A 144,179-nucleotide genomic window follows, 5' to 3' on the forward strand; every position below is an offset into this window, starting at 1 on the left:
ATATCATCTCCCTAAGATATAACAAATAATATCACAGTGGGTGTACATACCTGGTATACACCCACTGTGATATTATCTCCCTAGGAGTAATATCATCTCCCTAGGATATTACAAATAATATCACAGGGTGCACACAAACTGTGATATTGGAAGTAATATCATCTCCCTAAGATATAACAAATAATATCACAGTGGGTGTACATACCTGGTATACACCCACTGTGATATTATCTCCCTAGGAGTAATATCATCTCCCTAGGATATTACAAATAATATCACAGGGTGCACACAAACTGTGATATTGGAAGTAATATCATCTCCCTAAGATATAACAAATAATATCACAGTGGGTGTACATACCTGGTATACACCCACTGTGATATTATCTCCCTAGGAGTAATATCATCTCCCTAGGATATTACAAATAATATCACAGGGTGCACACAAACTGTGATATTGGAAGTAATATCATCTCCCTAAGATATAACAAATAATATCACAGTGGGTGTACATACCTGGTATACACCCACTGTGATATTATCTCCCTAGGAGTAATATCATCTCCCTAGGATATTACAAATAATATCACAGGGTGCACACAAACTGTGATATTGGAAGTAATATCATCTCCCTAAGATATAACAAATAATATCACAGTGGGTGTACATACCTGGTATACACCCACTGTGATATTATCTCCCTAGGAGTAATATCATCTCCCTAGGATATTACAAATAATATCACAGGGTGTACACAAACTGTGATATTGGAAGTAATATCATCTCCCTAAGATATAACAAATAATATCACAGTGGGTGTACATACCTGGTATACACCCACTGTGATATTATCTCCCTAGGAGTAATATCATCTCCCTAGGATATTACAAATAATATCACAGGGTGCACACAAACTGTGATATTGGAAGTAATATCATCTCCCTAAGATATAACAAATAATATCACAGTGGGTGTACATACCTGGTATACACCCACTGTGATATTATCTCCCTAGGAGTAATATCATCTCCCTAGGATATTACAAATAATATCACAGGGTGTACACAAACTGTGATATTGGAAGTAATATCATCTCCCTAAGATATAACAAATAATATCACAGTGGGTGTACATACCTGGTATACACCCACTGTGATATTATCTCCCTAGGAGTAATATCATCTCCCTAGGATATTACAAATAATATCACAGGGTGTACACAAACTGTGATATTAGAAGTAATATCATCTCCCTAAGATATAACAAATAATATCACAGTGGGTGTACATACCTGGTATACACCCACTGTGATATTATCTCCCTAGGAGTAATATCATCTCCCTAGGATATTACAAATAATATCACAGGGTGCACACAAACTGTGATATTGGAAGTAATATCATCTCCCTAAGATATAACAAATAATATCACAGTGGGTGTACATACCTGGTATACACCCACTGTGATATTATCTCCCTAGGAGTAATATCATCTCCCTAGGATATTACAAATAATATCACAGGGTGTACACAAACTGTGATATTGGAAGTAATATCATCTCCCTAAGATATAACAAATAATATCACAGTGGGTGTACATACCTGGTATACACCCACTGTGATATTATCTCCCTAGGAGTAATATCATCTCCCTAGGATATTACAAATAATATCACAGGGTGCACACAAACTGTGATATTAGAAGTAATATCATCTCCCTAAGATATAACAAATAATATCACAGTGGGTGTACATACCTGGTATACACCCACTGTGATATTATCTCCCTAGGAGTAATATCATCTCCCTAGGATATTACAAATAATATCACAGGGTGTACACAAACTGTGATATTGGAAGTAATATCATCTCCCTAAGATATAACAAATAATATCACAGTGGGTGTACATACCTGGTATACACCCACTGTGATATTATCTCCCTAGGAGTAATATCATCTCCCTAGGATATTACAAATAATATCACAGGGTGTACGTTCACTGTGATATTAGGAGTAATATCATCTCCCTGGGATATTATGAATAATAACACAGAGTGTACACCCACTGTGATATTAGGGGTAATATCTCCCTAGGATATTATGAATAATATTACAGGGTGTACACCCACTGCGATATTAGGAGTAATATCTCCTAATATCCTAGGAAGATATTACCCATTTAATAACTTTTTTATAACTTCAGTCACATGCATAAAGAAATCGACGTTGGCCAGTTGCAGTGGCTCACACCTGTAATCCCAGCACTTTGGGAGGCCAAAGCAGGCGGATCACGAGGTCAGGAGATTGAGGCCATCCTGGCTAACACGGTGAAACCCCGCCTTTACTAAAAATACAAAAACTTAGCTGAGTGTGGTGGTGGGCGCCTGTAGTCCCAGCTACTAGGGAGGCTGAGGCAGGAGAATGGCGAGAACTCGGGAGGCAGAGCTTGCAGTGAGCTGAGATTGTGCCTCTGCACTCCAGCCTGGGCGACAGAGGGAGACCCCACGTCAAAAAAAAAAAAAAGGAGAAAATTGACATAGACTTGCCTCCCTTTCTGACCTTGTCTGATGGTGTTTTGATAACTTTGATAGTGTGATACATTTATGCAAGATATAAGGAAAAAAGGAAATAATCACATTTTTTGCCCATTACTGATTTTTTAAAAATCCTCCTTTCCTCTGCATGAATAGATGCATTATATTGACAGTCAAATGGCAACCACAGTATTATGTTCGCATCTCTGGCCATCATCAGATATGTCTGCCTTTGTCTTTTGTAAACTTGGCCAAGTTATTTATGCTCACACTTAATTTCTCTCTAGAAATAATGCCATTCGAGTCATTAAGAAGTAGGAATTCTCAAGAGAGAATTCACAGGTATGGCATTATTGTGGGGAAAGTGAGCTGCTCATTTATGAAAGACATTATTAACAAAGGAAGAGAATTCTGCTTTATGTTCAGATGGCTGTTTTCTTGGATCTCACTCAAATCTTGATGTCATAGTCTGGGGCAGGAATGAGCAGCAAGTAAACGCCTTCTTAAGTAGATGCAGCCAAGTATAAAAGAAAATATATACTGTCCCTTAAAATTTAGTCTATGGACCATAAATGCTATTAGAATTGCCTCATTTCTTCCAGCAGTTTTCTAATATAATTGCCGTAAAGTGGAATACTTTCAATACACAGATGTTCAGTCTCCACCCAAGACCTCCTAGGTCAGAATCTACTGGGATGTGTCCCAAGCAGTATGTGTAAAGGTTTTCTGCTGTGCCTACCCTAATTGGCTAAGAACAACTGCTCTCAATGGTTCATTCTTTGATATCCTAGTTTAAAACAAAAACAAAACCCTAAAGCATTTTTGTAACTTTTTCTTGATTCCACTGATGCCAAAATTAATTTTCCTGGTTAAAACATCACAACTTCAGGCTGGGCACCGTGGCTCATGCCTGTAATCCTAGCACTTTGGGAGGCCAAGGCGGGTAGATAACGACGTCAAGAGATCAAGACCATCCTGGCCAACATGGTGAAACCCTGTCTGTACTAAAAATACAAAAATTAGCTGGGCATGGTGGTGTGCGCCTGTAGTCCTAGCTACTTGGGAGGCTGAGGCGGGAGAATCGCTTGAACCTGGGAGGCAGAGGTTGCAGTAAGCCGAGATCCCGCCATTGCACTCCAGCCTGGGCAACAAATTGAGACTCCGTCTCAACAAAAAATAATAATAATAACTCCAGAAGATGATTTGAAGGGTAAAATTGACAGCAAATGATCCTTGGGGAAAAAGATGGGATGGAAAGTTTGGGGACTTCACCAAGTTTCAATTTGAAAGAAGTACAGTGTGTGCAGGTTAAAACCTTTTACCATCTGCTGACTTGATGAAATGACTTGGTGTCAAGCCAGCAGCAGACAGGTGCCTCTGTGCCACCATGTATTGACTTGGCCATTGTCATTAACAGGCAGTTTTAAGCATAGTGGCCCAGCACTGAGAGACCCAGCATGGCCTCTGAGCCATGCAGATGTTCCCTTTCCTGGGTGGGACCTCCAAGCCTTGGGAAGAATTGGACTGAGTATCAATGGAGAGGGCCTTCCAGAGCTGTCATTCCCAACCATGCTCAATTCCTTCTGGAGGCACATTTCCATACACACCCAGCATTGCTGATGAGATAGGTTGCTGTCCTAGAGTGTGAGCTGTGCAAGGGTGAGAAATGGTTAAACAAGGCACAAAAGGTAGGCTAGATTGTACCAAGCTTAGGTTAACAGATATTTTCATATGTCCACAAAGCCATTTTACACAAAAAGATCATTCTCCCTTATGTAAATCAACACTCTTTCAAAATGGAAAAACATGAAATAAGAAAGAATCACAATAGGTTGAATATACTCTGAGCTATGGTTTTCTATGTGCAGATGCCTGTCGTGAGTAGCTTGTAAAGTCAGCCACTGTGACCGTTCATGCATAGGCTTTGCTGATTTTACAAATACATAGTAATGCAGCCGCCTCTCCAAGGGCAGGCTGCAGCCTGACGTTTGCACAGCCAGCAGAAATAATTTCTTGTGGGAGATAGAATTTCGTCGTTTAGCAATATTCCATCAAAAGAAGCTGCACCCTCAGCCACACACGCTGTCTATTTCAGGGGAGATGGCTGCCCTTCCCCTGGCTGCTTCCCTTCTAATTAATAGGCAGCCAGCAGGTAAATCAATGCATTTTACACAGGGTGGCAGAGTAGATTCTGGAGATCTCTATATTAGGAATATTTATCATGTGAGGCAGCCATAAGGTTTTAAAACATATGTGTTGGTTTTTCTTGATTATTGAAGTAAATCATGTTCAAGAAAGAAATGTTGAAAAATAAGAAACTTTGAAAAAAACATTCTTAATTCAGTCATTCAAAGATAACCATTCTAACATTGTAGTGTACTTTGTACCGTTTTTTTTTTTTACACTATTGGCGTTATAACATAAAATCAGTTTGCCCTTCTGCTTTCTTATGTAAAATTATCTTGTACATGCTGGACATTTAGTTGCTTCTTTTTGTGATTATAAATAATGTTCCAGTGAATATTCTTCTATGCAATGTTTAGTCTATATCTCTGATTATTTCTTTAAGGCAGATTTCAGGAGGTAGGATTTCTAGATCAAAAGATGTAAATAAATAAATAAACAGTGTGGCATTTAAACAAAGATTTTCTGGGTTCATTGGAAAACACACTGCTGGGCTTACTGGTTGTATACCGCTGTTTCTGGGTAAGAAAAAACACTGCCATCAGCTTTCCTCATACCAACTCTTCTTAACACTAAGGTAGCTGGTTTGATGCTTTCTGTAGAGGGGAGATGATGGACTGAAGGGACCCATGCTGTCCAGCTTCCTTTTGTTCCTTCTGATCTTCTTCCTCTCATCTCTACCCTGTTCTGTGCCCTGGATGCTGATCTTTGTGAAATACATTAACGGGCTCCCTTTGCTGATGCATCTCAGTCAGTTTCAACCAACGGGAGACTCTGGCTGTGGACTGGAGGGTGAGAGGATGAAGAAAAAGGGACTTTATTCCTCAGGTGCTCCCTGAAGAATTGTTGTGGGTGGTCTGGATCTTTTTCTTTTCTTATCTGCATTTTTTTGGTGTCGTGAAATATACATAATATTTAGCATCTGAACCGTTTTTAGATGTACAAATCACAATGTCAAGGAACCATCACTACTACCCATTTCCCAAACCTTTCATCATCCCCAACAGAAATCCATACCCACTAAACAATAACTGCCCATTATCCGCCCTCCTCCCAGCTCCCAGTAACCTTTATTCTACTTTCTGTGTCTATGAATCTGACTTTTCTGTGTACCTCATATAAGTGGGGAATCATATAACATTTGTCCTTTTATGTCTGGCTTATTTCATTTAGCATAATGTTTTCAAGGTTTATCCATGTTGTCGTATGCAGGAGGATTTCCTTCCTTTTTAAGGCCGAATAATATATTATTGTATGTATATATGCCACATTTTGTTTCTCCATTCATCTATTGATGGATTTGGGTTGTTTCCACCTTTTGGCTATTGTGAATGATGCTGCAATAAATGTTGATGTACAATGACTGCATCCTTTTACAAGGCCAGAAATCCTGCCAGGTGGCCCTGTCCATTCAGCTACCCTGTGTTTGTTCCAATAACTGCTCCTTTTCCTTGGCCCTTTGGACCTAAAGCAGTGGCGGCCCCCTACTGTTTCTAATCCTGGAGGATGGCATCATCCCTTGTGGGTTTCTCTACGCTCTATCCATGACTTTCTACGTCTTCTCTATTAATTTCTTCAAATTACCCAGTTTGAGTATGCCATCTATTCTCTGCCAGGATTCTGACTTTCACAGAAATTTTGCTGTAAACTGTCTTCACTTTAGACCTCTCAAGATGTAACTGAGTATATGGCCAATGCCTCCCATCAGTAGATCCTGACAAACATCTGGAACTTCAAAATAATACCGATGCTCAGGCCTCTTTCCACTGCCATTGATTCAAAATATCTAGTGCTACGACCTGGAAAATTTTCATTATAAAGATGTTTCTCAGCGATTCTAATGCTGGGAAGGTCTAATATGAGTCCCTGCCATTTCAACTCTTGTTTTGCAGCCCTGACCCAAGACGTAGTTCTAGGTCTATTTTAAGGACTTAGGCCAATTATCCTAAGTGAATTAATGCAGAAACAGAAAACCAAATACACCATGTTCTTGCTTATAAGTGGGAGCTAAACATGGACACGAAGATGGAAACAATAAATACTGGAGATTCCAAAAGCCAGGAGGGAGTGAGAGGGATAAGGGTTAAAAAACCACCTATCACTTGCCACATTCACTACTTGAGCAATGGGATCATTAGAAGCCCAAACTTCAGCATACCCATGTAACAAACCTGCACATGTACCTCCTGAATCTAAAATTAAAAAATGAAAACGGCCAGGTGCAGTGGCTCACGCCTGTAATCCCAGCACTTTGGGAGGCCGAGGCAAGCAGATCACTTGAGGTCAGGAGTTCAAGACCAGCCTGGCCAACATGGTGGAACCCCATCTCTACTAAAAATACAAAATTAATTAATTAAAATATAAAAGAAGAATTTAGGCCAGCATTTCTGAACTAAAATAGTCAAAGTGAAAGTATTTGAAAATTAATCACACTTTATTCACATGCACATTCTAAATTCACTTTGTTTCGTATTGGGTTATCTTCAAAATGATCAAGCTTTTAGGAAAAACAGAGAATTAGTTTCATACCCGGAGATTGTCTTCTAAGCTGCCAAAATCTTGTCCGTTTTTCTCTAGGCACCATCTTACTGTGTACCAGACTTTTTATGATTACGATTCTATGGTAGCAGTAAAGCGCTAAGTCTGAGGAGATACCAGCATGCAACCTACATACTTCTAAAAGTTGCTTAACTAACAATACTTCTTGTGCATATCTCCCAAGGTGTACAAATACAGCTGTCCTGAAGTAGAATGTCAAAAGCCACACTAGATAGCATTTCCATTCCTTTCTGGCAAACTGGCTGCAAATTTGAATAGTATTCAGAGATGAGTGGGGAGCTGAAAGGCGATATAAAAAAACAGGCTTTATTTACCACAATATTTTGCCAAAGGCAACTCAATTCAGAGTATTACGTAATTGTTTGCTTATTACTTCATTTTCATTATCAACCCTGGGAGGTGGTAGATTTGAGTAATTCATTGAACTTCACTGATCTTCAATTTCTTCATCTTCAAAAAAGAGAGAGAGAGATAGAAAATATTTTGCTGTACAAAAAAGCATCCAAGATCTTATCAAATTAAAAATTCTTGGTTCATGAATTCTATATTGCAAATGAGGAAATGAGGTGCAAAGGCGTTTAAATGCCAACTCCAAGTTCAAAAAGTGATATTATAGCAGGATTAAGCTAAAATCGAAGCCTCCTGGTTCCTAGCATAGTACGTAGGCCAAAACAAAGCCAGTCAGAAGGTTAGGGGGAATTTAAATGGCAATAAAATACATCAACAGCAAAAAGGGAGAGGAAGCAAGCAAACAAGAACTGATGCTGTAAATACTGGCCTTCCCGCATCACTGGCTAGACGGAGCAGGAGTGTGGTTGCCATGGTTAATGCAACCACTGAGTCCTGAGGTTTTTAAAAAATATTGCAGATCAGGTGCAGTGGCTCATGCCTGTAATCCCAGCACTTTGGGAGACCAAGGCGGACAGATTGCCTGAGTTCAGGAGTTCAAGACCAGCCTGGGCAACATGACAAAACTCTGTCTCCACAAAAAATACAAAAATTAACTGGGCATGGTGGTACATGCCTGTAGTCCCAGCTACTAGGGAGGCTGAGGCACGAGAATCACTTGAACCTGGGAGGCAGAGGTTGCACTGAGGTGAGATCATGCCACTGCACTCCAGACAGGGTGACAGGGTGAGAGACCCCGCCTCCAAAAAAAAAAGCAAAAAATGTTAAATATCTCTAACCTTAAGTGAACTGGATGGGAGGTGTTAAAAACGGTCAAGAGGCCCTTGTCTGGTTCACTGTGGCATTCATTCAGTTCAGGTCAGCCACTAGAAATAAGCCATGGCTCTAGATGCAATCTGAGTTGCTCCAAGGCCAAACGTGAATTATTCACAGGGCTAAAAAGTGTCCCTTCTGCGGCTTGATGAATCCTTCCAAACTTAACAAACCTCTTTTGTCCTCTCATTTGTAATATAAGAAGTTGAATTACTACGTTTCTTTTCCCTTTTTTTTTTTAATGAGATGGAGTTGTTTTGGTGGGGGGGGGGGGTTGGGGGTCTCATTATGTTGCCCAGGCTGGTCTCAAACTCCTGGGCTCAAGTGCTCCTCCTGTCTCAGCTTCCCAAAGTGCTGGGATTACAGGTGTGAGCCACCAGTGCCTGGCCCAGAATCACTAAGTTTCCTTGCTGCTCCCTAACTTAAAAGATCAATAACCTTCATTTTCTAAGCATCTTTTTTGAGTCTGCAAGAGGCTGCCTTATAGTTAACAAAATTGCTTTCATAATAACTCGGACTATGAACTGTTGGTAAATTGAGTTTTTAATGTAATATTTAAATGTAATCATATTTGGGAATATCATATTTATCATTTGAAGAACTCGATCCTAAAACACTATCATAATCACTATAGCAAGCTGCTGTTTTTAACCAGAAGTGGTTAAGAGAGATAAATGTGCCAGGTGCAGTGGCTCACGTCTGGAATCCCAGCACTTTTGGGAGGCCAAGGTGGGAGGATGGCTTGAGCCCAGGAGTTTGAGGCCAGCCTGGACAGCATGGTGAGACCTCATCTCTACAAAAAATTGTTTTAAAAATTAGCCAGGTATGGTGGTGCATTCCTGTGGTCCCCGCTACTGGAGAGGCTGAGGCAGGAGGATAACTTGAGCCCAGGAGGTGGAGGCTGCAGTGGGCCATTTTTGTGCCACCGCACTCCAGCCCGAGTGACAGAACGAGACTCTGTCTCAAAAAAAAAAAATTTATTTTCAGCACATAACATATAACTTGTGTTTACTTTAAAAATCAGAAATAGGGCCAGCAAGGTGGCTCACACCTATAATCCCAGCACTTTGGGAGGCCAGGTCAGGTGGATTACTTGAAGTCAGGAGTTGGAGAACAGCCTGGCCAAGATAGTGAAACTCCATCTCTACTAAAAATAAAAAAATTAGCCAGGTGTGGTGGCATGTGCCTGTAGCCCCAGCAACTTGGGAGGCTGAGGCAAGAGAATCACTTGAACCCTGGAGGCAGAGGCTGCAGTCAGCCGAGACTGCGTCACTGTGCTCCAGCCTGGGCAACAGAGCAAGACTGTCCCCCGCCCCAAAAAAATAAAAATAAAAATAAAAAATAAAGAAAATGAAAATCAGAAATACGTTTCTGCTGGGGGGATTAAAAACCCCAGAAAACTTCTGTTGCTCATAGGCACTGGCTTAGGAAGGTGAATTGCAGGTTGTCCCAAATACAAAAACATACTTTCACTTCTGCAGCTTGTGCAGCCTTTGACCAGCACTGATATGTAATTAAATTTGAAATAATTTTGACATGCCACGCCCTAGCATTAACTGTTGGAGCCACTGGCACTGGCAGGAACTAGAAGGCAGTGCCGCCAAGCCCTAACATTTTTGGCTGTGAAGACAAAATAAAATAAAGCATGTATGCTCAGGACAGCTTCCTGGAAGCCAGGTGTTAGCTTTTTCCTGCCAGTGTCATTGTCAAGTTCACTTTCTGAGTGTTTTGGGCTAATTGGATAGTACCGTGAGCCCACTGACGCCTTGTGTCTTCACACTGCAATGAATACATGAAACAAGAATTGGACATTCCTAATACTCCTCAATAATTTTAGTTCCTTTTGTTCTCTAGTCACCTCTTTAAAGAAACATCTTTTTCATTATAGCAGTGAGGAAATAGCTCATTGAGATATGAAGAAGCCTATGCTGACAAATCCCTACAAGAGGATGAAAGGGGCCAGGCACAGTGGCTCATGCCTCTTAACACACTGAACCTGGTAAATCCCAGCACTTTGGGAAGCTGAGGTTGGCGGATCACTAGAGGTCAGGAGTTTGAGACCAGCCTGGACAACAGGTTGAAACCTTGTCTCTACTAAAAATACAAAAATTAGCCAGGCGTGTAATTAGCATGCCTGTAATCCCAGCTACTCAGGAGGCTGAGGCAGGAGAATGGCTTGAACCCAGGAGGTGGAGGTTATAGTCAGCCGAGATCATGCCACTGTATTCCAGCCTGGGTGACAGAGCAAGACTCTGTCTCAAAAAAACAAACAAGCAAAAAACAAACAAACAAAAACAGGATGAAAGGTGATGAGCACCACCTTGCTGATGAGATGGTAAGAGACTTCTTCCTCCATGGTAGATAGGAAGGATGAGCCTGAGGGTCTCGGGGGTGATGCCAGGTTTATTGTGTTGGATCACGATGTGGGCTCCTGTTGAAAGCATGTGGTGAGACTACACTCTTGAGGTCAGAGGGAGGAATTTTCTCAATGGGGTGTGTGTGTGTGTGTGTGTGTGCGTTTGTGTATTGGGGGGACTATCCCAGGGAAAAGGCTGGCCTTCAGTAGAGGACCAGAAATTCGAGGGCAGGCAGGCGAACAGCACCAGCAGCCCGTTCGTCTCATACCCTTCCCTTACTCTTCAAGCCAGGTTTTAGAAGTAGTGTTTTTGGCCCCATCCCTCTGGGGAAGGGAATAAGACAGACTCCATTGCAGAGGCAGCCCAGGAGCAAGGTGTCGGGGTACCTCTGTCCGAGAGCCAGAGGAGGTGGTGACCTGTTGTTACTCTGAGTTTCCATTCAGTCCTGCTTTAAGGATTTCAGCCCAGTTGCGGTTGTGCTGTGAAGAATTAAAGGTAGAGTTGTGTGTCTTCACCAGGTTCAGTGTGTTACAAGGGTTAGCTTCTGTCTCAAGTGGGACCATCTCAAGGGATGGTGAACATCAGGGAGCAGAGGGGAGGCATCTGGCTTTTCCCTCTGTTGCTAACCTTGAGACAGTTTGCAGAGCAGGTGGGCATGGGACACTTGGGCCAGATTTTGTAGATTTATGTCTCATTCCCCTTACCTACTACTTATTGACCTTGGGCAGGTTACACAGCCTCTCTGGGCCTCCATTTTATTGTCTGTGAAAGTGGCATAATAAGTAACAGGTCGATTGTGAGAATTAAAGGAGTTTATTTGGTAACCTATAATGCTGTGTAGTGTTGGCTTCTATTTTAAGATGAAGAATGCTGGTGATTTCCTTACAGCAGGATTCGCAGGAACACTGGTGAAGGGTGAGCAGCTGTGGAAGCAAAGCCAAAGAAGAGGAAGGGTGGTAAGAATATCAGAGAAAAGGAAGATGTGGTCGCCCATGGCAATGGGTGGGAAAAGGTTAAAAAGGACACCCTGGCAGGGCGCGGTGGCTCACGCCTGTAATCCCAGCACTTTGGGAAGCTGAGGCAGGTGGATCACGAGGTCAGAAGATCGAGACCATCCTGGCCAACATGGTGAAACCCCGTCTCTACTAAAAATACAAAAAAATTAGCGGGGCGTGGTGGCGCGTGCCTGTAGTCCCAGCTACTTGGGAGGCTGAGGCAGGAGAATCGCTTGAACCCGGGAGGCAGAGGTTGCAGTGAGCCAATATTGCGCCACTGTACTCCAGCCTGGCAACAGAGTGAGACTCCGTCTCAAAAATAAATAAATAAATAAATAAACAAACAAAAATAAATAAATAAATAAAAAGGACACCCTAAGCTTTCACCTCCAGGGGAAATGTCATGGCATCCTTGTTTCTGCCCAGTGGGGAAAAGGGCAGGGTGGGCTTTCAGCTTGGACTGCAGTATTCCCACTAAACAGAGCAGAGGATAACTCTTCTCCTTTGCCACAAAAAGAAGCCCAGAGGGGTTGAGCAAGAGTGCCAAGGTTGGAGGGTCAAGCCTGTAGAAATGGAGATTCTGTTCCTAGAGTGAGAACAACTAGCAGCAGGCAATTTCCCCAACATGTCACAGGAAGCATCTCTTTCAAGTAATACAATTTACATAATTTCAAGGTCCATGGGGCATCCCAGCAAAGCCTGGCTTGGAAAAAGAACACCCACATAGTGAGTGTAGTGGGTTGAACTATGGCCCCCTACAAACATGTCCAAGTCCTTGGCCATGGTACCTGTACATATGACCTTATTTGAAAAAATGGTCTTTGCAGATATGATTCAATTAAGGATCTTGAGGTGAGATTATTCTCACCTCATTAACCAGGTGGACCCCAAATCCAAAGGCAAGTGTTTTGTAAGAAGAGGAGAAGACACAAAGATACAAAGAGAAGACCCTGTGGAGATGGAGGTGGAGACTGGAGTGATGCAGGCACAAGCCAAGGAATGCCAAGGTTGCCTGCAGCTGCTAGAGGCTGGGAGGGAGGCCTGGAACAGAGAGGGAACCCCTACCGATGTGTGGATTTTGGACTTCAGCCTCCAGAACTGTGAGAGAATATATGTATGTTTTTAATGGTGCCCAGTTGGTGGGTAATTTGTGATGGCAGCCCTAGGAAACTGACAGAGTAGGGGACCAGCAGACCTTGTACGTCACACGAAAAGCACAGATGAGAACCAGACTCCCCTGATAATTAAGGGTTTTCATCAGTTCCTTTGGGAGTTGCCACACCAGCTATCCTTTAGAGCAGGGGTCCCAAACCCTCACCAGGTACCAGTCTGTGGCCTGCAGGGAACTGGGCCTCGCAGTAGGAGCAGTGGGGGGAGTGAGCATTACCACCTGAGCTCTGCCTCCTGCCAGATCAGAGCGGCAACAGAGTCTCATAAGAGCATGACCCCTACTGTGAATTGCACATGCGAGGGATCTAGGTTGAGCATTCCTTATGAGAATCTAATGCCTGATGATCTGAGGTGGAAAAATTTCATTCCAAAACTATCCATGCCCCTCTGCCTCGTGGAAAAATTGCCTTCCATGAAACCAGTCCCTGATACCAAAAAGGCTGGGGACTGCTGCTTTAGAGTCTGGGTTTAAGGTCACTCTATTGTAAAATACAGAAAGTTTTCATTCCATAGGGAGGGTTGGTTTATTTGAATCCACTCCTGTTACACTCCAGGAATCCTGAGTGGGAAAGCCCTCAGGATATAGACATTCCTTTCTAACTCCTGCCAGGCAAACAGCCCATGGGAGAAGCTGCTGCCTAGTGATTCTGGCTTGTTTCTGCCTGCTCCCTACTATTTGCAGAAGACTCTACTAATGGAAAGTTCTGGCGCAGATAGGCCTCTTGACATGACAGGTTTCCTGTCAAGGAAAGGGAGCATCTTGCCCTTCTGGATCTGGGTTGCAGTCATTATTTCTGCTCTAAGCAAACACCCATCTCTCCCCCAAGATGCCTTTCAGTGGGCTTCCTAGAAACACCTATGAAATGGTTTCTCCTGCAGTCAGAGAAGGCTGGGAAGCCCGCCTTCCTGAGGGGAGGGCCCCTGCAGTGCAGTTTGGTAAGCACCTTGATGGCAGGAACCCTGCCCTATGCTCTGCCCTATGCTCTGCCCTGTCTCCAGGGCTCTCCAGGCACCCAGCACACAGTTCAGGTTCAGGGCGCACCTGTGGAGCCCTTTTCTCCAGGTGCCAATGAGAATTTCCACAGGAGCCAACTCCAACAGTAGGGTGGAGGGCTCCTGTGGTGAGATTAGGGTTTGCACAGACCAGCTCTGGGGCAGACGCTTGAGGGAGGGGATTGCATAAAAAACTGCATCCCCATCTGTTTCTGCTGCCCTTTCCACGCCAAACTTTAAGCCTCTATAAGAGAATTACCTAGCTGGCCACAGAGAGGAAGGACAGAGGGCCTGGCGCAGGTCCTCTGTCCGTGAAAACAGAGGTGCCAGCTTCCAACGTGAAGGATGGCCCGTCACTAGATGGATGCAAAGATGACATTCGGAGCCACTTCATTTTCAAATGGGCAAAAGCAAAGCAACGGCCCTTCCTTTTCATCTGGCAGGGTATTTTCTTCACGCAGCAGCACTTAGCAACGGCTTCATCCCTCCTGATTAGTGCTGCCATTAGAGAAATGATTCCTCAGCACAGTGAGTCATCTCGGAGCCTGACAACTGTAACCATTCCAGATGGTGAGAACATCAGTGATCATAATGGTCCTTCCTGTCAGTGTTTGCTGCGGATTGTTCTCGGAACCGCAGGGGACAGACACAGGCTTGTAGCCTGTAGAGATTTACAAGGGGTGACTGCAAAGTATGACACTGATTCCACGAGCCGCATGTGGAAGTCAGTCGCCTTTTCCGTATAGTCACAGTTTTCATGAGGGGGCAGAACACAACATCAACTGGGAGAGGCAAAGAACGAAAAGACGCATGCGACCCAGCAGAACGCCAGGCAAGAAATAAGAAACAGGTGCTCAGACGGTCTCTGGGACAGAGCTGTCAACATGAGGGCTCTTTGCAGGCTTCTTTCATAGACAGACTTGCAGGCCTCAGAGGAAAAGAGAGGCATCCAAGATGTGTGCCTTTCAGTGTGAAGGGATAAAAAAAAAGAAGCAATCTGTGGTTACTCATGTAGACAGCAAAAAGTCCAACATCTTGGCATTTCAGATTTTCTGGGAAAGATATGCCAAGTTAAAGAAAAATAAAGCCAGTTTTTAGAATTTGTGGAAATGACTTCATGAAGCTGGTTAAATTAAGCAATTTCCCCCCACCTGAATTTCTGGCTCCTTGGGAGAGCTGTAAAAACGTTCTAAGCACAGCTGAATTTATTTTACCAATTTTCAGGCTTACGTTATAAAAAATAGTACAGGCGAAACCTCATCATCATTATGGCAAAGTGAAGTGCTCATTTCACAATTGGTTGTTTAAAGTTAATACTAAATCAACTGAGCAGCCACTAAAAAGATGAGGCATTGGCTTAACTCCTTGTTGTTACAGAGATAGCAGCTGAGTTAATATATACATGGAGATACTGGCAGACAGTTCCTTTTGGTAATAATATTCATTTTTATGAATGGCTCATTTATTTTTTATGCATTCCTCTTTAGCCCTGCCCTCATTTCTCCCCTCCGTACTAAGTCTGGGTCCCAGGACTCTGAAGGTGGAAGAGGAAGGATGGCGCTGCATGCTAATGGGGAGGAAGCTGCCACCCAGGACAGCTCCAAAGCAGTGAAAAATGAGAAGAAAAAAAGATGAGGAAAACAACTCAGTGGCACAAATTGGCTGCCAGTCAGCTGGTTATTTACTGAGTCAACGCCCAGTGTGTCTTCGTCGGTATGTTTGTTTCAAATCCAGGCAGTGATGCATGGTTACAGTGAAGATCTGCCTGCTCACCTCCTGCAGGGGGAACTTAATATGCATAAGGCGTTTTATCTCTTTCATCTAATCAACTGAAGAACGAGAGGAGCATACTCTCATTTGAGGTACAACCCTCAAAGAAAAATGCATCAGACTTTTGTCTTCAAAGTCACTGGGGCAGGATGGAGAGAGGCTGTCAATTGCTCCAGTTTTTCTTGCGGCTGCCCCTACGTTTACAGCAGAGTCCTGAAGGGTCTGATCAACACCGTTAAGCAGTTTCTGTGTTTTGTCTGCCCACCAGGCTATTCGCTTTCCCAGAGTGTCAGTGTTTACCAGCACTTCAGCAGGAGGGCACTGGGCCTGCCCCTGGTTATCCCCCAGAACATTTCTTCCTCTCTGCTTGGCTCTCCCTCCACATAGCCATCCTGTGGAACACAGATGCCAAGGGGAACACCGGAAAAGGGATGGTTAAGGAGCTCTTTGGGCTCACAGGCCACAGCTGCAGGAGAGCTGAGACTCCTCAAACAGATGAGAGGCAGCCGAGCAAAGTGGTTAAGAACTTCAGCTGCGGAGGCAAACTGCCTTGCCTGGAATCCTGGGTGTCTGCTGACTAGATATGTGACCCTCAGCAAGTCGCTTAACCTCTTTGTGCCTCAGTTTCTGGGAGATGAATAGAATAATAGTATTTCTCTCATAGGCTTGTTGTGAGGTTTAAATGAGTTAATGCAGGTAAATTACTTAGAACATTACCTGGTGTTATGGTCTGAACGTTTGTGTTTCCCCAAAATTCATATGTTGAAATCTAATCATCAAGATGATGGTATTCGAAGCTGGGATCTTTGGGAGGTGATTAGGTCATAAGGACAGGGCCCTCATGAATGGGATTAGTGCCCTTTTAAAAAAGACGTCAGGCTGGGCACAGTGACTCACGCCTGTAATCTCAGTACTTTGAGAGGCTGAGGCCGGAGGATTGCTTGAGTCCAGGGTTTTCCCAGCCTGGGTAACATAGTGAGACCCGGTCTCTACAAAAAATAAAAAAGTTAGGCCAGGCAAGGTGGTTCATGCCTGTAATCCCAGCACTTTGGGAGGCTGAGATGGGTGGATCACTTGAGGTCAGGAGTCCTAGACCAGCCTGGCCAACATGGTGAAATCCCATCTCTATTAAAAATACAAAAATTAGCCAGCTGTGGTGGTGCATGCCTGTAATCCCAGCTACACAGGAGGTTGAGGCAGGAGAATTGCTTGAACCCTGGAGGTGGAGATTGCAGTAAGCTGAGATGGTGCCACTGCACACCAGCCTGGGCAACAGAGTGACACTCTGTCTCAAAAAAAAAAAAAAAAGTTAGCTGGGTGTGGTGGCCCACGCCTGTAGTCCCAGCTACTCCAGAGGCTGAGGTGGGAAGATTGCTTGAAGCTGAGAGGTTCAGGTTGCAGTGAGCCATAATTGCACCTCTACACTACCCTGGGCAACACAGCAAGACCCTGTCTCTAAAAATAAAAATAAAAAGACTCCAGAGGGCTAGCTAGTCCCTTCCACCACATAAGGACACAGCAAGAAGGTATAATCTGTGGCCAAGGAAACAGACCCTCACCAAATACCAAATCTGCAGGCACTTTGATCTTGGACTTCCCAGCCACCAGAACTGTGAGAAATAAATTTCGCCCAGGCTGGAGTGCAGTGGCGCCATCTCGGTTCACTGCAACCTCCGCCTCCTGGGTTCAAGCAATTCTCTGCCTCAGCCTCCTGAGTAGCTGGGATTACAGGCGCCTGCCACCATGCCGGGCTAATTTTTTTGTATTTTTAGTAGAGATGGAGTTTCACCACCTTGGCCAGGCTGGTCTTGAACTCCTGACCTTGTGATCTGCCTGTCTTGGCCTCCCAAAGTGCTGGGAGTTTTGCCTCCCATAGTGCTGGGATTACAAGCACAAGCCTGGCCAAGGACAATTACTTTAAAAGACCAGCTCTCTTCATTATGGATCTGAGAGGGTGAGACAGGGATGCTTAATTTTCCCTGATGGGGGTCTTCTTATTGCTGGTGAAGTTTAGGGTGATAAGCACAAGTGGGCATTTCTTGGTGTTTAAATCAGGAACTGCCTGATATGGGAAGCTGAGATAATAACAGTAGGTAAAACTTTGTGCCATTTGTCTTAGTCAGCCTGGGCTGCTATAACAAAATACCATAGACCAGGTGGTTCGTAAATGACAGAAAACTCCCAGCACTTTGGGAGGCCGAGGCAGGCAGATCACAAGGTCAGGAGTTCAAGACCAGCCTGGCCAAGGTGGTGAAACCCTGTCTCTACTAAAAATACAAAAAAATTAGCCCAGCATGGTGGCGGGCGCCTGTAATCCCAGCTACTCAGGAGGCTGAGGCAGAGAATTGCTTGAATCCAGGAGGCAGAGGTTTCAGTGAACCGAGATGGCGCCACTGCACTCCAGCCTGGGTGACAGAGTGAGACTTCGTCTCAAAAAAAAAAAAACAAAAACAAAAATTAGCTGGGCATGCTGGTGTGTGCCTGTAGTACCAGCTACTCAGAAGGCTGAGACAGAAGAATCTCTTGAACCCAGGAGGTGGAGCTTGCAGTGAGCCGAGATCATGCCACTGCACTCCAACCTGGGCAACAGAACGAGACTCTATCTCAAAAAAAAAAAATTAATTAAATTAAAATTAAAATTAATAAAATAAGTAAATAAATAAAGTAATTGTCCTTGGATACTAGGGGAGAAATGCTTGAGGGATGTTTTCCCTCTGGCAGGAAACTGAAAAGTGGTCCTCTTCCAGGACTCAAAGTTGGCCATCACCCTACTTGTGTTGTTGTCTCATCAGGCCTTTGGGGGCTCAGCTGGCACTGTTCAGGGACTGCTAAAAATGCCCAATAGGTCAAAGCAGATCCTGCGGCTGGAGGACTCACACTTTAAAGGAGATAAGACATTCATTCATAGGGAGCAGTCAGATAATATAGAAGGCAGCCTCTGATCAAGCTTCCCCAGTGTGTGATTGAGAGCGGGGTGCTCAGGTGCTCAGGAGAGAGAGAGGTCAGTGCAAACAGCTCGGCCCCGCTAATCTCAACACTTGCCCTTCAGACCTCTTTCTCAGGGATAATAAGGTTTTCTCTTATTTTCTTCTCCTTCTCCTCTTTCTTCTAGAATTTATTTGCCATATGTTTCAGAGAAAGACTCAGAATATTGAGGCTGGATAAGAGCTTAGAGTGGCTTTTCTCGAAGTGTGGTCATCAGACTCCCTGCTTGAGAATTATCTGGAGTGTTCATTAAAACTCCTGATTCCTGGGCCAAACCCTGGGCTACTGAATTAGACTCTGGGGCAGGGGGTGCACTGGGACTCTGCATTTTTAAGAAGTTGCATAGATGCTTTTTATGCACACTTTAGCATGAGAACTGTTGATGTGGAAGTAATTTAGCTTCTTTATTTTGCCAATGGGGAAACTGAGGCCCAGAGAAATGAAACTGCTTTCCCAAAGCCACCCAGCTAGTTAGTGGCAGAAGCAAAAGCCCGTAGGAGAGGAAATGCAGGAATGTTCAGGCTTTCTGGATGTGAAACCTTCACAGACAAACAAATATTGAGTTCCATTTCCTCTCCAGCTGGCATATAGTCCTGGCTACAGCAATGTGGGACTTATTGCCATATTTTACAACAGACATAAATCCTGCATTTCCAAATAAAATTGGAATCTAGTTTATGCCCAATGAAAATAAATTAATTTTAATGAGAATCTCACTCATAGTGTTTACAGATTTTTGCATGTTTCATTTGGTAATTTAATACTATTTTACCTTGAGTGTTGATATAAAGTTGATGAAGTGGCTTTTAAGACAATAAAGAAGAGACCATAAATATAACTGTTTCCTAGCCTTTTAAATTTCAAAATAGTTACTAATTGTAACACAAAACTAGGTAAAGTAGCAAATGATGGAGAGATGGGAAAATGACAGAGGTAAAGGGGGAAGGTGGGAAACGTACAGCTACAGGGCAGATATCTGTATATCTGGCCCCAAACTCATGATGTCTGATAAAGAGGTACTGAGGCCGTGCATTTTTCTTCATATTGCAAGTAGCTTGAGGCCAGATTCTATGGTTTCTGTCTTCTTTAGGCTGTCCCTCAACACTAAGTTCAGTCTTCTGTAAACACTCAAAATGTGTTGCATGAATGGGAGAAGAAGCTGATAAAGATGGAATAGTGAGAAAGGGGGTATATGAGGATATGTGAGGGTGAGAGAAGGAAAATTAAATCAAGGAGTGGAGGAAGCCTGTGTCTAACTCTTCTTTATGGGACTGGTGTATTGAAAAGGGGATCAAATGTCACAGAGGAGAGCGGCATGGTTTGGCAGGAAGGCTACAGGAAGTCCAAGGAAACCTCAATGCTTGTAGGGCAAATATGGGAAGCTAGAGTAATGAAATTTAAAGCTGGGGTATATAAGAAACCACCTATCCAGCTTTATATCTGTCATTGAGCAAATCACCAAACCATCTAAGATAAATAGCTTTCTGTTCTAATTTCATTCATTAGTGTTTCATTTGTTCAGATTCAATTATTCCAAAAATATTGGTTGCTTTCTAAAAATAGTGATAAGAATGACTGCCATTTATAGCATGCCTATTTTATGCCATTACCCCATTACACAGATGAGGCTCAGGGAAGCTGGGTAACTCACCCAAAGTCACACAGCTGCGATTCAACCCCAAGCCTGCTCCATCCCAGATTCTCCTCTGAGTTGCTGTAGTGTCGCCTAAAGTCAGCCCTTACTCATGCATGCTCAGGTGGAGCTTCTGCAAACTCCCCCACAGTCTTTTCCGTCACTTACTTCCTCAGGGGGAGCTAATTCTGGCCCCAGCTCTGCCACACATGTGCTGTGTGGTCTTGGCCAAGGCGGGGACTGGACTAGGTGATTGCTGAGATTCCTTGCTCCTTCTAAAATTCTGTATGTCTATTACTGGCTACTGTCATTCCTTTCAGTCAGGGGCACATTCTCTCTAGACCTTGGCTGTCTCCTGTAGTAGTAAAATAAGCCATTGCCCACCCAATAGCTTTTTTTTTTTTTTTTTTTTTTTTTGAGACAGAGTCTTGCTCTATCAGCCAGGCCGGAGTGCAATTGCATGATCTCGGCTCACTGCAACCTCCGCCTCCCAGGTTCAAGCATTTTCTCCTGCCTCAGCCTCCCGAGTAGCTGGGACTACAGACCCACGCCACCATGCCCGGCTAGTTTTTGCATTTGTTAGTAGAAATGGGGTTTTGTCATATTAGCCAGGCTGGTCTCAAACTCCTGGCCTCAAGTGATCTGCCCATCTCGGCCTCCCAAAGTGCTAGGATTATAGGCGTGAGCCACGGTGCCCGGTCCATTATTCTTTAGTAACAGAATCCCTGACTTTAAGGTAGCAGTGTACCTCCTAAAAGGCCACATTTTCCAGCTTTCCTGGAAGTAAATGCATCCTTATCTAAATTTTGGCCAGTGAGATGTAAGTGGATCAGAGTTTTCGGAGAGTTCATTTCACCTTCCCCCTTCTTCCTTCCTACTGCCAGGAAGGAAGTTTTGATGACTACCAAAGGAGAATTTGAGGATAGAACCCACACGCTAACAACGGCGGCACAGAGAGATGGAGCATGATTCTCAGATGACCATGGAGCCGGCCTACCCGCCCTGGACTTTCTATCTTTGAACTGCTGGTTTTCTTTTATTTTGTTTCTGAGATAGGGTCTCGCTCTGTTGCCCAGGCTGGAGTATAGTGGCATAATCAGGGCTCACTGCAGACTTGCTTCTTGAGCTCAAGCAATCCTCCCACCTCAGCCTCCAGAGTAGCTGGGACTACAGGCACATGTGACCACGCCCAGCTAATAAAAAAAAAAAATTGTAGAGAGGAGGATTGGGGGTGAGGATTTTACTATGTTGCCCAGGGTAGTCTTGAACTCCTGGGATCAAGTGATCCTCACTCGTCAGCCTCCCACGGTGTTGAGAGTACAGGCATGAGCCGCTGAGCCCAGCCCCAAACTGCTTTCATGTGGGAGAAAAATAAACCCTTACATATTAAGCCTTTATCCTTTTGGATTTTTTTTTTCTACATGAAGGCAAACTAATTCTTACGGATACATCTTCAAACTCTTCATTCTTTATTTCCCTGGCTGTAATATTTCCCTTAAACTGTGGTGGTAAATTTGTTATGGTCTGCTGGACAAATTGACAACCTGCTGGCACCTCCAAGTCAGTATGTACAATGCCGGATTCATAATCACCCCCGGGAAACTGTTTCCCCTGTGTTCCCTGTTGCTGTAAATGGCAACACCACTTTACCTGTCACTAGTGATTAAAAACCTGGTGTTATCTTTCATCCTCTTATTCATTCAGTTACCAAATCTTTCAGATTCTCCGTTCATTGATCTAATATTTTAAGAGCATATTATCTCAAGAGATGATTGATGCTGAGGATACAAGAATAAGCCAAACAGACATTTACCCCTTGTCAGGAAGCTTACAATCAAGACAGGCATTACTTAAATAATCACGCAAACAATTGTAAAATTGCCACTGGGTCAAGTGCTACAAAGAAAAAGTACTGAGAACACACACTGAGCTAAAATCTGAAGGATGAATGGAACCTAATGTGGTAAAGAGTAGGGAAGGCAGTCACACTTCTGGCAGAGTAAACAGCAGGTGAGAAGGAAGGGGCTGATATACTCCATGAGTGAAAAGAAGGCTGTTGGCTGAAGCTCTAGGAGCCAAAGAGGCAAAGGCACGATGCAGACCGTGCTGACTTTGAGCTTCCTTTCAAACCAATGGGAAGCCATTTGAAAGGTTTTAAGCAGCAAAGGGAGGGTTGGCAGTGACCTGATCACTCTGCAGTGCCCTTCCTCTTTCTTTCCTCCTCTTTTCTTGATTCCCCCTGCTGCTGCGCTCATTTTCTCTCCCCTGCCTTCTCTTCCTGAACTCCCCCTCCACACGCTGGGGATCATTCTTCAAATCCCAGTGTTGATCATTTGACTCCCATTATTTGTTTTGTTGTTGCTGTTTACACATGAAGGCAATTTATTAACAGACAATATTTTGAGGACTTCTGCTCCCAGGTGGTGACCATGGCAATCCTCCTTCCTCTAGTGCTGTCGGAGGGGAATGGGAGTGACATCCTCGATCTGCCCCGATCTTCATCCCCAAGCAGGCAAGGGTTCTGAGGGCTGACTGGGTCCTAGGTCCAGGGTGCTTGGTCCTATTTCCTGCTGTGGCCTGGAGTTTGCAAATGTGTAGGGCAGTAATGCCCCAGCTCCTTGCACTGCTGGGCCACCTCCTGGGCACTCAACACGGCAGTGTGTGGAGAGGATTCATCCTGTCAGCTTTCATCTTCATTGCAGAAGCCACATGGCAGGTAGTTCCCTTGCCAGAAACATCAGTGACATGGACAAAAGTGTCATTGAAGGAGACAAAGATGTGGCAGGCACCAAATACATTCTCTCCTTCAGCCACCTGAGATCTGAGGCTGATGACCTGTTCTTCCTTTTTCTTCTTCCTCTTAGAGGGACCATTTCTGTGCACTGTCTCCAGACTACATAAGGGGAAGAGGATCCATTCTTAAAAGCCTCCAGAAGCTCCTCACTTCCTACTAAATGCAATCCAACTTGCCAAACCAGAGTTCAAGGGCTCTTCAAGGAGGCCCTAGCCACCAGTGCAGCCTTCATTGCCTGCCACTCCCCCTATGCACCCTGAGTGCTGCAGCCAAGCTGTGCAGTCCTGCGCTTTCCGACTCACACCTTCTTCACACCCTCCCCAGGGCGGGAATGCCATTTTCTTGAAGGGCCTTTTGTCCTTTAAAACCCAGCTCAAGCTCAACTGCTCTCTCCAACCCAGAGTCATCCATCCCTTCTTCCTGTGTCTGAGCACTGCAAATGCTCCTCGTGGGGAACCTGCTACTCTGTGTTTGGGCATAAGCCTTATCTAACGAACCAACTTGTTGACAGGAGGATCCTGGCTTCCTTTTTGTACCCAAGAGGGCTCACTGTGCCCTACTTAGACAAGAGGCTCAGGAAATGTCAACTGAAGCAACAAATGAATGACACTCAAATAAGTGGGTGAATAGTATCCAGGGTCACACTTGGCACAATTCTTTTGCAGTTGATGTCCACGATATATCTTCAACATGATGCTGGTAACATGCAGGCTGATGTGGGACACAGACTACCTGTGTTCAACTCTCAGCTTGTCCACCAGCTACCTGTGTGACCATGGACAAATCGCCTCATTTCTCTGTGCCCCAGTTTCCCTATCTGTAAAATGGGGGCAATAGTTTACTGGTGTCCTGGGGAGTTAAGCAAGTTAATTCACATGAAGCACTTAGAAAAGTGCCAGTCACAGAGTGAGTACTCAATAAAAGTCTTCATCATCATCTCATCATTCCTGCTTAGAATGACTCTCACTGTGGGAGAATGCCTGCTGTGACCCAGTGACCTACAAAATAACACTTGGGCTCAGACTTTGGGGCAGCATGATCTATCAACCGTCTAGGAGGGAGCCACCCAGCAACTCTCTATCTTAGAAAAGTGCACCTGTCACATCCTCCGTCTTGTCCCACAGACTTCCAGTTTGTGCTCTTTCAGCTACTGGACTGTGAACTCCTCAAGTGCATAGACTGCAATAGTAACAACCAGCATGACAGAATCCTAACCACACTCTGGGCACTCTCAATAGATACGAGCATTCGTATCTATTAACTCAAGTCGTTTTTCCTAAAGTCTTGTGGGGGACCTGGGGCACCAAGAGGTTAGGTAACCTGTCCAGAGGCACAGAAGCAGCTTTAAACCCAGGCAGTCTGGCTCCAGGGGCCATCGGCTTTTCTGCAATATCTCACCTCCTCTGTGTATCTTTAACTCCTGGTGCATAGTAGGCACTCAGGAAAATGTTTGCAGAATGAGTGAATCCCAGTGGCATCTTGAGGGAAGCCTTCTAGTATTTTCTCTGTCCAGGATTTCTGACTAGGTTCCTCTCCCACTGACCCTTCCACTGCAGCTGATAAATGCTCCTTCTCTTTTCAGGAAACCATTGCATGCTCCCTCTGGGCTGCTGGAGGAAGTCATCCTGTGTAACTCCATGCTGTGGTCCACTTCCAGACCCTTCTCACTTTCTCTTTCTTAGAAAGAGATAGATGGAGACTCCGACACACTCCTAAAAATGAAAATTGCTTTGCTAGGCTGGTGGAATTCAAAATGATTTTTTAAAAAATTTAACTGGATTTTATTTGCAATATACATTTTTTTACTCTGTGAAATATGTATATGTTAATTGTAGAAATTATAGCAACTACAGAAGTATACAAGGAACAGAATTTAAAATGGAGGTTAGTTTTGCTCTTTACTCAAAATATTCTTTCATGTTAAATGATCCTTACAGCAAAAACATGAAAAGAATCTAAGTGATTAGACATTATGCATTATGGGAAGAAAAAATGTTTCCAGTTCTGCCTTGTTCCCATTTAGCTTCTCAGGGTCTTCACAACTGCCTTAACATCCTCCTCTCCTGCCCTAACTGGTGAATTGAGCCACAAGGTGAATACAGAGACCCAGAAAGTTCCCCGATTCTCCCATAGTTTCCAAAGGGAAATGGGCAGAGTGTTCAGCCTGGATTAAACGAATGCATGCAGAAAAAACCTGTACCTCCCATACCAAGAAGCAAATCTTTAAGGGTTTTCTACCTCCCCTTTCAAGATCCTTTCTCTTTCCTACAAAAAATGGTTCTGGTCACATACACCTCAATATATTTGTTCAGTTTTGCAAATGATTTTCAAGCAACATTTATGCTATAAGAATATTAGACCTAAAATTAGGATTTTTCTGTTTTGGTTCTTAATATTTCTTCTTTGGTTAATAAAATGTATTCACCCTATTTTTTTTAAAAAAAAAAACCATATGCTACAAGGCAATATGTCTGTGTTGTAGAACATTTGGAAAATATTAAAAATGCACAAAGAAGGAAATGAAAAGCATTAGTAAATCCACCATCCAGAGAACCTGGCTCATTCTCAACTTCTGACTCTCTAGATGTGGATAAGTAAGTACAGAGGGAAAGAAACATGCATGGTGGATACCTCTGCGTTTGGCTGCTCCCGAGTGCCCAGCATCTGTTCCTAGCACTCTGATTCCCTTTAGAAACTGCTTTCCCCTGTATCTCCTCCCCACTGCCAACCACCTAACCACCCACCACCCGCCCATTCACTCACTCACCTGCAGGAGTAGAGAAAAATGTCAGGCCCACTCCATTGCTGTACGCATTTTTACTGGGTTAGGCGTAAAACCCAGATAGTCTAATCAAACTCCTCTGGTGGTTGGGGGGGAGCTTTTAAATATTAGACCCAGGGAAGGAGTTTTCCTTCTACTCTGGTGGTAAAGACGGAAGACTCCTGGAGCTCCCAGATGCAATAATTACAGCCCTGTAGAGAAAGCTGGTCCCAGAGAATGAATGAAAGACAAAATACTGGAGAAGTCTGACAGGGTTTGAGTCCCTGGTCTAGTTGTTACTCATGTCAGTTTTACCTGGTTCTGGTTGTCCCTGGAATTGGCAACTTCTTGCCCTTTCCCAGCATGATGACATGAACCAATAAATTTCCTTTTGGTCTGGACTAGTTTGAGTTGGACATTTTCTCACTGGAACCAAGAGTCTTGTTTAAACAAACACACCACTATTACACTTACAGAGAGACAATTAGAAGTGTATTTATTTAGTATATATATAATGCTATGTGTGTGTGTGTGTGTGTGTGTGTGTGTGTGTGTGTGTATATATTTTTTTTTAATGCAAAGAAAAGTGTTGGGCCTCATGTCACCGGCTCTGGATAAGGCCAAATGTATGGGTGGAGCTGCCCTCTCCCGCAGTTGACCCAGTTAGCTCCTAGCATTTGCATGGCTCTTATGGGAGTCAGCATGTGTGCCCTGATGCTGTGGGAGCGTGGGTTCAAGTTTAGGGTCTGTGATTCACACTGTCTCTCTGGAACTGGGCTTTCTAACCTAACAGGGAAACTGGGCAATGCTGACAAAAAGAAGGTATTGGCTATCTAGCGTCCTTCCCAGCCTTGCACTCTCAGGCCACACTGACCCCTGTTCACTGTGCAACCAGCGGCCAATAAAGGCAGACTGCACAGCTCAGCTCCGTTGTGGAAACTGCCTCTCCTCACCTCATTCCTGCCCCTTCCAGTCTGCCTCTGATTCCCTGTTACCTCTAATTTATATTCCAGATTTTGACCCCTCCCCTGCCCCTTTGGTTTTAACAACTAATCTTAGTTTTTCCTGTTTAACTCACATCCTCCCACCCTGCTTCTCTTGCTCATGCTCTGGACGCCCCTGGAACACTGATCCTGACGTGAATTCATGTGGCTGCTTCCTTAGAATCTTCATCTCCGTTGCCGGAAGGCAGAGGGTCTGACAGTACAAGCCAAGAGGAAGGATGGGTGTCCCTTAGGAATGGGACGGGGTGGGTTATGAATGGAAAGGCACCTTCACGCCAGGTAAAAAGCAATCAGTTGGCACTTGTAATAAGATGGAAGTATTTCTTCATGGATTTCATGGAGTTAAGAGGTGAGTGGGTCTTAGCCCATTAACTGGCTTAATTGGTCTCAGTGACATTCGGAGGTGCTGGGGAACATCTCAGGAAGGATTTACAGTGCCTCTTATTTTGTGAATCTGTCTTCCTGCCCAGAGAAGAAACAATCCTTCTCTTGTGCTTGTATTGTCACCTAAAATAGATGCTTTCCTCTTTTTCTTAATGAAACTTGTATTTCCTTTCTCTGTGGACCCTCCAGAGGGCAAAGAAGAGAAGCCCAGATCTGGGTTGGAAAGAGCCGCTTCGAGCATTTTAATGATCTGTTAGGCTCCATCCCCAGTTTTCCTTCACCTTCCAAATTGGGGCCACTTTCTCTCCACCTCCACTTGCTTGTTAGTTCAATTATGATCATTCTCTGCTTCCTTCCACATTGGATTTAATGTAGCTAAAAATAAAATACAATACACACAATAGGACAATATAAAATAAAGATAAAGAATGACATCAGGATCCATTAGATGGAAAGTGAGGAAAATGCAATTAAACCAGGAAACTTGGGAGAAAATGGTGATGGAAGATGAACAATACCACATTTGGGTTCTGCACTCACTGATGATAAAGACTGATTAGGTACTTAAGGAAAGATGATATGTAACTCCTACCTCATTAAATAATTGGGTCTTCCATTATTATTGAGCATGCAGTAGCGCCAAGCACTTTTCAGGATACAGAGATGAGTAAAACGGATCCCTACCCTCAAGGTGCTCAGTCTAATCTGCTCCCATTTTAACCTCATGCTTTGAGAGTAGTCATACATTTCTATGTGTCTGATCCACCTACAACCCATTCAGTCCCATGGCTCATGACTCATGTAGTTGGTAAAACTAGTTCTACCACCTACTACAGACTACTGGACCAGGGGTCTGTGTCCAAGCCAAAGAGCATATAGGCACTGGATTCAGGGAGGTCAAATATCCACAATGTTCCTTGACACGAAACTACCTAATATATTTCCTCGATATTGCATGAAGACACACCAATTTGGGCAGATCATATTTTCCAACACTGCCTGCAACAAATCCCTTATCTCATTTGCTCTTCTCGTAATGTGGCTTTGACACGCCTCCAAGGACAGGTGGGGTTTATGTCCTTTTCACCTTGAACCTAGGTAGACTTTGTAACTGTCTCAAACAATAAAGTATGGCAGAAGTGATGCGATGTGATTTCTGAGTCTAGATTACAAAAATGCTATGCATTTCTACTTTGCTCTCCTGGGGCACTTGCTCTTGGAACTCAGCTGCCATGCTGTGAAGAAGCGCAAGGAGTCTATGGAAAGGCCCAAATGGTAACAGCCAAGGCCCCTGGACCACAGGCTTCGCTGGGCTCCTATATGACAGCCAGCACAAACTTGCCAGCCATGTAAGTGAGTCATCTGAAAGTGGGACCCCCAGATCCAGTTGAACTGCCCAGCCAATGCCATGTGGGAGAGAGTTGAACCATTTGCACTGAGCCTCATGCAAATTGCAGATTCGTGTGAAAAATAAATGAGTGTTGTTGTTTTAAGCTGCTAAGTTTTGAGGTGTTTAAGCAGCAATAGACTGCTGAAACACCCATCCAATCAGGTTTTCTCTCTTGGGAAGTATGAACACTGGATGCCTCCAGGCATGGGCCACTTGAGCTCAGGCTGAATCCCAAGCAATGCTGATTTTGCTGTTCTCCACAGTCCTATATACATTCTAGGCTGGAGTATCCTGCAAGCCAGCATGACTATGGCTGTGAAGAGGCAACATGCCAGTCTGCTTGAATGTCTTTCCAATTCTAGCACTAAACACACCTGTCTCTAACTTGAGAGTCCCTGGACATGCCTCTCCACTGCAACCTTAAAAAGGATCATATGCTGTTTATGTCAGCTCTAGTAAGTGGGAATTTTATTTTTTCACCTGGTGACCAAACCCTTACCAGTACTTAGATTTTAAAACTAGGCTTTTTACTTATCACCCCTATTCTAAGCCCTGGCTTTTTTCTCAGCATGATAGACCATTGCTTCTGGGCCTAGGGTCCTGCCTTCACTGCCTCTGTTCCTTCTTATCTCAGCCTGCAGCCTCTGTTACTTCTTATCTCAGGCTATACTCACCTTAAGGAATCCTTGACAATGACTGAAACCTTTTTTGTTTTGTTTTTTTGTTTTTTTTAGACAAGGCTGGAGTACAATGGTGTGATCTCGGTTCACTGTAACCTCCGCCTCCCAGGTTCAAGTGATTCTCCTGCCTCAGCCTCCTGAGTAGCTGGGATTACAGGTACGTGCCACTATGCCTGGCTAATTTTTGTATTTTTAGTAGAGACGGGCTTTCACCATGTTGGCCAGGCTGGTCTCAAACTCCTGAACTCAGGTGATCCGCCTGCCTCGGCCTCCCAAAGTGCTGGGATTACAGGTGTGAGCCACCGCACCCCGCCAAGTGATGCCTTTTAAAACACTTTCCTATGGCTAATTATTGGGGATGCAGTGCAGTGCAGTGATTAAAAACTTGTGTTTTGGAGTTGGAGAGACATGGAACAAGGTATAAGTTCTCTAAACCTACCTCATAAGTAATTACTAGGATTAAAATGAGATGATGTATGTTTAATGTTTAGCACCTTCTGGCCAGGGTGGCTACCTCTTCAGATACCCAATATTCCTCCACCACTTTGTGAGACAGAATCCCTTCTTGTTGGAAGTGATAATGTACCAACCATAGAGATGACTGCCCCCTGCTGCCTTGCAAAGATTGGCCAATGAGATGTAAGCAGAGTTGCTTCACTGGGCTGGCAGGAAAGCTCTTTAAAAGTGGCTGACCTACTTGGGAGGCTCACCCTTGTGCTGGTTTCCTCTCTTTCCGTCTTGTGAATATCATGCTGGAGTTACAACTACCATTTTGGATCATGTGGCAACACAGGAAAGAAGCCCTGTACTAATGAAGGTGGGGAAGAGTTAGAAGGAACTCGTGTCCTGGATGACCAGGGAGCGACCATACCAGCTCACCTTGAATCAGGAACTTAATTCCTAACTGATCCACATGATGAATGCGTCAAGATGCATCCTTTCCCTAACTCTGTGGGACTGCATACTCTTTGGGTCCATGCTGTCTCCAGGCTGGCTAAGTTCTAGATAAAACAGGGAGGAAAGAGACTCTGCATCAGTTTCTAGGGGTAGATTGATGCCATAATGGACCAGGTTTAACTTTAGTTGAGACTTTTAGGAGAAATCTTCCTGCCTGTTGTTTGTCAATAATACTGACTGGTCTTTGTGAGCCGAAAGAATAAATCCTTATTCAAGGAAGTCTTCATGTTATCTATATCTTATGAATCTGCCGTTCAGCCTTGCTTTCTTCTAATATCAAGGTGTGAGATGAGGTTAAAATTAAAGGCATGAAGAAAAGTAAGTAATCAGGAAAAAAAGAGAAGGTTTTCTTGTGGATTTTTCCATTTTTACTAGAATTTTTTTTTTTTTTTTTTTGAGATGGAGTTTCACTCTGTCACCCAGCCTGCAGTGCAGTGGCTCAATATTGGCACTCACTGCAACCTCTGCCTCCCAGGTTCAAGCAATTCTCCTGCCGCAGCCTCCCGAGTAGCTGGGATTACAGGCAACAGCCACCATGCCTGGCTAATTTTTGTATTTTTAGTAGAGACAGGGTTTCACCATATTGGTCAGACTGGTCTTGAACTCCTGACCTCAGGTGATCCACCTGCCTCAGCCTCCCAAAGTGCTGGGATAACAGGCATGAGCCACCATGCCTGGCCTATTCGAAATATTTTTAAAAGTTATATTCTCATAAACAATTAAAATTTCATTCCTTCATTTAAAAATGTTTTGTAAGGAAGAATAAAGACAAGAATGTGTAATAATATATTTTAGATATGCAGAAAGTCTACTTAATTTTTAGGTTAGACAATTTTACACAAAGCAGGTCCCTTTTTGAATTGGTATTGTTTCATTTATTTAAAGAATTATATGGATCAAAAGAGGGCAATTAAGAATTATGAATTATGAATTCTTTTTCATAGACAGAAATTAAAAGAACTTTTCCTTATAAAGATGCATAATTCACCTCTACTCTTAGTAAATAAAACATTTTAGTAAACAAATCTCACCCTGAAATACGCTTTTATTCTAAATATTGATATTCAATAATTACATAGAAATTCATGTAGAAGCTATTCATTCCTCATATCTTATAGTGCTTTATTTTTAAATTTATAAGTGTTTTTCAATCTATCACTGCCAAATGAGCAACTTAGCACACAAACATGTACTTATTTTATTTAAAAAAAACGGAGTTGAGAATAATTTATATATACATATATATACTGACATTTATAAAATTGTAAATCATACTGGAAAAATACTATACATATTATTCTCAGTATGCAAAGTAGGAGAAAAACACCTAAAACCTTTAATCAGTCTTAAAATTCTGATAGTTTTACAAATTAGTTCTAATCCGTAGCAACGGGACCATTTCTTTTTCTTTTCTTTGAGATAGAATCTTGCTCTGTCACCCAGGATGCAGTGCAGTGGCACAATCTTGGCTCACTGCAACTGCCGCCTCCTGGGTTCAAGTGATTCTTGGGCCTCAGCCCCCCGAGTAGGTGGGATTACAGGTGTGTACTACCATACCCGGCTAATTTTTGCATTTTTGTAAAAATGGGGTTTCACCATGTTGGCCAGGCTGGTCTCGAACTCCCGAACTCAGGCAATCCACCAGCCGTGGACTCCCAAAGTGTTGGGAAGTAAGCCACTGTGCCTGGCTGGGACCACTTCTAACATGAGGCTTACAAGGTAGAATTTATATGCTGCTGGGACAGAAGCTAACTGGTAAATATGACATCAGATGATCTAACTGACGTTCTCAGCAGATACTCTGCATCACTTGTAAAACAAAAGAAAGTCAAACACAGTGTTTTTTTTAACGTAATTTTCAGTTAACTTTAAATACAAGATACACATGTGTTAAATTATTACTAATCTACCAGATTATTTTTTAACTTGTTGAATACCTATAATCTCTGCTTTTTCTGAAAGCTGGCATTTATTAAACGTGGAGTTTTCACATGTTCCTGGCATTATTGATAATTTGAGGTGTTTCATCAAAGTCAGAGTAATACATTGCTTCCTCTCCACTGATTTTTACACTGGAAAAATGTTGTTTGCTGCAGTGTAGTAGCTACATATCATTCTTTAGTCTTTTACATGCAGACCAAAGAAATGTAAACTGGCTGGGCATGGTGGCTTATGCCTGTAATCCCAACATGTTGGGAGGCTGAGGTGGGCGGATCACTTGAGCCCAGGAGTTCGAGACTAGCTTGGCCAACATGGCGAAACCCCGTCTCTACTAAAAACACAAAAATTAGTTGTGCATGTAGTTGTGCACGCCTATAATCCCAGCTACTTGGGAGGCCGAGGCAAGAGGATCACCTGAGCCTGGGAGGTGGAGGCTGCAGTGAGCCAAGATCGTGCCACTGCACTCCAGCCAGGGCACCAGAGCAAAACCCTATCTTAAAAAAAAAAAAAAGGAAATCGAAAACTGTTAAGAATATGCTTTTCATAAAAGTCCAGTTACGTATTTACAAAATACTAAAGGCTAATGATAAGGTGATATGAACTGAGGAGTACCATTACCCAAGCCTTCTGTACCTGAAGTCCAGTTGTAAAAAAAACCCCAAAGCCCATCCACCTTTGTCTTAAACAGGTCTACGTTGTACTTCTAAACTTGTACAGTCTTCATGAAATTAACGTCTTCATGTTATCTTAAGCACTTTGGTTTAGAAACTTCTTAAAATATCATTCAAAAAGAGCTTAGCGCATGTACAGAGTTCATATAAAGCTCTATTTTACATAATTGTATGTACTGCTATCTCAGGAACATGATATGTTATTTAGAAAAGATAGTAGGGCAAAAAAACAAAACACCAGGTCCAGGTACAAATAATTCCAGCCGGTTATGGTGGCTCATGCCTGTAATCCCAGGACTTTTGGAGGCTGAGGTGGGAGGATTGTTTGAACCTAGAAGTTCAAGACCAGCCTGAGCAACATAGTGAAACCCTATTTGTACAAAAGATACAAAAAATTAGCCAGTCCTGTAGTGCACGCCAGTAGTCCCAGCTACTTGGGAGGCTGAGGTAATAGAATCACCTGAGCCTGGGAAGTTGAGGCTGCAGTGAGCCATAATCACACCATTGCACTCCAGCCTGAGCATCAGCGTGAGACCCGGTCTCAAAAGAAGAAAAATTTTTTAAAAACCCCAAAAAAATCCCCAGGAGGACTAAGAAGGAAATAAAACTTTGGTGCCAGACAAGACAGTATCAAGATAAAGCCAAAGAGTTGCTAAAAACAAAAAATAATAATAATTCAGGCAATTGGTTGTCTGGGTTCTGCAATTTGACAAATTCCACTCGACACTAATATACAGGAACTCTTTTGGTCATTGTCACATAGCAGAAATGCTTCTATATGTGAAGTTGTTCTGGACTGCCTGTTATAGCTATTAAGTGGAAACCCCAGAATTCATCCTGAATGTCTCTGAATGTGAAAAGTCACATGTGTTCATTTAATTCGTATACAATTTCCATGTTCTCCCACAAAGAGGATTTCAGCTGTGTCTTCCCAGCATGAAACCACGTCTTATCACTCCACCAGATTCAGAATTGGTACTAATTCTGACAGAAGCTGAAACTACAGCCTATGTTTTCTTTAGTCAACATAAGGCCTTTTTTCAGAGACAGTGTGAGTTAATAGTTTAAACAACCAAAACAAAAGAATAGACAAGTATTTTCTTAACACATGCATTTCCATTGCTAGAGCTGCAGTGATCAGCAGAAGCATCTGCCTGGCTCTCAGTATCAAGATCGATCCAGGCGGTTGGAACTGGTGGATCCAGGTGTTGGAACAGAGGAAGACTTACCAAAAATGAGACTTGGAACTTGGAAGGCCTGCACCACGAGGGCCAATTCTGCCATGAGCCCTATTGCCCAGATATGTTACATAAAACATCCAGAGATTACAATGAAAGTCAGGGTGTGGCCAGACACAGTGGCTCACAATTGTAATCCAGCACTTTGGGAGGCCGAGGCTGGTGGATCACTTGAGGTCAGGAGTTTGAGACCAGCCTGGCCAACATGGTGAAAACCCCATCTCTACTAAAAATACAAAAATGAGCTGGGCATAGTGACACAGGCCTGTAATCTCAGCTACTCGGGAGGCTAAGGCAAGAGAATTGCTTGAACCTGGGAGGCGGAGGTTGCAGTGAGCCGAGATTGTGACACTGCACTCCAGCTTGGGTGACAGAGCGAGACTCCCTCTCAAAAAAAAAAAAAAGTCAGGTGAGAAGTAGCACATAGTGAAAATGAATATAATAATTTTACAGCTGGTCGGGTTCAGTGGCTCATGCCTGTAATCCCAGCACTTTGGGAGGCTGAGACAGGAGGATTGCTTGAGCCCAGGAGTTTGAAACCAGCCTGGGCTACACAGTGAGACCCTGTCTCTAAAAAATAAAATAAAATAATTTTACAGCTTTTGGTTCTCCTGTATTATACAGCATAACTGGGACAAAAAAAAACTACGAAATTATTTTCCCAAGACCAGTTTTACTCATCTTTATCACATTTGTTTGATGTGGGTTATCCAGGAGCCACCTACATCAAGGTGGATCCAGGCTGTGGTCTTGCATTGGGTAACAAAGCCCTTCCCAGAGGGAGGAGTCACACCAGTGGGTCAAGAGTCACGAATGGGTATTTTTACATATTTATTAAAACAAGTTTCCTGAGAAGTTTGACTAGGCTATGTTGTTGTTAACCTAGTTTGCTTAAAATGTACAAAAATGCAATCAAATTTACATATCTTTTAAATATTCTAAAGTCAGATTTTGTTCTGATTGGCTACCCAATTAGGGCAAATTAGTGAGGGTTTTTTTGTTTTTTGTTTTGTTTTTCTAACAATAGTGTGAAACATAAAATTAAGTTTGGGTTTAAAAACAATTCTTGGAACTGTCATAAACATATGATATCTATTGATTAAACAGTAATAAAAAGACACAAGGTACAAGAATTGAGGCTTGACTGTTCTGGCTGTATACTAATTTCATATATCTTGACAGAATAAACTATCTTTTTAAAAAGTGCTTTGTACGCTGCACAATTATAGCTTTACCAAATAAAAACTCAATGACATGTCACTGAAATTTGCTTCTTCTAGAATTTGAAATTATTTAAAATACTGCATGAGAATATTTTTATCATATTATATAATATGACTTTATCAACATGAAGTTCCAGGACCCCAGATACTTCTCTGAAAAGTTCATTATTTGATAGGGTTGGATCAAATGTAAAGGCCCAGGTATTCAAAGATCTTAGATACCTAAAGAGAGAAAGAGGCAAATGGAGGCTCTTCTGAGAGTCAAAATGTTGATGAGAATCAAACTGAAAGTAGCACACATAGGCAGAAAAATAGACAAGTTATGATTCAGAAAACAATTGTATGCAATTTTGGCATAAATATCTGAGAGTCACTGTGGGCCATGAGTTGAAAAGGAACATGCAAGAGAGCAAGGAAAACACAAAGCCTCATTCAGATGTGCTGGTGAGAATATGACAGAAAATCTGTTGAAGTTATGTACCATGAAGTCTGTCTTTTGTCAAAGCTCTATGCAGTCCCAGGGTAGCGTGATAGCAGTGGTTAAACACAACCAGCTAGTTATAGCTTTCATTGTATGGAAAGACCTCTCTGGTCTGGAATTCTGCCTTTGAAATTATCCACGTAGTTCAGAAGGCAAATACTTGTTAAAGGGATCCCAAAAGGTAGGAGACAAGCAGTTTTTGTTATGCATTAGGGCAGACTTTCAAGCACAAGACACAAAATTGAGCAGCAAATGTTTGGGTAGTCCCATCTCCCTTCGGTTTATATGTGGGTAGTAAAATAAATAAAATTTTCCTTCTTTGTCTCTTTCTTGAAATAAAATATCAGGTATCCAAGGAGAGCTGAGGATTCTCAATTTGCTAGATTGCTTTAAAGGGGTCAGATTTAGAAAATTAAGGAATAAATGGAGATCGATTTTATTGGAGTAGGTGTGGTCAATAGGCCCTTTTCCATTTTATGCCATTGCTTTTAGCACAAGGATGTCAAAAATATCACATAGAATGTTATCTCTGATGGACTGACAGAGACCTCCTGTTGTGCTGTGTTAGGACATGAGGCTTATCCCAGCTTGGCAGGAGAGAATGCTAAGCATGATGAGCGAGATCTGCCACAGGCACGGATATTTCCTGCTCCTCTTCTGTTTGTTTCAAACCACCTTCAGGATCTCTGAAACATAGAAGGCTGACAGATGACTCCCACCTGCACATACTTCCTACCCACATGTCACATCCAAGGGAGGTATGGTGAAACAAGTGTGAGCTTTGCAGAAATGCTGACAAGCAAGGGAATTTCAGCTCAGGAGAACATTAGTTCTTTCATGAAGATTCCTAGTTTCTCTGAGAAGTTCTTAAGGGTGACCAGACCTGGCCATGTCAGGGTCTAAGTTACCAAACGCCATCTCATCAGGACTGTGGACCCCTCTCACTGTGTCTTCTTGGCAGGCAGAGCTTACTGACCCCCTGGGATGGTGTATTCATTAAAATACTTGCTGTGTTTGGTGTCTTTTCCATGACATAACACTCCTCAAGAAAAGTTACTGCTGAATGTAGTTTACCTGTCCCAGGACTTGAATAATCAGAGGAAATTATCCAAAGCTGGTTAGTGACCCAAAAGGAAACCATCGATAAAACAGCTTCCCGATTAAGGCCCTAAGGAATGAAGCAGAAAGGTGAGGAACATTTATCATGACCAGAGTGAGTGCAGTGAGCTAGAAGATGGCTGAAAGGAGGCAACACATGTTGATCAGAAGTGAGCACATCACCCGCCTCCTTCTCCACCCTCAGAGGCAGCGATGGATGGCAGCCAGGCCTTTTCCTAGTACTTCTCAATTGCACATTCTTCCAAGTGCAAGTGATGCCATCATTAGGAAGAGTGGGCGTTGGAAGAAACAGCAAAGGTTCTTGTGTCTATGTTGATTTGAAATTAATTAAATTTGTATCCTCTTCATCCTCTGTTGGCAGCCTCAGCAGACTTCCTCAGGGGCTGCTTCTCTTGGAAAACATGAGCGCCATTCAGGTTTAGGATTCACTATCACTGTAAAAAAAAAAAAACACACACACACACACACACACACACAAAACAGTAATATATTTCTTTCTTTTTTTTTTTTCAAGACGGAGTCTGGCTCCATCGCCCAGGCTGGAGTGCAGTGGCACAATCTCGGCCCACTGCAAGCTCCGCCTCCCGGGTTCAGGTCATTCTCCTGCCTCAGCCTCCTGAGTAGCTGGGACTACAGGCACCCACCACCACGCCTGGCTAATTTTTTGTATTTTTTTTTTTTTTAGTAAAGGCGGGGTTTCACCATGTTAGCCAGGATGGTCTCGATCTCCTGACCTTGTGATCTGCCCACCTACGGCCTCCCAAAGTGCTGGGATTACAGGTGTGAGCCACCGCGCCCGGCCAACGGTAACATATTTCTAAGAAGCTAAAGAGAGCTGGTCACTCCATTATGGAGGTGACTGAAGAGATCACAAACCGTCAGGAAGCCAGTGGTGTCCAGCTTACAATTTCTGAAACGAAGGTCAGTCTGAATTTTATATTTGATCCCTGAGGAAGAAATCCATGAAAGCCAAAAAATAATCCCTAGCTCTTTCTCCTCATAGCCCTCCCCAGTGCTGATGCAGAGAGAACCAGATGGAGTTGGGGGTTCCCCGATTAATAAATCTAATCCCATTCTCTATGAATACATGCCAAACTGCCTTTTTCTGAAACAAATTTTCCACATGCTGTTTTCTCTCAAGAGTTTGTGGTCCTGGCAGGTCTTCAATAGCCCGTTTTGTTCATACCTACAAAGGAGCTGGAGGGGCCTTCTCAGTGTCATTTAGAATTCAAACATTGGGCATCCTGGGGTGTGAGCAGACATAAATGATGAACATGGTATTTGAACATGACCACGCTGTTGGCTAATTTGGTCTTTTGCTTCTAACTTGGTTGTCTTTGCCAAGTATCTGGCTCCACAGCTTTTTCCTGGTGGGCCCACAGCTCCACCAAGTCTCCTGGAAAACAGGTGGCACTTCCCTTCCTCGTGCTTCTCTTTTTAGTTCTGTACTCCCTTCACTCACATCCTAGCAGGCCTCTGTTTGAAGTGACCTCTGCTTCCAAGGGAGTGCTTGAATGATAATGATCAAGAGATCTGGTATCTCCCTCGCTCACAGGTGTGGATAGTCTGCAATAGGTGATATTCTTCTGACTCCTACTTCAGTGCTCTCCTACTCAGTGAAACTCCATGTGTTTCTAAAGGGACTTCGGAGCAACTGAGACACACATAGATAGATAGATAGATAGATAGATAGACAGATAGATAAATAGGTAGATAAGTAGATAGATAATGGATGGATCTATCCATGAAAGGGCAGGAGACATTGTGTATATGTTTGTGTGTGGTGTTTGTTCATGTTGTGAAGACAGGCAGAAGCTATCATAAGGAGGGAAGAACAATGGGAAAGAAGGGGGAGGACAGAATTTTATCTGAGGCAGGGAAGTGAACAAAAGGACAAACTAGGGTGGGCGTGGTGGCTCACACCTGTCATCCCAGCTCTTTGGGAGGCTGAGGCAGGAGGATTGCTTGAGTCCAGGAGTTTGAGACCAGCCTGGGCAATACAGTGAGACCCCATCTCTACAAAAATTAAACATTAGCCAAGTGTGGTGGTGCACACCTGTAGTCCTAGTTACTCAGGAGGCTGAGGTGGGAGGATTGCTGGAGCCCTACCGTTCGAGGCTGTAGTGAGCTGTGATTGTGCCACTGCACTCCAGCCTGGGTAAGAGAGACACCCTGTCTCAAAAAAAAAAAAAAAAAAAAAAGACAAACCATGTCAAAATGTATTTCAAATGAAAGCCTGGTTGAAAACTTAGAAATGTTTCATCTGAAGAGTAGATATGACAACCCCTTTCACTTATGTCACCCTGAATAACTTTTAAATTAGCTAAGGAGGTTTAATTTCTTAGAAATTGGGTGGTAGTAGGAGAATATTTGAAAGATCCGGGAGTCTATCTCTATAGAACATAAGTCTCTGAATTGCATGTTTTCCTTTGTGACCTTATCTTGAAATTTCAGCCACTTGAAGCAGAGTATAATATACAGCTGAACAACAAAGGCAAAGCCCTCTTTTGTCCACAACATTAATCTTTGTCCAGCTGTTATAATAGAAGTGATTTTTAAAGTTAATTATTATAAAATTCATCCATATTCATTGGTTAAAAAACAGAAAATACAAATAAGCAAAACAAAAATACCAATAATCTCACTACATTAACATTTTGGTATTTATTCTCCCAAAGATTTTTCTGTGATAATGATATATATCCTTTTTGTACAAAATGGGATCATATTTTATATATTGTTCTGTAATCTGCTTTTCTCACTCTCATTCACATGTAAACATCTGTCTCTGCTAATAAATATACAACATCTTTTTAGTGGCTACATAGCTTTCTATTGTCTCACTAAATCAAAAACATTTTTTTAGCCAATCCCTTATTGTTAAACATTTAGGCTACTTCAAATTTTTAATTTTTATTTATTATAAACATTGCTACTTCTTTGGAAACTTCCAATAGTTACCTTTGCATATATCTCTAGAAAAGGAATCGTTAGTCAAAGTACATACAATTTTAAAGCTTTAACGGCCCATTGTCAAATTATCCCCCTTTCCTAGAAATTTTTACAATTTACATTCTTCCAACACTACTCTTTAGGGAAATATCCTTTTCCCCACGTCCTCTCCAACATTGAATATTATTATTTTCTTTTTTTGTGTGAGTCCAATAGGTGAAAATGTTTCATATTTACTGTTTTTTTTTATTACTACAAAGAATAAACCTTTTACAAAGCTTAGTTGGTAATTTTAGTTTCATCCTTTGCTGAATTGCTTATTAATAGTCTCTGCTCATATTTAAAGTGGAACAATTATTATTATATATTTAGATAGGATCTTGCCATGTCACCCAGGCTAGACTGCAGTGGCAAGATCTTAGCTCACTGCAGCCTCGACCTCCTGGGCTCAAGCAATCCTACCACATCATCTCCCCTTCCCCCAGTAGCTGGCACTACAGTTGTGTGCCACAACACCTAGCTAACTTTTATGGAGACAGGGTCATGCCATGTTGCCCAGGCTGGTCTCGAACTCCTGGGCTCAAGCAATCCACCCACCTCAGCCTCTCAAAGTGCTGGGATTACAGGTGTGAGCCACCATGGCCAGCCAGCCTATTGTGTTTTTTGAAGTACAAGAACATTGAGTTTTTAATGTAGTTAAATCTATCCTTTTTTTTTGAGACGGAGTCTCGCTGTTGCCCAGGCTGGAGTGCAGTGGCGCGATCTCGGCTCACTGCAAGCTCCACCTCCCAGGTTCACGCAATTCTCCTGCCTCAGCCTCCCGAGTAGCTGGGACTACAGGTAGCACCTGCCACCACGCCTGGCTAATTTTTTTGTACTTTTTTAGTAGAGGTGGGGTTTCACCGTGTTAGCCAGGATGGTCTCGATCTCCTGACCTCGTGATCCGCCTGCCTCGGCCTCCCAAAGTGCTGGGATTACAGGTGTGCGCCACTGCGCCCGGCCAAATCTATCCTTTTCAAATATGATTTCTGACTTGTGTGTCATGCTTCCAAACTGGTTCCCTCCTTAAAGCTATATAATATTTTTCTATATTTTTTCTGGCTTTTTTTCTTTCTTTTTAACACTCAAACTCACCTGGAGTATATTTTAGTATAAAGCATGAGGCTGAGCTCTAAATTTCCACCCAAATGTTAGTCAGTTGTCCCAAGACTATTTATTAAATAATGCACTTGCTATGAAATGTTAATTCTAATTTGGTTCCAAGTGTACACTGTTTTAATTGTTGATCAAGCATGACACGCTCCCTGTGAAGTCCCCACCCTTATTCCATCTTACAATTTCACTTTTTCCTTCTTTTAGAATTGTCCTGGCTATTTGCACACAGTTATTCTTCCAGATTAAATGTGCATAGGGATTTTTAAGATGACTGGGTTGAATTTAAGATGACCATTTTTACATTGTTGAGTCTTTCATCAGGAACACAGTATACCTCTCCATTCGTTCAAGTCTTTTATGTCCCACAAAAAAAATCTGAACATTTTATATTATCGCCTGAATTTTTTCAGTTAAGTTTATCCCTGGGTAGTTTACGTGTGTGCTGTTTTTATGATATTACCAACGTTGCTGTGTGCTAACAAGTGGCTTTTTTAGCATAGTAGATAAGAGCCCTGGGTCAGTTGGTCTGAGTCTGAATCAGGGTTCACTTTCTTGCTATGTGACATTGGGCAAATTAACCTTTCTTAGCTGGAGCGTTCTTATCTCATCTCACCTGCAAAACATACATAACTATACCATGAGCTTTATTGTTTTGTAAATAATAAATGAGAAAATGAGAAATACCATACTCCAGGCCTGACACACAGACACATGAATAAATGTTAGTAATCCTTATTTTGCAGGTTTTACATAAGTAGCCAGTGTTTGTTGGTAAAACACTAGCATGAATATTGTTTCAAATATCCAAAGGCTTTCAGCAACCATCTTCCAAAACAAACTTTAAATTTCTAAGGAGAAGCATTTTGAAGGCTCAGTGTGGGACACTGTCCATCAACAAGAACTTGTTTAACTTAAAGCACCAAAGAGGAAAAGAAGCTCAAGCTGTGGTGCCCACTGCCACAGCTCTGTGGACCGTGAGCAATTGACAAAGCACTGCTACTAGTTGCCTCGCCTGTGGGACATCAGGCCACTCCCAGAGTGTAGCAGCTCTTACTGGTGCTGGGATGGACATCAGGCATGTTGGTAAAGCAGCAAGCTGGGACCTGGTCCGCCACTTGTGCCTAGAGGCATTCTCTCCCAAATGCTCATTCCTTTTTTTAGTTAGATATGTTTCCTGCTGTCTTTTTGGCTATTTATTCTCTCTGTGGAATCATCGAATAAACCTAGACATTTTTAATTCTGAAAAGTCCTAGAGTTCTCTGTTAAAAAGATCTTAGCAAACTGTCACAGAATTGCAACAAATCAAATAAGTGATCCCTTTTCAAACCTTCAGTTTGAAAGCAGTTTTGGTAACTTAACTATGATGGTAACATTAGCGAGCAATTTTTCTAGGAATGTTAGACAGATATTTTAAGAATGTGGGCCAAGTGTGGTGGCTCATGCCTGTAATTCTAGCAACTTGGGAGGCCAGGGCACTTGAGCCTCAAGGACCACTTGAGCCCATGAGTTCGAGACCAGCCTGGGGAACATAGTGAGACACTGTCTCTACAAAAAATTCAAAAATTAGCTGGGCATGGTGGCTCTTGTCTGTAGTCCCAGCTATTAAAAGTAATGGCAAAAACCACAATTACTTTTACACCAACCTTATACCTTATGTTTGGGTGGCTGAGGTGGGAGGGTTGCCTGAGACTGGGAAGGTTGAGGCTGTAGTGAGCTGAGATCACACCACTGCACTCTAGTCTGGGCAAGAGAGTGAGACCCTATCTCAAAAAAAAAAAAAAAAAAAAAAAGAATGTAGAACACCTTTCCCAAAAGCCTGTATAGTAACAGGCTGACAAATAAAACCAAATTTAATTGATTAGAAAGCATCATTGTATTGTTTTCTTTAAGAAGGCATGTAATGGGCATGCTACCAGTTAAATAAGGACTGATGCAACTGTAATACCTTGTTTCATAATTGCCCCTTTGTTGCAGTCAGGATTAGATAAGTCATCTTTGTTCTCCTGACCAGTCTATCTTGTAACAATCCCTCTTTATGACCACAGCTCATGTACTCTGTCTCCAAAGATGGCAATAAACCTATGTTAAAACTTTCTTGTGTTATGATGCTCTCTAACTCATTTTTGGGGGGAGTGCAGAGTTCAGTTTAGCACAAAGTCACATAACAATTAGATCAGGCTTCCTTTCTCTTCAATAGAATGTCCTTTCTCCTTCCTGCAAGAGGCCTGGTCTCAGGTGGAATGATTGAGGTAATGCATCTGGCTAACATCAGAGGCAAGCCTAGTCATGTACATAGATCATGCCCATGTTGTAGATATAATCTGGGCCACTATCGAAGCAACGCTGTGGTTTTTAAAAGTAAGTACATCTTCCCTCATCCAACACATACATGCACACACACACGTGCGCACGTGCATCTGTGTTTTAATAATATTATTTGAGGTTATCATCCTGTAGGATTATAAACTGTTACTTTGTATCCCTCATAATATCAAGCTCAGATTTGAGAGAATCCGACACTTAATACTTGAATTACAGATGATCCCCGACTTACAATGGTTAACTTACAATTTTTTTGACTCTACAATGGAGCAAAATTGATATGTATTCACTACACTCCTTGACTTATGATGGGGCTATCTCTAGATAAACATTATAATTTGAAAATATCGTGCATTTTTGACTTAAGATTTTTTTACTTACAATGTGTCTCTCTGGACCTAACCCCACTGTAAGTCAAGAAGGATCTATATACTTTTAAATGACTTTGAGAGACTAAAGAAGAAAAGAGGAAAGAAGCCTCTGCACAAAGAAAAAAATTAGAAGTGGTCACAAAGATTTAATTGAGCAGACAGGCCAAAAAAAGCTCACACAAAACTGCTGTTTTCTTGCAATTAATGGTTAAGTGTTGTCAATGACCGTGCTGAGTGACAGACACACCATTCACCGAGTACTTTCCTGTATTAGCCTCATGGTGGCTGGCTTTCTTGCTGCTGAGTGTTCTTCTTTTTCTAATCTATAATTTGTCTTTTAATTTATGAAATATCTCTTATTTTAACAAAATAATAAAAGAGAATGAAAATACATTTTTAAAAGAAACTTTTCTCTAGATTGAGCTTTATCAGCTACGAACCTGCCATGTGAACTTGAACAAGCCACTTAACCTCTCTGAGTTCTAAGTTTACTCAAATTATTTTATTTTTAACTGGTTGTTTTGATGTGATGTAGACAGTGTCAGGCACATATTAAGTGCTCAATAACTGTCTTTTGAAAACCTACATCAAAAATTATACTCTCTCAAAAAATGACAAAGAGAAGGGATGAAACAGGAAGAAATCCACAAAATTCTCTATTAAACTAACCTAAATTTTTCCTGAAAAATAGTGAAGCGACCCCTTTTTATAATGACATTGAGCTCAGAAACATAAACTATAGAATAAACAGTAGAATTATTATAAGAACAGATATACTGTCACTCTCTCTTAGTTAATTTCTTAGGCACTAGCATATAGAAAATGTGATGTAAATATCTTACTATTGTTGTAATTATTACTGTATTTTCAAAATTATAAATCCACTTGAGCAGAACCAAATCTAATTCTTTCCCTAATCTTTCCCTGTGTTGTTGCTTAATGTAAAATCATCCCTGTGGTCAAGACATATAAGAGGAAAGAAGACAGGCATTTGGCTAATATTTGCGATTGCTTGTCTGTGGTTATTCATCTGAGACTGCAGAGACAGAAACATCAAGCTTTCAGGAAACAGTCTAACTACAAATGCCTCCAGAAGAAGGAAGAGGCTGGCTAGATTGGAAGAGTCATGATAAAAGGGACTTTTTCTTGTTTGCACCACTATCTAGTGGCATTTGGGAGGGTGTTGTGAGGGTGGGGTTAGGCAATAAGGGAGTGTGTTTTCTACACAGAAGTTAAAACAATAATAAAACCAACCAAAAGGATCTGTTTTCTGTCATTACCATGTGTTGGCAATGCTTAACGAGATCAGGGATGAAATTCTCTTCAACTTGAGGGCAGACCCCTCCTAGCACCCTCCTTCCACTGACACTATGCCCCTGTGCAGCGCCAGGCACATAGCAGGTATAAATCACGGAAAAGATGCTAAGATGGAAAATAAGAATATGAAACACTCCCCTCCCCCATGATTCCTTTGTTGCTTTTCCTATTGATTTCTTTAAAACATGAAAACCATAGTGTCCACTTCCCACAGTATTTTGTACATCTCTGGTCCTTATTAAAATCCTGTGCTGTCTTTTGGATTCCATAGCTCAGGAAATATATCCATTCAATGAGGACAGAGGAAAGTAATGAACAAGGACTGGCCAATGAGACAAGGATAAAGTTCTGAAAGGCCTGAGATTATAGACCCTAACAAGACAAGGTTGAAGAGTTGAAGTCTTTGCACACAATGTGGTATATTCAGTGTAGGATGGTTATCAGATTGACTCCCTTTTCCCAGAAGCATGGTGGATGTAGGTTCTATGGACTTAATAGATAACAGAGGTTCTATGTCAGGGATGTCTTTCTAGCATCAAGGAAAGTGGAACCCTGTAAATGAATTCCAGAAGTCTTTGTTTATCAGGAGAAAGGAGAAGTGTGTTTTCCACTAAATTCAATTTTTAATGACTGTTACATACTTTATGAAGCGTTAAATTCACCTGTATACTACTTCAACGACAGAGGAAGAATCATGCACAAGGTAAAAGCCCATGGAAAACATTGGGTGATAATGATGTGTCAATGTAGGTTGACTGATTGCAACAAATGTAGAACTCTGATGGGGGATGTTGATAATGGGGGAGGCTGTGCATGTGTGAGGGCAGAGGGTATATGGGAACTCTGTATTTTCTGCTCAATTTTGCTGTAAACCTAAAACTGCCCTAAAAATAATCTTTTAAAATCCCAGTGTGGGAGGGGGAGGAACTATTGCCACTGCATAAGAATAATTAGTTTCACTTGCATGTTGCTTTAAAACTTAGCTACTGCCAGGTGCAGTGTCTCACGTCTGTAATCCCAGTGCTTTGGGAGGCTGAGGTGGATGGATCACCTGAGGTCAGGAGTTCAAGACCAGCCTGACCAATGTGGTGAAACCCTGTCTCTATTAAAAATACAAAATTAGCCGGGCGTGGTGGTGGGCACCTGTAATCCCAGCTACTTGGGAGGCTGAGGCAGGAGAACTGCTTGAACTCAGGAGGCAGAGGCTGCAGTGAGCCAAGATTGCACCATTGCACTCCAGCATGGGCAACAAGAGTGAAACTCTGTCTCAAAAAAAAAATTAAAATAAAAATAAAACCTAGCTAGGTGGTTTCATTCTCTTACATCACCCTGTGAAACTAGAAGGACAGATGTTCTTATTTCCATTTTTCAAGATGAAGAAATTAAAACTCAGAGAGCTAAAGTGACTTGTTTTAGTCTAAAGAACAAACAAGCATTCAAATTAGGTCTGAAAATGAGTCTTCTGATTCTAAGTCCAATGACCCACTATTGCACTTTCCACCTGTATCTGTAACAATTCACAAGCTTTTAGAGAAAAAAGAAATCTTATTTTTGTCCCAGGGTAGATACTCAAAGTAAACATTTTATGGATTATCAATGTAATTAAAACATTAGGATAGGAAAAAGAAATGTAAATAAAATTATGACAGAAAAGAAAGATTATCCAAATTATAAGGTGTTAATATCCTTTTAAAAACTTCAGACTGGGTGAGGCACGGTGGCTCATTCCTGTCATCCCAACACTTTGGGAGGCCAAGGCGGCAGAAGGATTGCTTGAGCCCAAAAGTTTGAAAGCAGCCTGGGCAACATAAGGACCCTGTCACCACAATAAAGTAAAATAAAATAAGCCAGGCATGGTGGACAAACCTGTGGTCCCAACTACTCGGGAGGCTAAGTTGGGAGTATCACTTAGGCCCAGGAGGTTGAGGCTGCAGTGAGCCGTGATCACACCACTGCACTCCAGCCTAGACAACAGAATGAGACTCTGCCTCTACACAAAACAACAAAACACAAAAAAACTCCAGAGTGATAAGTGGACTATTCTGAAATCATCAACATTAATGGGCCTATGCCAGTAATTAAGGAGAACTGAAAGTCTCATAGTGTATCAAACAAATTCCTGATTTTCCAGGATTGGTAGGTCCAGAAAGAAACCACTAGGGAACACAGGAACAAAAATAATGCTTCGCCCACCAATATTGATGTGTCTGGGTCTTAGGATACAGGCTTAGGATAAAGGAAGTGAGTGGTTTTTTTTTTTGTTTTTTTTTTTTAATCCAGTGAGCTGGGTCTTAGTATAAAGGCAGTGAGTTTCTGTACATCAGTTTTAACTTCCGAATAATTATACTAGCAATAACCAGTGCTTATTGAGAACTTACTTTGTGCTGGGCTTTGTTCTAAATCCAATGTACTTTTCTTAGATTTTTTAGTGAATAAAAAAATTACTTTGCAATATCATAATAACCTTTGAAGTAATCAGAAAGTGCCTAGTAGTACAAAGATCTGGGACTTGCCATTCTTGGTTCTCGAATGCTGGTGCTGGCATCACTGAGAGGGCATAAAGTGAAGGCCTGACAGCCATCCTGTGAATGCCGCACAGCTCTGGACCCACAGAGGAATGTAGACATTCCCTTTTAAAACAATAATTTAACTATGTTAAGGCTCTGGCTCATTTTCTCATTATTTCAAAAATCTGACTTTTTTTTTTTTTTTTTTTTTTTGAAACAGAGTTTCACTCTTGTTGCCCAGGCTGGAGTGCAATGGTGTGATCAGTGCTCACTGCAACCTCCGCCTCCCGGGTTGAAGGGATACTCCTGCCACGGCCTCCTGAGTAGCTGGGATTACAGGCACCTGCCACCACACCTGGATAATTTTTATATTTTTAGTAGAGACAGAGTTTCACCATGTTGGCCAGGCTGGTCGCGAACTCCTGGCCTCAGGTGGTCTGCCTGCCTCAGCCTCCCAAAGTGCTGGAATTACAGGCATGAGCCACATTGCCTGGCCAAAAATCTGATTTTTAAGGAGTTTTCACTGCCATACAATTCTGTAATGTTAAGCTTCTTTCATGTTGCCAACAATTTCAAAGAGCAAAAGGCAGGAATGTAAAAACCACTGAGGGTGGTTTTTAGCATCACTGAGGGTGCTCATCAGTGATACAGTAATAAGAAACTTAAGATATTTATGGAGTTTTAGTAGTGATCTGAGCCCTATACCAGACATATATAGTTACATATTTCCAGGTAAGGTCAAAACATGGGGAAAATATTCCTTTGTAATATTCCCCCTGGCATTTTGTTTTCTTCTACCTGCTTGTTAATCTTTCTCTCTCTCTCTCTCTCTCTCTTTCTCTCTCTCTCTCTCTCTCTCCCCCCCCCCCCTTTCTTTTAGAGACAGGGTCTTGCTCTTGCTTGTTGCCCAGGCTGCAGTGCAGTGGTACAATCATAGCTCACTACAATCCTGAAATCCTGGGCTCAAGCAATCCTCTCACCTCAGCCTCTCAAGTAACTAGGACTACAAGCAAGCTCCACCAAGCATGACCTGGAATCTCTTTTAAATAGGATAGAATCCTTCCTGAACTGGCGATAATCTTAACATGAAAATGCCTAGGGTGGTGATATTGACCTAAATCTACAATAGGTATAGACTTTGGCATCAGAGCTGAGGTTTGTCTGAGTAAGACTGTGGTGGTGTGATGTGAGGAGAGATTTGGGATGGTGAATTCTTAAGTAAGATTTAGGGGGGAGATGCAGAAAAAGGGTCTGAAGACAAACATCTGACTGCCCCAACCACTGCCTAATAATCAGTACTCCCTCGTGATGCTCAGGCTTCAGGGATTGCCCGGTGACAAGTGACTGACTGGCACCAGACTTCTGGTGAACATGGAGGGACAGGATTTATCTTGCCTGAAGGTTTATTCCATTTATTCCAACAGAAGTGTGATATCTCAGGCATAGGCTCAAGTTCTCTTTTCTCTGGGTGTCCATGAGTGATTGCTGCCAACAACTCAGTACCTCCAAGGTCACAGCAGAGCTTTGCAAAGCCAGTCCCCAACCTTCTGAACCATCAATCCTTTTTCCTTAGAACTCTTCCCATGTCCTGACAAAACAGTTCTCTAATCAAAACACCCCAAACGTGGTAATTTCTATCCTCACAAAAGATAATATAATTTAAATGAGATTGTGGAATGCTAAACTATACACCCAAACCCCAAAGCACTAAAATTTTTCTATCAAGCAGAGCCACCTAGAGGTAAAACGGAACATTTTTTAAAAATTCCCATTTATTTTCTCACTCTAGTTTACAGTTACCCACTTTAAGACTGTCGCCTCCATCTGTTTTCCTTACCAAACATCTATTTATCCAAGGTAAACAAACCTACAGTTTGTCATAATTGGAAAGCTTTATGACTAAAACAGAAGCCGAAGCAACAGTGTCTCTTTAGAAGGGCAAGAAAATGTCAATACTCATTTATTTCTAAAGATAAAGAGTCCTAGGATATTTACTTTGTAGCCTTCTATTTTCTGTAACACACTTACTCTTCTCCACACTATGCACATATCCACCCATGTAAATGATCTCATGCAATTTAAAGGCACGGAGAAGGCAAGCAAAAAGTGTTCCACCCTGGTTCCCTATCCCCCCCCCCCCCGCCCCCCTGCCATATACATATAATCTGTGGTAGAAATGAGAAGTACCTTGGGTTGTGATTTGATTCCTTCTCTTCCTTCAAGGTAGGTAAACATTCAAAGTCGGCTAGGACAGAATAAAAGCAAACTCATTGTTAGTTACTGAAATTGTATTCTCTATCCACAAACCTGATACAGTTGAATACCATGGTTCTCTGATCTGTGTGGTTACTTGCACAAAAATGGCCTCACCAAGGAGTGACAGTGGTGAAAAGATTAATGATGTTGAGGCTCTTGAAATGGAAAGAGCACTAATAACACAGATACAAAACTTCAACATGCCTCTGACCCTGGAAAGGACACAATTCATCACGGCTTGGTTATTCTGTCCCTATAGCACCCCAGTGCTCCAAAAGCTAGAATCTGCACATCTCAGGATAGACACTGGAATAAGATGGCTTCGCCTGAGGTCCCAATGTGTCTGCAGAATGATTTCCATCAGATTGCACGGTAGGAAAGAATTGGGTAAACTGGGAAAACAGCTGATCTTCCTACAGTCATGAGTTCTTGTCTATTACACCACTCGTTATTTTTAAGGGCAAAAAAATTCTTTGATTCTATCACCTATGTGTCAAAATAACTCAGCTTCAGTTGTCAAATAGAAAGGCTTTTTCCAGTTTTCCGGTTTTAGTGAGTATGACAGAATCATGAGTTTATATTTCACAAAATCTCTGGCACAAAATGTAATACAACAACATAGTAAGAAGAGATTGCCTTTCTGTAGTGAATTTTTTTCTTTTTTCTTTTTTTTTTTTCCATTTTCCAAATTCTATGTATGCACATTACTTTTAGCAACTGAAAAACAAGAAAATGAGACTCCTGAAGGACTATCTCAATGACCCGCCCCATCCTCAAATAGAATGGCTTTACAGAGTCCTTCCTTCCTCAATATGAAAAACTGTTAGAAATTGTACAAGTTAGCTGAGTGGCTCTTTTTTGAAATCACATCTTGATAAGCCTCTGGTAGTAATAATTCTTTTTTTTTTGAGATGGAGTCTCGCTCTGTCACCCAGGCTGGAGTGCAGTGGCACGATCTCGGCTCACTGCAACCTCCGCCTCCTGGGTTCAAGCTATTCTCCTGCCTCAGCCTCCCTAGTAGCTGGGAGTACAGACATGCACCACACCCAGCTAATTTTGTATTTTCAGTAGAGATGGGGTTTCACCATGTTGGCCAGGCTGGTTTCGAACTCCTGACCTCAGGTGATCCACCCGCCTTGGCCTCCGAAAGTGCTGGGATTATAGGCGTGAGCCACCGTGCCTGGCCTGGTACTAATAATTCTTATAACCAGACTCTGAATTTTCTAACTCTACTGTAGAGTGTTGAATTTTACAGACCCTAGGGTATTTTTTAAAGATAAATGGTAAAAAATACAAATGATATGATAATGCTGGGTTTTATTAATTTAATCTAAGTAATAAAAATAATTAATTTTTAAAGGGAATTTAAAAAAGAAAAAGCAGCTGTCATCATTTTAAAGTCCTATTATTGATTTACTAAAAAGTAAGGAACATATACTTCCATTACTGCCAGATATCAATTGGAAATTGTTATATGGGGTATGTATATCACCATCTACATGAGCAATGTCCAATAGAGCATTCTAAAGTGATAGAAATATTCTACATTACACTATCCACTTAGTAGCCATTGGCTACTAAACACTCAATATTTTTTAATTTTAGTTTTAATTAATTTAAATTTAAATAGCCACATTTGGTGATTATCTATTATGTCGAACAGCACAGATCTATGGATACTACATTTGATAAAGTTTTATATCCATAGTCAGTTTAAAATTATAGATCTTTAAATTCTGTAATGTATAAGGTAATGCCAGATGCTAACTTTTTCCAGATCATTTGGCCTCAGAGATTTCCTTTCTTGAATAAAATACCATTTTCTGCTTCAAAAAGACCATTTCAACAACTTGTACAGAAATAAAAACAAGTGGCAACAATTAAGCTGAATATTTAAGTATTGTCAGACCAAGTTTATTATCTGCATGTACCAGACCTAATGTGGGATTGGGCTCTGTCTCACTCTAGGATTTATTGAGATATTTATAAAGCTGTTGCAGCCTTCTGTTACTAGAGAGGAAAGAAAAAAAACAACTTTAGGTTACCACATACCATTTCTATTCATGCTGTTCATCCATTTATCAAGCTCTTCCATTTCAATTTCCATAACAGAGGGTGTATCTTCCTCAAAAATAGGGCTAGAAATAGAGAGCAAAAGCCTTGTTAGAAAGAAATGTGAAAGATGCCTCATTTCATTTGGAAAGAGACTAGAATGCTGATCCTGAGGAAGATGAACTTGATTCAGTGCCTTATGCTCTAGGGAAGCCTGGGGGCTTGCCCTATTCCAAACTATCAAACTTTAATAGGAAGAAAGGCTACTACACAAACAAACATACATTTATCACAGGTTCAACAGTGGGGTGCCCACAGGCCCAGCAAGTGGACTAAAAAGGGAATCCAGGAGACTGACTGCTCCCCTGAAGGTGCAAAGTCAAGTCTGCAAGGCTTCCAGGGTGAGGCCCTTCCGGGGAGTTGCCACATTAAGCATTTTAGCCTTGCTTAATTTCACTTCCTGTTCCTTGGGGTTTTTTGATCAGTGCCCCAAGTCAAGAGGTCACTGTCAACAGGCTACAGTTATCACCTGTCCCTTCAATTCCCAGGCCTTTCTCTCTTGGAGAAATGGAGCAGCTGCTTTCAGAAATTCACCGCCCTCACTTGCAGAAGCTTAAAGTGCACAGTTAGGGGACAGAGCCTGTGGTTAGTGGGATGGGGTTCGGGAAGGAGGGACCACCAGCTCTGAAAGCAGCGTAGGCGGTACACTGCGTAGAGGAAGCTACAACGTTTCTAAACCAGGAGGCTGCTTGGAAGATGGGGAGGATATGGCATCACCCCAGAACATGCTTCTGAGTGGAGGCCTGTTTTTCTCTCTCCCACCCCTCCTTCCCTCCCTCCTCTCCCTTCCTCCTGCTCCTCCCACTCCTCCCTTCTCCTCCTCTCTCTCTCCCATCCCTGGGGGTTCTTGCTGTGTGAACTTCTGCTTCGACCAGGGCTCCCTGCTAAATACCAGCTCAAGTATCTTTCCTGGTGATAAAATTTCTAATCAGAGTAAACGAACCAATGTCTCTGAAATACAGCTAGGGATAGAATATTTAACTGCTATGCACTTGAAATTGGTAGCAGTCAGGATTCTTTTCTGAATGTAGGACAATGAAATAAAGCAGATGCCAAGCTGTCTTTGCCCAGATCACACTCACACGTTGGATAGGGTTTGGGGATGCCAGCACATCCTCCCTTAGGCTGCCAGGGATCTCCAGCCCCGCCTGGGAAGCAGGAGAGCCCCACAAGGTGTCAGAACAAAAACACCTGAAAAGGCAGCTGTCTGCCTTAACTGTTGCTGTTCACACCTCAGGTGGATCAGAAGCAGCAGGAAAACTTACACTTTCACGTTTTCACTTCCCAGTTCATCTAAAAGGAAATGAACATAAAGGTCATGTTAGCTGTGTTCTTCTGTAACAACTTTTAATTTCAACAACAGCTGAAGTCTCCTTTACAAAGAGAGCAAAATGACATTAAGTAACATTTTTAAAGGAGCAATCATTAACTTAGAGTCAAACAAGTGCGGATTGCCATATTAAAATGAGGTCCTAATCCGTGTGAAATCTGCTTTCTTTTAGATGTGGATGGTCTGCTGAGAACGCTCACTTCAGATCAGATGTTCATCCGTCTTTATTTTTTACATCCACAAGAAGAGGAAAACATTGGTAAGGAAAGGCAAGGGAGGGTGAAACAAGAGGGCTTGCTCCTTGGCCTCCTTCAGTAAAATGTCCCAGATCTAAAGGTTGCTGCTTCATCTCCTGTGATACACCATGCTGAGCACTGTGGCACTGTGGCACTCTGCCTCACTCCTGGCGGAGGATGTGGGCTCTTCCATCAAGGGATCCCCTTGGAATTTTCCTTTTACCCCTGCTCTTGGCATGGCTGGATCCCTCATAACTTCAGGGTCCCAGCTTAAATACTCTTTCCTCAGGGAGGCCTTCCCCACCTACTCTATTTAAAGAAGGGCCCATCTTTCCTGTTGCTCCCCAGCTCAGCACCTTGCTTGCATCTTTCATAATATTGGCCACAATTTCTCATTGGTCAACCTGTTTGATTTTTTTTTTCTGTCTCTCTCACTAGACAAAGTACAAAGGGGCAGGGATAGTGTCTGTCTTATTTATTGTGGTATCCCCTCAGCTCTGAGCCAGCTAGCACAGTACCTGGTAAATGCCTAGTCAATATCAGTGGAATAAATGATTAGGTGTTAACCTCAATTGTCCAGCACTGGGGTTCAATTCATGTCCAATATTTCAGACTTAGCATAGTGAAACTTCCAACAAGCCTGTTTTTAGTTCCTGTTGGTTGAGGTGAGAGTCAGGTAACTGTTTGCAAAATGGCTCTAATGCACATCAGACTCCAAATGAACAAGTGGTGAGAATTGGAGCCTGTCCCAGCTGAAGCCCTGTTTCATTTGGCAGGAGAACCAACACATCCAGAGAAATGAGGCAATGATGTTGAGTGGATAGCACAGGCCTGCTGCACCATTTATCATGTGAAAACTATTGAAAAGCAAACCACTTTGTAGGGGCCCACCAAATAGTCAGAGGTTTCTGATCCTTGGCAATTAAAGGCCTCCTATTGTCTGTCCTGGAGAAATGGAGGTCCTCAGTGAAGGAACACAACCAGCAGACACCTGGAACGGAGTTCCTGGCAGCAGTGAGCTGCTGTAATTTCCTGTGGGTTGGCAAGCTTGAATGGCATTGCTAATCCAGGAAAGCTGGGCACAGATGTAAGTTTCATGCCATCACCGCTTGCCTTCCAGGAGCTGCAGGCTACGTCCTCCTGCCCTCCAGTAGGCATCTAAAGCTTCCTGCAGATGCCTGACTCCTCAGAAACTTAGATGGGGGAAAGGAGAATACACACACACACACACACACACACACACACAACAAACCCACACTTTCTATCTAAAATATACAGGCTATTTCCTTAAGGAATTTTACTATAAATAAAGCTCCTACACAATTGAACATCCCTACAGGTGACCCGTAAAGATACTCCTGTTTTGTCACTCCCTCCTCCTCCCTCTCCCTTTTCCCCTGCTGAATAACCCCTGACTATTTTCCCAGAGAGCATGTGGCTGCATGGCCCCACCGTTGTGGGCATGGATTTATCTTTATAATCCGGGTTCCCCACAGGCTTCAGGGTGAGCAAAAGCTAGCCTGCATGCAGATGAAGGAAAACTTTTAAAAGCCACTACAAAAGTGCTCCAGATGCACCAAATGTGAAGCTCCTGTAATCAGTATTAAAACAGAGCAAAAAGCTTTCTATGGCCTCATCTTCCCTGCTCCATGGCTATTACCTCTGCTCCAGCCACCATGGCAACAGAAAAACATTTGGGAGCGCACACAAAGAGCACAGCATTAAACCAGGAGGGAGACCAATTACTTGTCCTCGGCAATCAAGCCCTGCCCGCTCCACTCCACCTGGCCTATATATATTTATGAATAGCCACCTATTCCCTTTGCAACCAGGAGGCAAATGCAGCTCTTACAAAGCTCCATCTCAAGCCCCCCGTTCCATTTTCCCTCCAACAATCCTTCCATTTCGTCTCCTCCGACCCACTTTTTCCTCCTCCTTCAGTTCCTATGTTACCCCCACTTAGCCTGACAGTACCCTCCTCTCAGATCCTCTCCTCTGTGCATTCGATAGTGGGGTTGTCTGGTGGAGGCTAGGGGAGGGCAGGAGCTACAAGAGCCTCTGGCTTCCTTATCTTGTTTCCACGCTGAGCAGTGAGCAAGAGAAAGATTCTCTTTCCGGAAGATTTACTAAGTAAGCCAGGCATCATGTGGCCACAGCCTGTTTAAAGTGGTAGTTTATCGCCAGCTGTTTTCCCTGCAGCTCTTTCAGAGAGACCTCGCACATCAAGACACTGCAAATTTAATGCTGGGAGGTCTAGGAAGAATGATAGCAGAACATCACGTTACTACATCATGTTTCCCTTTGCCTGGACATGAAATGGACAAGCCCAAAGGAAAAAGTAATTTCCAATCAGATGAAGGGTTCTAAAAGTTTTGGCCAAGTCCTCTCCCATTGTCAAATTTAAAGACTTATTTCCTGGTATAGTATAACAGACCAGGCTCTATCCATGTGGGGTAAGAAACAGTATGTCTGCTTCTAACTTTCCCAGAGGACACAGTGTGCAGGTATCCATGCCCTCCTATAAAGCATTTCTGTGGGAGCTTTCCAAGCAAAACGCTGGTCTGACCTTCCATGATAGTTGTATTTTACCTGAAAAAAATCAAATTTTGCTAATGTAAATATTCTGCTTTTATTAACTTTTAGCATTCAGTTTTTCTGAAAAGCTGTCCATCTATTAAGCAGCTAGTGATCATGTCTGTGTTAAAGCATTGGCTGATAAGAGAAAAAAATTCAAATAAAACTCTCTATCAAAAACTTTTGTGGTAAGCCAATTGTTTTGAAATTCTAAGTTTTCTCTGTTGTGTTTTTTAAAGTTAGGCATATTTAAGGTAAAAATAATGTACCAATTTTTAGTAAGGATAATGTACAAATTTGACTCTCCCTCTGAGAGTAGATGTTCTTTAAAAAACATTCTAATATTCTTTAATTAAGTCACTTATTCAACAAACATATACAAGCAGCTAGTGTGTGTTGGGCTAGGCGTTGAGTTAGGTAAAGGGATGATAATAAGCTAGCACTTAGCACTTATGACAGGTACTGATGTTTTCTAAGTGATTTGCCTATATAAACCATTTAATTCTCACAACTCTATGAGGTGGGTATTGAATTTGCCCATATTACAGATGAAGAAACTTAATCAGAGAGTCACAGTGCCAGGAAGTGCAAGCCAACCAAGCAGTGTATGTGGTTTGAGTCTGGACTCTCAACCTCAACGCCACACTGTCACACAAGACAAATAAGACTAGTTCTTGGTTCTCTTGGACCTTAACGACCACATAACCCAGAAAGAAAAGAAGAAAGAAAAGAAGAAAAAAGAAAAGAAGGAAGGAAGGAAGGGAGGGAAACAAGTCACCAACTTATGACAATGTGAATACTGTGAACAAAGAGTGTGAACAAAGTATTCTGAGAGCACAGAAGAGATGGTAATTAATTTTTCCTAGGGGAGGATTATTCAAGGCTTCCTAAAAACTGGGCCCTAGCAGGGGGGCGTGGTGGCTCACACCTGTAATCCCAGTGCTTTGGGAGGCTGAGGTGGGAGGATCACTTGAGCCTAGGAGTTTGAGACTTGCCTGAGCAACACAGCAAGACTCCATCTCTACAAAACATTTTTTAAAAATGTCAAAAACTACCCAGGCATGGTGGCACAGGCCTGTGATACCAGCTACTCTGTAGGCTGAGGTGGGAGGATCACTTGAGCCCAGGAGTTTGAGGCTACAGTGAGCTATGATTGTGCCACCGCATTCCAGCCTGGGCGACAGAGCAAGGCCCTGTCTCTTAAACAAAACGAAAACAGACCTGGGCCTTGGAAAAAGGGATGGCAGTTTGCCAAGCAGACAAGAAGAAAATTCGAAACAGAAGAAATGGTATCAACCAGGCAGGGAGGCATCCTGAAAGTCAAGTCAAGTTCTGGGAATAGCAAATACTTCAAGTGTCGTAATAGTGGAGGATGCATGGACCATGTCTGAGGTTGAGGCTGGCTCTCGCTTGTAAATGGCTTTTGAACCTTGAGACTTTCACAACGAAATTCAATGAAAAATCAATTTCTGGATTTGGAGCCTAAGAGCCTCATCATGTGAGTGGATACCTCCAACATCCCCCCACCCCTTGACTCCATTAGGTAAAACCAGCCATGGTTTGGGGAAGGAAATTATGACTTTTCCTGAATTTTAAAAAATTTAAAAAGCTCTGTTTGCTTTTTTTTCTTAAGCTTAGAAAGAAGCCTCCATATGACCATGTTATTAGGAAGTCCTGAAATTTCAAGCAGTGGAGAAACGTGTATTTCCTACTTCTTTGGAATCTATTATATGGGCCTCTGCCATGAAAGGAAATACTCTTCGGGGCTTCTTCCCCAGCTCACGTTTGCCTCATCTGCTGGCTATGAAAGATTCCTCTAGCACAGAGACAATGAGGTAGGCATGTGGGACAAGGGCATGGCCCCAAAGCCAGAGGTGCCCTGTCATGGGTGTGAGGGACGTAAAGTGAGTTTTGTATACATGTATGACTATGTATTGTATTAGAGATGTTCCTATCCTTTGAGTAACTTTTTGGAAAGACTATAAAGGCTTCAACTTAAAAATCGAATCCGAGTGAGTTTTACCAGCACAAGCCAAAAGTACCCAAGTCTGCTTTGGACCTAGAACTACCCTGACTCCTAGCATGTGATGCTCCTTGAATCACAACTGAATACTCTCAAAGTGGGTCTCTGACTGAGGGAATTTTCTGTCTAATTGGTTCTCAGATTGATGTTAGTAATCTTTAGACAGTTGAAGAATTTGATTATAAAAGTTAGGATAGCTTCAATGGGAACAAGAACAATGCTTCCTCCAGGACTTTTCAAGATCAAATTGGGATGTGGGGTGGGGGAGAAAATAAAATCTGTAACAGAAATATAGATGAAAGAATGCTTTTCTGGTGGTGATGACCCCAAGGCCTCTAGCCTTCCCATCCCTAACCCTAATCTGACCCACTCCTTGATCAGCCTTTCTCTTTCCCCAGTGATGGGAAATGTTATACTGGCTTATTGGCTAAAATTATACAGGATCCTCATCTGGATTAGGGACAAAGACGGCAGCAGTAGAAAAGCATCCCCCAGAAATATGCAGGTTCAGGTCCAGACCACTGCAATAAAGTGAGTATTGCAATAAAGCAAGTCACATTAATTTTTTAGTTTCTAAATGCATAAAAAGTTATGTTTTTCCTACAATGTAGTCTATTAAGTGTGCAACATTGTGTCTACAGAGACAATGTATATATCTTAATTTAAAATACTTCATTGCTAAAAAATGCTAACGATCATCTGAGCCTTCCGCGAGTTGTAATTATTTTTCTGGCGGAGGGTCTTGCCTTGATGTTGATGGCTGCTGACTGATCAGGGTGGTGGTTGCTGATGGTTGGGAAGGCTGTCGCAATGTCTTAAAGTAAGATCACAATGAAATGTGTCACATTGATTGACTCTCTTTCACAAAGATTTCTCTGTAGCATACGATGCTTTGTTTGATAGCATTTTATCCGCAATAGAATTCTTTCACGATTGGAGACGATTCTCACAAAACCTGCCGCTGCTCTACCAACTATGTTTATGGAATATTCTAAATCCTCTGTTGTCATTTCAACAATGTTCATGGCATCTCCACTAGGAGTAGATTCCATCTCAAAAAAAAAAAAAAAAAAAAAAAACAACACTTTCTTTGTTCGTTCGGAAGAAGCAATTTCTCAGCCACTTAATGTTTTATCATGAGATTGCAGCAATTCCATGGCATCTTCAGGCTTCACTTCTTATCCTAGTTCTCTTGCTTTTTCTACCACATCTGCAGTGACCCCTCCACTCAAGTCTTGAAACCCTCAAAGTCATTCATGGGTCTTGGAATCAACTTCTTCCAAAATACTGTTGATGCTGATATTTTGACCTCCTCCTATGAATCGGAAATGTTCTTAATGGCATCTAGAATGGTAAATTCTTCCCAGAAGGTTCCTTCCCAGATATATCAGAGGACTCACCATCTGTGGCAGCTATGGCCTTACAAAATGCATGTCTTAAACAATAAGACTTGAAATTCAGAATGACTCGTTAATCCATGGGCTGCAGAATGGATGTTGTATCAACAGGCATGAAAACATTAGTCTCCTTGTACATCTCCATCAGGCCTCTTGGGTGACCAGGTGCATTGTCAATGAGCAGTAATATTTTTAGTTGAATCTTGTATTTTGAGCAGTAGATCTTAACAGTGGACTTAAAATATTCAGTAAACCATGCTATAAACAAATGTGCTAACATCCAGGCTTGGTTGTTCCACTTATAGAGCACAGGTAGAGTAAATTTAGCATAATTCTTAAGAGCTGTCAGATTTTCAGAATGGTAAATAAGAATTGACTTTAACTTAAAGTCACCAACTACATTAGCTTCTAACAAGGGAGTCAGCATATCTTTTGAAGCTTTGAAGCCAGGCAGTGACTTCTCCTCTCTAGCTATTAAAGTCTTAGATGGCATTTTTTTTTTTAAGTAGGGACAGGCTGGTCTCGAACTCCTGACCTCAAATGAGCTGCCTCAGCTTCCCATAGTGCTGAGATTACAGGCATGAGCCACTATACCCAGTCAGATGGCATCTGCTTCCAATAGAGGACTGTTTCATCTACATAGAAAATCTATGGTTGAGTGCAGCCGCCTTCATCAATGATTTGAACTAGGTCTTCTAGATAACTTGCTGCAGCTCATACATCAGTCCTTGCTGCTTCATCTTGCACTGTTATGTTATAGAAATGGCTTTTCCCTTAAACCTCATGAACCACCCTCTGCTAGCTTCCAATTTTTCTTCTGCAGCTTCCTCACCTCTCTCAGCCTTTGTAGAATTAAGGAGAATTAAGGCCTTGCTCTGGATTAGGCTTAGGCTTAAGAGAATGTTGTCACTGGTTTGATCTTCTACCCAGACCACTGAAACTTTCTCTATATCAACAATAATACTGCTTTACTTTCCTATCATTGTATGTTCACTGAGTAGCACTTTTAGTTTCCTTCAAGAACTTTTTCTTTGCATTTACAACTTGGCTAAATGTTTGGCACAAGAGGCCTGGTTTTCAGCCTATCTCAGCTTTCAACTTGCCTTCCTCACAAGGCTTAATCATTTCTAGCTTTTCACTTAAAATGAGAGATATGTGACTCTTCCTTCCATTTGAACATTTACATGCCATTGTAGGGTTATGAACTGGCCTAATATTGCTCTGTATCAGGGAATAGAGAGGACTGAAGACAGGGAGAGAGATAGGGAATGGCCTGTTGGTGAAGCAGTCAGAACACACACAATGTTTATCAATTAAGTTCACTGTCTTCCGTGAGCATGGTTTCAGGCACCCCAAAACAATTACAACAGTAATATCAAAGATCACTGATCACAGATCACCATAACAGGCATAGTAGTATTGAAAACATTTGAAATATTGTGAGAATTATCAAAATGTAATGCAGAGACATAAAGTAAACATGTGCTGTTGAAAAAATGATACCAATAGACTGGTTCGATGCAATGGTTGCCACAAAACTTCAATTTGTTAAAAAAAAAAAAAAAAAAAAAAAGCAATACCTATAAAGTGCAATAAAGCAAAGTGCAACCAAACAAGGCACGCCTGTATTTTAAAATTCAATTAAACTTTTTTTTTTAAGAAAAGAATATGCATATATTCACTTCTGGAAAATTTCATTGAAATGTATTATTTATCACTTACTATTACATGTAGTCCTTGTTGCTTAATTTTAAAACATCTCTGCTCCTTCTCCAATCCCACCCCCACCTGTAGGCAGGTTTTAGGATAATACTCACATGTCTGTAAAGCACTCTGAGATCCTTGGCTAGAAGGTTCTGTACCAAAGCAAAGAATATTTTGTTTTATTGATTGTTCACTAACACATGAAGCAATTTTCTGGAAATGGGAATACACCAAATATTTACCTTGTTTAGTTCTTTTCCTTTTATAGTATGTTGCAAGGAATACCATGGATAAAAGTAAGAGGACCAATAAAATCAATGGGATCAACACCATCAGTATAAACTCTAACTGATTTTTGTCTGGAACAATGTTTGTAGAATTTACATTTGCAGTTAATGTTTCTTTGATGGTCACTGCAGCAAACGTGCTTGGAATAGCCACTTTATTTGGTCTTTCAGATTCCTCAGTTGTATCTCCTGAGTTTTCTAATTCCTCATAGTTACCTGTGGGAACAGATACAAAATTGAAATTGCCATAGAGACAAAGTTAGTATGTTATATTGTCAATGATTTTAAAATTATTCCTAGATACATTCTGTGATAAATTTGACCCACTATACTTGGCCTCCAAGCTAAGTGTGACACAGAACATTGATTTAACATAAATGAAGCTCAAGCTGGGAGTATATTGAATATGGAATCAGAGCTCAGAGAAAAACCTTGCACAAACATAGGCAGTTTTGCATTGACCAGACGTTTTAGATATGCTTAAGCAAAGTGGATTCAGAAGCTTCCTCATGTTAAGGGTGATTTTCCAAGCCAATTTATGTGATATTACAGGACATCTCCTATAGGGTATGATAATATTTTAATAAAATGTCTGAATAAATTTAAATTCACATTTACTAAAAGTTAAGTACATGCCATACAGCACTTTTAGATGTAAAGAAATGCACTCTGTGTCCTATTTTTTTTTTTTTTTTTTTTTTTTTTTTTTTTTTTTTTTTTTTTGAGGCAGAGTCTTGCTCCATTACCCAGGCTGGAGCGCAGTGGCATGATCTCAGCTCACTGCAACCTCCACCTCCTGGATTCAAGCGATTCTCGTGCCTCAGCTTCCAGAGTAGCTGGGATTACAGGCACGTGCCACCATACTCAGCTAATTTTTGTATTTTTAGTAGAGACAGGGTTTCACCATGTTGACCAGGCTGGTCTCGAACTCCATGCCTCAAGTGATCCATCTGCCTCAGCCTACCAAAGTGCTAGAATTGCAGGTGTGAGCCACTGCACCTGTCTGTGTCCCAATATTTAAATAAAAGGTTACCTATCAATGGAAAATAATTCTTTTAAAATGAATTGACTGTGCCGGGCATGGTGGTTCACGCCTGTAATCCCAGCACTATGGGAGGCTGAGGTGGGCAGATCAACTGAGGTCAGGAGTTCGAGACCAGCCTGACCAACATGGTGAAACCCCATCTCTACTAAAATACAAAAATTAGCTGGGCATAGTGGCAGCTGCCTGTAATCTCAGCCACTTGGGAGGCTGAGGTGGGAGAATCACTTGAAACCAGGAGGTGGAGGTTGCAGTGAGCCGAGATTGCACCATTGCACTCCAGCCTGGCAACAGAGCAAGACTCTGTCCAAAAAAAAAAAAAAAGAGAGAGAGAGAGAAAGTAAGAAAAGAAAGAAAGAAAGAAAGAGAAAGAAAGAAAGAAAGAAAATGAATTGACTGCTCAGATTTCAGTTTAAGGTCTCACTTTCTGCATAGAGCTGAGTCTGCTTCTGAGATTATCTGACAGAAATCCTCCTGGACTCTAAATAAAAATATGACACATATCTCATTGGTAAAGTAAAATTCTCAAGGGGCAGTTCCCTTAGGGACTAAGGAAACGATATCAATATTTAAATTTATTTATTACATGCATCTGTAGAGCTTTCCCTACTGTCAAACTGTAAGTAACTTTATTCTATTTGAACCTCAGAGTATATTGAAAAACTATCCTGGCTGGGCGTAGTGGCTCACACCTATAATCCCAACACTTTGGGAGGCCAAGGAGGGCAGGTCACCTGAGGTCAGGAGTTTGAGACCAGCCTGACCAACATGGTGAAACCCTGTCTTTACTAAAAATACAAAAATCAGCTGGGCGTGGTGGTGCATGCCTGTAATCCCAGCTACTTGGGAGGCTGAGGCAAGAGAATCACTTGAACCCAGGAAGCAGAGGTTGCAGTCAGCCACGATCGCGCCATTGCACTTCAGCCTAGGCAACAAGAGAGACACTCCATCTCAAAAAAAAAGAAAAAGAAAAAAGAAAAGGAAAATAAAAACCATCAGGATGAGAAAGGACTACTGACTTGATGACTATCTGAAAAACTTTTCCTTACCTGTCTAAGCAGTAGGCATGGTAAGGTAAGCTGAAGGTCTTTGTCCTAATATCGTATAATGTTGTCTACCTTTCAGAAGGGGCCAACTGAGGAAAATACCTTGTAAGTTGATGCTACAGAAAACTTATCAAATGAGATAATTTATAAGACAGTTATTCTAAGGTGAAAGGAACAATGCAAGAAGCCACACTCTGCAGTATAGGTTAGGCAATTACTTTATAGAATGATCAAACTGGACATTGCAGAGCCAATTCAGTAGTTCATCTATCTTCATAATCCCATGACAACGGAGTCCTTGGATTTTGGTTGAAACAATAAAAATGCTTGGTCACTGCTATGAATTGAATGTTTGCATTCCCCCTCAAATTCATATATTGAAGCCCTAATCCTCAATGTGACGGATTAGGGCTAAGAGGTGAGGCCTTTGAGAGGTCATTAGGTTTAGATGAGGTCATGAGAGTGGGGACCCTATGATGGGATTATTGCTCCTATGAGAAGATAAGAAAACCAGAGTTCTCTCCTGCCATGTGCGGATACGGAAAGGTGGCAACTGCAGGCCAGGAAGAGAGTTCTCAGCAAATACTGAATCTTCTAGCACCTTTGATCTTGAACTTCCCAGCCTCCAGAACTGCGAGAAATAAATGTCTGTTGTTTAAGTCTCGCAGTCTGTGGTATGTTGTTATGGCATCTGAGCTAAGACAGTAAGAATCTAATTGTGTTGACTGTACGAATAAATACTTCAGTCTCCCACATCAGGGAATTCATTTGATAATCCCTTTAGGAAACGCAACCCCAAACCATCAGAATCAATTACAAACTGCAGAGGAAACTCACTGGTGTTTCTCACATGTATATGCCAAAGGCAGGATTGAAAAAAAAACTACCGATTTTTGAAGAGAGGAGGGGCTTCAAGATGGCTGACTAGATGCATCTGGTACTCATCTCTTCACAAAAAATAACAAAAATAGTGAGTAGATAAGCTACATTTTGAATTGACCATTTAAGGGAGAACACTGGAATTCAGCAGAGTAGTAACAGACAACACTTCAAGCAAGGAAGGAGAGGGAAATAAGGCATCCTTCTTGGCTGAGACTGGCTGGGAGCCAGGAGAAGCTCTCCAATGTGGGGAAAGGGTAAGTGGTCCATATTTCCACTGCCGACTCCTGCAGCCTAGCCATGGGAGAGCCCCTCAACTCTCACAGGCCCTGAGACTAACACTGAGAGCTGCCTGTAGACTGTGCAATGGCATTGCTCCAGAGAGGGACTTTATGCAGAGTCCCACACACCCCTGAGCCCTAGTGGCTGCAGCACAGTGCCACTTTGAGGGCCCAGCCCCCACCAGACTGTATCTTGCCCTAGGGCCCAACAGCCCCTGCATCTCCACGTCTCTAGAGCCCCTGCCTGCAGCCACCACCGCTGCTGGCTGCTGCTGCCAGGGCCAAGGTAGCAGCCACTGGCAGCACCCCTCCCCCCCACCCCCGGCCAGCAGAGGGGCGCTCACACATGTTTATGTGCCTCAAGGACAAACTCCACTGTCCACAGCTATTGCTGCTGTAAACTGCTGCTGCTAGGGCCAAAGCATGAGCAAAGCATGCCCCTGCCCCAGCTGGCTGCCTATGGTTGCTCCCACTGAAAGCAATCTCATCCTCTGCAGTAGCGGGCAACAGTGTAGTCACTGCTGCCTTCACCAGAGCTTTCTGTCAGCAGCCTGGGGATTGCTTCACCCCTGCCTATTACAGCCAGATACTGCATGCCCCACCAGAGAGTCAAAGAACAGGTCTGCACAGGCCAGCTCTCTCCCAGTGCAGTACTTGAGTGTGCCATTTGGGGCCTGGTGATTGCCCAGCACAGTCCAGTCCATCACCACTGGCACCACAGCATTCCTCCCAGATGCCTGAGGTTGGGACTACCCACTCTGCTGCTGCCATCATAGTTGGCATCCACCCTCATGTAACAGCTACAGGCCTGGGGACTGGCCTGCCCAGTCCATTGCAACCACTGCCAACACCAGCACGGGTACTTGGGACCCAGAGTGTTGTCCTACCACTGATACTGCCAACACCCACGCCAATCTGCCTACCTGCCTGGCTAACCACGACCATTTCTAGCACCCAAGCAAGACACCTGGAAGCCCAAGAACCAGCCTGCCTGGACACACTAACACCAGTGCCAGTGTATGCTGCCTTGGGATCCAAGGACAGATATGCTCAACCCACCTCTGTCACCACTGGGGCCTGAAGACTGGCCCACCTGGTATCCTAGTCCCCAGCAATACTTCACCACAGCCTCCACTAACAACTACATCCTAAGCTTCTGGGGAATCCACAGATACTACCGGCACTGGTTCCAGCAGAATAAATCATACAGAGACTACACTAATTAATGTACCTACCCAGAATCAAAGCCAAAGCACTCTACCTAACCAACACCATAGAAACACCTTACTTTCATAGGGGAGAACTTTTTCCTCTCCTGTGAAAGTAAATTCAGAGGCCGGGCACAGTGACTCATGCCTGTAATCCCAGCATTTTGGGAGGCTGAGGCAGGCGGATCACCAGAGGTCAGGAGTTCAAGACCAGCCTGACCAACATGGAGAAACCTCATCTCTACCAAAAATACAAAATTAGCCAGGCGTGGTGGTGCATGCCTGTAATCCCATTTACTCGGGAGGCTGAGGCAGGAGAATCGTTTGAACCTGGCAGGTGGAAGTTGCGGTGAGCCGAGATCATGCCATTGCACTCCAGCCATGAGAGGATACAGAAAAACAATACCCAAAATTAGAAAACAATTCAGGGTATGAATGAGAGAAATTCACCAAAGAGATAGAGATAATAAAAAAGGACCAAACAAATTCTGGGCCTGAAGAATTCATAAAATAAAATAAAATACACTTGAAAGCTTCAACAATAGACTAAATCAAGCAGAAGGAAGAATCTCAGAATTTGAAGACAGGTCTTTTGAAATAATCTAGTCAGATAAAGATAAAGAAAAAAGAATGAGAAAAGCCTGTGTGACATACGAGATACCATAAAGCAAGAAGGCAAAGATAAAATGAGTGTTAGAAAACCTATTTAATGTAACAAGGCCAGATGCAGTGGCTCATGTCTGTAATCCCAACACTTTGGGAGGCCAAGGAGGGCAGATTGCTTGAGCTCATGAGTTCAAGGCCAGCCTGGGCAACATGGCAAAACCCCATCTCTACTAAAAATACAAAAATTAGCTGGGTGAGTTGGCATGCTCCTGAAAACCCAGCTACTCAGGAGGCTTAGGCAGAAGGACCGTCTGAGCCATGGAGGCAGAGGTTGCAGTGAGCTGAGATAGTGCCACTATACTTCAGCCTCAGCAACAGAGCCAGATCCTGCCTAAAAAGAAAAAGAAAAAGAAAAAGAAGACCTGTTTAATGAAACAATAGATGAAAACTTCCCAAGTTTAGCAAGAGATTTAGACGTCCAGATACAGGAAGCCCAGAATTCTCCAAATAAATACAATTCAACAAAGGACTTCTCCACAGCACATTATAGTCAAACTGTCAAACAACAAAGACAAAGAAAGAATCTAAAATCAGCAAGAGAAACGCATGTAGTCACCTATAAAGGAACCCCTGTCAGACTAACAGTTAATTTCTCAGCGGAAATCTTACAGGCCAGGAGAGAACGGGATGATATAGTCAAAGGGCTGAAAGAAAACAAAACAACGACAACAAAAACCCTGTCAATCAAGGATTCTATACCCAGCAAAGTTATCCTTCAAAAACAAAGTCTTTCCCAGACATGCAAAAGCTGAGGGAATTCATTACCACTAGATTGGCCCTAAAAGAAATGCTTAAGGGAGTCCACTGAAAAGCAAAAGAACAATATTTATCATCATGAAAACAATGTTAGAACACAAAACAAGCTTAACACATTTTTAAAAATTGAAATCATATCAAATATATTCTCAGACCACAATGGAATAAAACTACAAGTCAATAATAAGAACTTTGGAGACTGTGCAAATACATGGAAATTAAATAACATGCTCCTGAATGACCATTGAGTCAAGAAAGAAATTAAGGAGGAAATTTTTTAAAAAAGGCTTGAAACAAATAAAAATGGAAACACACCATGCTAAAACCTATGGGATACAGCAAAAGCAGTGCTAAGAGGGAAGTTTATAGTAACAAATACCTACATCAAAGAAGTAGAAAGATTTTAAACACAATCTAGTGATGCATCTCAAGGAACTAGAAAAGCAAGAGTAAATCAAACCCAAGATTAGTAGAAGGAAAGAAATAATAAAGATCAGAGCAGAACTAAATGAAATAGAGACTAAAAACAAACAAACAAAAAACAATCAACACTACAATGAGATATCATTTCATTGAATGGTTATTTTTGGGCACAGTGGCTCATGCCTATAATCTCAGCATTTTTGGAGGTCAAGACAGGAGGATCACCTGAAGTCAGGAGTTTGAGACCAGCCTGGCCAGCTAAAAATACAAAATTTTTAGCTTTACTAAAAATACAAAAACTAGCCGGGCATGGTGGCACATGTCTGTAGTTCCAGCTACTTGGGAGGCTGAGGCAGGAGGATCTCTTCAACCCAGAAGCTGGAGGTTGCAGTTAACTGAGATCACACCACTGCACTCCAGCCTGGGTGACAGAGCAAGATTCCATCTCAAAAGAAAAAAAAAAAGGTTATTGTTGAAAAGGCAAAAGCAGTAGATGCTGGCAAGAATGCAGAGATAAGGGAACTCTTATACACTGTTGGTGGGAATGTAAATTAGTACAGCCACTATGGAAAACAGTATGGCAATTTCTTAAAAAAACTAACAAGAGAACTACCATACAATCCTCAATCTCACTACTGGGTATTTATCCAAATGAAAATAAATCAATATATCAAAGGAATAATTGCACTCGCATGTTCATTGCAGCACTATTCACAATAGCCAAGATATGAAATCAACCGAAGTATCTATCAATGGATGAATGGATAAAGAAAATGTGGTATATATACACAATGGAATACTATTCAGTCATAAAAAACAATGAAATCATGTTTTATGCTGCAACATAGATGGAGCTGGAGGTCATTATTTTAAGTAAAATAAGATAGGCACAGAAAGACAAATATCTTATGTTCTTGCTCATATGTGGGAGCTAAAAAAGTTGATCTTACAAAGGTAGAGAGTAGAATTATAAATATCAGAGGCTGGGAAGGATGTGTGGGTAAGAGTAGGGGAAGAAGAGAGGTTGGTTAAAGGGTAGAAACATACAGTTAGATAGACAGTATAAATTATAATGTTCAATAGTAGAGTAGGATGACTGTAGTTAACAATAATATATTTTATATTTCAAAGTACCTAGAAGACAGGACTTGAAATGTCCTCAGCACATAGAAATGATAAATACTCAAAGTGATGGATACCCCAAATACACTGACTTAATCATTATAGATTCTATCCGTGTAACAAAAAATATCACATGTGCCCTATAAGTATGTAAAATATTATGTGTCAATAAAAATCTACCACTTATTGATCTCTGCCTTCTGAGTTAAGTGGCTTTGTCCTACGTTTACAGTAGTCCCCCATTATCCAAGTGGAACATGTTTCAAGGCCCTAGAAGATGCCTGAAATTATGGGTAGTACTGAACCCCACATACACTGTGTTTTTTCTAAACATACTTATGATGAAGTTTAATTTATAAATTAGGCACAGTAAGCAATGAATAACTAGTAATAAAACAGAACAATTACAACAATATACTATAATAAAATTATGTGCATGTGATCTGTCTCTCTCTCTCTCTCTCAAAATATCTTATTGTACTGTACTATTTTTGGCCACGGTTGATCATGGGTAACTGAAACCACAAAAAACAAAACCGTGGATGAGGGTACTACTGTATAAGTCTTTAAAATTGGGTAAGTCAATAATGTATTCACATATATGTTAAAGCCTTTGATATATCATGTATCACCCCAGACTAGTAAAGGACATTTGTCTTCCAGAAAACCTCCTCATTAAAATGATTCTGCTTGCAGAACTATTGCAGCCAGATCAAATAGCATCTTTCACTGGTAACTTCGGCCAGTGAAGACTGGTACATATGGGTATGATGAGGTTGGGTGTGGGGTGGGGAATGGGGTTGGTGGTTGGTGTGGTTGGTGGTAGTAATCCTTATACCTAGAGGTCAGTGAACCTTCCTTGAGTATCCAGACCCCGCCCACCCTTCACTTTACTTCTTTTGGTTACTTCTATGAATACTGTAGCTGCTGCTACTATTTCAGCATCTTTTTTTGAGAATTTACTAAGAACCAATCTCTATGCTCTGCCTTGTACCCAGATTATTGATTATCTCATTTCGTCCTCACCATTTTTTCAGATAGACATTAGGGCAAAGAGGTTACACAACTTGCCCAAGATCACAGAGCTCACATGGAGGAGTGATGATTTGAAACCAGGGGGCCGATGGCAGAACCAGAGCTTATAACCCCACACAGTGTTTTCCCTCCCTCAGGGAGGAATGCAATGCTTGCAGATCATAAAGTCTGGCCATAAAGTGGTGAATGAGAGGGAACCTCCTGCTCCCATTCCTCCACCTATACTAGGAGGTGGCTTTCTGGCAGAAGGCAGGATAGAGGAAAGGGTTCCCAGAAACCTCGGCTTTACTGGGGCTCATGCTAAGGCTGCTCAGCTCAGATGTGTTGCCAGCAAAGCTGCCCAGAAGGACAGGGTCTTTTCAGCGCCTCTCTGAGGAAGGTGAATGAAGTCCCTAGAAGAACACTTTGCACTCTTAGTCACCATTTGACCCATGGCCCCAGGAAAAGAGAAAATAGGAAAGGAAACAAGCTAACAAGAATAATGGGGACATCTAGACAATCGGGAATAAAAGAGAAATGGAAAGAAGCATAACAGATGGTCCTGGCCTATGTACATTTACTTTTCAGCATGAGACAACGCCGTTCACAGCATTGGAGGAATGGTGATGGAACGGTGGAGTTAAAGAGGCTGAAAGTTCTCTCTGCAATGTCCCCCTCCCACATGCCCTCACATATGTTTTCTGTATTAAGCATCATTTGCTCTCTCAGATTCTCTAGTGGCTAAATAAATGAGAATCAAGGGATTGTTCTCGATCTCTCTCTCCCCAACTCTATGATAGCTTCAAAATAATCAATAACAGTAACTGGGATGTATTGAATGCTTAGTATGTACTAGCTGCTAGGATAAACATGTGCTGTCTAATTCGATCTTCACAACTTTATTGCCCACATGTTACAGATGAAGAAACTGAATCTTGAATCTCTTGCCCTGGGGTGCAATCCTGTCATTTATATTGTTCATTTCTACTGGGTTTTGAAGGTGCATTTCCTCAAGCATAGGTGACAAATAACAGATGAGGGTCTGGTCATAGCTCTGCCACTTCGTACTTACAGAATTTGGACAAATTACTTTTCCCTTAATGACTTAATGCTCTAATCTGTACAACTAAGGAGTGATCCCCAAGGTCCCATCTATTTCCACGTCTCTGTTGATTCCAAAGTGTTCTACCTTGTTTTTAAGTAAAGTTTTTGAATAGGTAATCTGCACATGGTTCTTAGTTCAGAAAGGAAGTTTCACTACCACCCTTTCCCCAAGTTACTCAGTTTCCTTCCCCAGAAGTAACCACTGTTTCTGCTCCTTTGAGAGAAACTCTATGCATATACAAGTATTGTTTCCTGTTTTCTCTTTTTGACACAAATGGTAGCACAATTTATATACTTTCTGCCCCTTGCTTTTTTCACTTAAAATTTTATCTTGAAGATCATTCCACGACTGTATAGAGAGCTTTTTTCCCCATTGTTTGTATTATAATCTATTCCTATTGATAGAGATTTAGGTTCTGTTGTGTTTCCAACAATACTGCAATAAACCTCTCTGTTCATCCTTCAGTTTGCACACAGGCAAGCAAGTTCTACAGTGTATCTAAAAATGGGGAGAGCATGAGAGGGTGTTAGGTGCAGGGTAAGGGGGGACAGCATCAAACTACTCTTGGTGGTCTGATCTGAAAAATTCTCTAAGACAACCCTAGTACTCCAGTTTTCACATAATGAGAATTGGCAGAAACTAAGGGAAGAACCGGGTGTGCAGGGAGTCTGGGATGTCAAAGGGAGGAAAGTTGAAAACACTGGGGATCAGCTCCAAGAGTTTGTGCAAGGAGGAATCAAATGTCATCAAAAGGTGAGCTGGCAAACAACGATGAGCCATAGAATCAGATCTGCAGCCAGGAGTGGGTTGCCAAGGTGACAAGGGTAAGAGTTAGGAAGAAAACCAGAAGTGTACACCAACAAGGTGGAAACCAGAGGAGGTGCCAAAGGCCACAAAAGTATGGATGCAGAGGGCAGCTCGAGGGATTTTCCCCCGAAACATAACAGGTGTCCCTCCCATGGCCTATGGGTTAACAGCCACTCTTAATCCAGTGGACATGGGACCCCCTAAAACCGCTGTACAGCCTCACACACCCTCTGTAGGGCTACAGCCTTTTTAAAGAAACACTTACTAGGGCCCATAATCATCCATGGAGATTTCCTGCGGGCGGCATCCTGGGCTTCTTGGGTGAAAGTGATCTTTTACAACCTTGGGAGTCCAGCCACTGTGGAGGAAGGCAGAACTCTCTCATAGGAAATAAGTCTGGAGGTGAACCCTCCAGAACATGCAGGGGTACTTCCTGTGCTGCGCTCCAGGACTCCAAGGACAGAACCATAGCATCGTGGAAGGAAGACAGGATTTGAATTCAGAAGAGCTGGGCTTGAGACTGGCTGCTGCCCTCTGCACCCTTGGGGCCTGGGAAGAATTCCCTCCCTCTCTAATTCTCCATTTCCTAAAAGCCAAAAAAGTAAGCCTTCTGCTCTGTCTAGCCCATAGTGTTCATATGAAAGTAAATGAAATAAGAACTGTTAAAATGCTTTAGGAGCCACAAAGCACCACACATAGGCCAGGTATTTGTGTCTTTGTTATTTTCTTCATCCATCACCTGTTCTCTTTCCCCCATCTCTGTACTTGCCTGTTTCTCTGCTGTTCCCCAGAAGGTTAATCTGCCTGGTATAACTTCCTCATTTTACTGCTACTTTACTTCCTTATCTAAATTTGGGCATATTTCAGGGTAAAAGAGGTGGGGCTAGAGGTAAAACTAGCAAAGCTGCAGAAGACAGAAATAGGACACAGGGTTAGAGGGCAAAGACAGAGGCATTAACAAGCAAAAGAATAGAAGAGAAGAAATAAGGAACACAACAGGTTAGAAGCAGAAAGGTGTATAAAGGTCAGTCTTGCGTGGCTTCATGCCCTGCATGAGACCCAACTCCCAGATCACTGGGTGTGAGGGCCGAGGCTGGTAGCCTCATCAGCTGCAGATTTGGCAGAAGCCCCTCCTGTTAGGTGGCCAAGTCACAGTCAACTCAAGTGACCCCAACACAAACTCTCCCAGGAAGTCTCCCTCCGTTTCACCATTTCTCTTTCTCTCTGCTCAGATAATGTAGCATTTTAAAGAGATAATGGAAGTGGTCAGTCATGTGAATGATGAAACTAAGCTGCAATACTTCACTTTATTCTTAATCCAAAAATCTTGAGATCACTCGATAATAAACTGCAGTGTACAGAGTCACTTACACATACTTATAGACAATATTCACACAAACACATCTGGGACTCATCTTTCACACATCTGGTGAGGATGTATGGGGAAATCCTTGTAAATGGGAAGAAATGATTGAGGTAACGCCTGGCAGCCCCAACAGCTGGGCAGCACAGTGTCCCCATTATCCCTGCTCAGGGTATCATCACTAAGTGGAAATGACTCTGCTTCTCCAGGAAGCAAACTAGCTAACTTCTCTTTTTCTGAAAGTGAAACAAATGTGCAACCAACAAGTACATGCACTATTTACAATAGCAAAGACATGGAACCAACCCAAATGCCCATCAATGATAGACTGGATAAAGAAAATGTGGTACATATACACCGTGGAATACTATGCAACCATATAAAAGAATGAGATCAGGCCCTTTGCAGGGACATGGATGAAGCTGGAAGCCATCATTCTCAGCAAACTAACACAGGAACAGAAAACCAAACACCACATGTTCTCACTCATAAGTGGGAGGTGAACAATGAGAATACATGGACACAGGGAGGGGAACATCACACACTGGGGCCTGTCAGGGGGTGGGGTGCAAGCGGAGGGAGAGTATTAGGACAAATACCTAATGCATGCAGGGCTTAAAACCTATATGATGGGTTGATAGGTGCAGCAAACCGCCATGGCACACATATACCTAAGTAACAAACCTGCACACTGAAATTTAAAGTAAAATTTTTTTAAAGCTTAATTAATAAACACAAAAATATGTTAAAAACTGCAACCAAGCTCTAGCTTTTAAAGTTAGAAGAAGAAAGTATTATAAATTGACTGAAATACTGTCACATTAATAATACAATGTGAAATAAAGCAATGACAAGAGAATACTACTAAACTCAGGATGTCATGAAGTATGTGGGACCACAGTCAGATGCCCCATTCTTTCATTTGTCAATTATGTGAACTCCATGCGCAAATTATTTAAACAATTTTATAGTTAAGACGGTGAAATGAAAGAAAACATGTCAGATGTCAAGTCTTCAAACTCTTCCCTGCTTTGTGGAGTAACTGACATGTTTGAATTTCAGGATGATCAAGAAATCAAACCCAAAAGCCTGACTCCTTTTCATTCTTCTCTGTACCTCAGTATACAATGAAGAGCCTGATTAGCATTAGAAGGAAGAGAAAAACAAACCAAGAAGTCTTCCAGTGGTTCTCAGCCTAGTCTGCACATAGAATCACTGAGACCATACCCCAAACCCATTACATCAAAATACCTGAGGGTACAGCTTCTAGGGAGGCTGAAGCGGGAGGATCACTTGAGTCTAGTCCAAGGTTGAATGAGCTATGATCACACCAGTGCACTCTAGCCTGGGTAACAGAGCAAGACCCTGTTCTAAATATCAATCAATCAAAATATTTAGGGGTAGAACCCAGGTCTCAATAATTTTTACAGTTCTCCTTGTGGCTCCAGGACGCAGCGGAAGTTGAGACTCACTTCTCTAGACTCTGCCCACTTCTGGCCTCCCCTGAGCCACACCAGATCATTCCCTGTCTTGTTCTCTATGCTCCTTGGTGAATTTGAGAAAAATCAGAGGTCAAGGAGCTGGATGCCAAAGGCTTGCCTAGCAGCTGCCAACTGTATCACCAGAACACAATAGCTTAAAAATCATCACTGAAGTCTCAAGAACCTGGAAGAGTCTAGCTAGGATATGAGAGTGGACTGTAACCATCACACTTTCCTGAATAAGTCTGAATTAGAGAGATGCATGCCAGGGTTTAAACCCTGCATATCCAGAAAATGTTATGGCTAATAGAACAGCTATCAGCAATAGCTTTGATTGGTGCTTTAAGCCAGTGGTCCTCAAACCTTAGTGTGTATTGGAAACACCTACAGCCCTTCTAAAAACACAGATTGCTGGGCGTAGTCTTATAGTTTCTGATGTAATAGGTCTGGGAGGAGGCCCAAGAATTTGCTTTTTTTTTTTTTTGAGACAGGGTGTCGCTCGGCTGCCCAGCCTGGAGTGCAGTGGTATGAACATGGCTCACTGCAGCCTTGTACTCCTGGGCTCAAGCAAACCTCCCACCTCAGCCCACCAAGTAGGTGGGACTATAGACGTGCACCACGACACCTGACTAATTTTTGCATTTTCTGTAGAAACAGGGAGTCTCACTTTGTTACCCAGGCTGGTCTTAAACTACTGGGCTCAAGCAATCCTCCTGCCTCAGCCTCCCAAAGTGCCAGGATTACAGGCATGAGCCACCAAGTCCTACCAGAATTTGCATTTTGAACAAGTAATCGGGTTGTGCTGACGCCGCTGGTCTGCAGGGCATACTGGTTGAAGTTGCTCAAACAATCTCATTTAGTTGTGGCCAATTATCAGTCACACCTGTTGTTGTTCTCCACATTTACTGTGCATCAGCATCACCTGGGAAGTTTTTAAGCCCTAACCAAATTAGTTATTTGAGAATATCTGAGGGTGTGGCCTGGGTAACAGTATTTCTTAAAAGCTCCCCAAATAACTCTAGTAAGTATGTATGTTAGGTTGAGAATGACTGAGTTAAATAATAACTGAGTGGACTTTATTTCAATTTGTCATTGTTCATGAAGACAATCCTCATTAGTTTTAAATGTGATTAGAGAACCCTCCACAGAAGCCTTTGGGAACAGAATTAAATTTTGTAGAGACGAGGAGTCTCACTTTGTTACCCAGGTTGGTCTCAAACTACTGGGCTCAAGCTATCCTCCTGCTTCAGCCTCCCAAAGTGCCAGGATTACAGGCATAAGCCACCAAGTCCTACCAGAATTTGCATTTTGGAGTATGCACCATTAAACAGTTTAACTCTTCAGTTGATCTCTTTTTAAAAATCAATTGTTCAGCATGTATGGAACCTGATTGTGATGTGGTCAGGGACAGAATGGGACTAAAATGAGAATAACCATGCCAGACTCTTCAGGACACAGCCTGGCTGTGGGAGGTTGTGTTTGCATAGAGACACACTAACTCCAAGTGGATGGATGACACCACTGGGACACTGTTGCTCATGGACCACAGACAGTGGCACTGGGACCCCAATGCTCATGGACTATAGATGGTGGTGATGGGACACCATTGCTCATGGCCTGCAGACAGTGCTATGAGGACACTGATGTTCATGGACTACAGATGCTGCTCTGAAGTGCTCTGCACTTTTCTCTAGTTCACTTCATTTCCAAACGGTACTAACTTATTATTTATTATCTGGTATTACTTCATTTGTGTGCTTGTCTACCATCTGTCTCCTTCACTGTTTTGTATGTATCCCCAGCACCTGCAAACCCATCTGCTGTGTATTGAAGGAATGACTGAAGGAAATGTCCAATAGGCCTGGTGGGTCTGTGGTGAAATTGCCAGTCAGGCTCTCACCTTTTTCTCCAGAGTCTGATCTCCTCCTTCCCCTAACAACTTCCTTTCAGTCATACATACGCAGTGTATCTCTAGTCACAAAGAAAGAGAAATCTAAAGTGGTTTTCCCTCAAAAAGCTAAATTTTTCAAACATACTAGGGAATGGAGGAATTGCTTAATAACAACTTATGCATCCTAAATGATGAGATTTCATGTTTATAGTTTTTTTTTTTTTTGGCAGGAGCAATGAGGGTGGTTCATGCATTTGCCCCCATGTAAAGTTCAGGTGACTTGATTCTCTCTGGGAGCAGGACTCGAGAAGAGGAGGGATTGCTGTTTTCTTATAAGCTCAGTTGTTCTACATATTTGCTAATTTTATTAAGTGAAAGCCTTCACCTAATATGTTTTTTCTGACTAATTTACTTGAAGAAGTTATGGACAGAGTAAATAGGTGGTTGAACAGATATAAGGCAGAAGCATCGAAGGTTAATGGCAGCTTGTAAGTATAGAAAGGTATTTGAGATCATCAAGCAATGCCTGTGTTTTGTACACTTTTTCTCTTCAACCACCAGATAACTAGAGGTGATGATGCCTTGCATCAAAAGAACATAAAGAAAGGATTCTTTTTTCTAGTTTTGAGGAGGTTGTCTGGTAAAACACTTTCAGCCAGTAGTCTGCTCTGGGAAATTACTTGTGAGAGTTTGTTGTATTTTTACCTCCTTGAATTGAGAAGCACACCTGCAACTGTAATTTACTATCAGATTAAAACATGTTTTACAATGGGGAGACCCACAATGTTCCAATGTCTTTTTCATTTTAAACTTTTATTTTGATGTCTTTTTAAGAGGAAGCTTGCTTACATTTAATCAGATTTGCTCAGGCCCCAAGGCTGTTTCTGGTTTGAAGTCACTCACTTGGGGAAGCTGCATTTTTGACAACCTGATTACCTTTTTATACACTGGAATCCTATGGTAGCCTGTAGCACCTGGCAGTTTTAAAGAATGTGTATTTTTAGGAGACAGAATATAAATATATTTTAAAACCTTAAAAAAGTTTTTCGTACCATCAATGAGATAAGCAACATGAAAGTGCTTTGAAATGAAAAAAAAAAAAGGATTATTAAATGACCGTTATTGCCAAACTGAATACTTTCCTAATTTTATTATATTTCTACTTATTTTATTATATTTCTTCTTTTCAAGGGCCAATTTCAAAATTACAATTGAAAAGAGTAACATGAAAACAGATACTTCCAGCCATGCCCTTGCCTCAAGACATCTGCCGTCTCCCTGGCCTCTGAGGCAGGATGGGAAGACACCGCCACCCCATTCCATAGGTGAGGAGCTCTTTCATGGGGTACATAGGCATCCCACTCCTTGCTCAGCTCAGCACAAGCTCAGCATTGCCAGAGAGAAAAACTGGAAGACAGAGACAAACAAAACAACAACTGGTAGGTGTGTGCTCGTGATAAAGAACAGGAAACCAGGGAACGCTGTGGGCTGCCACCCCAGAGGCTTGGTCGTCACCAAGAGTGAAGGAGGAACAACAGGGAGAGGATGTGCACCAGAGTACCCATCGCCAGCCTAAGCAGGAGCACAGGAGCAACAGCGTTTGATGCTTTCCTACAAGAGGCTGAAGAAGCAAACAAGTTGCTGAGGTTTTGAAGAATCGTGGGTCGCATTTCCCTGGATCAGCTAAGCCCCGAACAGATCCCTAAAGCAACTGGGCTTCTGGTCCTGTTTTACCTTCAAAGAGAATCAATCCTGCCTTTCCATCCTGAACAGTCTCCTAGGCTCAAGCACTCTGAATTTTCCTATCATGGCTGGAGCTATCGATGTGGTGCTAGTCTCACTCTCTTTGTCAACCTCTCTTGTGCATTTATTAATACAAACTTATTGTTTTTTCCTAACTTAGTTTTTAATGTGATTACATTCATAGATTTTTTAAAAGTTGATCTGCTCTTGAATTCCTGGTTTTATTCTATGTAATTATCAGTATTTTTTTTTTCAGAAATGGTCTCTTTTTATTTGAATGGCTGATCTAGGACTCAGCCTAAACATTATTCTAATATGTAGCTGTACATAACCAACATGTCTATGATGTTAGTGATGAACCAGAACCAACACAGAGATGGTCTTTGCCTGATAAAAGATAATCACAATCCGAAATAAAATTACTAGGTAAACTACAGGATGCCTAGTTAAATTTGGGTATCAGATAAACAATGAAACAATTTTAGTATTAGTATGTCCCATGTAATATTTGTACTAAATACTTATACTAAATTGTGAAGGACATCCTTATACTAAAGAAAAGCATTGCTTATCTGAAATTCACATTTAACTGGTTGTCCTATATTTTTATTTGCTAAATTTGGCAATCTTAATCATAAACAAATAAGCAAACAAGTCTTAGAAAAGAATAAGTCAATTTTTAAATGAATGAATTTAGTGTTGTCACAGGGAATAATAACAACATGTCAGCAAACCTTGGCAACCATTGAAATCCCGTTTCTGAAAATTACGGTGTAGTGTGAAGTAGAAAATAACAATGATGGTTTTAACTCATATGAAACAGAAAAAATTCAAAAACAAACTAGATTTATTGGTTTTAAGGAAAAGAAGCCAGAACAATGACCAGAATACTGTTCTGTTAGGTAATTCTTCTTTTAACCACCTTCTTTAATTACTCAGGAAATATTTCTGTGTTTTCCTCAACAACTGAAGTAGATTTTCCCATGAGTTTTATATTACAAAAAGTTTAGTTAAAGTTATCAAATCAGCTCTTACTGGCTTAAAGTTAAGTATCTATGGAACTTGTATTTCCTTTGTTTTCCTTTCAAATGTCTCCCCAAAATGCTTGTAACTGTGTGTCCTTTCTGTAAATAATTTTGCCACTTAATGTGTATTTTCCTGGGTCTGAACTTGTGTTCATATTTTCAGAAGGTGGGTAAAAACGTTTTCTCTGCAGCTACATAGTATTTTCTCCAGGAAGGCTGGCGGGGGTGGAGTGCAATAGTTGCTTTGGTTTGAAGGGGCAGAAGTGAACTGTTCATACATTAAAAGATTTGGGAGGCCGGGTGCGGTGGCTCACGCCTGTAATCTGTAATCCCAGCACTTTGGGAGGCCAAAGTAGGTGGATTACTTGAGGTCAGGAGTTTAAGACCGGCCTGGTCAACATGGTAAAACACCATCTCTACTGAAAATACAAAAAAATTAGCTGGGCTTGGTGGCAGGTGCCTGTAATCCCAGCTACTCGGGAGGCTGAGGCAGGAGAATCGCTTGAACCTGGGAGCCAGAGGTTGCAGGAGCAGAGATCTCACCACTACACTCCAGCCTGGGCAACAAGTGAGACTCCATCTCAAAAAAATAAAAATAAAATAAAATAACCAACTAACTAAATAAAAGATTTGAGATAGTTAGCTAATATTCTGGAATAAAATTATAAAGCTGGGTTAACTAAAAATAACATTTATCCAAGTATTGCTATATTTTGATTTTATTATTTAAATGATTATAATCTCCTCATAAATACAAGTAAATCTCGGGGCATTTGATAAATTTCATGTTGTTTATGCATTCATTTAGTTAGCCACTACACTTTCGTTGTGTGCCTATTAACGTGCAAGTCGCCATTCTAAGCTTTGGCAAGTGAAGGTGAATGAGACCAGCTTCTGCCTCCCAGGGAAGTGGCTGTTAAGTAGGGACGATGGCATGCAAATCAGTAATTATAATACAGATTAATAAAAGCCATCATGTGTTTGCATACAAAGTCTCATGAGCACATGGGAAAGGAAGACCTTCATTGCGTTTGGGGCTAAGGGGTACTCAGGTATTTGATGCAGGGGAGTGGACCAGTCAGTTGAAACTTGGGAGTTCTTCAAGCAAAGAGGGAAGAGAAAGGCATTACAGTTGAGGGCACAGCATACAGAAAGACTCAGTGGCCCGACAGAGCTTGGCACACTCAAGTGGCTGTATTATAGGGCTCACAGTGGGAAGCAGGAAGTAACAAATGTAAAGCAGGAAAGGAACTCAAGACCAGCTCATCATTAGCTTGTAATGATGCCAAGGGGATTGGACTCTATCTCAAGGAGATGAAGAACCACTGAGGCATGAGTACAGGAGGAAATGATTCGATTTTTATTGCAGAACCATCACTCTGGAGGTTATGTGAAAATGGGTTGCAGATGAGAGTAGAGGCAAGAAGACTGGTTAAGAAGTTATCAAAATAGCCTAGGTGAGAGCCCACAGGAGTCTGAACTGGCAGGGAGCAAAGAATGAGTATTGTTTTGGAACTGAGTTTAAGGCCCCTGTGACATGTCCAGGGAAACCTGGTGATGAAAATACCAGGTTGGGCAGATAGGTCTGGCTGGAGGTGGTTATTTGGGAATCCTCAACCCAGGAGTGAGATGAAAGTGGGTGTGGCTGGGCTCAATGTCTCACGCCTATAATCCCAGCACTTTGGGACGCCTAAGTGGGAGGATGGCTTGAGCCCAAAAATTCAAGACCAGCTGAGCAACATAGAGAGACCCTATCTGTACAAAAAAAAAAAAAAAGCAAAAATTAGCCAGGCGTAGTGGCATGTGCCTGTAGTCCCAGCTACTCAGGAGGCTGAGGTGGGAGGATTGCTTGAACCCAGAGGCTTGAATCCAAGATCGTGCCACTGTACTATACAGCCTGGGTGACAAAGTGAAACCCTTAAAAAAAAAAAAAAGGGTTGTCATGACTCAGGACTGGTGTAAGGAGTGAGAAAAGAAAAAGAACACTGACATGAAATGAGCAGGTGGTAGAGAAAGATTCATAACCAAACACTGGAAAGAAGCAATCAGAGTCACAGGAGGGGACCCAGAAGAAAAGAGCATCGAGGAGGGGACCCAGAAGAAAAGAGCATCGAGGAGGGGACCCAGAAGAAAAGAGCATCGTGAAGATCAAGGATAAGAGAGCTGCAATTACTGATTAATTAGAACAAGTGCTATGGAGAAAAACATAAAATAAGCACAGAAATGGGTCTTTTGGGTTTAGCTTTTAGGAGGCACTGATGATGGAGTCAGAGCGATCTGAAATCTGTACCTGACACAGTAGCCACATGGCAGAGGATTGAGAAATGAATGGAATGTGAGAAAATGAGAGCGTATTGACCATCTTCAAAGATACTGGGAGATGTGGAAAAGAAAGATGGAGGAGAGCAAGAAGAACTCACAGGCTCTCTCATTATTTTCCATTATGAAAGTACACCTACTGAAAAGAATAGAGAATGATTTAACAAGTAACAAGGCACTCATCCCCTAATTATCTTAAATTTTTCCATATTGACAAGAGCAGAGGTTGGCAAACTTTCTCTTAAAAGGCTAGAGAGTAAACATTTTAGATTTTGCAGGCCAAGAGGCAAATACCAGCTATTATGAAAGCACTTATTTATATAAACATTAAAGATATAACCATTTACAAATGTAAAAATCAATCTTAGCTTGGAAATAAAGGAAGCTGGCTGGGTTTGGCCCATGGGTCTTAGTTTGCTGAGCCCTGGACTACCATCTTTTCGCTGACAGAAACAATATTTTGGATATAATTGAAGCCCTCATTATACCCCTCCCTGATCTCATTTCTCTTCCTCACTCGTCAAAGGTAATTATTGTCTTAAAGTTACTGTGTATCATTCCCACTTTTCAAACATGTCTATGTCCCTAAGCAATATATAGCATAATTTTGGATGTTTAAAAATGTTTAAATAAGTATAATTATTCTATGCATAGTAATCTTTTTTTCTTTTTTTTTCCCACCCCGCCTCTGCATAATAATTTTATTTACTTCTTTATTTGTTTTGAGACAGAATCTCACTCTGTTACCCAGGCTGGAGTGAAGTGACACAATCTCAGCTCACTGCAACTATTGCCTCCCAGGTTCAAGCAATTCTCCTGCCTTAGCCTCCCGAGTAGCTGGGACTACAGGCATGCGCCACCATGCCCAGCTAATTTTTGTATTTTTAGTAGAGATGGAATTTCACCACATTGGTCAAGCTAGTCTCGAACTCCTGACCTCGAGTGATCCGCCTGCCTCTGCCTCCCAAAGTGCTGGGATTACAGTCCTGAGCCACCATGCCTGGTGGCATAATAATCTTTAACTGACTTTTTCGTCAACATGACTTTTGATACATTTGGCTTGATACATTTGATACATGTATCAACATGACTTTTGAGACTGATTCACCTTGATACATTTGGCTGGAATTCATTAATTTTACTTGTTATGTTGTACTCATTCCGTGACTATACTAAATTTTATTTTTCCTTTTGTTGATAGATATTTAGGTTGCTTTCATTTTGTTTTGTTTTGTTTTTCATTTTTACAAACAATGCTGTCATCAACAACCTTAGCCATATCTTTTGACTGCACATTTGTGAGTGAGCTAGGAGTCAATTCTTGGGATTGTGGAGCATGAACATCTTCTGCTTATGTAATATTTCCAAATTATTCTCCAGAATGGTTGTATAGAAAAATTTCCTCTTTCATATAATCTGATAAATGCAGTAACCTGAAAATTCTCCCAATGTGCAACACCTAGAAATGTTGAATAAAACATAACAGGCAATCTTTTAAATGCATAAAGAAATCTCAAGAAAGCAAGAAAATGCCTAAGGCTTAGAAGAGATATGTATTTTTAAATGCTTAGAGAAAGTTGAAATTTGGAGTTATATCTACCAATGGGGATTTCCTCAACAAAGGTGTGGGCCCAGGGAGATAACAGGCTATATAATGTTTTCAGGGAGCTCCTGTCCATTCACTGGGTCAACAGTTAAAGCTAAAACTTCAGACCATGGTATAAGAAAAAAAAGTCACTGAAATGACTTTGGCAAAGTTCAGAGTCAGGTCAGCTACCCCAGGCTGATCTTGCCATCATCCTGACACCTGAGGAACCTGGGCCCTCCTCTGATTTTCAATTTGGATTGCTCTATTCCTTTCTTCTTTCTTGAGGGCAACCAGTTCAGTCTCCTTGGTTACCTACTTCTGGCGCCTGGCTTGGCTCCACTGCCGGCTCTGGTCTGCCAGCTTACCCCCTCATGGAGGCTTTGTTGCTTCCTCCTGCAGCTCTTGGAAGCTGACCTCTGATGCCTGCCACTTCCCATTCAAGGCTGGGCATTGAGTCTGAGGTCCAATCAAGGGCTCCCTTAAGCACACCCCTGTATCAGTTTCTTGCAAATCCTAGTTTGTGATGACAAGGCTGGGGTTATATTAGAAAAGAATTGGGGCTTAGAGCACTTTATAGTAGCTTGGTGACGGGATCAGATAATTTGGGGTTCTATTAAGTAGGGTAAGCCATCCTCGGTGTACCAGGTTCTGCTCTCAGGGCCCCCAGGATTTCCATCAAGAATGGGAGGCAAGGCCAGGCGCGGTGGCTCATACCTGTAATCCCAGCACTTTGGGTGGCCGAGGTGAGTGGATCACCTGAAGTCAGGAGTTCAAGACCAGCCTGGCCAACATAATGAAACCCTGTCTGTACTAAAAATACAAAAATCAGCCAGGTGTGGTGGCATGCACCTGTAATCCCAGCTACTGGGGAGGCTGAGGCAGGAGACTCGGCTTGAACCCAGGAAGTGGAGGTTGCAGTGAGCCGAGATCACACCACTGCACTCCAGCCTGGGCAGCAGAGCGAGACTCCATCTCAAAAAAAAAAAAAAAAAAAAAAAAGAACGTGAGGCAACAGATATGACAAGCAGCAAGATTATGTCTACACAAACTTTAGCTAAAAGTTACCAGATAGATAATAAGATGTTTAAAATAATGACATAAAAAAAGGAATAAATAACACAAGGGAAAAAAAACCCAAAGCACAATGTGTATAAAAAAAGAACACGTAGGCCAGGTGCGGTGGCTCACGCCTGTAATCCTAGCACTTTGGGAGGCCAAGGAGGGTGGATCTCCTGCGGTCAGGAGTTTGAGACCAGGCTGACCAACATGGAGAAACCCCATCTCTACTAAAAATACAAAATTAGCCGGGTGTGCTGGCGCATGCCTGTAATCCCAGCTACTCAGGAGGCTGAGGCAGGAGAATCGCTTGAACCCGCGAGGCAGAGGTTGTGGTGAGCCAAGATCGTGCCATTGCACTCCAGCCTGGGCAACAAGAGTGAAACTCTGTCTCAGAAAGAAAAAAAAAGAATAAATTTTCTAGAAATGCCAAATAATGATGACTAAAATTAAAAGCCCAGTGGATGGCTTGACCATCAAGATAGACAAGGTGATTGCACTAATCTACCCTCAGACCAGTAGTGCAGAGTTCCTGTCTCTCCATGTCTTTGCCAACATTTAAGAGTAGTACAAACTACATACGAATAGGCAAGCTGCAGTTTGCATTGTTTCGTTACAGAATTGAGCCCATCCCAGTCAATATCTTCTCTCTTCTGGTTTCCTGAGATTCCAAATTTCAGACACAGAAGGACTTTAAAGCTCATCCTCTCTGTCTGTTTTCTGGGGGAGTCCCTTAGAGTATTTGGTCGTAATGGCCAGTTCTCAGTAGGGCTCTCCCACAGTGACTGCCTGACATAAGGCTGTTCTTCTCCTCGCTGGTTCCCACACCCTGAAGCCTCTTACCCAGTGACTTCAACATTCCGTTTTTCCTGCTTCTAGTCTTAAATCCCCAGATTCTCTTGTGCTCACTCTGCACCTCTTTCAGCCCCTCCCTTCCTCCTCAGCAGTCTGAATTTTAACCCAACTCTCATCATTCCTCTTCCTTTCAGCCAGTCTCTGACCCAGTGCAAACAAATGCAGCTCTATAATTGACATGCAGCAACCGCAAAGCCTAGTCAAGAGTTCTGTGCTGCACCTACAGCTGGAAAGGCTCAACAACCACAGTTTTCTAAACCCAAAACTAGACGAGTAGCCTGGCCAGAGCCTGGAAACCCAGAGGTAGTATGGAGTACGATTAGAGTATGGACTCCTGAGGCAGAATCTTACTTAGATTCACTAATTAGCTGTGTGACCTTGGGCAAGTCACTTAGCCTGTCTGTGCCTCAGTTTTCTCAAATGTAAAAACAGGGATAATAGTGCCTACCTTATAAGGTTGTTCTGAGAATTAAATGAGTTAGTGTATGTAGCGTTTAGAACAGTGCCTGACGTATAATGAGTTCTATATATGTTAGCTACCATTGTTATTAATACTTGAAATTGGGACTGTCCCAGGAAACAGCAGATGTCAGCCGTGTTCATTAAAATAAGATATGCCATACCAGTGTCAGAATGTGTAGCCTTACTTACATAGCTAGTATTTTCTACTATTCTTTCTCTCCTTGTCAAGATTCATCCAATACTTACATAATTCTTATTCTTCTGAACCAGCCCAGAAAATCTCCCATTTCTCTCTGTTTGGCCACCAAAACACTCACAGCATCCTTGTTTCTGCCTCATGGCCTTTAGCTCTCCCTTCTGCAACAATTCTGCTTGTGGCAACTAATAAATCCCATGCTTTTGATATTTAGGAAATTGCTTTTGGTTTTCTGATAGTATTAAGCTGACATTGACAGGGCATAAAGAACAGAGATGGGGACACCCCTGCCCCGCTTTACTCCATGAGCAGAATGTCTCCTTGAGTTTGAAATTTCTTAGGATCCTACACTGGCCAAGACACCTAGGCCCAAGCTTTCCTTTAACTATGCTCACCCATTTGATTATAGTCCCAGAAAAGCTGCTTTCTTATTTCTCTCCTGGTGACTTCCAAGTGAATTATTTCTCTTGGGGTAGAACTCAATTCTATGTCAGACTATCTATCTCTAAAAAGAGAAGAGGTCTCTGACTCAGAGCTAAGAGTGCTGGTCTCATGCAACTGCAGATATTATCTTATGTTGCCTGCTCGTTGTTAATAAAGGCTTAATTTGAGATGCATCTCAGAGTATACTCACAAAGCGTCAGGCCGTTCAGTAGGTTGGATTCTTCTAACAAACATCCCCAGGTATTTTTTGAAAAATTCAAGGAAATATACCTGTGACACCCAGAAAGTAACTCATATCCTGAAGCCTTAGGCACTATTAGCTAAAAGTAGTGTACATTAATTAATCTTAAAAATCTTTAATTTAAAATCACCTTTTCCATGATGAATCATCTCAAAGTCATAGCTTTTATTCAACAGCTTTTTGCAAGTGGGCATTTTTCAGACATTGGGAATCCCGGCAGGGCCCAATGAGCATGTTGGATTATTTAGGTAATCCCTGCACTCTACTGAAATGCAACTTTTCATCTTTGACTTCTCTTTACATTCCAACACTACCTGTTTACAGGAGCTATCAGTTTTTTTTGTTTTGTTTTGTTTTGTTTTGTTTTGTAATCAGCCTCATATCCATTCTAGGGATGATTTTCATATTTATCAACAATTATTTTCTAATTTATGCTGAGCCCTTACAGGATTTTGGAAAGTCAAAGGTGAACTACAGAGGATTTTCCCTGGAGTTGTTCACAGCCAGTTAGGAGGCATGGACACAAATATGGTTCAAAGTGATTAGCAGAAGTTTAGGTCTATGGGGGCACAGCAGCAGGTACAAGTAGAGCTCCAGGGAAGGGGCAGAGAAAGGAGACATCAAGGAGGAGATCACATTTAGTTTGATACTTTTAAGGTGACACAAGAATTTGCTAGGTAGGAAAAAGAATGTATTCATTATAGGCAAGAGCCACGGGGTGGGAAGACAACTGAAAGGAGGTGCCACTGGGAAGGAGGTTGCAGTGAGAGTCTAAGGGGCAAAAATGAGGAACAAGTGAAAGGGCATAAATGAGGGGTCCTTAAGGGGGAAGATGTGTATGATCGGATTCAGGTGTCAGAAAGGCAACTTTAACCGAGTCTCTTCGGATTCTCTTTTTGCATCTCCTGAATTGCAGACACTAGGACTCAATCATTTTTTAGAAGCTAAAAAAAAAGTTCAGGCAAGATAAATTAGTATTAAGGGAGTGTTTGAGGCACCTGTGGCAGCGTTGCGCAATAGAAGAGGTGGAAGGAGGATGGCTAGGCTTTTCTTCCCTGATGTCCTACTATGAAAGGTTCCAGAACTCTTGGCAGAGACAGTGATCGGTTCTCGGGCAGCGGTGGGGGGAGGGGGGCAGTGGTGGGGGGGCGGGGGTGGAGGAGCTCAAAGAACTCTGGAGTAGAAGCCAGAAGAGCTGACTAGCAGCAAGACCCAGACATCTCCCTTCTTCCACCTCTGTTTCTTCACCTGTGTGCCCAATATGGTTTGAGCTGCATCATCTTCAAGTTCCCTTCCAGCTCCAAAACACTGGGCATAAAACAACACATCAACTTCCAAACCCACTCTGAACACTAAACTCAATTTAACCAGACATCTTTTCAGCTGGAATGATTTGCCTTCCACTTTGTTTTCTACCTCAGATGCCTGGGGGACCACATGGAGAACACCCAGGGGAAGAGAAATTGATGGGGTGGGGTGGCTGGGTGCTGGCTGCTGACCTCCAGGAAGTTGTCACATCTGTTAGGTTGTGGCTGATGTCCCTCATTCTATCTAAAGAACTGTAGCTTGAGAACTTTCCTTTTGCTTGGTAAATACTGCCCTACACTAGAAGCAGTCGGTGTTCATCGACAGAAACAATGGGCAGCGAGTGTATTTGCCCAAGGGCAAGTCAACAAGAGAGGCAGCTGAGGGTGCTTGTGCTTGTTGTAGCAACTGGCAAGGGTGTAAATCAGTTGTTGCTTTTAGCCCATAATAATGAGATTCAATATTTTGTTTTTTCCAATACCTTTGATTGGTTCCAATCATATTACTTTTTCAAACAATTCTTCATTAGTAACAATCAATGCAAAAAAAAATCTGTAAAAGTAACAAGGTGCAATAAAAGTAGATGAAAGACCTTACTTGATGTGTTAGAGGGGTACCCTCTTAACACATAGCTCTTTGGTACCTCTTCGGATAATTTCCCTTTTCCTTTTTTTTTTAAGTTTATGTCGTTTCTTTAGTATGCTTTCTAGTAGTAAATTTTCACACCCCAGTTTTCCCAGGAGATTTTGGAACCAGCAGACTTCTCAGCCCACACCATTAAAAGCAAATTAATCATGTCTCTGTTTCAGCCGATTGAAGCTTTTTTTTTTTTACATAAACTGCCAAAAAGTTTATGGTTTTCTTAATATGCCCATTAAAGCTGGTAAATTACAGGGACGCACACATCCTAGAGGACAAAGACTGAAAGAGGGTTAAATGAAGTGAGAGAGCTGGAGCCAGTTTAGACAGCTGCAGCGAAAGCGAAGTCCCCTCTCCATCCCACCCCCCCAAAAAAGGAGTTCTAATTTTCTCCACTTCTTTCACAGAAAGGATTAGATTTTCTGGGTGTCACCCCCCCCGGCAGAGTTCTGTAGCCTCGGGCACCCTACCAGCTTTTGCGATCCTCCTTCCCAGGAGTAGGAAGTGGAGGCGGCTTACCCCGGCCGACGGGAACGAGCGCGATCACCAGGGCGAAGACTAGGGCTGCGCGGGGAGCCTGCATGTCCGCTCGCCTCGGCAGAGGCGCGCTCAGGATGCTGCGCCGGGCTGCAGCCTCTCTGAAACGTGAACATTTCCTGTTTCCTGCTTGTTTGGGTCGGTGCTGACTTGAAGGAGAGGTGTGTGCCTGTTTTTTAGGAAGTGATGTAATTCTGCAGGAGCCTGTCAGACCAGCAAGGATTGCAAAAGAGAAGTTGCTGTTGAAGCACTGATTCTATTAGCACGCCTCTCCAGCCCTTTGGAGTCTCGGCCTCCAGCTTTTGAAACCGTCCCCGGGACAACAGAGTCCCTTGCTCAGATGTCATTCGGTATCTGGGACTGGGAGGGGTCCTGGACCACACGCATTCTCACTCTGTGATTTTGCTTATCCCCCAGGTGAGGCTCCGGGGCTGCCTGGAGCCTAGGAAGAAGCTGTCCTGCAGAACTTTCTGCCCTGATGGAAATGTTCCAAGTCTGCGCCGTCCAGTACAGTATCAACCACGCTGGCCGCTGAGCATTTGAAATGAGGCTAGTGCTGATGGAACTTTAAACTTTATTGAATTTTTATGAAATTTTAATAACTCCAAGTGGCTAGTGGCTGCTGTGTTGGATAGCGCAGGCCCAGACAGCAGGGACAACTGCATCATCAGAAAACTGCCAGACCACTTCTCTCCTGCCAGGCCCATTCTCCTTTCTCCACCCTCGAATGCCCTCCTCCCACCAAGGCCCTCGCCAGATGGAGGTGGATGCCACACCCACACCTGAAGGTTATGTTCCGCTTCCCCAGAGAGAAATGATCTTTTCAAGGTCCATTTCCAAAGGAGGATATGCTCTGAGGGTGGAGGTAGCGGTGAATCTGCATCTCACCTTCCTTCCTTCTTACTTGACGATCAAGTTCTCAGACAACAAACAAAACAGGACTGAATTGAAATAGAATAATGGTGGAAATCCTATCCAATCAAAACAATACAGAAAGGTCGTGTCTAGTATACAGGGGAGATTAGTGTGTGTTGGGTGTTCTGTTGGAGGTCCTTCCCTTGGTTTAGGTTTAGGGCCTAAGCATTCAGAATGCAGTTTCATAATCGTGGTGCCAAGAGAGACAGACAGATGGAGAGAGGGGTAGTGTTGAGGCATCAGACACATCTCATCTCTAAACCTTTCCCTGCAGATTACCATCTGAGTCACCACTTCCCGTCGTTTGTCTTCAGTGATCTGGTTGGTGCAAACATATGAGGTGACTGGAATTCCTTAGCCCCTGACATAGCTGTTAATTTTTTCTTTAATGTATTGCTGCTTTTCAATGTCATTAGTCACTGTTTATCTCAGTTATTATCCACAAGAAATAGGTTGGTGATTGATGTAATGATCAGTTTGTTAATGGATTTACAGTATGCACTTTAATGTTTTAAACTGGCAATTAAGTCAACTCTTGATAAAATATGCTTTTTGCACCATAGGTGACAATACAGAACAAACAGCAGGAGAAAACAGACATGCTCAAAACTGGGTGATTGATTTGAAAGCAACAGAGAAAGAACTATTAATTAAACACTTGCTGAGCATGTGAATAGACCACGGGCTCCAAGACCCGCTGGTACTTAGTTGGGGTGGCAATTATTCCTGTACAAGCACGTGTTTCTGCAGCTGTGACACACACGTGCAAGAGAGCAGGCCCAGGGCTTGGGAGTTCTCTCCATTTTACCATTTATGCCCTATTAAAATATTATTAAATGTTATTAAAACATTGTTGAATCCCAGGCTGGAGGCAAATGTTTGGCAAGGGCAAGGCTGTCAGCCTTCGTTTCTTTCATCTTAAACTTCAGTTCCCTGTGGAAGCTTTTGCAGTCAGGTATCTGTGGATTGGACCACAGACTGTCTTATTCTGTGGACCTCTGCTGAGCCCCATGACATGGCCAAACAGTTCATTACAGTTTCAACAAGTGCACTATGCATTGCTTCTGGGCAGTGCAACACTAAATCAGAGTGGGGTACAAAATAAACCAGTGCTGCAGAGAAATCCTGCCCAACCATGTAATTTTCTTTTGACCCCTGTGCTCTCTAAGACCCTTAGTATGATTAAGCTGATCTTAGGGGGAAGAAAATTACCATGATTGATCAGCAAATGGTAGCACCTCAATGATCTCTTTGCTGCAGTTCAAATCCCAGGGAGGCTGTGTGGTAGGTAAAGGGCTATTTACCTCTGTTTTAATTTTAGCAACATTAATTTAGGCAAATAGCCATCCGGCCTCAGATTAAATCCCGATGCACTGGTGGCAGGAAGTCAGGGCCTCAGTCCCAGATGTCGGGCACAGGGGAACCTCGGAGTGAGTGGCACACAGGCAGGGGTAATGTCACTTTGGAGCCTGCCACTGGCTGTCTGAAAGCAGGAAAGAAGTATGGTGCATCATCATGTTCAGAAGGGCAGGAAGGGACACTGGGAACCACGTCTAGGGACTCTTTATTACTTTACACAAAGGAGTGTGACTTTTACAATCAACTGTCTGTACTACAGAAGTGACTCTCATCCAATCTTCCCTCCCTTCCCCCTGCCGCCTCCCCACCACCAACTCCATGGCCCATAAAGGAAGAGGGACTCCAAGGGAACAAATCCAGAGAAATGATAGGATCTTCCAGTGGGTGCAGACAGCCTTCTCTGCATTCCTCTTCACACTCCAATCCTGCCATTCCCAATACACACAGATGTGCACATGCACTCAGATACACACACAGCTGTCTCTCACACACACATTCATGCACATGGTGGAAATAAATGAAGACTAAATGATCACAAGCAAATGAAACCAAGCAATGGATATTTAATTCAGAGCTTGCCATAGCAAGAGAGTCAGTCACCATCGCTGCATTTTGGCAGAGACCCAAAGGCAGGCCAAGGAATGGGAAAACTTTATAGTGGATAAAAAGGAAGGGTCGGGGCCGGGTGCAGTGGCTCATGCTGTAATCCCAGCACTTTGGGAGACCAAGGTGGGCAGATCACCTGAGGTCAGGAGTTCAAGACCAGCCTGGCCAATATAGTAAAGCCCCATCTCTACAAAAATACAAAAATTAGCCAGGCATGATGCAGGGTACCTGTAATCCCAGCTACTCAGGAGGCTGAGGCGGGAGAATCACTTGTACCTGAGAGGTGGAGGTTGCAGTGAGCCGAGATCCCGCCATTGCCCTCCAGCCTGGGCAACAAAGCAAGAGTCCGTCTCAAAAAAAAAAAACATAGGAAGGCTCAGGTATGGCCTGAAGGGAGGCTGCTGGCATGAGGAACCAGCAGCAAGTTCTAGTGATTGGTGAGGGGGTGCATATTTCGCTGCTGCTAGATCAGAAGAGGAGATAAAAATGAGGGAGTCTGTCAGAAGGTGCTCTGACCTCCTACAAGTTTGATTTCTAGCAGGCTGGCTTCCTAGACTTGCTACTGAAGATAGTGAATTGGTTTCCGTGGTTGGTTGCTGCAAGCTGGGAGTCAGGGTTCTGTTTTTGCATATATTATTTGGCCACTGTCCATTTGTACACCCAGTCTCCCAATACACACCCACAGGCACACTCACATACTCAGAAATGTGCACACATGCTCACACACACACACTCTCACATCGACACTCACACACAAATATTCTGGGGCTTCTTTCTCTGTCTAAATGCCAGCTAGTGGCAGTGGATGGCTCCTGGGTGTTTGGTTGGCTGTGGGCTGGCCCTCAGACAAGATAATAGTAACATCAGACGGGGTCTGTGTATCACTCTGAAGCCAGCTAGGAAGGTGCAGGGAGGAGGCGGATTGAAGTCCCAGGTTCTGAAGGAATGCCCAGAGAGGTAGCCGGGCAGGGCAGAGGCTGGGGCGGAAGGATTAGGCTGAAATTTAGGGTGTGCAGAGAAGCCACAGCCAGGAGAGGGGCTGACAGCGATTTCACTGCGTGTGAAGTGGGAGCAGCTGGAGCCTGCACAGCCGGCTTCATCTTGACCAGCCTATCTCCACCCTTGGGGGTCTCTGTCTCCGCATCCTGGCTGCCAATACTCTTCAGAGAAGCTGTTGCAAGGTTTGGGTAATCCTAGGGGCTTCCATGACAGGGTCTTCCAGGGCCTAGGTAGATGGCCTGGTCACCACAACATGAAACTGTAAAGGATTGTGATTAGGAGCTAAAGTGGCAGTTGACACGTGGGACACAGTGCAGAGCTCTGGGCTAGAGGGTGCTGTGGCGCATCCAAGAGACAGAGCATCAGCTCACTGGTGAACATCCATGGTCCTCCTCTAATTGCCCTCTGAGAGCAATGGCATTCTCTGTCTTGCTCTCCAGTCTATCCTCAGCATTTAGGACAGAGAACAGAGAAGTGAGTAAATGGGGGGAAAATCCCTTTACAGCAGTATTTTTTTAAGTGCACTGGAGGGGGCCACCTATGTTAGAACTATTCAGGGGAGCTTGTTAAAATGCGGAGTCCTGGACCCTATGCCAGAACTATTGAGTCAGAATCCCTAGAGCTGAGGTCCAGAACTCTGTATTTGTAATGTTTGAAGGAATTTTTATGCATGATACATAAAACTTGAGAATCAATTGTAAGTTAGTTCCTGGAAATTATTGCTAGTTCCTAGAAAGGTCCCTTTTCTCCAAAGGTAAGAAATAAAAAGCACATTGTATTTTTCTGTTTTGCCTTGACTGCCAGGAAGCCTGGAACTAAAAGTTTAAACTTGGTTGTGTAACTTTTATTAGCCCAGGTGTCTTTACCATTTCTAGGAATATTTCTTTTCCTGGCTAACTGTAACTCATCTGTCTAGCCCTAATTCAGAAGACATCTCCACCAGAGAGCTATCTTAGAAGGCTTCCTCCTCCCCCTAACCCAAGCTGAACAAAATGCTCATCCTTTACTGCCACCCACGTAACACCCATCGGAATACATCCAGAAGACCTGGCTGTGTCTCTGTCTCCCCACCTTGATTACCCTTGTCTCACTCATCTGTGGTCTCCTGCATCTGTTAAAAGGAACTAGACTTCTTCTTCTATTGCTGTTTTGTTTTTGATCAAATCATATCTTAAGGACTTTTCCCGCCAAGTCTCTCTATTTTGCAAGTAGGACATACTTCATTAATAAATACATAGTATTTATACCAAAGTACACTCCAGAATGATACATGCAGATTGATGGCCTCAATGCTTCTTTTGCTTTTCTGTTGAATTTGACTTTCCCGATTCACAGTTGATAGTGCCCTTGCCAACTAAATCTTCAACACCAATGGAACTAGAAAAAACAAAGGAACAAAGATTTGGAGGATGTAGCAAATTATAAAAAAAAGCCTGGGCAATACAGTGAGATCCCGTCTCTACAAAATATAAAAAAATTAGCCGTGCATGGTGGCACCTACCTGTAGTCCCAGCTACTCAGGAGGCTGAGGCAGGAGGATCACTGGAGCCTGGGAGTTCAAGGCTGCTGTGAGCTATGATTGCATCATTGCACTCCAGCCTGGGCAACTGAGGGAGCCCCTATCTCAAAAAATAATAAAACAAAATAAAATAAATTAGGAAAGATGCTAGGAGGAACTCCACTGCCAGGGTATATATGTGGGTGGTGCCAGAAATAAGCAAAATTTGAGAGGATATTGTATCAGGTGAGAGAAGGTAACAGGTTTTCAATTTAAATAACTTATTTTTCATATTACAGAGACAATACATGTTTGTTGTGGAAAAACTAAAAATACATAAAAAGCAGAATCAAAATTATTCTGTTTTTAAGTTCTTCCACATCTTTTTCTATACATATTAACTAGCAGTATTATTCCACTTTGTTTCCTGTACTAGCAGTTGGTATTACAATCCTGCTAACTGGCCGGAGGTATAGAATTCACAGGTAACAAATTCAGATATGGGAAAATGGTAACTTGCTCTAGTTTTCTATTACAGCATCAACTTTGAATTCCAATTCTTCTGCTAGTGGTAAACCAAATGCAGTCACTTACTAATACAATCAGTTTAGTGATTTCCCAATTATTTGGGGTTAACTTCAGTTATTTCCGGATCCCTCCCTTGCTCCACCCTTTACCCCCACTTCCGTTTTTTTCTAGAATTGCCTCCCGCATGCCAAAGAGTTGATAGGGAAAGTTGTCTCTAAAATACAACATTGGTTTTTCAGTCCTTAGAGGACCAAGAGCTAAGAATTAACTCCTTATGTTTATATTTTAGAATGGCCTCCTTTTTGTAGATCAAATGGTCTAATTTCCTAGTTTGGATGGGTTCAGGTAGGTGTACAAACAGAGAGTGTCCAGGACTCCCAAATGCATATTATGTTTATAGAATTTCATTTACTATCCTGCCACTTATATTCATGATAATTTCAGTAACAATGCAACACACTCTCTCCAGGGAAAGATGGATGTGGTGAGACATGGTGGGTCCGCTGGATTGAGCACCAGAAGTCCAAGGTCCCAGTCTTAGTTCTTTCACTAATTAGATTCTCTTGCCTTCATTTGCCTTATATATAAAACAGTAGGGCTGAGTAGATGATCTCTAAGACACAGCACTCACATTCCATGAGTCTATCAGATTCCTGGTGAGGAGGCAGATACAAAGATTTTCAGAGGCAAAGGTAGACCTCAGCTTCTAAAGACATGGACCTGCTACAAACAACCCAGCCAGGTCCTCAAGCCTTTCCATCATCACTGAGATCCAGAAACGAAGGCCCGTATTTACAGCAACATCACAGTCCTGTCAGGATAAGAATAGAGGGTGGTGCCTTCCAGAACTGCCAAACAGCTGGGTATCACTGAATTGAAATAGACAGCCATAAACAGGGTGGGTTGGAGAAGCATGACAGTTGTGAAATCAGGGCAGGAGGAAGGAAATAAACAGGTAAATACACCGAAAAGAAACATGACATGGTTGCTTCACTATCTGCGAAGCAGCAAGTGCAAAGCTTATCTGAGGCCAGGAACAAAAGTCTTCATGTCTACAGTGATGATCATCTCAGCTACGAACACATAACAATAAGCACTGGTGTTGGTAACCATGCTTTAGCACCCAAAGGTCCACAACAACTTTGCTATGCAGCAAGAGGTCACTTGCTTACGTATCTCATTATTATATTCTCTCTTCGTGAAAAATGGCAATCCGTTGGAGTGGATTAGATCATTGTTCCCAGTTCTTCATGCCTTTTCTGAATTACAGTTGTTCATCTATGTCCTTGCAACTTGGTAGCTCCTTCCACTAGAGTTGGCAAAGTTTATGTCCCTGCCTTTCTGATGCTGGGCCAGGCCATGTATGACTTGCTCTGATCAAAGATATGTGGATGGGAGAGACAGTGTGCTGGGTGTGGGCAAAGGTCCCTAAGAGCCATCCCAGACTTTGACTTGCCTTCTTGTTTTTCTGTGATCTTGCATTTCTATGATCTTTGAAGATGAGCCCCATAATGTGAAGCAGAACACAAAATCAGAAACCCAGACTCCAGCCTAGTATAGCCTAAGTCAACCAAACCTCAGCTGCAGACCCATGAGCATGAAACGAAATGGTTATGGTTATGAGCTATAGAGGGATGTAAGAGTGTTCCGTAGCATTAGTGCAGCAATAGCAAATTGATTTGTCCCTTAGGATTCTTCATTCAGGAGTTGCAAACCTGAGTAAAGAAAGTCAGAGAAGAAAATAAGAACTGCTTTTGGTAAGCAGAGAAAAACTTTGAGAAATTGGCTCTCAGGTTATACTGTAAAGCCTTTGGAAGATAAGACTGTTCACACTTAACTTGCCACGGTCATCTTTTTCCCTTCTCCTGCAGGAACCACTGCTCAGTCTAGAGCCAGCAATTATATTCAGCTGGGTCATGCTATGTTTTCACCCATGGCACTCCTGGATTCCTGAGTCACTGGACAGTTGTGTTAGAACCCGTGTTCACAGAAGTGTTTGTTGGACTGAAAGGATATTAATAGCACTTGCAGCATTTAAGCTGTACTCGTGATCTTCATCACATTATATTCAGATGATATAATTTAGATGATCTCTTTCTGCACTAATTGATAATATGCTTCTGGGAATGCTTCTGGATAGCAGGATCCATACCTGAGTTAACTTTATGACTTCCTTCTACTCAAAGCTCTGCCCTCCAGGAGAGCCTAGTGCCAAGTAATACATGTTAAATGAATACAAGAATTAAAGAATCTTAAAATGGCCCTTATTCAAATGAGATTAAAAAAAGTCTCTTCTTGCATATGGGCACCTACGTTTGTAGATGGTCACAAGTTACTGAATCAGGGACAAACAAAATAATTCTTACTGTCTCCCTGCTAGGAGATTAACTCCTGAACCTTTGCAAGGGAGGCCTTTCACTGGAATGAGCCCAGTACACACACCCTGCCTACATTCTCCTCCTCTAGTGTTGAGTTGTTTTTCTCCATTGCATAAACCTGTCTGTCCTTTCTCCCCAGGGTCCTTTGCAAAACACATTGCCACATTGTCTCTTAAAAAAAAAAAAAAAAAAATCAGACCCAATAGGATGGAGGTTTGAATGCCTGGCTTTTTTGTGTGAATACCTAAAGGTGTTTGCTTGGTTATGTCTGGAGGTTGTTCAGGCTGTCATCAATTACAGTGCATGCCATGCTCCTGTGGGGCTTTGGCAGGAGAGGAAGCTTATTTTAGATGCTTGCAGAGCACTCATAAAACCTCCTTCCTTGATCATCTTTAGGGATTGAGGATTTTTCTGGCTGGGGACAAAATAAGAGAAAAAGCATTGTCTTCACATAAAAACATTAGCATGTTGAAAAAGCAAGGAGAAAATATATGCTTGCATATGCATAGAAAACTGGAAGGATGAGATCCTCCAGGAATTAAGAGTGTACCTCTGGAGAAGGAGATTGAAAGCTGAGGTGAGACAGGGCAGGGAGGAGGAGGAGGGAAAATAAAGGAAGCAGGTTTCCCCTAATACACTTCTGTACTATTTGAAAAAAGATTAATACTGTGTATTACCTTCTTAATGTTAAAAACCAAATAAGAAAAGATGTGTAAGGAGAAAAAAAGAGACGTACAATTATGGAATGACTTTTGGGCCCATAGGTAGGTTGGTGATGCCAGTGGAAAAGAAGACAGATGACTCAATTAAAAAAACTTGGATTTTTAAGAGAAACTATGTATCAAAGTCAGAAATTATAAGTCAAAAGTAGGATTGCCTAGTAAACAAAAACCAAAGGGATGAGAAAGAAATGAGAAAGCATCTTTAAGTCAGGAAGTGAAGTTTTTTTTGTTTTGTTTTGTTTTGAGATGGAGTCTCGCTCTGTTGCCCAGGCTGCAGTGCGATGGCACGATCTCGGCTCACTGCAACCTCTGCTTCCCAGGTTCAAGCGATTCTCCTGTCTTAGGCTCCCGAGTAGCTGGGATTACAGGCTCCCATCACCACGCCTGACTAATTGTGTGTGTGTGTGTGTGTGTGTGTGTATTTTTAGTAGAGACAGGGTTTCACCATGTTGGCCAGGCTGGTCTTGAACTCCTGACCTCAGGTGATCCACCGGCCTCAGCCTCCCAAAGTGTTCGGATTACAGGCGTGAGCCACGGCACCCGGCCATGAAGTTTTGTTTCAGAAGATTCTGTGGACAGAATCCAGAGAAGCTACTGAGTCCGTACATAGATAACTGGAAGCATATCTTTATGAAATATCAGTGTGGGATAGGGGAAGGCATCCCAACATGGAATTTTTTTAAAGCCTTATTTGATGACCAGAAAAGACTGTGGGTGAGCCTGGAGGCACAGTTGGAGGGAAAAGACGGAAGGGTGACCAGAATGCAACTCTCAAAGCTCATTCCAAACCCCAGTGGTTCTCGACTGGGGTATTTGTTAATGTCTGGAGTGTGACATTTTCAGTTGTCACAATTTGGTGGTGCTACTGGCATCTAGTGGGTAGACATCCTGTAACACAGAGGCCAGCCCCCAACCACAAAGAATTATTTCACCCCAAATATGTCAGAAGTATGGAGCGTGAGAAACCCTGTACTAAAAAGTGAATAATGAGATTGCTGAGCTGTTAATGGCTCACATTGTGTGTGCTTTACAGTTTACTAGGTGTTTCCGTATCCATTTGCTCCTCATCACAAACCTAGTGGGTTGGCAGGGCAGACGTCTCTATTTCTCTGTGGCTGCTGAGGAAGTAGAAGTTCAGAGACCGATCCAAGGGCATACAGCCTGGAGTCCAGGTGTTTGGCCCTGTCTCCACACTCTGCTGACTCTCCTGTCCCATGTGGCATACCAAAGTCATCTTTGAACTAGATGCTTGGATGAATATGTGCCATGCCCCAGAAGGTGACAGGGAGAGGGGCTGACAATGAAGCAAAAGTAGAAAAGTCACAGTGTCGGGGTGACATTACTGAAAGGGACTGATGGAAAATTGCTCAAGTGCCAGTGAAACAGCTACAATGGGTTCCCTTTGGTGGTGGCTCTTGGTCACATTTTGTCATACACCCACAGGAGTTTTTGGTACACAGAGACCTGAAAGCGCTTGGCTTGTTCAAGGAAGGACAATTACACGCAGTTAGAAAGTGGAGGTGTTGAAAGAGATGTGGCAGCAGCGAGGTTGGAAAGCAGAGACACGATCCTGGAGATCAAGTGAAAAATAGAACCAGATTAGGTGGTGTCACCCAAAAAAACACTTAATTGGCCAAACTGTAGAAAGGAGAGCTTTATTGGAGATAACTGGTTTACAAGCTGAGAAGATAAAGTGTGGATTGAAGGTGCTATCTCTTTGAAGAGGGGAAGGACAGGTTGGGTTTTATGCCTTGCACAGCCTGTATCACACATATTCAGCAGGTTTGGGGGCAAAAGTTGTACGTATTTATAAGGGGAGCAAAGTGCATGCACAATGGGTAAGCATATGTAATATACATCCTGTGTTCACTTTGGGGTGGGGTTTTAGCATTAAAATGAGGTGGAATTTGGCTGTTTACATCAAAAAGTGAACTATAGGACACAAAAACAATTTGTATGCAGCCTTTATAAGCTGCCTGAAACTGGCTTAAGGTCTGCAATTGCTTATCAGAAAAGAATGTTTGTAAGGCCGGTCCTCCGTCCAGTCAGAGTAACAGTGGCCTGGGTTGTAAATCAGAGTTAGGAGGGGTATTGTTAGTGTGTTTAATAAGAGTGTGTGTGTGTGTATGTGTGTGTGTGTGTGTGTGTTTGTAGCTATAGAAATTTAGACATTTCTACACGCCAGCCAGGTCCTGAACCCTCAACCTGTAGGAAACTTTTGTTTCCTTAACCTTGGGGTCAATCATAACTGGTAAAGGAGCATCTATTTTGGTATTGTAGATCAGAGTCAGCAACCACGAGCCCTAGACATTTTGAAGGGCAGTAGTGACATGACTTGACCAGTGTTTTGGAAAGTCTCCACTCCATGAAGGACATTTTCTTTGAAATCACATTTATTCCTCTTGCCCATATTATAAAACTGATTGCTTTTAAAAGCATTGCATTTGATGTTGGTGGGTTTTCACTGAGGGCTGAGTACTCTGCTACAATTTGGATGACAGAACTTACAGAGAAATTGGAAGCAGATGGAAATAGCATCCTGCACAGGCTGTCCTTTTGGGTGCCTATTTAAATACATAGTAAGTGAAGTCATAGCACAAACACTCTTACGAGCAGCCATCACCTGACACTAACACAAATAGATTTATTACTACAATGCTACATTCAAATGAACCAAAATAGCCTACAGTGTGTACACAGGGTATCTAGTGTCATTTACATTTGCTGTCTCTGAAATGGAGTTCATCACCCTAAAAAGTGTAAGAAAGGAAAGCACTTAATTACTCATGGTATCATGCTGTACACCAAACCCAATAGTGACTGTCTTTACCTTTTAATTACTTACAACTCATATTTTAATAAACATTTTAATACTTTTTCAGGTACTACATGCTCACTGTAGATAAACTGGAAAAATGCAGATAAGTAAAAGGCAGAAAATAAAAGTCACCCACTATTCACCACAATACAATTCTTTCCAGAGTTATTATCTAAATTGCCCTTCTAAACACATTAATCATGGTGCCTTTTATTCCTAACTTCCTCTTACAGTTTCAGAGAAGATGCATCAGGATACTTTATTGTTCTAAAGTAAACACTGCTTAGATCAAAGATGGCACTTGACCCAAAGCTGTCCAGTGATCCACAAGGTAGCGGGCCTGAGGTCTTCTGCTCCAGAAGAGTGATAATGAGCAAATCTAACTTGTCCTTCTGAAATCTGGACTGAAGGATTTGTGGCCCATTGGCCAATTGGCAGTGAAAAGGGTGAAACTCACAAACATGGAGCTAGAAGGAGAGGTCAACGAGAGAGAACACCTGGGTCAGATGAGAGGGCGAAACAGAGAGAATCAGCGGTAGGGCTGAGAGTGCGCTAGGTCCATCCACAGACAGCCTTATAATAAAGTCCCTCTTTCTTTTCCCCTTAAGGCAGTTAGACACTTTGTTTTTGTTTTGTACAATCAAAAGTGCCACATGGGCCAGGCACGGTGGCTCACACCTGTAATCCCAGCATTTTGGGAGGCTGAGGTCGAAAGATCACTTGAGCCCAGGAGTTCAAGACCAGCCTGGGGAATGTGATGAAACCCTGCTCTACAAAAAAATACAAAAATTAGCCAAGCTTGGAGGCACACACCTGTGGTCCCAGCTACTGCGGAGGCTGAGGTGGGAGATCTCTTGAGCTTGAGAGGCAGAGGTTGCAGTGAGCCAAGATAGCATCACTGCATTCCAGTCTGGGCAACAGACAGACCCTGTCTCAAAAAAGAAAAAAAAGAAAAAAAAGTGCTCAATTTTATTTTAGTGTTCCCAGTCATTAGCAGGAAATGGACATGAAGTAAATCTTAATGTTTATGCAAATGAAATAATTCACCTGTTCACTCAAACAACATTGTACTGTATTCAAGATCTTGGGAAACTCCAGGTAAAATGTCATGATTCCCAACCTCAAGGAACTTATTATGAGATATAACTATAAATATCTACAGACAAATAAAAATATAGTTATTTTAAGAAGGTTAAAATGACATACTTCATTGAGGATGCTTTTGGCTTCAAGAAGACCTCACTTAAAATGCTTAAAAAACAAAGAGAATCTCACATAAAAAAAAGTCCCAGTCAGGCATGGTGGCACACCTGTAGTCCCAGCTACTAGTGAGTCTGAGGCAGGAGGATTGCTTGAGCCCAGTAGTTCAGGTCCAGCCTGGGCAACATAACGAGACTCCATCTCTTTAACAAAAAAAAAAAGTCTGCAGATAAGGCAGTTTCAGGGCTTACTGGTCCAATGAATGCCTAAACAACATCATCAAGGACATGGGTTCCTTCTGTCTTTCTGCTCTGCCATCTTCAAAATTTTATTGACTTTTGGTCCTAAGGTTTGCTTCCTCATAGATGCCAGGTGACTATTTCTCTTCCAAGGATCAAACCCTTACACAACAGTGTCTGAAGTTTGGAAAAGATGTTGTTTCTGAGTTATAAGAAAAACTCTCAGAGACCACTAGCTGGCTTCCCTTCACACTCCATCACCATTGTCACTGGCAACGGAAATGGAATTACCTAATTGGTTTAGCCTAATCAAGAATCACCCCTGAGACTGGAGAGGGGCACATGAAACACATTGTTACCCAATACCTCAACAAAATAGGGGTTTGGTTAACAGAAAGAAGTGGGTGCAAAATGATTCTTGAGTGGGCAACTAAGGGTGTCTGTCATATATAGTTTAAAAGGGCAAATTTAAAAACTACTGATGGGGGTTGGGGAGATGTTGGTCAAAGGATACAAAATTTCAGTTAGATAGACAATAAGTTCAAGAGAGCTATCATGAACTTATTTTAGAACAGGGTGAGAATAGTTAATAACAATGTATTGAATTCTCAAAAACTACTTTAAAAAGTGGGGGAAATGACTAGTAAAACAAAAATGGAGTAAAAATTAGAGTTAAAATTAGTATAAGAATCTAGATTAAAATACAGATTAAGAAAAAATTTAAGTATCGCATAGTTTAATGAGAACAGGAAAACAAAAGCTGAGGAAAATTGAGATCTAACTGAAACATTAAATCTGGAAAACTAAGATACCAAAAAGATGAAACGATAAAATAAATTAAGCCCAGCAATTCTCAAAGGATGGTTCTTTGGCAAGAAGCACCAGTATAAACTGGGAACTTGCTAGAAATGCAAATACTGGGCTCCACCCCAGGGCTACTGAATCAGAAGCCTTGGGGGTGGAGCCCAGCAATCTGTTTTAACAAGTCCTCCAGAACCAACAGAATCCTCAGGAGCTGATGTAGCTAACACCTGTGAATCCAAAAGAAAAATAGACACTTTAAAACATTAAAAATTATAAAATGAGGCCAGCGCGGTGGCTCATGCCTGTAATCCCAGCACTTTGAGAGGCCCAGGAGGGGAGATCACCTGAGGTCAGGAGTTCAAGACCAGCCTGGCCAACATGGTGAAACCCTGTCTCTATTAAAAATACAAAAATTGGCCAGGTTGGTGGTACATGCCTGTAATCCCAGCTACTTGGCAGGCTGAGGCAGGAGAATTGCTTGAACCCAGGAGGCGGAGGTTGCAGTGAGCCGAGATTGTGCCGCTGCACTCCAGCCTGAGCAACAGAGCGAGACTCCGTGTCAAAAAAAAAAAATTGTAAAATGAAAAAAAATCAGTAGGCAAAAGGGCCAAATAAAAATCAGCATCTAGACCGATTCCAGGGTTAACATCCTTCTGCTGGGCAAACATGGTTCTCTGAGCCACTTTACCCCTCCCCATTCCCCTGCCCCATGTCCTGACCGACCACCTTTGGTTGCCCTACCAAAGTTAAAATGAGCGTTTCTCATTCTGGCTACACTTTAGAATTACCTGGAGAATATTTAAATAATGTGGATAAACCAGCCCCTTCCTCAAACCAAGCAAGTCAGAATCCTGAGGGTGAGGACCTGGCCTCTGTATTTTTAGGAAATCTCTTAGGTGCTCCCATTGTACAACCATGGTTTTGAACCATTGGCTTAGAGCTTCCGGGTTGAGAGCTGAGGGTTGGAGAGGCCTCTTGCTCATGATAGCTTCCTTGACCTCACACTTGCTGCCCATGTTCCTCAACAGCCTGGCTATAAGCTTTGGAGAAAACATAAAACAAGTATGCATGCAGCTCACATCTTTTCTCCAGCAGGTCTACGTATACCTCCCCTGTATACCAGCATCTGACCCTCAAATTACTCCATCTGGATCCCAGATTGTGGGCTCTCAGTATGGAAAAGCATAGCCAATGTTGAAATTCTTGACTGACGTCTCCTGTGCTTTCTGAACACTGATGGGGCTGGGCATGGTGGCTTATGATTATAATCCCAACACTTTGGGAGACTGAGTAAGGGGATCGCTTGAGCACAGGAGGTTGAGACTGCAGTGAGCCATGATCTCGCCACTGCACTCCAGCCTGGGCAACAGTGAGACTCTTGTCTCTTAAAAATAAATAAGTAAATAAATAAATAAATAAATAAATAAATAAACACTGATGGGAACATAATGTCCTCACTTCCAGCCTGGGCCAGTCCACCTCATAGGGAGCAACCCTAATTTTACATATGTATAAAATATTATACAGATGGTCCCCAACTTATAATGGTTCAACATATGATTTTTTTTACTTTACACTGGGTTTATTGAGATATTAGATGGATTTTCGGCTTATGATATTTTCAACTTATGGTGGGCTTATTGGGACATATACCCATCATAAGTCAAGGAGCATCTCTATATACTATGTAATTATAATATTATAAGTAAATTCTTTTATACATAATTATATGTTATATGTAATTATTAGATATTTGTGTGTATATACATATATACACACATATGAAAAATGAAAATAATATATATTTTAGTGGTCTGGGATGGGGCCTGAGCATTTTAGAAGGTTCTCAGGTGATTTCCTGGGCAGCCAGCATTGAGAACCACTGATTTAGAGTGAAACATTCGTAAACTCAGATCTCTGGATAAGAAAATATAACATATTTAAAATAGAAGAGAGAAATACAGGTAACAAAAGTTCCCAAATAATGTCAGTGGGAAGAAAGCGTGGACTTTGCTTACTTTCTCTTCACGCTCTCAAGAGGTGTGTCCACAAAGCACTCTCAATAGCTCCCGTAGCAACATTGATTCTTCCACTGGACCTTCATCTTTTAGTGGTGGCCCAAAGGCTTTGCTCTCCCTCTCTCCCTGGTAGGGAACTTGGTTCCATTGCTTCTTCATATGTGCCTTCTGACTCCCGCTAAGCCTCACCTGGACCAGCAGACACAAATATTGCTCCTGAGGTATCTTCCTACCTCAAGGCTCCATTGAGCTGAACTTCCCTAGAAATGACAAAGGAAGATACAAGAGAGTTGGGCCCTAACAGACCAGTGGGCAGCCATGGCGGTTTAACAGACAAAAAGAGGATGGAGGGGGGTGGGAGAGAGGGCGACCACCTGTCCTGGTTTGCCTAGTTCCAAGGGCTAAAACTGAGATAGTGCTGAACAGTCCTATGGCCAAGCACAGCTTTGTGTCTTACAGGAGAAGACACTTTCATGTGGGTCTATGAGACCTCACTTAACACAAGCATTTTATATTTTCTTTGTTTTGTGAGCATGCAGAGAGTTAATCTTCCAATTTTCTTTTTTTTTTTTTAATTAAACAATAGATGTGTCAACCATCAAAAAAAATATTCAGAGAAGCAAGAAGAAAACAAATGAAATCACTTGTAATCTCACTTTCCAAGGAAAATTACTTTTAAGATACTGGTGTTTCTCCTTCCAACCTTTTTATGTGCATTTATTCTAAATATCTGTGCAAATATAAATATATTAAATTTACTTTCTATTTAGGAAATCAAAGAAGTTGGGAGAATAGAAAAGACTGTTAGACACAAACAAAAGATAGTACACAAAGGGAAATGAAAATAAAACATGAATGACAAGAGAAGTTAGGGTAAAACTGATCCACACCAGTGCTTCTCCAGGAGCCATAGCCTTGATCTGAGGCATCAGGGCAGTGCTTTGTCCGTGGAGTGTGCTAGAACCATGAGGTCATCCTCTCTGATGGTGGTCACCCTCTCTGATGGTTCTATTACTTTTAATTGCAAAAACAGCAATTACTTTTGCACCAGCCTAATAAGTATATACTGGGCTCCAGAACTAAAGAGGACTGAACGTCATAGGAGGCTGTGGCTAAAGAAACTGGAAAGGGTTCAGAGAAGAGAAACCCAGATGACTAATAAAGGGGAGCACAATGAAGCCTTTGAGCAGAGGTGAAAGAAAGCACAACTGTGCGGCCGGAAAGAAAGGAGGGCTGAGACAACGTAATACCATTCATGTAGATGAGGGGTGTGCACCTCTAAGGGGTGACTTGCTGTTCTCTATTTTCACTAAGGACTGAAAAAGGAGAACAAATCATAAACATTACTCTTCATGTCTAAGAGCTTTTTACTTTGCCAGAATATTTTTCTTCCCAGTGGCTGATATCATCCTTACATTTTGAGATACTGGCTGGCCTTGCACAGGGATTTAGGTTTACCCATGAGAAACTGCTGTGGTGGCTGTTAAAGCATCCAACGAGATTTTCCAAGGAGGGCACAGACTCTTCTTTTAACGATCAAAATAGAACCATTCTTCATCACATAGGGATGTTTTCTACATTGCCCTGCCTAAGAACCAAGAATAATAAGTATACCTGCCATTTCTAGAATACATTAATTGAATGTCTTTCTCCTTTCTAAACTCATTGGGCCTGTGAAACAATCATTTGAGGTCACGAGGAAGATATTATCTTCCCATCGTCCAGGTGAGAAAATGAAGGTTTAGAGGAAGGAGGTGACCTGCCCAAGGCCCCACAGTGAATGGTGAGCTAGAGTATATTCCAGACCTAGGGATTCTGGGTTTCCAGGACTCTTGCCACACTAGTCAATCTCTGAGATCAGAATCACCTGCAGGGCTTGTTGAAACACGGATTGCTGGATCCAGCCCCAGAGTTTCTGATTCTGTAGGTCTTGGGTGGGGCCTGAGAATTTGCATTTCCAACAAGCTCCAGGTAATGCTGCTGCTGTCTGGGAACCACACTCTGAGAATGACTGTGTTACACCACACCTGCCAGCCAACTAAAGCTGTGAAAGGAAAACACTTCAGTAAGACCTCAGACCCAGAGAATTTTCATTAAGACCTCAGACTCAGAGAAGTTTTATTCAACTTGAAAAATCATCTGCATGAAACTCACTAATTTCTGACCACCTTCCAAGCAACTGGCCCCTGTGTTATCAGAACACATTAGCACACAAGTCCACTCACAGTGCAGAGTCCAAGCCTCGCTTCCACACACTTTCCCAGAGCAATACAACCCAAAGAGGTAGAAGTGGAGAAGGAGAACTAAGAAATATTGAGCACTTATTCTATGACAGGCAGTGTTCAGAGTCTTATATAACTCCTTATTGTATGTTTACAGTCACTCTGATAGAGAAACAATTATTCCCATTTTACAGAGGAAGAAATTGAGGCTCAAAAGGGTTACACAACTTTCCTAGGAAGACAACTAGAATATTCAGCTTCCAAACTATATTTTTTTGACATCACAGATTCAACTATTTTAGATCCATTCCCTAACTTGCATTTTATCCACCCTAATTTTTAGCCCCTCAGCACATTTCTCTCCCCCAGTCTTCAGGGTTAGTGAGCCTCCCGTCTTCGGCCTATGGGCATTGCCCTTAATTTCTTTCTAATTCATAAAGCTCTTTTCTGAACTTTGGTGCCAGAATCATTTAGGACTTATTAGTTGTCTATTTAGTTCGATGCAAAGACCTAACCTAGAGGGAATTAGTTGGGTAAATTGTAGCACATCCATATGCTGTTGTACATGGACATAAAAAATGGTTGTGATATATTTGAATTTTATTTTATTTTATTTTTACTTGTCTTTGTCAGGCAATATATTTGAATTTTTAAAAGCAAGTTACAATCATGCACAGTGTACTACTTTTTGTTAAAAAAAAAAAACCACATGCATGCAAAAATGCACATTCACACATTGCAACCTACACAGCCTAGAAGAGTATACACCAAAATGTGAGCAATGATGAACTCAGAGTGGTGAAATTATGGGTGACTTTTACATTTTCTTTATTTCGCTTTTCTAAATGTTATGATTTTTCTTCTTTTTTTCTGTCTCTTTATTAGAGACAGTTTCACCATGTTGCCCAGGCTGGTCTCAAACTCCTGAGCCCAGGCCATCCATCCAGCTCAAACTTCCTCAATGCTGGGATTACAGGCGTGAGCCACCACGACTGGACAAAAAGTTATGATTTTTCTTGATGGATATGTGTAAGAAAGCTTCTTCACCTGCCTTAAACTTCTTATCCTTCTCTCTTCACACTGAGTTCTTTACAAGCTCCTGGTGTTTATTCTCCTAATTAAATATTTAGTTCTGTATTCTTCTCTATGCAAGAAAAGAAGAGTTCTTTGGGAGCAGGAAGGAAAAAAACATCCTCCCACCTATGACCAATTCAAGGAGAAAACAAGCTGGCTACCAAAACTCCCCTGGGGCTCATGTTTTCTATGCATGGTGAGAACACTATTCAAGGACATCTAAGAACTGAGCATATATAATAATTATCTCTTTAGGGTTCTTAGGCTCTGCAGGGCATGCATTAAGAGTGGAATACACCAACTCATAAATCTAAATGATTTATAACAACAGCATATATACCACAATAAATACTTAAAGAAATCAATGAACAAAACTTACACTTTGCAGTAGTGCCTTTAAAACATTCAAAAATTAATAGCTACAGTTCGAAGCCCTCGACAGAGTAGTAAATTCTCTATCCGTGTAAGTCTGCTAGAGACCCTGGTACAGTGAAGGCTCAAAGCTGTGCAGGTTGGAAGGAGGATTCTGCAGTGTTAAGCCAGGGCCCTTTGGAATGAGCCTCAGGTCCAGGCCTTTTCCAGTGGAGATCTTTCTCCAGCAGAACACAAACCATCAGGTGAATGGCCTGGGTTGGGGTAAATTCATTCGGTCACACCCCATGCCTTGGGCCAAACCATGCACCCAGTTAAAGGGAGTGGGTGGCTATTCCTGTATCCCCAAGAATAAAACCAACTGTGACCTCTAATGCCATTGGGGCTAGAAAGGGAAGAAATATGCCTTCTTTCATGTGAATTCATGTAAGGGATGAGGATGGGGAACTAGAACATCCCTAAGCCTGCAAATAAATCTTCAAAATAGGACCATGAGAGTAAAAGCAATTTCTGGCCCAGGTCTCATGCCCTAAGCACTTCACCTAGACAATCCTCCTGAGAAAAACAAAAAAGTCACTCCTTCCCTAGGCCTGCTGGTTCTGGCCTGGAGGCTGGTTGCTTAAACCAATGATTGTTTTCTAGAGAGCTCTCAGGGAGAGCAAAAGTAATGAAATCATTTCATGTTCTTTATCTGGGAGAGTCAGCCTGTGGCATTCTCAGCATTTCTCTTGAGCCGTATCCATCACTGTCAGACTGTCTTGTGGGAGTGGAGCATGCAGATTAAAAATGACTTCACAGCCCCTCCCTCGCAGGTTAGGGAGCATGACATCTATTGGCAGCTGGGCATCTGATGGCTGAGAACCAGGCACCACACTGCTACATTTCCACTGGGTGCTTGCTGAAAATATTTCTCCTGAATAATATCTTGGTCCTAATGTTGAACCAACTCCAACCCAGACTCACGTCCTCTCTGAGATGATCTTTTGCTGATCTTCCACTCTCCACTGCAGTTTTTCTTCTACTGCAAATTCAACACTGTAGCAGGTTTCCCACGGTGTATTGTAAATATTTTTAACATTTTCTGTATATTGTGGTGTTTTGATATCTTAACCTTTCTGGCTGGGGAGAGACTGCCCCTCCAGGAGCTAGCCAATTCTTACAGGTAGCAAAGGATCCAGTGGGGAACATGCCTTTGATAAGCAGACTAACCAATCCAGAGCCATATCTCCTCTACCTGGCCCTCAGGAGGCAATATTCCACTATTTAATCATCCCCAGGCCTGGTATCAGGAACCTAGGACCACCACTACAGCTCGGAGCCCACCAAAATTATATCCAAACCAGCCAATACCACACTGTCCACCCTGCCCTGCCTTGACATTCCCTCAGAAACCCCAATCAAGCCACTGGCCTAATGTGTAAATGCTTAATGGATGGCAAACTAGCACATGAAAAGATGTTCAACATCACTTACCATTGGCAAAATGCAAATTAAAACTACAACAAGGCCAGGCACGGTGGCTAACACCTATAATCCCAGCACTTTGGGAGGCCGAGGCAGGCAGACCACCTGAGGTCAGGAGTTCGAGACCAGCCTGACCAACATGGAGAAACCCTGTCTCTACCAAAAAGTACAAAAAAATTAGCCAGGCATGGTGGTGTGTTCCTTTAGTCCCAGCTACTTGAGAGGCTGAGGAAAGAGGATCACTTAACCCCGGAAGGCAGAGGTTGCAGTGAGCTGAGATTGAGCTACTACACTCCGGCCTGGGTAACACAGCAAGACTCCATCTCAAACAAACAAACAAAAAACACAACAGGATACCACCACATAGCTACTAGGATGGCTCTCATTCTGTCACCCAGGCTGGAGTGCAGTGGTGCAATCTCGGCTGGCTGCAACCTCTGCCTCCTGGGCTCGGGCTCAGGTGATTCTCTCACCTCAGCCTCCCAAATAGCTGGGACTATGGGCATGCACCAACCACCACACCCATTTTTTAATATTTTTTTTAGAGATGGGGTTTCAACACATTGCCCAGGCTGGTCTCGAACTCCTGGACTCAAGTGATCTGCCCTCCTTGGCTTCCTAAAGTGCTGGGATTATAGGCATAAGCCATCACGACCATCCAAATGGCTTTTTAAAAAAAACTGGCTGGGCACAATGGCTCATACCAGTGAGGTCTCTTGAGTCAGAATTTCAAGACCAGCCTGGGTAACATAGTAAGACCACTGTCTCTACAAAATATTTTAAAATTAGCCACACACGGTGAGTGGCACAGGCCTGTAGTTCCAGCCTCTCAGGAGGCTGAGGCAGGAGGATTGCTTGAGCCTGGGAGGTGGAGACTACAGTGAGCCATGATTCTGCCACTGTACTTCAGCCTGGGTGACAGAACAAGACCTTGTCTCAAAAAAAAATATTTAAATAAATGAATAAATAAATAAAAACTAACAATAAATGCTAAGTGCTGGTCAGGATGTTGTGAAGCAGTTGGAACTCTCTTCTACTGCTAATCGGAATATAAAATGGTACAACCACTTTGGAAAACAGTTTAACAGTTTTTTTTTACAGTTAAACATGCATTTACCATGTGACCCAACAATCTCACTCCTAACTGAAATAAAATCCTTTGTTCACATAACAACCTTTGCATGAATGTTAATGGTGGCTTTATTCAAAATTGTGAAGGTCTGGAAACCCAAATGTCCTTCAACTGAAATGGATGAACAAACTATGGTACATCTGTACAATGAAATATTACTTAGTAATATGAAGGAATGAATTAGTGATTCATGCTGCAACATGGATAAACCTCAAAAACATGCTAAATGAGAGAAGCCAGACTCAAAAGTCTGCATAGTATTTGATTACACATTTATGGTTTAGTCTGCATTTTCTGGAGTTTTATTTGTGCAAAAGAAAATGTTTAGGGACAGAAAACAGACCAGTAGTTGCCAGGGACTGGGGGTAGGGGAGAGGGATTGACTAGAAGAATCTGAGAAAATCCTGGGAGTAATGGAGTGGATCTATATCTTAATTTTAGTGATGGTTACACTATGGTACACATTCATCAAAACTCACTGACCTATTCACTTAGGATGAATTTTACCATATGGAAATTACACTTTAATCGTCAAAATATGAAACCAGCATTGGCATTTGTCTTCAGCAGACCGTGTACACTCCTGTGATGCCATATCTATGTTCAGTCTTCTTCAGTGGGGCTTGTCCATGCTTCTCTCTCCCCTCTCAGAGCCACTGAAGACAAATGCAGTTTTCCCACAGGCTTCCAGCCCTGGAGGAAATTGCTATGGCTGCTTAGTTAGCAGAAGTAACACTAGTAAAGAAAGCTAGCTTGGGATGCTAGCTAAATAGACAGGGAAGGGGCTCTGTCAGGGCTGCCCTTTATACACAGTGACATATCCTCAGTGATCACACAGAAAGTGGAAGTCACTGAGGTTGAGCATGGCCATCATAAGCCGTTTCTCACCTAGGCTCCAGGGTGAAAGGGATTGGAGGCAGCCCTGCCTACCAGGTGGTCAGCACCTGACAAGCTTAAGTAGGCCCCCAAATCCAGCTAACTCCATTCTTCCCTCATCCCAAAAAAGTACTGCATGCCATGGGGCCACTGTCCTTGTGAGCAATGCTGCACTCTTCAGCCAAACAGCCATCTGACTTTGACTTAGAAAAGACAGAGCCAGGCATCACTCCAAATGGATAGGCCCCAAATGTCCCTTGTTTCCATGATGGGCAAGGTCCATTTCAGAGCCAGTTTGGGAAGGTGGCTTCTCTCCATCACAGGAAGCTTATGTTTCTGGAAGCTAGCCTTCCACTGGTTCTGGAAAGAATCCTTTGGACCAGAGATGAAGTGGGGCCTGGATTGCTCTGCCAGATGAGTTCCTGTCCAGTCAGCCATGCCCAGGGTGGAGCCCTACTGAGGCAGACCACCTCCCTACAGCACGGAGGCCAGTGGGGGCCAGGATGTGCACCTGACTTCCTGCTTCCACCTTGCCCCAGCTCTGGGCTTCCAGGCTTCTCTCCATTCTTCTTCTCTTGTCGTTTGTTCCTAGATCTTGGCTAATCTGACCAGCAGCTTTCTCTCTCTCTCTTTGTTTATTAGATGGCATTATTAAGGTATAATTGACATGAAATAAGCTGAGCATTTAACTGTACAATTTGATAAATTTTGACATTCATATATACCCAGGTAGCCATCGCCACCAAATCAAGATAGAGAACACATCCATTGCCCCCAAAAGTCTCCTTGAGCCCCCTCGGTCATCCCTCCTTCCTGCCCTTGCCTGCCTCCCATTCCCAAGAAGCACCAATCTGTTGCCTGTCACTAGGGATTAGTCTGCATTTTCTAGAGTTTTACGTAAATACAATCATACAGTATGTGTTCTCTCTCTCTCTCCCTCTTTCTCTCTCTGGTCTGTCTGCTTTCACTTAGAAAAATTATCTTGAGATTTATCTATATCGCTGCATGTATCAACAATTTATTCTGTTTTCGTGCTGAGTAGTATTCCATCATATGGCTATACCATAATTTCTTTACCTGTTCATCTGTTGGTGGACGTTTACGTTGTTTCCAGGTTTGGGGAAGCCTTTCTCTTCAACCAGCTGGGCTGGTGGTCCTTCAGAAAACACCCAGCACTCCTTGCTGCCAAGGCTTCTTGCTCTGGCTGCGTCTGACTTGCTGCAGTGGGAGCAGGAGAGTTACTCCACAGAGTGCAGGAAGATTTGTGAGGAAAGGTGGTCGCATCTCCATATAACCCCTCCACTTCTCCCTGCTCCTCCCCACCACCTCTATTTCAACAGCCTCTCAGATCACAACTGCCCCTTGACTTCAGCCAGGAAGAGAAGGGACCAGATAGCAACTCAGAGGAATGGGACAGGTCAATAGTGACACCTTTCATTTCATGAGTATTTCCCACAGTTTGCCCTTTGAGGACAAAGCAAGTCCCTGTAGAGCAGTAGGTTGCTGACAACTTTTATAACACTGACTCTTAGAATATGTTTTTAAAGAGATTAATAAAGAATGTTTATGGCAGTGCTTCTTTGACGTGGACACAAATCATTAGAGGGTCATGTAAAATGCAGATTCTGATTCAGTTGGCTAGGGACGGGACTTGAGACTGCATTTCCAGCAAGCTCGCAGATGATTGGATGCTGCTGTCTTCAGACTGCACACTTCAAGGGGTCATTCGCAGGTGTTTAGTTGTTTAATAATTGCTTTTTAACAAGTGTTTAATCACTATCTATAAAACTCTACTAAGTACAGGCTAATGCAAGTCATCTTCTCTCCTGGAGATCCCCTGCAGCTATTCTGAATTAACCACGACCTCCTACTGAATACCTCAAGTGCTCCCTTGAAACTAGGATTGGTGTTAAAGCTAGGTGGCGTCAGATTTTAGCCTGTCAAGAACAGCGCCTCCTGTTGGCAAAATATCTACTGTTTCTCTTGTTTGCTGCCTTATAATGTACCTTGGTTCCTGGGAAGTTTGGAACTTCGACTGCAAAATGGGTTATGGTGAAAACAGGTGGACTGCAAGGATGCAGGTAAAAAGAAAAAAATGGGTTATGGGATAACTTGAATAGGATCTTTTTTCTGTGGGGCCCAACTATCACAGACCCATCTAGGGTGGAAATGAGCTGGTACTGGTAGCTGTGGAAACCACAGATCTCTGGATGCAAAGTTGTGATAAAGTGATCCATTCAATCATGCAAATGAATGTTTATGTCCTGAAACGTGCAAGGCAGTGTGAATACAGTCCCTTCCCTCAAGGGAGAGCAAGACACAAACTGATATAGCACTCATTTATGCCCAGAGGTACAAACTATACAGGAAAGCAGGTGGTGGTTACCTGAATGACAGCTGGGAGCTGGCTAGGGCAAAAGCAAGGGAAATATTCCAAAAAGAAGGAATGACTGGAGTAAAGCCACAGGATAGGAATGTCCAGTGTGTCTTTGGAGAAAGGAAGTCTCAGTCTTCATGTCAGGAGGAATGGAACTGGAGGATGTGAAGGGAGGCCAGAGGCCTGTGTTGACTCATTACCACCTGAATGATATTTGGTAGCTAATTAGGGATACAGACATCAGAACCAAGATGGTGCTTTATGGTTGATTTGGTGGCAATATGCTTTGATGGAACAGTGGAGTGAGTCAGGAGGTAAAGAGAACAGGTAGGAGGCCACTGTATCGATTGAGGTGTGCAAACCTTGGCCAGGTTGGAGTTCCAGGGATAGAAAGTGTAGGTTAGATGAAGGAACAGGGGAAGAAGACACCCCAGGACCGGGTATCTGTATGTCAGGGGTGCTGGAGAGAGGACAATGATCATGCTGCAATTCTGAGTCTTTCTGAGAGAATGGCAGTTCTGAACCATGAGTTTGGTTTTAGTTAAACTGAAACACTTATGTGTAAATGTCCAGCAGGCCGGCAGAGACATTAATCTGCAGCTTTAAAACGAAAGGGCTCAGCTGGGCATGGTGGCTCACGCCTGTAACCCCAGCACTTTGGGATGCCAAGGGGGGTGGATCACCTGAGGTCAGGAGTTTGAGACCAGCCTTGGCAACATGGTGGAACCCCATCTCTACTAAAGATATGAAAGCTGGCCAGGCGTAATGGCGGGTGCCTGTAATCCCAGCTACTTGGGAGGCTGAGGCAGGAGAATCACTTGAACCTGGGGGGCAGAGGTTGCAGTGAGGTGAGATCGTGCCATTGCACTCCAGTCTGGGCAACAAGTGCAAAGCTCTGTCTCAAAAAAAAAAAAAAGAAAAAGAAAAAGCAAAGGCCTCCTGGAGACAGATATTTAGGTTACCCACACTGAGTTATTTCATTTTTCCTACAAACAAGCAAATAAAAACATGAGACTCTCTGGTAGTCTACACTGTGCTACTCACTGGGGCTACAAAAGTGAGAAAGATGGGGTTCCTCCCCTTGGAGTTGTCAGATCCATGGAGGAAACGTGCCCCTCCTGCTTTAACAGATTCCAGCACTGCAGTGGAAGGGGTTGCAGAGTGAGGTGGGGAAACCCTTAGGTAGATGAGAGCACTGAGGAGGGACAGCCCAGAGTGGGTAGATTCTTTCCTTGTAAGCTTACATCTTTCTAATGCTCACAATGTGCCAGGGACTGGCTTGAGCACTGCCAAGTGCAGACTTGCGACCACTGGAGTACACTGTCCCACTCAGTGAGGTCGGCAAGCAGTGGGAGAGAAATTAGTCAGAGAAGGAAATAGAGAAAGGCCCCAGGGATAGGAAATCAAGATACTGAGAAGTCCCTGAGGTCAAAAAGGAAGTGATAGCAGTGGTCATCAGTGTCAAACGCTAACAAAATGTCAAGAAGAATAACAATGAATTGGAGATGGCTGATTTGGGAACTTGGTGAAGTTGTGGTCATCTTTGGCAGCAATTTCAGTTAAAAAGCATCAGAGAAAGTCACAGAATGAGAGAGTTATGAGGAAGTGGAGAAACATGGAGTGTAGATACCTCTTTTTGTGAGAATTTTGGTAGTAAAAGGAAAAATGAGTGTCAGCAGTTCAAGGTGAGAGAAATTTAGGAATTTTGGGGGGTGGGATTATAAGAGAGTCTGAGGCATGTTAGTAACCAGAGGACGAAGGAAACATTGGAAATGTTCACGGATTGAGGAGAAAATGAAAGGAATAGCTTCCATGGAGAGTGTGTCAACTCTGCTTGGCTGCTTACCTGCTCTTCATACAGCACCACTTAACCCTCGCTTGTGGTTGCTGCCCTTGAGGGGTAGGCACTATAGCCTTCAGAGCACCCTGGTCCCTAGTCCTCCTGGAGCCATCAGGCCCTAATCAGTGGTTTCTCCTTTGTGCTGCATTTCCCTGGGAGTGAATTAGTGGTCTAAAGCCCAGTTTTCTCGGTGAATGTCTGCGTTCTGGCTTGTAAACAAACTGTTGACCAGATCTAGAGATTTCAGGAAACTGGTTTTCCCAGTCCTGAACACTGGAATGCTCCAGTGACAGCTCCTCCAAGTACTGAGCATTTGTCAACCCAGATTTCTACTGAACCCCAGCTTTGCTTCTGTAGATTTGGCATTTGGTTTGAAAATTTTGCTGATTGTCCTAATTTCAAGAGACTTTACATGGAAATCACCTTTTAAACCCACAGCTAGCAAACAACTATTTTATTTGCACCAAATAGCTAGCTTTAGGCTCTCTCTGGGTTAGTTTAGTATGCATTGTCTTGGCTTCAGTGTTGAGAGCAGGAGAGACTGTGATAAAGAGCAGAGGTAGGTGGGGTGCAGCCCTTCCTTCTGGGAAGCTGAAAGGAGAGGAAAGGGCGGGGCATAGTGGCTAATGCCTGTAATCCCAACACTTTGAGGGGCCGAGGCATGAGGATTGCTTGAGCCCAGGAATTTGAGACCAGCGTGGGCAACATGGTGAGACCCTATCTCTACAAAAAACTGTAATAAATTAGCCAGGCATGGTGGTGTACACCTGTGGTCCCAGCTACTCAAGAGGCTGAAGTGGGAGGATCTCTTGAGCCCAGGAGGTCGAGGCCACAGTGAGCTGTGATTGTGCCCCTGTACTCCAGCCTGGATGACAGAGGCAAGACCCTGTTAAAAAAAAAAACAACAAAAAAGGCCAGGTACGGTGGCTCACGCCTGTTATCCCAGCACTTTAGGAGGCCAAAGTGGGCAGATCACCTGAGGTCAGGAGTTTGAAACCAGCCTGGCCAACATAGTGAAACCCCATCTCTATTAAAAATACAAAAATTGGCTGGGTGTGGTGGTGCACAACTGTAGTCCCAGCTACTCAGGAGGCTGAGGCAAGAAAATAGCTTGAACCTGGGAGGCGGAGGTTGCAGTGAGCCGAGATCGTACCACTGCACTCCAGCCTGGGGAACAGAGCAAGATTCCGTCTCAAGAAAAAAAGAGGAAAGATTAGGGAATTCAAGAAGCAAGTCAACCTAGAGATCCTTGTTCCACAGCCAGTCATCCATCCATCTATCTATTCATTTACTCATCCTCTTCATTTTTCATTTATCTGTTCATCCAATCAACAAAATTTGTGGATCACTCACAATATGCCAGCCTCCAGAAATAAGAGACGAAAACACTGAGAAAGCCGCAGGAAAGACTGAAACTAGCCCATCAGTGACTCAGAGGCCTAGACACGCCTAAATTATCTTTTGCTTTCAGCTAAAGAGAAAGGGAAAAACCTGTTTTATTCACAGACGTCAATGCTGGGGCATCGACCAATTAGGATCTCAGGCTTCTCTCTCCTGTCCAGTTCTCCCCCAAGGATGCATGAGTAAAGCTATCATTTAGCAATTCTGGGCAATAAGGCAAGTGCAGGGTATCAAGTCACTTAAAGACCTTGCCAAATCTAGAGGTGGGGAGGAATGCTACTTGCATAATATTTCTTGCTATTCATTACAGCAACAGGAAAATGAGCATTTTATAACAAATTTAACACCAGGCCCTGCCCCAGCAGGAGCTCCTTTAGGTACCAGAGGCTTTGCAACCTCCCACTGCTTAGCAGTTAGCGACCCAGCAGGGGCCCCCACTCATCACAGTTTCACTCTGGAGATGCCTGCCCCTGGCTCCACTTCCTTGCCTGGGATTATCACAAGACCCAGATTCCCACCAGCTTCATCTGCTCCTCCAGGACTAGAGTGGAGCCCAGCCTTGGGCCAGGGAAAGGAAGAGGCAGGGGTATCAATGAAAAGCAGGAAGAATGTTCCACCTCATTCTACCAGTCAGACACTGAACATGAAACAGACCCACATCTAAGTCACTCTCATTTAAAACTGGATTCTTATTTTTTAAATTTCCAATTAAAAGCAAAAATATTCCTGTAGATCATCTGAAGCAGAAAAAATAATAGGCAAAAAATACATAGAATAAATGAGACATTTAAAAATTTAGAAAACAATCAAAAATATTGTTATACTGAAAATTTGTAAAATACTGAAAAGAACTGAGAAGAAATAAAATCATCCCAAGCCCTTATCACTCAGAAATAAACACTGTTAACATTTAGTCTGTTGCCAGTCTTTTTTCTTTGCCTATATACATATAATGTATTTATAACATTGTTATCTATATTATGAATACTCTTTTGTGATCTGCTTATTTCACTTAATATATTGTGTCCATTTCCCCATGTTTTCAGATGTTCTTTTACAGCATATTTAATGGCCATGTTGTATGCACAGAAAAAATAATAGTAGCTAACACTTAGAAGGCAGCAGACACTTTACATGGAGTAACTCATTCTCACAATAATTTATTGAGTCAGATACTATAAAATTATCCTCATTTTACAAAAGAGGAAATGGAAGCACAGAGATTCCACACAGTTATTAGGCAGAGAGCCAGAATTTGAACCCAGGCAGTCTCAGGGTCCAGGCTCTGAGCCACTAACCCACATTGCAATGCAATTTACCTCACCTATTCCTGATTGTTGGGTGTTATTCTGACTCAGGGGCTCTGTTTTGCCATCATAAACAATGTTGACTTGAACATTCTTTGTTTTTTTTTAATCTGTTGCCCAGGCTGGAGTGTAGTGGTGTGATCATGGCTCACTGCAGCCTCGACCTCCGGGACTCCGGTGATTCTCCCACCTCAGCCACCCAGGTAACTGGAACTACAGGTACCTGCCACCATGCCTGGCTAATTTTTATACTCTTTGTAGAGACAGAGTTTTGCCATGTTGCCCAGGCTGGTCTCAAACTCCTTGATTCAAGGGATCCACCCGCCTTGGCCTCCCAAAGTGCTGGGATTACAGGCGTGAGCCACTGCGCCTGGCCTGAACATTCTTAAATACATACTTTTGTACACATGTTAAATTATTTCCTTATGATACTTCCTAGGCCAAATGGAAAACTTATTTTTAAGGCTTTTGATACATATTGCCAAACTTTAGAAACATACCAAATTATGTTCTGCGTATATAGAAACACTACTTCTTAATGAACTTTTACTAATGTTGGTTATATTTTTCTTTGTAATTTATTTGGTGGAAATGTTTCCTCATGATTGTTTTAATATGCATTTTCTTGCTTACTAGTTTTATAGAATTTTAAAATAAAATTATTGGTACTTTGCATTTTTGTTTTATTTCTTTATTTATTTAGAGACAGGGTCTCACTCTGTCATCTAGGCTGGAGTGCAGTGGCGCGATCTCGGCTCACTGCAACCTCTGCCTTCTGGGCTCAAGCGATTGTCCCACCTCAGCCTCCCAAGTAGCTGGGACCACAGGCGTCTGCCACCAAACCTGGCTTGTGTGTGTGTGTGTGTGTGTGTGTGTGTGTGTGTGTGTATTTTTGGTAGAGACAGGGTTTCACCATGTTGCCCAGGCTGGTCTTGAACTCCTGAGCTCAACTGATACACCCTCCTCAGCCTCCCAAAGTGTGAGCATTTTTGTTTTAAAAATAATTCATTTGCTTACATATTTTTCTTTATTTTATTTTATTTTTATTTTTGAGACAAAGTATCACTCTGTCGCCCAGGATGGAGTGCAGTGGTGTGATCTTGGCTCACTGCAACCTCTGCCTCCCAGGTTCAAGCAACTCTCCTGCCTCAATTTCCCAAGTAGCTGGAATTACAAGCATGTGCCACCATGCCCAGCTAATTTTTTTATTTTCAGTAGAGACAGGGTTTCATCATGTTGACCAGGCTGGTCTCGACCTCTTGACCTCTAGTGAGCCACCTGCCTCGGCCTCCCAAAGTGCTGGGATTACAGGCATGAGCCACCACACCCGGCCCATACTTACATATTTTTCTATTATACTCTTTTATTTGTAAGAGTTCCTTGCATTAAGATTTTAAATCTTTTGTCTGCTATGTATGTGGGAAACATTACTCAAGGTTGTCATTTGATAGACAAATGGAATTACATAAAACTAAAAAGCTTCTGCACAGCAAATGAAACTATCAACAGAATTAAGAGATAACCTATAGAATGGGAGAAAATATTTGCAAACTATATATGTGAGAAGGTGTTAATATTCAGAATACATAAGAAATTCAAACAACTCAATAGCAAAAAAAATCGAATTTTTACAATGGGCAAAAGATCTGAATAGATGTTTCTCAAAAGAAGACATAATACCTGAGGTATATGAAAAAATCCTTCAACGTCATAATCATCAGGGAAATGCAAATTAAAACCACAAAAAATATCATTTCACTCCAGTTAGAATGGCTATTATTAAAAAGACAAAAAATAAATGCTGGTGAGGATGCGGAGAAAGAAACTCTTATACACTGTTGGTGGGAAGGAAAATTAGTACCACCACTATAAAAAACAGTAGAGAGATTCCTCAAAAAATTAAAAATAGAACTACCACATGATCTAGCAATCCCACTACTGGGTATACACCCCAAGAAAATGAAATCAATATGTCAAAGAGACATCCGCACTCCCATGTTTACTGTAGCACTATTCACAACAGCCAAGACATGGAATCAACTGATGTGTCCATCAGTGGATGAATGCATAAAGAAAATGTGCTATATTTATACAAGGGAATACTATTCAGACTTAAAAAAAGAATGAAATCCTGTCATTTGCAGCAACATGGATAAGACTGGAGAATATTATGTTAAGTGAAATAAGCCAGGTGCAGAAGGGCAAATACTGCATGATCTCACTCATACGTGGAATCTAAAAAAGTTGATCTCGTAGAAGTAGAGAGTAGAATAGTGATTACCAGAGGCTGGGAAGGGAAGAGGGGAGAGAGGATGAGGAGAAGTTGGTCAATGGATTCAAAGTACAGATAGGAGGAATAAATTCTAGTATTCCGTTGCACAGTAGGGTTACTATGGTTAAGAATAATGTATTGTATATTTCAAAAGAGCTAGAAGAGAAAATTTTGGATGTGCACACCAAAATTTTAATTTTGAGAATTAAAATGAGAAATGATCAATGTCTGAGGTGATGGGTATGCAAATTACCCTAATTGGATCATTACACACTGTATACATGCATTGAAACACACTATATCCCATAAATATGCACAATTATTATGTGTCAATGAAAAATTAGAATAAAAGAGGTTGTCATTTGCCTTTCCTTTAGTATTGTTTATAATGTTTTCTAAAAAAAAAAATACAGTTTTAGTTTTTACTTGGACAAATTAATTGACCTTTTCCCTTATGTTCTGTTTTTAATGCCATGCTTGGAAAGCCTTTCTGTATTTCAAGAGAAATTCACTGTCCTAGCGTTCTTTTTAGGCAATATCATTTAATGACTTTCTGATCAAATGAGGAAAACTACAGATAATCAGAGCTTATCCAATTACTTGATTGATTGCCCAGCACAATATCTACTTTTCTGCCATTTAGAAAGTGTCCCCCTTGGGGGAAGACAGGACTCAGTGCCATTTTGTGTGTCTCCTGGGAGCAGCGTATCATTCTGACTCAGGGACTTTCATTCCCTATGTCCCCCTGAGGCTTCATTTCCTATCTCAGAGGTGGCCTGCTTGAGTCAAGATGATTTCTTTGCTGCTGTTGATGGGAGTTGTGGGTTTACAATCTGTGTGCACTTGGACCACTTTCCTTTTCTCTCCAGGCTTCTCCAAAGAATATGTTTAGAAAAAACAAATACCTAGAGCTTCCAAAGACATTGAAAAATTGGTTCAAGGACTCACCCATTTCCTTTCTTAAAAAAAAAAGACAGTTGTCTTTATGTAAGTTTGTTCAACCTTGTCCATGCAGGAACAACCCCACCCAGGGGACCAACCTCTCTCTCAGGCCATGATCCTAATGCAGTCTGGTTGTTTTTCAAGCCCCACCCAGGACCTTGCTGAGTGACAGGAAGACTCAGAATATTGAGCTGCATTCTCTCTGCAGCTAAGAAATACAAAAAAGATCATCTAAGTGCATGAGCATCATTCACTGCTAGCCTAGTGTTTCTCTCTAAGCAGGCATTACCAGGTGGGGATGAAGGAGATAAAGCATAAATGCCTGAGCAAGAAGCTAGCATTCAGGCAAATGGAGCCAGTTGTGACTCAGAAGCCTATGAATTCACTATTCTTTTAATATATCTCCCTCCTCATTTTGAGGAAAAGTTAAAAAAAAAAGCTTTCTTTGCATAATTTATCTTTATCCCCTAACTTCACCATCTTTTTTATTCCTCTAGTAAAATTGCTACCAAGGTTTTTCAAGAGAGTTCTCTAAGAGGTGTTCGCTGTTTACCATGACAAAGCTATAAGTGAAAAGAACTGTTGCAAGAGATGGGGGAAAGGGATTAGGCTCAGTCTGCTTGAATTACTAGAAAACAACATTACTGTGTTAATAGCACAATTTTCTCCTTACAATCCCCTGCAACTCCCACCATCAGGAAGATGCAGGCCTGCCAAAAAGGCTGCAACCCTGAGGCAAGAGCCAGCAGTGAATCTTAGGTTAGCAGCCACCTACCTGTTCCTTCTCCTGAAGCAAAGAGGACTCAAACTTACAAAGACAGAATGACTATAAAATGTCAACTTCCACTCACTTTCCATTTCTCCCCCTGAAATGGTTTGCATTTGTGTCCCCGTCCAACTCTCAAGTCGAATTGGAGGACGGGCCTGGTGGGAGGTGACTGGATCATGGTGGCAGATTTCTCCCTTGCTGTTCTCGTGATAGTGGGTGAGTTCTCACCAGATCTGATGGTTTAAAAGTGTGTAGCACTTCCTCCTTCTCTCTCTCTCCTGCTGCCATGTGAGGAAGATGCTTGCTTCCCCTCACCTTCCGCCGTGATTGTAAGTTTCCTGAGGCCTCCCAGTTATGCTCCCTTTTAAGCGTAAAGAACTGTGAGTCAATTAAACCTCTTTTCTTCATAAATTACCCAGTCTCAGGTAGTTCTTTATAGCAGCCTGAGAATGGACTAATACACCCCTTTTTAATCTTTCTCACACAAATGTACTTAAAACAGTTTTAGATAAGGATGAGGGATTGCTGGGGGGAAAATATTCAAAGTAGAAATGACCAATTCTAAGAACTTCAATACATCGTACTGCAACCAATAGGTTTTAAAAATATATATACTTTCTATTTTAGGATGCTTTTAGACTGAGAAAATTATTGTGAAGATAGTACAGAGAATGTCCATATACCCAGTTTCTCCTATTATTAATATATTTCATTACTGTGGTACGTTTTGCACAATTAACAAATATTGGCCGGCTGTGGTGGCTCACACTTGTAATCCCAGCACTTTGGGAGGCCAAGATAGGTGGATCACCTAAGGTCAGGAGTTTGAGACCAGGCTGGCAGATATGGTGAAACCCCGTCTCTACTAAACATACAAAAATTATCCAGGCGTGGTGGCAGGTACCTGTAATCCCAGCTACTTGAGAGGCTGAGGCAGGAGAATCACTTGAACCTGGAAGGCGGAGGTTGCAGTGAGCTGAGATTGTGTCACTGCACTCCAGCCTGGGCGACAGAGTGAGACTCTGTCTCCAAAGAGTAAAAACAAATAAATAAATAAATAAATAACAAATATTGATACATCATTATTAACTGAACTCCACACATTATTCACGTTTTCTTAGTTTTTACCTAATGTCCTTTTTCTGTTCCAGGATTCCATCCAGGACACATCACATTTGTTTGTTAATATCTCCTTAGAATCCTTTGGCTATGACAGTTTCTCAGACTTTACTCATTTGTGATGATCTTGACAATTTCAAAGAGTCAGGCGTTTTGTAGAACATTCTTCAATTTGAGTGTATCTGACATCTTTCTCAAGATGAGACTGGGTTAATATGTTTTTAGGAGGAAGATCAAAGAGGTAAAGTGTCATTTTCATTATATCATATCAAGGGCACTTATTATCAATATAACTTCACCACTGTTGATGTTGACCTTAATCACTGGCTTGAGGTAGTATTTGTCAGGTTTATCCACTGTAAAGATGCTCTTTTTTTCTCCCCCTTTCCATTATGCTGTTTGGAAGGAAGTCACTATGTGCAGCCCACACTAGGAAGTGAAGACTTTACCTCCTTAACGATGGAGTATCTACATTAGTTAGCTGGAGCTCTGAATGGGAGATTTGTTGCTTCTCCCACATTTATTTATATCACTATTGACTCATGGATATTTATTTTGCAATTTAGGCTATAATCCAATACTACTTTACCCAGTAGTTAAAAAAAATTATCATGAAGAATTTTTAACAGATATAAAAGTAGACAGTGTAATGAGCTTTATGTACCAATCACCCAGCCCCAATAACCATTAAGACATGCACAGTTCTGCTTTCCAAACATCATATCATTTCATCCCTAAATATCTCTGTATGTATCTCTGAAAGACAATGATTTTTTCAAATACTATAATACAATGACCACAGCTTACACAACCAACAATGGATCTTTAAGAGCAAACATTCAGTCAATGTTCACATTTTAAATTGTTGTTTTCTAAAAATTAGTTCATTTTAAACAGTGGGACCCCTTGTTGGAAGAAGCACGGTTTTAGGAACCCAAAATGACAGCAATTACAATGAGAAAATAAAAGAGCAAGAAGGGAAACCCCAAAGGGGTTTAGGATCTGGGCTACACACACAGCTTCCCCCACCCTCAGTGGTCTGTACATGTATGAACATGCCAGTATGAGAAGCAGATACATTAACATGTGATTTAAATATTCAAATTTTAAACTGCCCAGTGCAGGAATTCCTCTATAACACTTCTGACAATGTTCATACCACTCTGTTTGAATATTTAATAAAGGTAATTTACTTTAAAAGGAAATTCTTCATGTGTTTAAAATGCTTACAGAATTAAATTTATTTTTAAAAATCGCAACTTCTCAGAAATTTTATTTTATTAATTCATTAAACAATTTCTTATCAAGCATTGAGTTCTAGAAGCCAGGGATATAGCAATGAACAAAAAAGACATAAATTCACATCATGATGAAACTTCCATTCCCGTAAATCAAATATGTTAAATAAATTGGTGAAAATGAATTATATAGTATGTATCTTCATCCTTTTGGGCTGCTATAACAAAATACCATAGGCTGGGTGGCTTATAAACAATAGAAAACTATTTCTCACATTTCTACAGGCTGGGAAGTGTGACCTCAGGGCGCCAGCATGGTCAGGTTCTGGCAAGGGCTCTCTCTGGGTTGTGGGCTGCTGGCTTCTGGCTGCATCCTCACTTGGTGGAAGGGGCAATCAAGATTCCTCAGGCTGGCCAGGCACAGGGGCTCACGCCTGTAATCCCAGCACTTTGGGAGGCTGAGGTGGGTGGATTACTTGAGGTCAGGAGTTCGAGACCAGCCTGGCCAACACGGCAAAACCCCGTTTCTACTAAAACTACAAAAATTAGCTGGGCATGGTGGCACATGGCTGTAGTCCCAGCTACTCGGGAGGCTAAGGCAGGAGAATGGCTTGAACCCGGGAGGTGGAGGTTGCAGTGAGGCAAGATTATGCCACTGTACTCCAGCCTGGATGACAGAGTGAGATTCCATCTCAAAAAAAAAAAAAAAGAAAAAAAAAAAGAAAAAAAGTTTCCTCAGGCCTCTTTTATCAGGGCGCAAACCCACTCCATGAAGTCTCCTCTGTCATGATCTAATCACTCCCCAAAGTGCCCACCCCTTAATCCCATCGCCTTCTGAGTTCGGTTTCAGCATATGAATTTGGGAGGGGACATAAGAATTTAGACCATAGCAGCGTCTTAGAAGGTGACAAATGCTGAGGACAGATATACAGCAAGGTAGTGGGTGGGGGGTTGCATTCTTAAATAGGTGGGTAAAGGAAGCCCTGTCTAAGAATGAGTCACATTGGAAATCTGGGGAAAGAGTGTTCCACAGCAGGGAACCACAGGAGCAAAGCCAAGCCACAGCCAGGCAGCCAGTGTGACAGAGCCTAAACCTATATTTTGGGTTTCAAAACCAGACAGGTATCCTTTACAGATTCCATGTTACCTCATCACAGTGTTTCTCACTATATGAACTTACCTTGTTCTGTAATTTGTTTTTCTTTCCACTAGAATGTGAGCTCCATTAGAGAAGGAACCTTTTGTTTTTCTTATTCACTCCGTACCACTGTACTCCAGCATCTAGAACAATGCTACAGTAGTAGGTGCTCAATAGATATGTGTTGAATGACTGACTGGCAATGCATGAATGATAGCTTAACCCAAGACCATCTCCAGGGCCCCATTGCCCTTGCTCTTCTGCACACTGCTGACCCAGGGAAAGGAAAGGGGCCGATGATGTCAATCACACTGGCTGGTCCCATCTCCCGCTGCAGCTTCTCAGGAGTGTGAGACATTTCAATTAAAACAAAGGGAGAGGACAGTGCTATTGCTGGAAAGGCAAACATCTGTGGAAGAGATGATTGGAGTGGGCAGAAGAGGAGGATAAAAAAGGGAACTTGTCTGTCTTTTGAATCATTTTGCATAAACAGAGTTTAGGTCCCATCTTCCCTTTCTGCTTCTAAATCCTCATGTGTGGAGGTTGCGGAGATTGCTGCTGGGTATTTGATCTTTGGTCAGCAGCCCTCTTTTATCAGAATTCAAAGGTGCAAAGGTTAAAATGCCCTCACAGGTTAAGACCCCTCACAGGTTCCAGCATGGACTTCACAGCCTGTTAGAATTAACTGTTTAATGTTGGGGTATAACCCACCTACTGATTTTATGATTATTATTTTTCAATCTGGAAATACACAGTAGCAGGCCTGATTTAAAGGGAGATGTACATTGACCTGCTTAGAATGCTGATGATCTGCCAGAACACAGTGGAATCCAGGGCAATGTATTTTTTTCATAATTTTTAGCAGACAAGCCTATTCAGGTGCCAAGAACAAAAGAAAAAGAAAACAGCTGGGCTGTAGATCAAATAAAATGGTAATTCTGGACCTTAAAAATCAGAGTTGAATATATGCCACAGGGCTCAGCACTCTTGTCAAACATGTTTCAAGAACAGCAGGTTTCTTAAGTACATCACCACATGTGGTATTGGCAAGCTTGTGAGGTCGCTTCCTCGCCTTGTGAAAATCTGTGCATTTATTCATCTTAAAATACCTCGAGATTGTCAAATATTAAAACGTAAAAATATGACTCGTGCTGTCATATCAATAGGATTCATGAACCAGATAGGACTTGCCTGCCAGAGAGCAAACACTAGAAGCGTCTAAGAAGCTGGAAGCTTAAAAATCTAAAGGGTTTTTGAGGTCCGGTGCGGTGGGTCACGTCTGTAATCCTTGCACTCTCGGAGGCCGAGGTGGGCAGATGCCAGGAGCTCAAGACCAGCCTGGACAACATGGCAAAACCCTGTCTCTCCTAAAAATACAAAAAATTAGCCGATGTGGTGGTGCTTGCCTGTAATCCCAGCTAGTCAAGAGGCTGAAGCAGTAGAATAGCTTGAACCCGGAAGGCGGAAGTTGCAGTGAGCCGAGATCGTGCCACTGCACTCCAGCCTGGGCGACAGAGCGAGACTGTGTCTCGGAAAAAAAGCGGGATCGGGGTGCCGGGAGGGATTTTATATTACTCCCCAAAGCCAAGGAAGCAAAATAAAAGTGATGCCAAATTACTCTTTCTGCCAGAGAGTTTAAAATCTTTCTAGGGAAAAGTCCACTTGTTTAGACAAAAGAACACCAGTCCCTTGGCCATGACACAGGAAGCAATCTTAAGAGATGTGGCCCTGTGCCTCAGACTAGGCACACCAAGCCTACAGATATGTCAAATATGGAGGCGATTCCCTCCAAAAACAAACATCAGTCTAGCCATTTGGCAAATGAACAGGTAAGCACCCTGTTGGCAGACAGATAAAAACTGAAGCAGAAAGCTTAGAAGTTTCTGTAGCTTCTCTCACAATCAAAGACACAGAAAGTTGTTTATATCAGTCAGCCCAATATGGACTAGAAAAACTGGTATCAAATATTCAACTGTAGCAGAACTAGTATCATATGAATGATAAATCTAACTAATCTAAATATGTATACCAATCAGTAGATATCTACTTTAGAAGAATTGTCATCTTTTAAGTTTTATCATGTCATCATAGGTTTTAAGAACAAACTTAAAACTACTAACAAGTTAAATCACATTACTTCAGTTGGTAAATAAGAGTCTAAAGATGACATAAGGAAATGTAAAGAAAGGCTGAGTCCATTGTCTTATTTTTCTTTGCGCCTTTACTGCTGTTTATTTTGCTTCCAGGCTGTAGCAAGTCCTCTCTTAATGTCTTAGAAACTGAAGAATGGGTAAGAGCAGATATAGGGACATACATACAATGTTGAGATATCTTCTAAAACACATGACTTAAATGACAAAGAATATTTTTAAAAATAGTTTGAAATCTGAAGCTATTTTCTTTTTTTTCTTTTTTTTTTTTTTTGAGATGGAGTCTTACTCTGTTGCCCAGGTTGGAGTGCAGTGGCAGCCTGATCTCGGCTCACTGTAACCTTCGCCTCCCGGGTTCAAGCAATTCTCCTGCCTCAGCCTCCCAAGTAGCTGGGATTATAGGTGTGCACCACCACACCCGGCTAATTTTTGTATTTTTAGTAGAGACGGCATTTCACCATGTTGGCCAGGCTGGTCTTGAACTCCTGAGCTCAGGTGATCTGCCCTTCTCAGCCTCCCAAAGTGCTGGGATTACAGGCATGAGCCACCCCACCTGGCCTGAGACTATTTTCTAAGACTTATGTCTAAATATTAATGTCAGACAACTTTTAAAAACACCAGGCTTTTCCCAAGATTAGACTACAGAGAAAAATAAATAAATAAAACACCAGGCTTTCATGAATTTACTTGAAAAAAATGTTCATTATGCATGTTGGAACCAAAACATCTTTAATTTTTAATCCCCTTTTCTTCATTCATACAAGCAAAATAATAATTTCTGTCTTGCTGCCGGATAGAAAAATATGCCCCCACACGAAGATGCTCAGCAAAGGAGGCTGATTATGTGGACAGCTTTGGTCTCTCTCGTCCATAATCTACACCATTCATCCTCTATATTTACTGAGAACTACAATGTTCAGGAAAATGAGCTAAGGGCTTTGGTGCATATAGAGATTGCTCAGATATGGATCATTTTGCATGGGATGTCTAGGACAAGGAGCACACAGGATTAGGAACTGGGTGGTTGAGTTCTAGTCCTGGCTCTACCACCAACTAGCTGGCTCTTGGCAGATCACTTAACCCCTGGAGGCTTTGCTTCCCTCACCTATAAAACAAGGGAGAAACTAGATCAGTATTTCTTAACCTGGAGTTCATGACCCACAAGGTGTTCAAAGATAGTATGTGGGGTCCATAAACTTGTATGGAGAAAAAATTGTGTTTGTTATTTTTTTTCTTGACACAGGGTCTTCCTCTGTCACCCAGGCTGGAGTGCAATGGCACAGTCACATTTCACTGTGACCTCGACCTCCCAGGCTCAAGCAATCCTCCCACCTCAGCCTCCCAAGTAGCTGGGACTACAGGCATATGCCATCACGCCCAGCTAATTTTTTAAATTTTTTGTAGAGATAAGGTCTTGCCACGTTGCCCTGGCTGATCTCTAACTCCTGGCCTCAAGCAATCCTCCTGCCTCGGCCTTCCAAAGTGCTGGGAAAATTGTTTTTTATTTTCACTAATTTCTCATTGCAAATAGGCATTTCCTTCAGTTGTGCTGTAAGTAACAAACCAGAGTAGAATTAGCAATGTATTAGCTGTGTTTTGGCAAACAGAAATCACAGATACATTCATATTATATGGCAATTGTTGCAGATATCTCAAAATATTGTTAAGGCTTATCATTGCTTTGATATTATGGTAGCTATTAGACCAGCTGCTAGAGTTTTTTTTAACTCATATGTTAGTAAAAGCTTATAAATTACTATATAACAAATTGGTTTTTAAAAATATATTGAAACTCCACCTCATATCTATTAGGATAACTACTACCAAAAAACAGAAAATAACAGGTATTGATGAGGATGTGGAAAAATTGGAAAGCTTGTACACTGCTGGTGGGAATGTAAAATGGTGCAGCCACTATGGAAAACAGATGATAGTTCTTCAAAACATTAAAGTTAGAATTAATGTGTGATCCACCAATTCCATTCCTGGATATATACTCAAAAGCATTGTAAACAGGGACTTGAACAGGTATTTGTCTGCTAATGTTCATAGCAACATTATTCACAATAGCCAAAACATGGAAACAACCCAGCTGTTCATTGACAGATGAATGGGTAAACAATATATTGCAGATACATACATTGGAATATTATTCAGCCTTAAAAAGGGAAGGAAATTCTGACACATTGCAACATGGATGAGCCTTGAGGACATTATGCTAAGTGAGATAAGCCAGTCACAAAAGGACAAGGACTTTATGATTTTGCTTATATGGGGTAATTAGAATAGTCAAATTCATAGAGACAGAAAGTAGAAAGGTGGTTGCCAAGGGCTAGCAGGGAGAGAAGAATGCGGAGTTATTGTTTAATGGGAATAGGTTTCAGTTTTGCAATACAGGAAAAGATCTGGAGATAGATGGTGGTGACATTTGCACAACAATGGGCATGTACTTAATGCCACTGAACAGTACACTTAAAAATGGTTAAGTAGGTCAATTTTATACTATGTGTATTTTGCCACAATTAAAAATAATAATCAAAAATATATATGGATGACTATTTCAGCATCATTTACATTTTTAGGATTTTGTGCATTTTATTTTATGCATTGAAAAATTATTCCAGAGGGGGTCAGTAGGCTTCACCAGAATGCCAAAGGGGTCTATGACACAAAAAGAAACTGCTTAAAAATCTCAAAAGTCGCTGGGCATGGTGGCTCACCCCATAATCCCAACACTCTGGGAGGCTGAGGCAGGAGGACTGCTTAAGCTCAGGAGTTTGTGACCAGCCTGGGAAACATGATGAGACCCTAACTCTACAAAAAATTTGAAAAATTAGCCAGCACAGTGGTGTGCACCTGTGGTACCAGCTACCTAGGAGGCTGAGGTGGGAGAATTGCTTGAGTCCAGGAGGTTGAGGCTGCAGTGAGTTGTGATCACATCACTGCACTCCAGCCTGGGCAACAGAGTGAGACCCTGTCTCAAAATAAACCTAAAGACCCCCAAAACTCAAAGGTGTTTTCAGTTCTGAAATTCTATAATTCTCTGAAATGGAAAAGGAAGCAAGAGAAAAATAGATGTTTTATAAAATGGATGAATGCATTCCTATATGTAGGAATATTTAAACCTTCAATAATAAATTCAAATCCTTTTTTCCTTTTAACAATTTTAAACTGAATTCAGAAATATTGAAAATGTTCTTTTTTCTTTTTTTTTTTTTTTTTGAGACAGGGGCTTGCTCTACCACCCAGGCTGGAGTGAAGTGGCGTGATCACAGCTCACTGTAGCCTTGACCTCCCAGGATCAAGTGATCCTCCCACCTCAGCCTCCTGAGTAGCTGGTACTATAGGCACATGCCACCATGCCCAGCTAATTTTTATATTTTTTGAAGAGATGGGATTTCACCATGTTTCCCAGGCTGAAAATGTTCTTTAAATCCTAAGAAAAAAACAATAGTTTTATAAGTTCTCTGCTGTCCTTTTCTTCAAAATATTTACCATGAGAGTCTGGTCAAGGACTCTATGGATGATTTCAATCGTTGATTATAACTAATTAAATCCAATTTTTTTCAACATTTATCAAAATATTCTAGCAGGTTAAGAACAAAGACTTTGACATTGTTTTGCAATAGGAAAAAAGTAGAAAGACCTCTCTCCACTTTTTAAAAAATGTCTTTACTTAAATTCAAATGGGAAGAGGAAAATATCTTAGACTTTTAAGGCAGTTTCTCTGCTCTGACGCCACTGGATAGGAACTGAGCCTCCCACTGCCTGCCCCAGTTGGCCCTGCCATAGGAGGCCTGGGGCAGTTTAAGCAAAAGTAAAAATAATTTCCTTTTTCAGGGAGAGGTAAAGTCTTCTTGATCAATTCTGTTTCCCTTAAATAATCTTCAAAGTTTTATCTAATTACCTAAACTGTAAATAAGTCGTTTTCAGTTGCGTGTTAGTCCATTCTTGTGTTGCTATAAAGGAATTTCTGAGACTGGTTAATTTATAAAGAAAAGAGGTTTAATTGGCTCACGGTTCCACAGGCTGTACAAGCTTCTTGGGAGGCCTCAGGTAGCTTTCATCATGGTGGAAGGCAAAGGGGGGAGCCAGCGTGTCATATGGCAAAAGCGGGAGCAAGGGTAGGGGAGGTGCCAGGCTCTTTTAAACAGCCAGATCTTTTGTGAACTCAGAGCGAGAACTCACTCATCACTAAGGGTATGGCACTAAACCATTCCATTCATGAGGGATCCACCACCATGACCCAAATACCTCCCACCAGGCCCCACTTCCAACATTGAGAGTTACATTTCACCATGAGATTTGGAGAGGACAAATATCCAACCTACAGCAAGTTGTAAATAACTTTTATATAAACTGCTAAATAGTATGTCATTGTTATAGGCTGTATGTCTAAGAGAATGCCTTCTTCTTTTTTTTCTTTTTTTTTTTTGAGACAGAATTTTGCTCTTGTTACCCAAGCTGGAGTGCAACAGCGCAATCTCGGCTCATTGCGACCTCCACCTCCCAGGTTCAAGCAATTCTCCTGCCTCAGCCTCCAGAATAGCCGGGATTACAGGCGCACACCACCACGCCCGGCTTATTTTTTGTATTTTTAGTAGAAACAGGGTTTCACCATGTTAGCTAGGCTGGTCTTGAACTCCCGACTTCAGGTGATTCACCCGCCTTGGTCTCTCAAAATACTGGGATTACAGGCGTGAGCCACCACATCCGGCTGACAATGCTTTCATATCCCTTACTTCAGTGGTTCTGAACCAGGGTGATTTTGTCCCCCAGGGTACACTTGGCAATAGCTGGAGACATTTTTTGATAGCCATGACTAGATGGGAGGTGGAGAAGTATTGGAGGTGGTGCTACTGGCCTCTAGCAGATAAAGGCCAGGGCCGAGGATGCTGCTAAACCTCCAACCATGCATGGGACAGCCCCCACAACAAGAAGTTATCCATCCCAAAGTGTCAATAATATAGAGATTGAGAAACCCTGATTTATCTGATTTTGTTAAAAAGAAAATGATTCCCAGATGCCTCTTGAGAGCCATCTTGGGTGAGGAAAGGGGAACATAAAATACATAAAATCAGATTGAGTACTTTAGGCTTTGCTTATTAATACCTGTAATGCTCACCACAACCATGTGTTTTAGGTATTTTCTCCATTTAAACAGGTAAAGAAACAGGCTCCCTGAACTTAAATCACTTGTCTGGGTCACAGAGTATTGGAAGCATATTAAGCATGGGTCAGTTTGACCCTAAAGTCTATGCCCTGCCCATAATCTGTGCTGTAAGTAGTAAAAGTTCAGCTAGGGTGTCATAGAATGGACTCCCCCAAATAGGAGTCCCAGTCTTCACTAAGTCCTCCCATGCCAGGGACAGAGACCTAGGGTCTTATACAACACCCCATCTAGCCTAACTCTGTTGCTAAGTGGCATACAAAAGAAGTATTAGATTGCTCTGAGGGAGAAGAAATGAATAGAGAAAAAAAGTGAAACTGTATGAAACTATTAAAAATAACAAAGTATATTGTGGCACAGTATGTTGGCATTGGAATAATAGCACAATATATTGGTAAGTGTTGAATTACGTGGCATGGACAGTGAGTGCTGCTGTGTGAGTTTAGGAGGGAACCCTTCAGTGTGCACTAGAGTAGACTGGACAGTTCCATGGAGGGAGTAAGAACTGTGCTCTCAGCGAGCATAGCATTTGAAGGCAGAGTTAAGTTCAGGAGGCTAAAGCTACATATATATACATATATATACATTTTTTTTTTTTTGAGATGGAGTTTCACTTCTGTTACCAGGCTGGAGTGCAATGGTGCGATCTCGGCTCACTATAACCTCTGCCTCCCGGGTTCAAGTGATTCTCCTGACTCAGCCTCCTGAGTAGGGGGGATGCGCCACCACACCTGGCTAATTTTTTTTGTATTTTTAATAGAGACAGGGTATCTCCATGTTGGTCAGGCTGGTCTCCAACTCCCGACTTCAGGTGATCCACTGGCCTCAGCCTCCCAAAGTGCTAGGATTACAGGCGTGAGCCACCGCGCCCGGCCTAAAGCAATATATTATTGCGATGAGTATGAGTATATTATTGTGATCTCTTGAATCAGATTCCCTAGGTTTAAATCTTTTTTTTTTTTTTTTCCAAACAGTGTCTCACTCTGTTACCCAAGCTGGAGTGTAATGGTGTGATCACAGCTCACTGCAGCCTCAACTTCCCAGGCTCAAGTGATCCTCCTGCCTCAGTCTCCTAAGTAGCTTGGACTACAGGCATGTGCCACCATGTCTGGCTGGTTTTTTTAATTTGTTTTATAGAGACAGGGTCTCCCTATGTTTCCCTAGCTAATCTCAAAATCCTGGGCGCAAGTGATCCTCCCACCTCCACCTCCCAAAGGGCTGAGATTACAGGTGTGAGCCGCTGTGCCTCTCTTCCCTAGGTTTAAATCCTATTTCTGGCACTTAGCAAGCCATGTGACTTTTGGCAAAGCAATGAACCCTTTTGCATTTGTTTCATCACCTGCAGAATGCAGATAATAGTACATTTTACACTGGGTTGCTATGAGAATTAAATAAGATAATGCATGTAAAGCCTCAGCATGGTGGTGTTTGCCCTATAGTAAATGCTCACTGAACGTCAGCTTAAGAAGACAGGGGTGTGTGTGTGTGTGTAAAAGTTCTTATTTGAAAGCAACAGAAATTTAGTTAGTTTAAGGGGAAAATTATTAGAAGGCTACAAGGGAGCTCACAGAATTGACAGAAGGCAGGATAACCTAGATCAAGAAACCAAGGAGGAACCAAGGGCAGCTGGGTGGAAGAAACTGCAGCCACGTCATGTGGTGACAAGCAGGGTCCCATCTCCCATGGAGACCACACAATGGGGAAGTCCCTGAAGTAGGAGAGGATTAAGATATTGGGTAGCTCCTAGATTAGCAAATAGCTACTAAGGTAGATATTATGTTTGGGGGAATAAGAGTAGATTCTAGGGTTTGATGGTGAGGGATAGGAGGAGGAAACAATGAGGGGGTGCAGGGTCTGCGGGTGCAGATGGAGCCCTGACAGTGCCAAGGAGAGCAAGGAAAAGGAAAAGTGGCTGTAGTGGAAGGCAACACTTTTAAGTCTTCCCACTGAGGCAGCTTAACTGCGGGTAGAGGAGAAGGAACTCATGCCCTTGAGGGACCCGAAGGAGCAGCTCAGAGGGACCTGAGAAGAAGGAACTCATGCCCTTGAGGGACCGGAAGGAGCTGCCCAGAGGGATCTGAGAAGAAGGAACTCATGCCCTTTAGGGACCTGAAGGAGCAGCCCAGAGGGACCTGAGGAGAGGGAACTTATGCCTCTGAGGGACCCAACAGAGCAGCCCAGAGGGACCTAAGGAAAAGGAACTCATGCCTCTGAGGGACCTGAAGGAGCAGCCCAGAGGGACCTGAGAAGGAACTCTTGCCTCTGATGGACCGGAAGGAGCAGCCCAGAGGGACCTTCCACAAATTCAAAAATTTCTTTGAAATGCCCTATTTAGTCTTAAAAGTGCTTGTGAATTTGATACTCTTCTTCATAACAGATGTTTGTTTTGATATACAATGTAATTGGAGTTACATATTAAATTCTTTAATATTTTCCCCTCAAGTCTTCAAGTATAACAGATGCTGCAGGAAAATATACTTTATTCACGTGACTTCACGTATCTCCACCCAAATTGGCCTTGTACTCTGCAGGGGCATATGCAAACTTTCAAGCGTCCATTCAACAAACATTGACTAAGCTCCTACTGTGAGCTAGAGGCTAGGTATACAGAAGCAAGTCCTAACCAATGTGGTGCCTTCCCTCACCGAATGATGTTCTATTCTGCATTCCAGTCTAAGGAGCATAAATCCTAGAAAACTGTGAGCAAAAGTGATTGAAGAAATATGGTTGGTGCAGATCATAGAGTCAGTCTCAGCTCAAGAAATACTAGGTCTTGGCCGGGCGCAATGGCTCACACCTGTAATTCTAGCACTTTGCGGGGCCGAGGCAGGTGGATCACTTGAGGTTAGGAGTTTGAAACCAGCCTGGCCAACATGGTGAAACCCCATCTCTACTAAAAATACAAAAATTAGCCGGCTGTGGTGGTGGGCACCTGAATCACAGATACTACTTCGGAGGCTGAGGCAGGAGAATCACTGAAATTGCTTGAACCTGGGAGGCGGAGGTTGTGGTGAGCCAAGGTTGCGCCACTGCACTCCAGCCTGGGCAACAGAGCCAGACTCTGTCTAAAAAAAAAAAAAAAAAAAAAAAAAAAAAGAAGAGAAAAGAAATACTAGGTCTTGAAAAAAGACTTTACACGAAATATGAGAGGCAGATAGGAAAAGGAAAAAAATCAGACTCAGAAAGTGGGCAAAAAATACATAACACATACAATACTTGTGATGTGGCACCTAACAGACACAGGCATAAGGGACAGCACAAAGGAGGCAGGAATGAGTTCTGCAGGGGAGGACGTGCTTGCTGAAAGAAGGTTTTAAGAGATGACTAGGAGCTGATGAGGCAGACAAGGAGGGCATGGCATTCTTGGCAGAGAAAGACGCAGTGTTGTGAAAGGGTATGGCGTGTTGGGATGTCTTAAGTGTAAGGAAAGAATGAAGAGAAGAATGGAGAGATGAGCAGGGGCTGGGTTGTGGAAGGCTTTGTCTGCCTGCCATGTGAGTGCTGGGACTTTCACCTAAAAGAAGTGGGGAGTCACTGAAAGGCTTTTTGACAGGGATGTCAAAGGATCAAACTTGTTTTCAAGAAATGTAAGTCAGGAAGCAGTGGGTGTGTCTAAACGAGGCAAAATCGGTGGCTGGAAGACAACTTCTGAGACTACTGAGATAGTCTAGCAAGAGATCATGACAGCCTCAAGTGAGGAAACTACTGCAGGGACAGGAAGAGGGGAGAACCCAGTAGCAATGAGGAAGATGATGGTAATTATAACAATTTTTAAAAATCAGGTAAGATTAATAAAACCATTACTATTCTTGCTAGGCACTGTTCTAAGGACATTAAATGAATTATTTTCCTTTATTAATTCATTCATCAAATAGGTGGGTCAGGTGCAGTGGCTCATGCCTGTAATCCCAGCACTTTGGGAGGCCTAGGTGGGAGGATCACTTGAGCCCAGGAGTTTGAGACTAGCCTGGACAACATGGCGAAACCCCATCTCTACACAAAATAGAAAAATTAGCTGGGTGTGGTGGCATGCACCTGTGGTCCTAGCTACTCAGAAGACTGAGTGAGATGGGAGGATCACTTGAGCTCAGGAGGTCGAGGCTGCAATGAGCTGAGATCGTGCCACTGCATTCCAGCCTGGGCGACAGAGTGGGACCCTGTCTCTAAAAGACAAAACAAAACAAATAAGCCAAAAACAAACAGGTGAATAAATCAAACACTGATCCAAGCAATAAGATACAGCAGCAAATAAAACTAATAAAAATCCTTACTATGATAGAGCTTACATTCCACTGAGGAAATAGACCATAAACAAGATAAATAAATAAAATTTAGTAGCATGTTAGATAATGTTGAGTGCTAAGGAGAAAAAACAACACAGGAAAGGGGAAATAAAGTGTTGGGGAGGAGTGTAAAATTTTAAATAGCAGAGCCAGGCAAGACCTCAATAAAAGGCGACATTTGAATAAACCTGAAGGAAATGAGGGAACTAGCCACAAAAATATCTGGGCAAAGAGCAGTCCATGCAGAGGGAACAGGATGTGCAAAGGCCTAGAGGCATGAACACACCTGCTAAGTTCCAGTAACAGTGGGAAGGCCAGTTTGGCTAGACTTCAGTGAATGAGGGGAGAAGTTGGAGATTAGGTAAAGACATAGTGGAATCCCAATCTTGTTGAACCTTGGAGGCCCTAATGAGGCTTTGGCTTTTACTCCAAGTGAGCTGGGAGCCACTGGAGCATTCTGAGTAGAAGAGCAATATGATGGAACATACATGTTAACAAGATCACTCTGGCAGATTTTTGAGAATAGATTGCAAGGGACAAGGGCAGAATCGGAGAAACCACTAGTGCTATATTCCTGGAGAAAAATGATGGTAGCTCGGAACAAGATGGCTGCAGTGGAGCAGGTGACAAATAGACAAACAATCAATTTCTGATTATAACTTGAATATAGAGTCAATAAAACTTGAGGGATCTCTGATGGATCAAAGAGAGGGAGAGAGGAAACAGGGATAAGTCTAAGGGATTAGGCTGAGCAGCTGGAAAAATGGAGTTGCCTTTAACTGAGGTAGGGAAGACTGGAGAGAGCAAGTTATGTGTGAGGGGAGGGAGATACCAGGAGTTCAGTTTAGGACCTGTCAGATTTTAGATGTCCAGATGCCAATTGGATACATTGGCCTGGACTTCAGGGGAGTGGTCTATGTTAGAGATAACAATGTGAGAATGATCCGCATATAGGTGATATTTAAAGCTATAAGACTAGATGAGATCAAATAGGGAGTGAGCAAATAGAAAAAAAGAAGGGATCTGAAGACTAGGCCCCTGGACATTCCAACGTTCAGAAGTTGAGGAGTTCAGGAATAGGAAACTATTATAGGAGATGAAAATGGGCTGGGCACAGTGGCTCATGCCTGTAATCCCAGTACTTTGGGAGGCTGAGGTGGGTGGATTGCTTGAGTCCAGGAGTTTGAGACAAGCCTGGGCAACACGGCAAAACCCTGTCTCTACAAAAAAATACCAGAAAAGTTAGCCAGGTGTGGTGGTACATGCCTGTAGTACCAGCTACTTAGGAGGCTGATGTGGGAAGATTGATTGAGCCTGGGAGATGGAGGCTGCAGTGAGCCGAGACTGCACCATTGTGCTACAGCCTGGGTGACAGAGCAAGACACTGTGTCAAAAAAAAAAAAAGGGTGGGGAGAGAGGGAGAGAAAATGGAGCCATCAGAAAAGTTGGAGGAAAACTAGGCAAGTGTGCTATTCTGGAAGCCAAGTGAAGAAAGCATTTCAAGGAGGACAGCATGATCAAATAATTGTGTAAAATGCTGCAATAGGTCAACTCAGATGAGGATTGGGAAAGAATCACAGGATTTAGCAATATGGAGGTCACTGGTACCCTGTTCAGAGCAGTTTCAGAGTGGAGATTCAAGAAATAATGGGAGAAGAGACATTGATGTCTGTGAATCATATGGTTTGGATCTGCATCCCACCAAATCTCATGTTGAACTGTAGTCTGCAGTGTTAGAGGTGGGGCCTGGTGGGAAGTGGTTGGATCCTGGGGGTGGATTTCTCATAAATGGTTTGGCACCAGCCCCTTGGTGCTTTTCCTCTGACAGTCAGTTCTTGAGAGATCTAGTTGTCTAAAAGTGTGCAGCATATCCCCCCTTGCTCTCTCTTGCTCCTGCTCCCACCATGTGAGATGCCTCACCCCCCACCTTAATTGTAAGTTTCCTGAGGCCTCCCAGAAGCTGAGCAGATGTCAGGATCATGCTTCCTGTACAGCCTGGAGAACTGTGAGCCAATTAAACCTCTTATTTTTATTTATTTTATTTCTTTTTTTTTTTTGAGACAGAGTTTTGCTCTGTCACCTCTGAAGCCAGGCTGGAGTGCAGTGGTGCGATCTCAGCTCACTGCAACCTCTGCCTCCTGAGTTCAAGCAATTCTCCTGCCTCAGCCTCCTGAGTAGCCAGGATTACAGGCACGCACGACCACACCCAGCTGATGTTTATATTTTTAGTAGAGACAGGGTTTTGCCATGTTGGCCAGGCTGGTTTCGAACCCTTGATCTCAAGTGATTCACCTGCCTTGGCCTCCCAAAGTGCTGGGATTACAGGCGTGAGCCACCATACCCAGCCAAACCTCTTTTCTTTATAAATTACCCAGTCTCAGGTATTTCTTTGCAGTAATGTGAGAATGTACAGTGAGTATAGACAATTCTTTGTGTGTGTTTGTTATTGTTTTTTAGAGGTAGGGTCTCACGCTGTTGCCCAGGCTGGAGTGCAGCGATGCAATCATAGCTCAGGGCAGCTGAAACTCCTGGGTTCAAATGATCCTCCTGCCTCAGCCTCCTGAGTAGCTGGGATTACAGGCAGTGTCACCATGCCTAGCTAATTTTCATTTTTATTTTTTATTTTTGTAGATACAGGGGTATCAATGTGTTGCCCAGGCTGTTCCTGAACTTCTGAGCTCGGGTCATCCTCCCATCTAGGCCTCCCAAAGTGCTGGGATTACAGGTGTCAGCACTGCGCCTGACCTCTACAATTCTTTTAAGGAGTTTTGCTCTAGAAGGAATTGGGGGAATACAGCAATAGCCAGATGAGAAGCTGGGGCCAAGAAATATTTTTTTAAGATGGGAGAAATAGCACCATGCATGGAGGTTGATGGGAATAACCTGGTAGAGAGGGGAAAACTGATGAAGAAAGGAAGGAGAATTTTTTTAGGAGGGAATGACCTCTAAGGTACTAGTGATGAGTTGACCTAAGCTAGGAGCTAAGTTCATCTACAGGAACAGGAGTGAACAAAGAATACAAGCACAGATAGATGCTTCACATTTACATTAAATATTAAATAAAATTTGAAATTCAGTTCCTCACTTGTAGAAGTCACATTTCAAGCACTCAGTAGCCCTATGTAACGCGTGACTGAGGCTATTTTATTGGACAGAGTGGCTGTAAAATATATCCATCATTGCAGAAAGTTCTTTTGGACAGCGCTGGCCTAGGGTGTGACCATGGGTTTAAGTGGCTGAGTTGGATGGAAGACAAGATCACTAGAGGAAAGGCCAGGGTGTTAGAAAGATCATCTGTGTGTAACTTAAAATTGCTAAGACCTAAGACAGAGGTAATATTGAGGTAAGTGAAAGTGGGTCAGTTATGAAAATTATAAAAAAGTGCTGAATAAATGACTGGAGACTAAGTGATATGGTCTGATGATAAGATAATCATGGAGGAGGCAGGAGGCATGGTCTAGAAGCAGCGATGAGAAGCAAGAAGAACCCTACCCCAACCTCCAGGTCCTACGGAAGGGAAGCCAGCTACCACTGCAGAGGGCTGCAGGGAAGCAGTGTCACCAGCGGACAGAACCAAGTTTCAGTTACTCCTCTAGGGGGAGGGGAAGGACACACTCAGAGGAGAGCACGAAGGAAAGGATTCTGCTGACAATTGCTCTGAGTTCCAGAGGGCAAGTGAAAGGGTTTCGGGGGATGGTGAGTGAGGCTAGAAAAGGGGATGGGCAGAGTCAGATGGGGATTAGATGCCCAGGGATGAGAGGTGACCTGGGAGTCTTGGATTTCTTGTGGGACGGACATCAGTGGGGATAAGGGACATGATGAGATTAGTCCTGATGGTCACAAGGTACATAGTGAAGGATTGGGGGTGGGGTGGGGTGTCTTGACAGGAGCTGGAGGGGTTGGGGATCCCCCTTGATGGTTGCTAGGAGAGGCGTGGAGTCTGGCTGAAGGGGCATCTTACACTGAGTCATGCCCTTTCTTGGTGGCTGCCTAATGGTGGCCTTACTTGATCCCCACAACTCTATAAAGTGCACACTATTGTTATTCCAATTTTACAGAAGCAGATATATTTAAAAAGCAAGAACCTGGTGAATGAGGGCCTTTAAATTGCAGGTTGAATCTTAATCACCAATGAGGAAGTTGAGAAAGGGAGTCTATTTGGGTGTGAAAGTGGAGGGGAATAAAGGACTGGGAGGTGGATTCTGGTTTAACATGTCTGGAGTTGAAGTTGCAGGCAGGGGGGACTGCCACGTGGAAATGAGTTGAACATGCTTGAAACTATGGAAGTTGTCTTGGCATAGGTGTCAGAGCTGGAGAAGTGGATTTAAAGTCAGCAGTCCAAGCCAGAGCAGATTTTTCACCCCCAGATCTTCCCAGGTCTTACCACCTCAGGGAAAATGGAATTGTCTTCTAGGGGTGAGAAACAAGAAGATATTAGAAATAAATTTCAAGGCCGGGTGCAGTGGCTCATGCCTGTAATCCCAGCACTTTGGTAGGCCAAGGCGGGCAGATCATTAGAGGTCAGGAGTTCGAGACCAGCCTGACCAACATGGTGAAACCCCGTCTCTACTAAAATACAAAAATTAGCCGGGCGTGGTTGTGGGCACCTGTAATTTCAGCTACTTGGGAGGCTGAGGCAGGAGAATTGCTTGAACCCAGGAGGCAGAGGTTGTGGTGAGCTGAGATCTCACCACTGCATTCCAGCCTGGGTAACAGAGCAAGACTCCCTCTCAAAAAATAGAATAAAAATAAGTGAATTTCAATTTAGGAACCTGATAAAATCCCAGCTGTTGCCCTCAAACTACCTGTGTAATATCTTTTCTCTCGCAGTGTTCTGAAGGATTTTCTCAATTTTACTGCTGGTTGAAGGCTAATGCTTTTGAAATATTGCTTTAATAGTGACCCCTAGTGTTATAAGGAGATATCTGCTAACTGATGAGGTAGTTTGGAAACGAAAATTCCCTTAACCTGAAAGTCATTGCATAGATTGATATTGCCAGAAGGTACCTTCATAAATTATTCAGTCCCTCTCTCTGCCTTTAGGGAGGATCACACTTGAACAATTCCAGGTCACTTCCCTTCAAGAAAGATGTAATGGACCTGAAGAGAGTTCAGAGAATGGCAAGTAGCATAAACAAGGAGAGAAATGTACTTTCCTGTGAGAATGGATTGAAGAAAAGGAGAAAGAAGAGGACAAGGAGGAGGGGGGACAAGAAGAAACTGCAGACTAGAAAATGGACACATACAAAACAGTGAAGTAATAGAACAAATCTTTACATACTAGCTCTAAGAGGCACCTCTTTGAAACTATGAAGGGGCTGCATTAGCATAATCCTGACGACCATTTTTGAGCATTTGCTCCATGGCAGGCATGCTTACAACCACCCATAAGGTAAGAACCATTATGATCTCCATTTTACAGATAAGGAAACAAGGTATAGCACTCAATTACTCCACCGAGGTGCCAGATGCTATGTCTCACACCTGTAATCCCAGCACTTTGGAAGGCTGAGGTGGGGGAATTGCTTGAGTCAAGGCATTTGACACCAGCCTGGGCAACATACAGAGACTTCATCTCTACAGAAAATAAACAAAATAAGCTGCTTGCGGTGATGCACAACTGTAGTACCAGCTACTGGAGAGGCTGAGCTGGGAGGATCACTTGAGTCCAGGAGGTTGAGGTTGCAGTGAGCTGAGCTCATACCACTGCCCTTCAGCCTGGGCAACAGAGGCTGAAAAAAATAAAAATAAAAAAATAGCTAAGCTGAGACAGCTTCAAGGGGCAAAATCAGGATTGGAACTCAGGCTTTTTGACTCCTAAGTGTGTGCTTCTAACCTCAATGCAACAGCCCTTAACTAATAAATAGGA

At 42.5% G+C, this 144,179-nt stretch overlaps 1 protein-coding gene and 1 pseudogene across 1 annotated transcript; both read right to left on the reverse strand.

The window, feature by feature from the left end:
- Positions 1-22,847: 22,847 nt before the first annotated feature.
- Positions 22,848-27,128, reverse strand: LOC129035294 (small ribosomal subunit protein uS11-like; annotated as a pseudogene).
- Positions 27,129-35,036: 7,908 nt separating this feature from the next.
- On the reverse strand, positions 35,037-89,235 carry TMEM154 (transmembrane protein 154). The gene is made up of 7 exons (XM_054485752.2): positions 89,063-89,235; positions 61,542-61,802; positions 61,413-61,451; positions 53,301-53,328; positions 51,976-52,061; positions 49,855-49,912; positions 35,037-37,477 (listed from the first exon to the last, which is right to left on the reverse strand). The coding sequence occupies exons 1-7, from the start codon at positions 89,124-89,126 to the stop codon at positions 37,462-37,464; spliced, it is 552 nt and encodes a 183-aa protein (XP_054341727.1). The 5' UTR covers positions 89,127-89,235; the 3' UTR covers positions 35,037-37,461.
- Positions 89,236-144,179: the final 54,944 nt, after the last annotated feature.

Source organism: Pongo pygmaeus, chromosome 3, assembly GCF_028885625.2.
Source record: "Pongo pygmaeus isolate AG05252 chromosome 3, NHGRI_mPonPyg2-v2.0_pri, whole genome shotgun sequence".
NCBI lineage: Eukaryota > Metazoa > Chordata > Mammalia > Primates > Hominidae > Pongo > Pongo pygmaeus.

What these genes read in the sequence shown, in the direction of transcription:
- TMEM154 (XM_054485752.2), bottom strand. Translation starts at nt 89,126, where the DNA reads ATGCAGGCTCCCCGCGCAGCCCTAGTCTTCGCCCTGGTGATCGCGCTC. An exon ending in GCTCGTTCCCGTCGGCCGGG is followed by an intron (nt 61,803 to 89,062) that starts GTAAGCCGCCTC and finishes CTGTTCCCACAG; the next exon opens with GTAACTATGAGGAATTAGAA. An exon ending in GAACAGCATGAATAGAAATG is followed by an intron (nt 49,913 to 51,975) that starts GTATGTGGTAAC and finishes ATTCTGTCCTAG; the next exon opens with CCGACTTTGAATGTTTACCT.